We start from the raw sequence: 144,179 nt of genomic DNA, 5'->3' as shown, positions 1-144,179 counted from the left end.
TAAAATGATACACCAATGGGTTATACTTCCTTATTTCTGACCTTAACCGCAGTTGTGGGAGAACTATAAAAGACATGGCACAATCAGTGCCACATACAGTTGAAGTCGGAAGTTTACATACACTTATGTTGGAGTCATTAAAACTCGTTTTTCAACCACTCCACACATTTTTTGTTAACAAACTATAGTTTTGACAAGTCGGTTAGGACATCTACTTTGTGCATGACACAAGTAATATTTCCAACAATTGATTACAGACAGATTATTTCACTTATAATTCACTGTATAACAATTACAGTAGGCCAGAAATTGACATACACTAAGTTGACTGTGCCATTAAACAGCTTGGAAAATTCCAGAAAATGATGTCATGGCTTTAGAAGCTTCTGATAGGCTAATTGAGTCAATTGGAGTATTGGAGGTGTACCTGTGGATGTATTTCAAGGCCTACCTTCAAACTTAGTGCCTCTTTGCTTGACATCATGGGAAAATCAAAAGAAATCAGCCAAGACCTCAGAAAAACAATTGTAGACCTTCATATGTCTGGTTCATCCTTGGGAGCAATTTCCAAATGCCTGAAGGTACCACGTTCATCTGTACAAACAATAGTATGCGAGTATAAACACCATGGGACCACGCAGCTGTCATACCGCTCAGGGAGGAGACGCGTTCTGTCTCCTAGAGATGAAAGTACTTTGGTGCGAAAAGTGCAAATCAATCCCAGAACAACAGCAAAGGACATTGTGAAGATGCTGGAGGAAATAGGTACAAAAGTATCTATATCCACAGTAAAACGAGTCCTATATTGACATAACCTGAAAGGCCGCTCAGCAAGGAAGAAGCCACTGCTCCAAAACTGCCTTAAAAAAGCCAGACTACAGTTTGCAACTGCACATGGGGACAAAGATCGTACTTTTTGGAGAAATGTCCTCTGGTCTGATGAAACAAAAATAGAACTGTTTGGCCATAATGACCATCGTTATGTTTGGAGGAAAAAGGGGGAGGCTTGCAAGCCGAAGAACACCATCCTAACCGTGAAGCATGGGGGTGGCAGCATCATGTTGTGTGGGTGCTTTGCTGCAGGAGGGACTGGTGCACTTCACAATATAGATTGCATCATGAGGTAGGAAAATTATGTGGATATATTGAAGCAACATCTCAAGACATCAGTCTGGAAGTTAATGCTTGGTCGCAAATGGGTCTTCCAAATGGACAATGACCCCAAGCATACTTCAAAGTTGTGGCAAAATGGCTTAAGGACAACAAAGTCAAGGTACTAGAGTGGCCATCACAAAGCCCTGACCTCAATCCCATAGAAAATTTGTGGGCAGAACTGAAAAAGCGTGTGCTAGCATGGAGACCTACAAACCTGACTCAGTTACACCAGCTCTGTCAGGAGGAATGGGACAAAATTCACCCAACTTATTGTGGGAAGCTTGTGGAAGGCTACCTGAAACGTTTTGTCCCAAGTTAAACAGTTTAAAGGCAATGCTATCAAATACTAATTGAGTGTATGTAAACGTCTGACCCACTGGGAATGTGAAGAAAGAAATAGAAGCTGAAATAAATCATTATCTCTACTATTATTCTGACATTTCACATTCTTAAAATAAAGTGGTGATCCTAACTGACCTAAGACAGAGAATTTTTACTCAGATTAAATGTCAGGAATTGTGAAAAACATTAAATGTATTTGGCTAAGGTGCATGTAAACTTCTGACTTCAACTGTACTTATTCAGAGAAGTGATAACAATGACATTTCTTGCCATCCATCTCACCTGAGGTTGGTAAGACTTGGGTGATTCCTCAGGGCCTCTGCGAATGCTCTTGCTCCTTCATCACCAATGCTGTTCCCCCACATTCTGAAAAACAGGAACAATCCATCCCATGCACTCTGATAAATAAAAAAATATTGTAATTGTGCACTTACCCCACATCAAAGATAGATGTGCTCTTCTGAATGGCACTGGCCAGATACCTGCCACCCACACTGGTGAACTTGTTGCTGCCAAGCCTTTGAACAAATCAAAGTGCCAAAAATAAACAGTTTAATTTATAAACAAACAATTATATAATTGATTGGACATATTAATTTACATACTTGACGACTCTTAACTTAGGACATTCCTCAATGATATGAGCGATTAGCTTGGCTCCGATGTCCGTAATGTGATTATTGTAAAGTCTGTCAAATCAAGACAACAGAAATACAGTCACAGTCACGTCATAGGAATTTGTCATACAGCATAATACAGTACTAAAGTTTGACAGGCAAGTTGACCCTGATAGACACTGACTCACCCCAGAACCTCCACCACTCTGTATTTGATAAGCTCCTCAGCCAGTACCTCAATGCTGCTGTCTGAGATCTGATTGACACACAATCTGAAATGGAAAAACGAATTTAGCTGAAAAGTTATACTTTATAGTTAGTTATACTAGTATTTTTATAGCAGTAAGAAATGATTTGCCAATGTTATTTGTAAACAAGTGTACCTTTCATGTTAACAGTGGCATAAAATACAAACTGCTGCCATCTGCATGTATTTGAATTCCTCACCTCACCACGGTCATCTTACTGAATGAAGGCCTGAGCTGCTTGACCCCATAGTCACTGATGTTGTTGTTGTCCATGTCCACCCCTAGCCTCTTCCGCCGGTGCTGCAGCACAAAGTTGAGGGCACTGCAGTCGCCAGAGAACACATTACAGTAGCCCAGCTTGATGTAGTCAGCTGTGATGCCCTTCGCAGTCAGCTGTGCCACCTCTTTACTTCCTGTCTCGAAGATGCAGCGCAGCATCCACAGGAAGTTGGGCAGGACATGCACCTTGCTGCCCTCCTGCTCTGTGCTGTAGAGTGGCAAACCGCGGAGGTGGGACCTCACGCTGGTGGACAGGTAGGACTTGAGGACCGCCCGCTTTCTCTTCAGTAGCGTTGCAGGAACCATGTGCTCCAGCAAGCCGGCGTTAGCCTTAGACAGCAGTCCACACAGGAAGAGGTTAGCGTATTGGAGATGCTCGTTGGTCTTGAACGGGTCCTTTTCCCTGGGTTTGGAGGAGCCAGCGATGCAGTGGACGACACACGATAAACAAGAAGTATTGGCCCTCCTGCTGCACTCGGTGAAGAACTTGAGGATGTTTCCTACGCTGGCCTGTTCGTCCAGAACCAGGGAGAATGCAGCCAAGAAGGACTGCAGGGTGAGGTGAAGGAACTCAAAGGTGGAAGGGTTGTCACATGCATCGTAGCGGTTGACCGGTCGGAGAAAACCCACCTGAAGGTCGTCCTCAGTCAGGCCACAGGAGGCCACCTCCTCCTGGTCGAACACAAAGCCTCCTCTCTCCATGCCCAGCAGAGCCAGCTTGGAGAAGGCTGTCAGCGGCCTCAGCCCTGCCCTGAAGGTATCAGCGGGGCACCTGGTGTTTCTCTTCAGGAGGACAGGTGGGGGAGTGGCCCCCCGGCTGAGGAAGACTTCAGACAGCAGGAGGAATATGTTAGTGAGGGTCATGCAAGCCTCTGGCAACTCAAAGTCGTCGTAGACTGAGCGCAGGTGTTTAAAGCTCTTGAAGACGATCCAGCAGAAGAGGGGGATGGAGCAGAGGCCACAGAGGTGGGGACTGGCATCCAGCTGGACTGAGACCAGGTTCCGGTGCTCCTGCTCCTTGAAGTTGAGGTTGGTGTAGGTCTGAAGGTTGGCCGGAGAGAACCCACGCAGCGCCACCCTCTTCCGGATCACCCTGCTCTGGACCTCGGTGCCTGTCCGAGCCGTCAGGACCTTCCGGGAACCATTAAGCAACTTCCCACAGAGCAGATTAATGAGCACCAGAAGGGGGTGAGTCCTCTCCTCTGGAGAAACCACCTCAGGCACATTCCCCAGGTCCAGATCAGCCTGGATCTCATCATAGCCGTCAAACGTAAAGAGAACCTTTTCAGGGAAGCGGAGGATGTAGCTGAACACCTCATTATCCGCATCCTGGTCGGGGTAGCAGTTGTATTTGAAAAGCAGGTCCCTGAGTGAGATCTCGTCTGTCTCCTTGAAAGTGCTGAACATCCTACAGCGGAACTTGAAGAAGAACATGGCGTCTGTCTGTTCCAGCTCCCTCTTGGACCACAGCCTCTGGAGCTTCTGGAGGAGGATGGACTTGCCCACCCCAGCGTCTCCCGTGATGAGCACCGTCTCTGCCTGTGAGTTAAAGACACCCTGCTCTCCCAGGAGCTGCTCCAGACCCTCCAGGTGGCCCAGGCTCTCATTGCGGTCATTCAGGAGCTCCATCAGGGTGTCTGTATAGAGCTCCTCCAGCAGGGTTTCCTCTCGCTGGGCGTAGGAGGCAATGAAGCGTGTGTCTCGGCCCAGCTCGTGCCTCAGCTTCTCACAGTACCTACTAACTGAGAAGAGGGGGGTAGGGAGAATACACTGAAGTCTGATTCTCAACCACTGATATTCAGCCAAAATATACAGTAGTTGCCCTCATGATTCTCTAATAGCTTACATTTTTAATGCACTGTATTTTTTTTATTGTTAAGTAAAATTCCAATAACACATATGAAGTGCTGCACCATACAGTCTACTGACATACTTACTAGGGTCCGTGTTCTTCACTGGTATGTCCCGTATGAAGTCTGATGGCTGGTAGTTGATCTCTTTAAGCCATGGTTGGAGGTCTATGTATGCATCATAAACTTTGTAGAGAATATATAGGAAGTATTCACATGCCTGCTCCCCTTTGCTTTGGACCAATTCCAGGATTTTACGCACCTGCACAATGTCAATCATAAGTAAATCATATTTACTTTACAGTGATTCAATATTTAAAAATAATTTGGCAGCTAACAGTTTCCCTATTTTACGCACCTGCACAATGGCAATCATATTTACTTACCAGTGATTCATATTTAATGAATATTACTTCCCACATTTTGATTAATGTGGCCAAACAGGATTTTTCACAGGTAAGATACTGGCAGCATACCAAATGTCATTGTATTGCAAAATCAAGTATTGTCTTTATATTTTCTCATCTTAAAATCAATTAGTCCATTTTAGTTAGGGCCTAGTAGGCTATTAGTGAATGCAAGAGCATGTCTTTGTGATGGGTACTTTGTCATTTAATGTGTGTGGTCCAAATGGACATGTATCCTCTTTGAAACCCTCCCATGGTAAATTACCTGGTCTGTCTTGGTGGCTGCGCGCTGGATGATTTCTGCATCCTCGATACACAGAAAACCACTTTGTAGGAGGTTATCCATAATGCACTGCGTGCTCTTCACCTGGGAAACCAGTAGCGCACGGTGCAAGGTGAGCATTTGGACAGTGGACACATGGCCCGTTAGTCCAGCAGGGGCTTCCTCGGCACTGGAGTCCATAATATACATGGCTTCAGCTGCCTGTATTTACTGGAAAATGTAAGAAGGAATTCTAGTCAGATAACCAGTTAGGAGAAAAGGATCCAACAGTACGGATAAAATATATTTATAGTAATCTATAATAGGCTATCGCGTACGGTATACGTATATGGGCTGGCTATACATACCGTCAGAACCTTTGATAACATTGTTCTTAGCCGCACTGTCCTAGTCCGCCGCGGAAAAACTCGGGAACCACAGCTCTCCCAAAAACAAATTCCAGTCTTGGTTATTAAACCATTAAATAGCGTATGACAGGATAATAACAAAACGTTTCTCCAGGACTGTTAGAATAGGAATCTAATTTTGTCTCAAACAATGTCAGGAGTAAAAAAACACTGAACACATTACAGGTTATTTGAGGAAGTGAAACCAAAAACAGCCTTGGATGCGCGTAATTTCGCCTCCGACTGCGACCGCGCTTTTGGCATGCTGTTATCTGCTTATTTTTAATATTGGGTCTTCGCAACTTGTAATTGCTCCACGGTAAATCAGGCTTTCCCAAACATGTCCTAATAATTAGAAAGATTGCATAGAAAACCAGGTGTTTTAATCAGCGTATGCTTACTTCGATTTTAACTTTCGCCGATTAAAATAACCAGTGACTATTGACTATTGCATAATAGTGTCATAATCAGTTTAATGTCAAATTATTACTGTGCATGTAAACTTACTCACTCGTAACCAAAGAAAAAAGACGATTTAGCTACCTGTGTGATGTGACACAAACCCATCGTAGCAAACGTATGTCAATTTGCTACGGAGACTAAATGTGTTTTGTGTGTAATCCGCTTTTTACTCAAGCATCCGATCCATCGTGTTGAATTACTGTTGCCAATTTAACATGAGTAGCCCATAGCCTACAGATGATTGTCTTTTCCACTGTTTTAATTAAATAAAACCAATACAAATGTATTGCGTGAGGTCCCACACGTTTAATAAGGAGGATGGGATCCACCCAAATCATTTGGATTCATGGATCCTTTCACAGCATTATAAGGCTGCGTTGAGACAATGATTTATCAATAACCCAAACCCAGCTCAGTTAATCCCTACCATAATGACACAGAGTTCACGAAATCAATAATTTGCTAGTAACAGATGACATTCATATTGTCACGTTCCTGACCTGTTTTCTGTTGTTTTTGTATGTGTTTAGTTGGTCAGGGCGTGAGTTGGGGTGGGCATTCTATGTTTTGTGTTTCTATGTTTAGGTCGTTGGTAATTAGCCTTATATGGTTCTCAATCAGGGACAGGTGTTTGACGTTTCCTCTGATTGAGAACCATATAAAGGTAGGCTGTTCACACTGTTTGTTTGTGGGTGGTTGTCTTCCGTGTCTGTATGTTTGTTCGTACCACACGGGACTGTAGCGTTTGTTGTAGTCTGTACCTGTTCCTGCGTTCTTCGTGTTATATGTAAGTTCTCATGTTTAGGTCAGTCTACGTTCGTTTTGTTATTTTGTAATCATTCCAAGTGTTTTGTTTTCGTGTTCGGCAGTTAATAAATTCATTATGTTTTCAAAACCCGCTGCATTTTGGTCTGATCACTACTCCTCCTCTTCGGAAGAAGAGGAGGAGGACAACCGTTACACATATTCTGACTATCTCTGAAACGGAGTTAGATAATACCTTGATACAGTGGTAGCAATACAAGGTTATAACATTACAGAAAAGAAACAAATGCCAATGGTGTAGGTGTTGCTGTTTATATTCAGAACCACATTCCTGTAAATATTAGAGAGGATCTCATGTTAAATACTGTTGAAGTAATATGGCTACAGGTTCATCTGCCTCACCTAAAGCCCATTCTGGTGGGAAGCTGCTACAGACCACCAAGTGCTAACAGTCAGTATCTGGATAACATGTGTGAAATGCTTGATAATGTATGTGATATCAACAGAGAGGTATATTTTCTGGGTGATTTAAATATTGACTGACTTTCATCAAGCTGCCAACTCAAGATAAAGCTTCAAACTGTAACCTGGTTCAGATTATCAGTCAACCTACCAGGGTAGTTACAAGCAGCACAATAATCAAATCATCAACATGTATTGATCACATCTTTACGAATGCTGCAGTCATTTGCTTGAAAGCAGTATCCAGATCCATCTGATGTAGTGATCACAATATAGTAGCCATATCAGGAAAACCAAAGTTCCAAAGGCTGGGCCTAATATAGTGTATAAGAGGTCATACAATATGTTTTGTAGTGATTCCTATGTTGTTGATGTAAAGAATATTTGTTGGTCCGTGGTGTGTAATGACAGACACTGCACTTGACACATTTATGAAATTGCTTATTCCAGTTATAAATAAGCATGCACCTATTAAGAAAATGACTGTAAAAACTGTTAAATCCCCGTGGATTGATGAGGAATTGAAAACTTGTATGGTTGAGAGGGATAAGAGAAATGGAATGACAAATAAGTCTGGCTGCACAACAGATTGGCAAACGTATTGCAAATTGAGAAATCATGAGACTAAACTGAATAAAAAGAAGAAACTACACTACGAAACAAAAATAAATGACATGAAGAATGATAGTAAAAAGCTTTGGAGCACCTTAAATGAAAGCTCCATCATTCATTCATTTTTTTCTTTTTTAACTAGGCAAGTCAGTTAAGAACAAATTCTTATTTTCAATTGACGTCCTAGGAACAGCGGGTTAACTGCCTTGTTCAGGGGCAGAACGACAGATTTGTACCTTGTCAGCTCGGGGATTTGAACTTGCAACATTTCGGTTACTAGTCCAATGCTCTAACCACAAAAGCAACTGATATTGCCAACTGCTTTAATGATTTTTTTAATTGGCAAGATTCGTAAACTTAGGCATGACATGCCAGCAACAAACGCTGACACTACATATCCAAGCACACTACCGTTCAAAAGTTTGGGGTCCCTTAGAAATGTCCTTGTTTTTGAAAGAAAAGTTAAAATAACATCAAATTGATCAGAAATACAGCGTAGACATTGTTAATGTTGTAAAGGACTATTGTAGCTGTAAACGGCAGATTTTTAATGGAATATCTACATAGGTGTACAGAGGCCCATTATCAGCAACCATCACTCCTGTGTTCCAATGGCACATTGTGTTAGCTAATCCAATTTAATCATTTTAAAAGGCTAATTGATCATTAGAAAACCCTTTTGCAATTATGTTAGCACAGCTAAAAACTGTTGTTCTGATTAAAGAAGCAATCAAATTGGCCTTCTTTAGACTAGTTTCTGGAGCATCAGCATTTGTGGGTTCAATTACAGGCTCAAAATGGCCAGAAACAAAGCACTTTCTTCTGAAACTCATCAGTCTATTCTTGTTCTGAGAAATGAAGGCTATTCCATGCGGGAAATTGCCAAGAAACTGAAGATCTCGTACAACTCTGTGTACTACTCCCTTCACAGAACAGCGCAAACTGGCCCTAACCAGAATAGAAAGAGGAGTGGGAGGCCCCGGTGCACAACTGAGCAAGAGGACAAGTACATTAGAGTGTCTAGTTTTAGAAACAGACGCCTCACAAGTCCTCAACTGGCAGCTTCATTAAATAGTACCCACAAAACACCAGTCTCAACATCAACAGTGAAGAGGCGACTCCGGTATGCTGGCCTTCTAGGCAGAGTTGCAAAGAAAAAGCCATATCTCAGACTGGCCAATAAAAAGAAAATATTAAGATCGGCAAAAGAACACAGACTCTGGACAGAGGAACTCTCAGCCTTGAAGGGAAGCAAAAGTCATTTCGCTACCTAAGAATAGTAAAGCCCACTTTACTGGCTCAAATAGCCAAACAATCAGTTACAACCCTGAGTAAACTTTTGGGGAAAAAAATTGTTTGACCAGATATGCTATTTTACAGTAAACAAATTGACAACCAACTTTCAGCATGCTTATAGGGAAGGACAGTTTGTTAGACTTCAGTGTGTCTTTTGACATTATTGATCATAGTCTGCTGCTGGAAAAAACATATATGTTATGGCTTTACACCCCCTGCTATATTGTTGATAAAGAGTTACCTGTCTAACAGAACACAGAGGGTGTTTTTTAATGGAAGCCTCTCCAACACAATCCAGGTAGAATCAGGAATTCCACTGGGTAGCTGTTAAGGCCCCTTACTTTTTTCAATCTTTACAAATGACATGCCACTGGCTTTGAGTGAAGCCAGTGTGTCTATGTATGCGAATGACTCAACACTATACATGTCAGCTACTACAGTGACTGAAATGACTGCAACACTTAACAAAGAGTTGGATTTAGTTACAGAGTGGGTGGCAAGGAATAAGTTAGTCTAAAACTTAAAGCATTGTATTTGGGACAGATCATTCACTAAACCCTAAACATCAATTAAATCGTGTAATAAATCATGTGTAAATTGAGCAAGTTGAGGTGACTAAACTGCTTGGAGTAACCCTGGATTGTAAACTGTCTATCGGGGACTGTGAAGCAACACAAACATAGGCACAGACACATGCTTACACACACACGATAACATACGCACTATACACACACGTACACATGGATTTTGTACTGTAGATATGTGGTAGTGGTGGAGTAGGGGCCTGGGGGCACACAGTGTGTCGTGAAATCTGTGAATGTATTGTAATGTTTTAAAATGGTATAAACGGCCTAAATTTTGCTGGACCCCAGGCAGCAGCTAATGGGTATCCATAATAAATACAAATACCTATAGACGAACGCGTGGCCATTGCTGTGGTGAGAGAGAGAAGTGTGCCTGTATCTCTCACAGAACTAGAAAGACATTCACTTTCTCTCCCTCTCTCTGCTCTGATAGACATGAGCTTGCAACTCTCATCTCTCCAGCATTGCACTTCATTTGTTTCCTTACAGAATCATAGCCACGGGAAGGGTGCTGAGGGTGCCACAGCACCCCTGATGATTGAAATACATTTGCCAGAGTTATACAATGGCTGCTCTCTGTTCAGAGAGAAATGAAATAATTCAGAAGACTACATCAGGAGTAGCCCTATAATTTAGACACAGAGGATCAATAGATTATAAAAAAATATCCTAGCTGTGGATTGTGTGTATCCAAATCACAAGGCACGCCAGTTGGGAACGTGCGGCAAATCTTTCAGTGAACATGCAGCCAAAACAGGCCTTTCGCGGTATTTCAGCAGTTTTGTTTTACACAAGGGCATCAGCAATCACGGGTGAGTGAGCTGTGCTTCATTGGGTGAGTCAGTGAAACGAGAAAACTTTTTTAGGACTATAATTTCCTCCTCATATTGTATAATATGGGTGTCTCCACATGCCTAGGTGATTGATGGATTCAAGACAGGGTCGTTTTTATTGATCTCAGATTCTCAGTTTGTCAGTGTCAAAGTAGGCTATCATTCCGATCATTTGTGAGGTTAAAAAAAAATCTGCTCAAGTCTTCAGTCATCTAAAATGATGCAGAATTGCATGAAATGCCATAATAAAAGGCCAACATTTTCCCGGCGCATAGGCTACAAACTTTTCCCCCCATGTTTGCAACTTTTGCAATCACCTCTACTCTACTGCTCTATGCCAGTAGCAAAAGCTATTATAATGCATGCAATGCTTTATTATAAAGGTATTTTTTCCCATGCATTCCAGTACCGCACAGCTAGATGTCTAGGCTACTCACCATACTATAGGCTACGGATTTGAGTCACCACTAGAATAGTTATTTTTATGTTATTGAGTAGGCCTATATCTTTGTTTAATCAAATTATTAATCTAACAATAAAAATTATTATTATTGTAATGTAATTTAACATGTTGCAATAATGTTCACTAAAGTAGAAGCTCATCTTTTGTTTATAGGTATTTTCACTTGGTAATGAGTAATAAGTGATTATATAGAAATTGCTCATAGGTAACTATAAAGTTACACTTCACCTTAAATAGCTAAATCCTGTGAAAGAACTAGTGACAACCTTGTACTTACGCAGATATTACAGATGTACTCTGTGGTGTATTAATGTGTTTATTTTCTCACAAAATATTTATTTGATTAGAATCTGGAATGGCAACCCGTATGGTAGACCTTAGTCAGTGAGGCTGACATATATCTAAGCTGTTATTGTAAACTCAACCAAGTTAACCCAGATGGTACACTTTTGGGGGGCAAGTACAAGCAACATTATTGAGTGGAGATTTTGAAGAGTGCATATTCACAGTAAGGTCATTCGAGTTTATTGAGCCTCCAACCTTTGTAATCTCGGTCGCCCAGCGCATCTGTCCACAAGAGACTACAACCTTGTGACATTTATTACTGAATCAGATGCAGCTGAGAATTTAGTGGAAACTTGCACCTATCAAGTGCACATGCACCTAGCCTACAGTGCATTCAGAAAGTATTCAGACCCCTTCCCTTTTTCCACATTTTGTTACATTACAGCCTTATTCTAAAACATTTAAATCTTTTTTCCATCTCATCAAGCTACACACAATACTGCATAATGACAACGTGATTTACATAAGTATTCAGACCCTGTGCTATGAGACTCGAAATTGAGCTCAGGTGCATCCTGTTTCCATTGATATTCCGTGAGATGTTTCCACAACTTGATTGGAGTCCACCTGTGGTAAATTCAATTGAATGGACATGATTGGGAAAGGCACACACCTGTCTATATAAGGTCCCACAGTTGACAGTGCATGTCAGAGCAAAAACCAAGCCATGAGGTTGAAGGAATTGTCCGTAGAGCTCCAAGACAGGATTGTGTCGAGACAAAGATCTGGGGAAGGGTACCAAAAAATGTCTGCAGCGTTGAAGGTCCCCAAGAACCCAGTGACCTCCATCATTCTTAAATGGAAGAAGTTTGGAACCACCAAGACTCGTCCTAGACCTGGCTGCCCGGGCAAACTGAGCAATCGGGGTAGAAGGGCCTTGGTCAGAGAGGTGACCAAGAACCCGATGGTCATTCTGACAGAGCTCCAGATTTCCTCTGTGGAGATAGGAGAACCTTCCAGAAGGACAACCTTTATGTGAGAGTGGCCAGACAGAAGCCACTCCCCAGTAAAAAGGCACATGACAGCCCGCTTGGAGTTTGCCAAAAAGGCACCTAAAGGACTCTCAGACCATGAGAAACAAGATTCTCTGGTCTGATGAAAGCAAGATTGAACTCTTTGGCCTGAATGCCAAGCATCATGTCTGGAGGAAACCTTGCACCATCCCTACGGGGAAGCATGATGGTGGCAGCATCATGCTGTGGGGATGTTTTTCAGCAGCAGGGACTCTGAGACTATTCAGGATTGAGGGAAAGATAAACGAAGCAAAGTACAGAGAGATTCTTGATCAAAACCTGCTCCAGAGCGCTCAGGACCTCAGACTGGGGCGAATGTTCACCTTCCAACAGGACAACGACCCTAAGGACACAGCCAAGAAAACGCAGGAGGGGATTTGGGACAAGTCTCTGAATGTCCTTGAGTGGCCCAGCCAGAGCCCAGACTTGAACCCGATCTAATATCTCTGGAGAGACCTGAAAATAGCTGTGCAGTGACGCTCCCCATCCAACCTGACAGAGCTTGAAAGGATCTGCAGAGAAGAATGGGAGAATCTCCCCAAATACAGGTGTGCCAAGCTTGTAACGTCATACCCAAGAAGACTCGAGGCTGTAATCGCTGCCAAAGGTGTTTCAACAAAGTACTGAGTACATTTTCTAAAAACCTGTTTTTGCTTTATCATTATGGGGTATTGTTTGTAGATTTGTATAAAAAACTATTTTATCTGTTTTAGAATAAGGCTGTAAAGTAACAAAATGTGGAAAAAGTCAAGTGGTCTGAATACTTTCCGAATGCACTGTACATATATATACAGTATGTAAAAATATTTCCTATGTAGTATGCGCAAAACAAACAAAGACTCTCTAAGTTTTGGTAACAGATGTGACCAATGTACATGCACGCGCGCGCGCACGCGCGCACACACACACACACACACACACACACACACACACACACACACACACACACACACACACACACACACACACACACACACACACACACACACACACACACACGCTTCAGCTCAGTTCTGTCTCCTCAGTGGAAGCGTAGCCTTCCCTCAGCCTCAAACAGCTTCTCTTCCTCTTCAGAAAGACAGTTTCCTTTCAAACTGTGGGTGAGTGATGACAGAGCACATGATAATCAGGAACCAGTAATGTATTCAAAGTCCCACAGCCATTACAAAGTGCAAATGGTGAAAGATGTTTTGAAATAAAAATGTATCTAAGGAATATATCAAATACTATTATTAACCTGGTTAAAAAATAGAGGAATGTGCCTTTAAGCGAGCATAAGTGGGACGTTGCATACACTGATCTCTTTGAGTGATTGTGTTGTGGGAGAGAGCCTCTGACAGCTGTCTGATTCCACCCACTGTCAGCTGATTATTGATTAACCTGTGCAGAGTGGCACAGAGGGATCACTAGGTTAACCGGCTAACTTTTATTAACATTCAGAAATAACTTGTTCACTTTCTGGTTAATTCTGAAGCTAAACTTTATTATTGGTTGTTGGAAGTGTGTTGAGACTGGGGCCTGCCTTACCGGAAGTGAGATAGACCCGTGTTGGATCTGATCAGCTCTGCCATGTCTGGTGCTACATCATTTGACAACTAATTTTGCACCAACCTACAACAACACAACACACATTTAAACTGTACTGTACTCCAAGACACAGATACACATTTTCAAGTCTTGTGAACACGAGACAGAAATAAATGGAGGTTAATTCAAGTCATACCAGATAATTCCGAGCATTCTATTGTCTTTCAGTGCTTTGGCCAAGCTCCGCCCACCTTCTGAAGTGAAGCCATTGGCTGAGAGACTGAGGGAGAGAAGGGCAGAGTGACATAGTGTAAAACAGATATTGTAGTTTCTCTGTGTATCTAAAAGTAAGAGTTCAACAACCCATACTGTATAGCTGATTATACAACAGGTGAATCTAATCCTGAATGCTGTTTCGTTAAAACCTGCATTCCAGCCGTTGTCTATTCTACAAGTTACCACCAGCTAAATATATCAAGTTAAAATGCCTATTTACTCTGTTCCATCTGACTGCGCAATCCACTGTCTCATCAGCCCAGCCAGGCAATATATAAAATTGAACTCCACTATAAAAAAGCATTTAGACATTATCTCACATTTCTGTTTTCAACAACGGAGATTTGTTTAAACCTTGCTGTCTGCCTCTCCAACATTTGCAACATTGTTTCAATATTCAAATTCGATCTCCAGCTGTCCCATAGTAATGAACATGTCGGGAGTCGAAATCATGAAATCATGAATCAGCATAATTTTTATGGATATATACAAAGAACTATCAATAGAAAACAGGTAAAAAGAAACAAAGTGGAGCTAGTTTGCAGTCTTTCCAGCTTCAGTTTGATGTGATTGTGTTAGCTGTGTTGTTGGCTAGCTCCTCTGAACCACAGTGTCCTGACGAGTGAGCACAATCACATCAAACTGAAGCTGGACAGACTGCAAACTAGCTGCACTTCGTTTCTTTTTACTGTTCCTCATTAGCTTATTGTTATGGATGTATCCAAATACATGTCACTAGAAAACAGATTAAACAAATGCAACTGCAGCTACTTTGTTGTTATTCTGGTTGCACTGTTTGACTTGACTGTAAGTTAGCCATAGTTGGCTAGCTAGCAAGCAAGAGATAAGAACTTTGCCAGCTAGTATGACAATGGAATATTTAGGACGAACAACCGGGTCGCGTCCATAGATACAGAACAAAAAGACTGAACGACTGGGTCGCGTCTCTGGCAACTGAACCGATAGAACAAACGACCAGCCGGCTTGGGTAGCAACCCTAGATTTGTGTCGGAACTATATCTTGTGGAAGGATGAAATAGTAGGAATAAATTCATCAAAATAACGTGTTTAATGAAAATGTCAACCATTATTTGAATATGTTGGTAACCTGTTGTATAAAAGTGATAATGCCCTCGAAGCCCGTGTTTAGAGGATATATTCGCATCGTTTGCCAGCCCTTGACTTCGTCTCCGGCCTAACAACACCCGTGCCAATATATCCTCCAAACACCGGCTTCTCGGGCATCATCACTTAAGTGTCCGTTAGTAAAATGATACACCAATGGGTTATACAGCCTCATTACTGACATCAACTGTCATGAACCACAGCTGTGGGATAACAGTGCCACTAGCTAGGTTTCCATCCAATTGGCGACAGATTTTCATGTGAATATTCTAAAAAGAAAATATGCACATTTTCCCAAAAGTGGTGGATTTCCACCACTTGTTGCAGATAAAAATCAGTGCATATTGTGCACACAAAATATTATTTTTCGCTTAAGTTTTCATGTGCCAAAAAAACTAAACACCGATCACAAAAAGTGTTGCGTTAAATAGCAAATGTGCCCACTCTGGTATTGGCAAGTGCACTCTAGCCAACAGCTCTCAGATACAGTGAGGGTAGGCTCGTCTACATGATGACATTATTAGGGATATTGTTATTTGTCAAACGGCAGTCAAGCATTGATCATCATGTTACCAGAATAAGACATTCAATATTTATTGGAAAGGAGCATCTAGCTCATCACTGTTCACTTTCAGCACCCTGTGAAGTTCATCATACTTACAGTGTTTCATCTGTAGCCTAGTACACTGCATAGTTTCCCAAGTCGTAGTGGGAGGACTACATACCATATCAAAACAAGACTCCAAGTTACTTCGAGGTGATGGTTATTATATCAATATTTGTACATAAAGGCATTTCCACCACCATTTCTTGCATAATTAATTTTACAGACACAAAAAGATCCCACCATGTCCAATGAACAAATTATGTTGCTGCATTTATAAAATTGTACCAAAACATCCTGTTTCCATCACAGCTGTCATGATTGTTTTTATATGGTTGTCACGCCCTGATCTGTTTCACCTGTCCTTGTGCTTGTCTCTACCCCCTCCAGTTGTCGCCCATCTTCCCTACTTATCCTCTGGGTATTTATACCTGTGTTTTCTGTCTGTCTGTGCCAGTTCGTCTTGTTTGTCAAGCTTACCAGCGTTTGTCCTGTCAGCTCCTGTCCTCTCCCAGCCTCACTTTTTTCCGTCCTCCTGGTTTTTAACCCTTGCCTGTCCTGACCCTGTATCCGCCCGCATGACCACTCTGCCTGTCCCTGACCCCGAGTCTGCCTGCTGTCCTGTACCTTTACTCCACCTCTGGATTACTGAACTCTGCCTGTCCCTGACCCATAGCCTGCCTGCCATCCTGTACCTTTGCTCCTACTCTGGATTATCGACCCCTGCCTGCCTTGACCTGTCGTTTGCCTGCCCCTGTTGTTACAATAAACAATGTTACTTCACACAGTCTGCACTTGGGTCTTACATTGATACCTGATAGTACGAATTGGCCATGACTGACCCAGCAGATTTGCACCAGCTCCGCAACACCATCTCCTCCTAAGGAGCTACCATTGTTAAGCACGAGGAGTTTCTTCGCGGTCTGATGGAAGGGTTCCAGGCTGTGGCCGAACATCATGGCCTAGCCTTGGACGCATTGCGGGAGCAATTCCGTGGGTTGCCTACTAGGCAGCCTACCATGACGGTAACCTCCCAGCCCGTCTATAAGCCGTCTAGTAGCAACGCCGACACCCCGGTTTCCCAGGAACCCCTCTTACCTCCCCCGGAGCGCTACGATGGAGATTTCAGAACCTGCTGGGTCTTTCTCTCCCAGTGCTCCCTCGTTTTCGAGCTGCAGTCTTCGTCGTTCCCCTCGCACCGCTCGAAGATAGCGTACATTATTACGCTGATGTCCGAGAGGGCACTCGCCTGGGCCACAGCGGTGTGGGAGCAACAATCCGCCATCTGCCTCAGTCTGGAGGTATTTGTGGCAGAGGTGAGAAAAGTTTTCGAGGCTCTGGTGTCCGGTAGAGAGACTGCCCGGCAGGACACCCTCAGTGTGGCAGACTATGCGGTGGAGTTCCGCACGCTAGCAGCGGAACCCGGAAGCGAGAACTACCGACGGATCTCAACTCACTCATCACTTTAACCATCTGGATCGATGGTCGGCTACGGGAGCGTAGGAGGAGAAGAGGTTCGATTGCAGTCCCAGTCGCTCACTCAGGGATCCCACCTTGCAGCTGATAAACTCTGGAAGACCCCGGCATCTACGTCCCCGAGAGGATCCGAGCTTACCCGAGTCCCTCCAAGAGCCTCCGGACACTGCCGATTCACCTCTTCTCGAGCCGATGCAGCTCAGCAGGGCTAGGCTATCTCCAGCCGAACGCGTACGCGTACACAGACTTGAGACCCAGAGTTGTCTGTATTGCAGTACTGCCAGTCATTTTGTGTCTACCTGTTCCTTCAAGAGACCTAGCTTATTCGTTGGAGTGAGTACACTGGTAGGTCTTAAATATAATTGTTCTTCTCCCCTTATTCGCCCCCCTCTCCATGCCACCCTGCTGTGAGGCGACCAGTCCAAGTCTCTCCAGGTACTCATCGACTCGGGGGCCGATGTGAGTCTCATGGACGTTACCCTGGCGTCCGAGCTGGGCATCCCCACACAACTACTCTCCATTCCCATGGGTGTTAGAGCGCTGGATGGGCGCTCTATAGGCCGGGTCACCCACCAGAACACCCCCGTAAACCTACGAGTGTCGGGAACCACAGCAAGACTATCCAATTCCTGCTGTTTGAGTCTCTGCAGGTTCCCGTGTTATTGAAATTCTCTTGGCTCCAGCGACACAATCCCTCCATTGACTGGGCTACTGGTGCCATCGTGGGCTGGAGCCCTTCCTGCCACACTCATTGCCTGAAGTCAGTTCTGCCTGCCCAGGGACGTCTTCCTGGGGGATCGGAAATTGCCCCGGACCTCTCAGCCAGCTCCACAGAGTACCAGGACCTCCGGGAAGGGGTTCAGTAAGGCCCGGGCCACTTTGCTTCCACAGCACCGACCGGTATTTAAGAAGGTCAAGCCTGAGGTGCTGGCACACTGCTATAGTGCCCCGGCTACACCCCCAGAAGCCGAGACCTTTCCCCCCGCTCCAAGATCATTAGCCCCTCTGCTGTCCGTCCTCTGTTGCCCTGTACCCTCCGTATTTTTCCTTCCTTTTCTTTGTCTAGTGTCAAAACCATGTATGACTGCCCCTTGTCTTCTGTTTCTAGGCCCATCCCTCCCCCCGTGTCATCAATGGCCAGCCAGCGTACACGGTTAGACGCCTCCTGAGAGTTCGACCATGGGGCAGGGGTTTCCAGTACCTGGTTGACTGGGAGTGTTATGGCCCGGAGGAGAGGTGCTGGGTTCCCGCTAAAGATATCTTGGACCCGGCCCTCACCGCCGACTTTCACCACTGGCACCCCAGTCAACCAAGTGTCGTATCACATACAGTATAATATGGGCTGGAACATTTAGCCTACTTTCAAAAACTCGTTGATAACATTGTTCTTATGGGCGCTCTCCTAAACCGCTGTGGAAAAACTCGTTGATAACATTGTTCTTATGGGCGCTCTCCTAAACCGCTGTGGAAAAACTCGTTGATAACATTGTTCTTATGGGCGCTCTCCTAAACCGCTGTGGAAAAACTCGTTGATAACATTGTTCTTATGGGCGCTCTCCTAAACCGCTGTGGAAAAACTCGTTGATAACATTGTTCTTATGGGCGCTCTCTTAAACCGCTGTGGAAAAACTCGTTGATAACATTGTTCTTATGGGCGCTCTCTTAAACCGCTGTGGAAAAACTCGTTGATAACATTGTTCTTATGGGCGCTCTCCTAAACCGCTGTGGAAAAACTTGGGAACCACAGCTCTCCATTAAAACAAACTACTATTGGTTATTATACTTTTGAAAATAGTGTACAAACGTTTCTCTAGGACTGTTAGAAGAGTGATCTAGTCTTGTCTCAAACAATTTTCTGATGAGAGGAAAAACACTGAACACTGTACTGGCTCATTATCGGGTCTTTCCATGAGGAAGTGAAACCCAAAACAGCCTTGGATGCTTGTAATTTCGCCTCGGATTGTGTAACTGCGCTTTTGGCATGCTGCATTATTTCCTTCTCTCCACAGCAGGAGCAAAGCATAATAGTAAACACATTATACAGGATCGGCTCTAGCCTTTTGGGAGCCCTAAGCGAGATTTGGTTGGAGGACCCCGAGCCGACGGCAAACATTTTTTGGGGCCCGCTCTTCACTGTGGAGAGAATTGTACGTTTTAAGGTTACTACAAGCTCCACTCCATTGATCTATGTGCTTGCGTGCACGTGGGCGGAGTGGGATTTTTGGAGTAGTCGACTCCTTTTGGTAAAATGATATCCTCACCGGTTCCACTCCCATTCACAAGGGGGCAATAGAAAGTATTTTATTTTTGTATTTTCATTTTGTGAAAACATGAAAAGTTGCCTTCCATTGCCAGTAGTAGTTAGCTGGTGGCCTGGCTAGCTAGCTTTAGCCTGGCTAAAAACATAGAAAGCTAGCCAGCCTTTTTAGCTTCCCATATCTCCATGTGAAATAATTTGATTTATAATGACAAAATATGCCCGGCAAATGTTCTTATATTTGCCAGTGTAACCTAAAACATTATCCCAGTTTGAAATGCTGTTTGTGTATTCATTCCCATATCACCTAAAAATAGAACATCATGTTTTGGTTAGGGAGAAAAAGCACATATCTCGCAGCAGTTTTTACCAGTAGCCTGGAATCAGTAGTTATTATTTCTAATCAAAATACATTTTGGGGGGAATTCAAATTAGGCTACAATATTGTTTGGTTTATACTTTGAACAGTCACTGAGAATATATTTGCTTATCAGTGCAAAATAGGCTACTTTGATGCATAGCCTATGAATAGCCTATATATAAGATCAAGGAACCAGGCAAGCTTCATTGCCTACACAACACTACCTCCATTGCTACGGAAGGGATGATTACAATTTTTTTATGTGGCACGGGAGTATGTCGAATGTCAAAGCGCACTACAAGGAGCCTCCCCTTTTGTGACGAAAAACGACATTGCTACACTGCGCTACACTGTTGGCACAGTTTGCATATTCTGTGTGGACCCCTTTTTAAAATTCATTTTTAAAGCTAAGTTCCTACAATTCTACCCATTTTGCCATGGGGTAGAGAGAAATGTTTGCAGTTTTAAACCTAATTTCCTGCAATTCTACACATTTTATAATGACTCACGCCATGTGGGCCCCCTGGAGGTCAGGGCCCCTTGGCACATGCCCTGCGTTCCGGTCGGTATTCGGCCTGCCCCAGTATCTGTGCGTTTGAGACCTCGCTAACTCCCAAGAAGCTCTGATTCAAACTCCCATTCGCCAGCTCTGCAATCGTTATAATATCAAAATACTTTTGTTACTCACTAAATATGGAGTTTCGCTGAGCAACTATCTCCATTTACTACCATTACGGACAGTATGTATTTCCTAACAATATCTAAATAAACATTTACAAGCAACGGAAAAGGAAATCCTCTTCGGCACCTCCATTGTATTGAGCTGTTGTAGACTTCCGACCTGTGGCATTAATGTGTGATGTATGGTGCCTTCATACCCCTTGACTTATTTCACATTTTGTTGTGTTACAGCCTGAATTCAAAATTGATTTTTTTTTTAAATGCTCACCCTGATCTGTTTCACCTGTCTTTGTGCTTGTCTCCACCCCACTCCAGGTGTCGCCCATCTAACCATTATACCCTATGTATTTATACCTGTTCCTCTCTGTTTGTCTGTTGCTAGTTCGTCTTGTCAGGTCTTACCAGCGTTCTTACCTGCCTTCCTGTTGCTCGAGTTCTGTTTCCTAGTTTTTCCCGGTTCTGACCATTCTGCCTGCCCTGACCCCGAGCCTGCCTGCCTGCCGTCCTGTACCTGCCTGACCTTGACCTGATCACGAACCTCTGCCTGCCCTCGACCTGCCCTGTGTTTCTAATAAATCATCTGAGAACTGTACTATCCGCCTCCCGTGTCTGCATCTGGGTCATATCCTGAGTCATGATACACCCATATACACACAATACCCCATAACGACAAAGTGAAGACATGTTTTTTTTCTTTTTTTTGCAAATTTATTGAAAATGAAATATTTAATTTACATAAGTATTCACACCCCCTAGTCAATTTTTTGTAGAAGAACCTTTGGCATCGATTTAGCTGTTGTCTTTCTGGGTAAGTCTCTAGGAACATTCCACACCTGAATTGTCCAACATTTACCCATTTACTCTTTTCAAAATTCTTCAAGCTACATTTTCAAGTAGATTTAAGTCCAAACCGTAACTTGACCACTCAGGAACATTCACTGTATTCTTGGTAAGCAACTGTAGTGTAGATTTGCCCTTGTGTTTTAGGTTATTGTCCTGCTGAAAGGTGAATTCATCTCCCAGTGTCTGGTGGAAAGCTGGCTGAACCAGGTTTTCCTCTAGAATTTTGCCTGTGCTTAGCTCCATTCCATTACTTTTTGTGTCCTGAAGATCTCCCCAGTCCTTAATGATTACAAGCATACACATCACATGATGCAGCCACCACTATTCTTGAAAATATGGAAAGTGGTACTCAGTAATGTGTTGTATTGTATTTGCCCCAAACCAAACACTTTGTATTAAGGATAAAAAGTTAAATGCTTTTGCCACATTTTTTGCAGTATTACTTTAGTGCCTTGTTGCAAAACATGATGCGTGTTTTGGAATATTTTTTTATTCTGTACAGGTTTCCTCCTTTTTACTATCATTTAGGTTAGTATTGTGGAGTAACTGCAATGTTGTTGATCCATCCTCAATTTCCTCCTATCATAGCCAGTAAACTGCAACTGTTTTAAAGTCACCATTGGCTTCATCGTGAAATCTCTGAGCAGTTTCCTTCCTCTCCGGCAACGCCTGTATCTTTGTAGTGAATGGATGTATTGATACACCATCCAAAGTGTAATTAATAACGTAACCATGCTCAAATGGATACTCAATGTCTGCTTTTTTTTAACCAATCTACCAATAGGTGCCCTTCTTTGCCAGGCATTGGAAAACCTACCATCACTGCTTGACTGGGGGACCTTACAATTATCTCTATGTGGGGTACAAAGATGAGGTTGTCATTCAAAAATTATGTTAAACACTATTATTGCACATAGAGTCAGTCCATGCAATTTATGTGACTTGTTGACCAAATTTTTACTCCTGAACTTATTTAGGCTTGCCTTAACAAAGGGGTTGAATACAGTACATTTGTAAAATATTCAGAACCCTTGACTTTTCCCTCATTTTGTTTAGTTACAGCCTTATTCTAAAATGGATTAAACATTTTTCCTCATCAATCTACACACAATACCCCATAATGAAAAAGAAAAACAGATTTTTTGATGTCTTTTCAAATTGTGGTATCCTTCGTCTACCCCGGGGGATGGTAATAGAGGGGAGGTACGTGAGGCGACGTTGGCTCCCTCTGCTGGGAATACGGGAGCTGGGCACCCCGACACAGACAGCTCCAAGTGGAGGTACCGTAATTAGGGGAAAGTGCCAACCAGCCGTGGAGGCCAAATAAAAGAAGCACTGTGGCACACCGCGAGAGAGAACGGGGAGAGACCGACACCGAGCAAAAGTAAAGAAGAAGGACCAAGCCAAACTTAAGGGATTTTCTTTGCTATGTTTATTTTCTGTAATAGTAAAGTTGTTTTTGCGGACTAAAACCTCCCTGTCTCTGTGTCAATCTCTGCACGCTCAACCCAACACCCCACGGTTTACCACAAAATGTATACATTTAAAAAAAAGTTAAATATCACATTGACATAAGTATTCAGACCCTTTACTCAGCACTTTGTTGAAACACCTTTGGCAGCGATTACAGCCTTGAGTCTTCTCAAGACTTGTCCTGAAGCCACTCCTGCGTTGTCTTGGCTGTGTGCTTAGGGTCGTTGTCTTGTTAGAATGTGAACCTTCGCCTCAGTCCTGAGCGCTCTGGAGCAGGTTTTCATCAAGGATCTCTGTGTACTTTGCTCTGTTCGTCTTTCCCTCAATCCTGACTAGTCTCCCAGTCCCTGCCGCTGAAAATATCCCCACAGCATGATACTGCCACCACCATGCCTCACCATAGGGATGGTGCCAGGTTTCCTCCAGACGTGATGCTTGGCATCCAGGCCAAAGAATTCTTGGAGACCTTCAATGCTGCAGACATTTTTTGGTACCCTTCCCCAGATCTGTGCCTCGACACAATATTTTCTCTGAACTCTATGGACAATTCATTTGACCTCATAGCTTGGTTTTTGCTCTGACATGCACTGTCAACTTTGGGACCTTAAATAAACAGTTGAGTTCATTCCAAATCATGTCCAATCAATTGAATTTACCACAGGTGGACTCCAATCAAGTTGTAGAAACATCTCAAGGATGTTCAATGGAAACAGGATGCACCTGAGCTCAATTTTGAGTCTCATAGCAAAGGGTCTCCTGTTCTTCTGTGTTGCAAACCAGCTTGCTCCTATGGCCTTGTATAGATAAAAGGAGATCTGAAAGTCACGTCCAAGAACAGGAAATACATTATTTACAAAAGTATTCAGACCCTTTGCTATGAGACTCAAAATTGAGCTCAGGTGCATCCTGTTTCTATTGAACATCCATGAGATATTTCTACAACTCGATTGGATTCCACCTGTGGTAAATTAAATTGATTGGACATCATTTGGAAAGGCACACACCTGTCTATATGAGGTCCCACAGTTGACAGTGCATGTCAGAGCAAAAACCAAGCCATGAAGTTGAAGGAATTGTCCGTAGAGACAAAATTCTGCAGCAATTAAGATCCCCAAGAACACAGTGGCCTCCATTCTTAAATGGAAGAAGATTGGAACCACCAAGACTCTTCCTAGAGCTGGCCGCCTGGCCAAACTGAGAAATCGGGGAAGAAGGGCCTTGATCAGGGAGGTGACCAAGAACCCTCTGGTCACTCTGACAGAGCTCCAGCTTTCCTCTGTGGAGATGGGATAACCTTCCAGAAGGACAACCATCTCTGCAGCACTCCACCGCCAATCAGGCCTTTATGGTAGAGTGGCCAGACAGAACTACTCCTCAGTAAAAGGCACATGACAGCCCGCTTGGAGTTTGCCAAAAGGCACCTAAAAGACTCTCAGACCATGAGAAACAAAATTCTCTGGTCTGATGAAACTAAGATTGAACTCTTCGGCCTGAATGCCAAGCGTCATGTCTGGAGGAAACCTGGCACCATCCCTACGTGGTGGCAGGATCATGCTGTGGGGATATTTGTCAGCGGCTGGGACTGGGAGACTAGTCAGGATAGAGGAAAGATGAACTGAGCAAAGTACAGAGAGTTCATTGATGAAAAACTGTTCCAGAGCGCTCAGGACCTCAGACTGGGGCGAAAGTTCTCCTTCCAACAAGACAACAACCCTAAGCACACAGCCAAGACAATGCAGGAGTGGCTTCGGGACAAGTCTCTGAATGTCCTTGAGTGGCCCAGCCAGAGCCCGGACTTGAACCTGATCGAACATCTCTGGAGAGACCTGAAAATAGCTGTGCAGCGACACTTCCCATCCAACCTGACAGAGCTTGAGAGGAGCTGCAGAGAAAAATGGGAAGAACCAAATGCGTTTCAACAAAGTACTGAGTAAAGGGTCTGAATACTTATGTAAATGTGAAATTTTATTTTTTACATTTGCAAAAAATGCAAAAACTTTTTTGCTTTGTCATTATGGGGTACTGTGTGTAGATTGATGAGGGAGAAAAAAACTATTTAATCAATTTCAAAATAAGACTGCAACTTAACAAAATGAGGAAAAAGTAAAGGGGTCTGAATACTTTCTGAATGCACTGTATGTCTGGAACCGGCTCTGACATTATACCCAATCAATCAAGTATGTGTGTGTGAGTCTCACGCTTCACAAGCAAAATAGAGAAACTTTGATGAAACAAAATGCTATGCCAGACATTGTCTTTCTGTTTTACTTTATTTGGTATCACATGAAATGACTGGCTCGCATTTTACACAGAACATTGAGGAATATATACCAGTGTGCCACTTAGTTTTTGTATTTACTCTAATGCATTTTTACTTATGCTGATTATGTTGCACAAGAGTACAACAGGGACAATTGAACTTAGACAACGGAGTCTTATGTCAATTTCCCTCTAAAGTTGTTACATTAGTGATTTTTCTTTCATCTTCTTTCCTCTGGTACCATTTACAAGCTTTTTCCTTTATCAGCAGGTTTTAACGCGGTGATGTCATCTAAAATGGATGGACCGCTTTAGCCGTTGGTTTCCCTCCAGCTTCTTAATGTAATCCAGAGGTAAGCCGTTTTGTTTTGCTCCAACACAAACAACCTGTAGGAAAAAAGTTTGTCGTTTTTGTTAATGACACATGACCCATGGGTATTTGCATAAATCATACTACTTCTGTATTTGGTTTTGACATTTTGCTATTAAATATAACACACTTTTTACACCTGTAGTCATTGTTCAGGCATTTGGATATGGCCAATGGAGGCATCCTTCAAACTGGCTATCAAAACTATCATTATTTGTGTATGATTAAGCTGCTTTATTGCAAAAGACAGACATATAGCATACCTGTTTGTATGGAGGCGAAGTCTGGTGAACTGTGAAGTTGTTCATCTGGTAGGTTCGACAGAGGACCTCTCCCTCGTCTGTCTTAATGGTAACGTCTAGTGGACTGTAGAATCCTATTCCCACTCCTTCCTGCCTGGAGAACACACAGTTAAGGGCAGTTAGAAGTTGTTAATCCTTTGTAGATACTGTTGATTGAAGTTACAAATTCATGCCATTCTCTACAGTCTGTAAAACAATCCAGAATGTTACATACAGTTGAAGTCGGACATTTACATGCACCTTAGCCAAATACATTTAAACTCAGTTTTTCACAATTCCTGACATTTAAATCGGAGTAAATATTCCCTTTCTTAGGTCAGTTAGGATCACCACTTTATTTTAAGAATGTGAAATGTCAGAATAATGCTAGAGAGAAGGATTTATTTCAGCTTTTATTTCTTTCATCACATTCCCAGTGGGTCAGAAGTTTACATACACTCAATTAGTATTTGGTAGCATTGCCTTTAAATTGTTTAACTTGAGTCAAACGTTTCGGGTAGCCTTCCACAAGCTTCCCACAATAAATTGGGTGAATTTTAGCCCATTCCTCCTGACAGAGCTGGTGTAACTGAGTCAGGTTTGTATGCATCCTTGCTCGCACATGCCTTTTCAGTTCTGCCCACAAATTTTCTATAGGATTGAGGTCAGGGCTTTGTGATGGCTACTCCAATACCTTGACTTTCTTGTCCTTAAGCCATTTTGCCGCAGCTTTGGAAGTATGCTTGGGGTCATTGTCCATTTGGAAGACCCATTTGCGACCAAGCTTTAACTTCCTGACTGAGGTCTTGAGATGTTGCCTCAATATATCCACAACTTTCCTTCCTCATGATGCCATTTATTTGCAAAGTGCACCAGTCCCTCCTGCAGCAAAGCACCCCCATGCTTCACGGTAGGGATGGTGTTCTTCGGCCTGCAAGCCTCCCCCTTTTTCCTCCAAACATAACGATGATCATTATGGCCAAACAGTTCTATTTTTGTTTCATCAGACCAGAGGACATTTCTCCAAATAGTACAAAATTTGTCCCCATATGCAGTTGCAAACCATTTTCCAAGCTGTTTAAAGGCACAGTCAACTTAGTGTATGTAAACTTCTGACCCATTGGAATTGTGATACAGTGAATTATAAGTGAAATAATCAGTCTGTAAACAATTGTTGGAAAAATTATTTGTGTCATGCACAAAGTAGATGTCCTAACCGACTTGCCAAAACTATAGTTTGACATACCGACATACTGTACATTCAATCAGTTGTATCACTTTTTCCACTGGAACCAGAATTTTATTAGGACCTGCTTAAGGGAAGAGAACTAGGAGAACCAGGGGCTTATTTCCATTGATTCATCCTTCGGGACAAATATGTACATTTGGAATATCCCACTATAGGTCCTAGGACATCATTTTTGCAACAATTCCTATTTATGGCTGTTCAACTTCACAAACCACACCTCATAGTGATAGGCCTATAACACTGTAAATGAGCCACCCACTTGTCTAAACTGATGAGGTTGTCCTTGTCTATCTTCCAGACCACATCTCCCTTGGACTCTTCTATAGTAGCAACAATACCATGCCAAGAATTGGTGTTGTTGAACTCTTTCTTCCAGTATCCAAATTTAAATCACATGATCCTGTCAAGTAGAATATTAAAAAGCATACACAGTAACTTCATAAATCACATGTACGTAGCCTAATCACAATTATTTGTTAAAGCATTGCTAACAGCTTAATTAATAGCTTGCACACGTATTATGGCAAATGAAAACCAACCTACAATGCTTCGTGCCAACTTCTCAACATCTTCAAAACAAAACATACGCACTGAAGCCTACCTTCAAACTGTCTGTTGTAACAAAAATTGAGGATGGATTATTCACCTGCAGTCTTTCCTTCAGCAGATTACTGCCATAAACGAAATACATAAAGTAGTCAGACTCGGATGTGTTTGAAACACTCGTTCAATTATTTTCAACGGTGGCAGGAACCGCTTTTGACGCAATTTGTTGATGGAACAGTGCAAGTAAAATCGTGTAAGTAAGGTATGACATGGCCTATCCGCTTTGTGACGGTGAATATGTTAACCAGTTGAAAATGTTGTCTTTTTATTACCGGTACTTGCTGTCTCTAGAGAAAGGTCTCGCCTACTGTACCTCATCGTCACGGTGCGCTGATTGGCTGAGCGCTAAACGAGGAGGGGCATGCACGGACAGACAAAACAGACAGAACACCCTGTCCCCTTTAGTTGATAAGATTATCCTTCTTTTTCATTACATTTCTAACATGATTCAGTTACAACAAAACATAGAATCCATTCTGGGTGAAATGAGAGAGGGGGTTTTATTATAAATGAATGCAATTTAAACTAGTGTGGCCATAGTGACTTTTTTGCAGTGTTGTTGGGCTAATATTTACATCCGTAGCAACAGCCCCCTGTGGATCCTTTCTCAATAGAAGCATTCAGTGAATTGTACCTTTAAGATTAAAGTTAAATAAGATTAGGAGATTAGGTTTATGTTAAATAACTACAATATTTACCAATGCTATACACATTTCACTTCCAAAAGGATTCTAAAGTTATATTCCACGATACAATATTTTTTTTAGGTCATTTGTGAAATACATTTTGTGTATGCATTAATGCACTACATGTTTCTTCTGCAATCAGTGCTATATTTGATCATCTAATTTTAAAGATACAAACCATGCACTCCACCAGTTCTCTTATAGATATTTTGTGGGAAGGGAAGTTAGGAAGAGGTGAGCAACAACAACCTTATCTGTGTACAACAGCCTTTCTCTTTCTGTCAAAGCCAGTAAGAAAACAGACCAAAAGAAGATTGCACAGATAGTAATATATACTCAAACTGCAGCACAAGCATCAAGTCATTCTAACTGACCAGTGTCTCTGAGCTACTTCACAAGAAAGATGAGCCTGGTCTGTGTTCAGTTGGGACTATTTGCATTTTGGATCTTTGGTTCCTGGGGTTGGCTGAGTAACAAATGTATCCTCTATGAGAAAGTGAATTACTGGATGTACATTCACGCTAACTGCCCAAGCATGATCGGCTTCACTGCCAGTTGCTGGGATATATATGACCTCAAAGTCAACCTCTCTGTTGTTCCATCAAACTACCAGACCCTCTGTCTCGAGATCAGGAGTGGATACGTAATGCAATCTGGCGCTCTCTCTCGATTCTATGCTCTTGAGAGACTTCACCTAGAGGGCTTTCTACCCACGATTCTCCATGGCACCTTCAAGGGACTGTCCAGTGTAAAGACACTCTCTCTGAATTGTAAGGGGATGATACAGTGTAACAATGCATCGCTTCTATCCAACACTTTCAGGGACCTGACTAATCTGGAGGAACTTTCCATTGAGGATTGCATGCTTTCTGTGATGGCACTGGACGTATTTGGAGGGATCCCCCTTTTGAAGAAACTCACAGTCAACAGATGTTGTGCACAGGAGCTATCTGATTTGCTATGCAGGATAGTTAATATGTCACAGTCAATAACGAGCCTGACATTTAAGTCAGAGGAGATAGTTACTTTGAGACCCCCAAACTGCTCTGACACCAAAGGAGCTGTTCTTGAGCTTCCTCATTTCTATCGTCTTCAAGAGGTGAGATTTTCATTCCCTAATGCTCATCACTTAGAAAAAGGTGCATTCAAATGCTTTGAAAACATCACAGATCTCTCTGTGCCTATAGTTGATGAGCCACAGACACAGCTTCTGCAGTCTGGCATCAAAAGACTACAGGCATTTGATTTTTACAACAAATGCATTTCCTTTGAGTCAGTTTGTGAAACAGTATTCAAACTCTCAATCACAGAAATTAATGTAAGAAATTATCAATTCTGGAACAACACCACATCTGCTGTGAGAAACTGCCAGGGGATAAAGAAGATTCATTTTAATTATTATGAACATGATCATGATGCAATTAACTTGAGTTTGATCCATTATTTGAAGAATCTCGTTGATTTGGGTGTTTTCCTTACGCACTCGAGGGAAGTTGAAATCAGTATGCTTTGTGACACTCAAAAGGGTCCCGTTCTGTGGCTGAAAAAACTGTGCCTGTTTAGCTTTCACATCACAAACATCACCTCGGAGCAGTTTGGTTGCTTGAAGAATCTGGAACAGCTGATTTTGTCAGGAAATCAGATTACCGCTGTTGCAGACTTTACATTTAAGGAACTAGCTAAATTGAGGTTCTTAGACCTACGGAATAACAAGATCTCTCAGATAACAGAGAACAGTTTCTTTGGCCTGCATGACTTGGAAACCCTAATTCTGGAACTAAACCCACTTGAAACGATTGAAGCATTTGCCTTCATCCACCTCACTATGCTGAAGCACGTATGTTTAGGGGACTTTCACCCTTTGCCTAGTGAGTTGGAGAGTAGCGTGAATGTGAATCTGACACACATATTTGGTGTCTTCCCTCAAGGGTTAATGCACATTAACATTTCTTCCATGTGGTACACCCTCAACATCACCATCGGCAGCAACAGCACCCCACAACTAGGGATTTCCCTTCAGCTCAGTGCCACAACTGTATTCTTCCAGGACTGCTGGAGACCGTTTTTCCAGTCCGTCGTCAGCCTCACAGCCATAACAGAACGCCTCCTGTGTGGGTCTCATTTTGCCGCAAGATACTTCACCTCCCTACAGTACTTTGGCTTCAATTCTGTGCTGTCAGCTGAATTTGTGGACATGACTGACCTGAACACACTTGTGGAGATGAGGTATCTATTTATCCATTTACTTAACAGTAGAGTGAGGACAAACAGCTGTATAGTTTAAAAAGTATACTATAAATTAGATTAAAAGCTGTACTGTATGCAAGCCATCCAAGTCTGGCCTGCCTGCATTCTTAAAAGTATGAATGGGGTTTAAGAGCAGTAGTGGTCTAAAGAATAAAAATAAGTATGACAGATTATTTTAAAAGTGCATTTACAAGGTAACTGATTATAATCCAACTGTAGGTATCTGACACTAATGGGAGTGGAACTCTACCGGCAGCCAGGGCTGGCCACTATGTTCCATCACCTCACCAAGCTGGAGACCCTGAACCTGGTCACGTGCAGGATCCTCAGTCTGGAGGAGGAGATGAGCAGAGACCTGCATTCTCTCAGGTAGATAATAGAAACACCCACCCATATGAAGGCAGGCGGGGTTTGAACCCATCCCACTGAGCACAGACGTCAATTCAACGTCTAGTTTTGAATTACATTTAGTTGTTGCCAACTAACCGTGAATTCAATGTGAAGTCAACAACATATGTCACCATGTCATTGGATTGAAATTAAAATTTGGGTGAAAATACGAAATACCCTTACGTTGATGACTTTTTGCAAATCCAATCAGTTTTCCAATATTGGATACAACTTTGATTCAACCAGTTTTTGCCCAGTGGGATGCCACAAGAGGCCATGTGTGGTCTGGATTTGCCAGCACTAGACAAGACTCTGGCACTACGAGCTACAACTACAAATGATTCTGTGTTTGATTGGCTAGCAGCGTCTACAAGCTGGCCTGTCACGATCACTGTCGTCGTGGAAATGACCCAACCAAGGTGCAGCATGGTGAGCGTACATTTATTATTTATAAATGTCGCCAACAAAACAAAGAATAAGAAAACGACCGTGAAGCTTACTTCGGCTATCATGCCACTAACAAAGACAACTACCCACAAATACAAAAGGAAAAAAGGCTGCCTAAGTATGATTCCCAATCAGAGACAACGATAGACAGCTGTCACTGATTGAGAACCATACCCGGCCAAAACATAGAAACAAAGAACATAGAGTTTCCCACCCGAGTCACACCCTGACCAACCAAACATAGAGAATAAAAAGATCTCTACGGTCATGTCGTGACAGTACCCCCCCCCCCCCCCCCCCAAAGGTGCGGACTCCGGCCGCAAACCTGACACTATAGGGGAGGGTCCGGGTGGGCATCTACTTCGGTGGCGGCTCCGGTGCAGGACGCAGACCCTGCTCCACCTCTGGCTCCCCCCACTTTGGTGGCGCCTCTGGTGCGGGGACCCTCGTCGCCAACCCCGGACTGGGGACCCTCGGCGCAGGCCCCGGACGGGGGACCCTCGCCACAGGCCCCGGACCGGGGACTCTCTCGTCCTGGCTGGATACCCACTTTGGCCCGGCACGTGCGTCGCGCAGGCACAGGACGCACTGGGCTATGACAGCGCACTGGAGACACCGTGCGCAGAGCCGGCGCAGGATGCCCTGGACCGAAGAAGCGCACCGGAGACCAGGAGCGCTGTGCTGGCACAATCCGTCCTGGCTGGATGCCCACTCTAGCCCGGCCGATGCGGGGAGCTGGAATATAGCGCACCGGGCTGTGAACGCGCACTGGAGACACCGTGCGCTTCACTGCATAACACGGTGTCTGACCAGTACCACGCTCCCTACCGTGAGCACGGGGAGTTAGCTCCGCCAACCTACCCGTGTCCCCCCCCCCCCCCCAAAAAAAAATTGGGAGTGGCCTCCCGGTTTTCCTTGCCAGCCGTGACCCTGTGTAACGCTGGTCCCCTTTTCTAGCTGCTTCCGCCTTCCTCGCTGCTTCCACCTGCTCCCATGGCAGGCGATCCTTTCCAGCCAGGATCTCCTCCCACATCCAGGATCCCTTTCCTTCCAGAATGTCTTCCCATGTCCACTCTGTCTGCTCCTCCCGGCCACGCTGCTTGGTCCGCTTGTGGTGGGTAGTTCTGTCACGATCGCTGTCGTGGTGGAAATGACCGGACCAAGGTGCAGCATGGTGAGCGTACATTTAGTTTATTTATAAATGTCGCCAACAAAACAAAGAATAAGGAAACGACCGTGAAGCTTACTTCGGCTATCATGCCACTAACAAAGACAACTACCCACAAATACAAAAGGAAAAAAGGCTGCCTAAGTATGATTCCCAATCAGAGACAACGATAGACAGCTGTCCCTGATTGAGAACCATACCCGGCCAAAACATAGAAACAAAGAACATAGAGTTTCCCACCCGAGTCACACCTTGACCAACCAAACATAGAGAATAAAAAGATCTCTACGGTCAGGGCGTGACATGAACTCCGTTTGGGCCCTTAGAGTGAACTGTTTTCTGCCTTCTCCTCAGGCAGATGTCAGTCCACATCCCAGAGGAGTTCAGTGTGATGGAGAGCTTTACAGAGCCGCTGACCAACCTGAGGTACCTGCTACTCTACAATTTTCGCCTGGACTGCAGCTGTGACAACACCTGGCTGCTCGCCTGGGCCGAAAGACAGCCACATGTCCAGGTCATATTTTATCACCCTGGGGAAGCAGACGTGACATGTAAAAACGAGAATGGAATCCAAAACTTTGCCAGGTAAGAAGAAAGATGTACTGATAATGAAGAGCATCCATTGATTGTACAACCATATAGGCAACACACGCATAGAACACCAGCATGGCCGTTTAGCATTTGGACTTGCCATCTAGGCCTGGATGTGCAGCCACGACCTGTTTCGAATGCTTTCTCTATTGATAGTGTCCATAATATGAGTCATCTAAGCGTCAAGGGATGTCTTTGTTTCCATCATTGCGCCGTCCATCTCAGGTACTCAGCAGCCAACTGTTTCCTGGACGTGGGCTTTGTCCTGTTCCTCTGCACCTCGCTGGGCCTGCTCCTCTTCATGCTGGTGGTGCTGCTCCATCAGCTGGCTCGGGAATACCTGCTGGCCTTCTGCCACATCATCCGCTGCTGGCTGGAGGAGGCTGTACGGAGGCCCAACCCCAGGGGGCGCTACTGCTATGATGCCTTTGTGTCGTACAGTGGGAGAGACGAGCGCTGGGTGGTGGAGCAGCTGCTTCCGGGCCTGGAGCAGAGGGGACCTCCCTTCCTGCGTCTATGTCTGCACAGCAGGGACTTCCAGTTGGGGATGGACATTGTGGACAACATCACAGACAGCCTCTACGGTAGGTATCCTGGACTACTAGAATTACTATATACAGACGCACTGGTTAAAAATGCCAAGCCAATGGCATCACCATCTAATGATCCTTCTTGTTGGTCTGGTTCCAGGCAGCCGCTACACCGTGTGTGTGGTGAGTCGTAACTACCTGCGCAGTAACTGGTGCTCCCTGGAGCTGCGGCTGGCCACCCTCCGTCTGCTGGTGGAGCAAAGGGACATCCTTATCTTGGTCTTCCTGGAGGACATCCCCCCTCACCAGCTGTCTGCCCACCACCGCCTGGCCAGGCTGGTCAAGACCAGGTACGTACAGTATGTGGAGAGGGGGTTCTCTGAACTACACTCTATCATTTGTTTAACTAGGAAACATCCTAAAAACATACAGTGCATTCGGAAAGCAATCAGACCACTCCACATTTTGTTACGTTACAGCCTTATTCTAAAATTGATTAAATATCAATCTACGCACAATACCACATAATGACAAAGCGAAAACAGGTTTTTAGACATTTTTGCAAATGTATATGATATGGAATTTTGTTATCAATGTTCATAAATTTCAATTATTCTAATCGGTCTGCAACCCAGAGGTTGTAAAGTTCTGGTTTAAATGAAACAGAGAGAATTCCCAGCTTACAAAAGTCAAATCAATGTTTATTCACAAAAGCTCTCCAGTTCATATACAAGACATTCATTTTATACCATTCTCCTTACTTACGCACACACATGCACACGAACATTAGGAGAGTCATCTTCTTCTCCAGAGGTCTCACCACTGTTTATCACTGCACAGCCGACAGTTCCATTCCCCCAAGATTAGGGAAACCTGGAGGGGTACTCCCAGTCCTATCGTAAATTTCTCAGAGTTCTACCCGGGTCGGTTCAAACACAGTTTAATTGTTCTCTGTGTTTTCTTTAGGCACACACACATTCCTCTCTTCCCCAGTCCAACCTAGTTGGACTTATGTTTAATATCTTAATTATTCCTTATATATGCTACATAACCTATAATCCCTAATGGTTAAGTTTCCGGGTAGAATTATTTAATCATTATCTTTAACCTTATAAATTATTTTATCAGTATAACAAAAAAAAAGAAATACTTTATTTACATAAGTATTCAGACCCTTTGCTATGAGACTCAAAATTGAGCACAGATCTGCAGAAGGGTACCAACAAATTCTGCAGCATTGAAGCTCCCTAATAACACAGTGGCCTCCATCATTCTAAAATGGAAGAAGTTTGGAACCACCAAGACTCTTCCAAGAGCTGTCCGCCAGGCCAAACTGAGCAATCGGGGGAGAAGGGCCTTGGTCAGAGCTCCAGAGTTCCTCTGTGGAGATGGGAGAACCTTCCAGATGGACAACCATCTCTGCAGCACTCCACCAATCAGGCCTTTATGGTAGAGTGGCCAGACGGAAGCCACTCCTCAATAAAAGGCACATGACAGCAAGCTTGGACTTTGCCAAAGGGCACCTAAAGGACTCTCAGACAATGAGAAACAAGATTATCTGGTCTGATGAAACCAATATTGAACTCTTTGGCCTGAATGCCAAGCGTAATTTCTAGAGGAAACCTGGCACCATCACTACAGTGAAGCATGGTGGTGGCAGCATCATGCTGTAACGTAGCAAAATGTGGGAAAAGTGAAGTGGTCTGAATACTTTCCAAATGCACTGTATATGTTTTGTGACCTCAAGTGTTGAGGAACTTGACTTGAAGGCCTGTCTTCTAAATTATATTTTACTTATATACAGTATCTTCATTATGACTTTAGAGTATGTTGTCTTTCAAGTGTTGTATAATGCCTTGAGTGTGATATAAGCACTCTATTCAAATAATAAGTTATTATTGTGATCCCCAGGACGTACTTGGACTGGCCCCAGGACCAGGCCATGCAGCCTGCCTTCTGGGACCGTCTGTGGACCAAACTGGTCCCTCCTGAACCACACCCTGGCCAGTGACCAGATACAGTACTACACTCTTTTAAAAGGGGTTCTAAAAGGGGTCTTTGTTGGGTGAAAAGGTTCCAATGAACTTTGTATGGACTGTGTGGATACAATGACCAACCGTTATCAACAGCAGAGGGAGACAAAGACCTTCAATCATATACAGTACACAGACTTCCAATGTTCAAAATATGTTTGAGGCAAAAAAAGGAAACACCTCATCTAACAATGAGGTTTATGGCTTTGCATACATTTTTATTATTTGATTCAATAACATGTTCCGTCTCTCCTGCCTTCTTCTAGCGTTGCATTACTGTATGACACAGATGTATGATAAAGCTGATTTTCTCTGGTCACCATCTCAGCAAAGCCACATACTGGAAACTCACTTCGGGGGGGGGGGGGGGGTTCTACTAAGCTAACATGTGAAATTGTTTTAAGATGTTGATACCATGGATCATTTAGTTATTTGATTTTGAGGTATAACAAAAAAAACAGAGAACACCATCGCATTCGTGAGTGTCTCATCTTTCCATAGACTGGTCATATTAGTTGGCCAAATCGTTCGGACACTACAGACATTTTTGCGAGTAGACCAATTTTCTGGAAGTCTCATGGTCTGACAAACACCGCTGTAGCAAAACCCCCTTCTACCACAGATGCGAAAGGCCGGCATAAGTGGATATCTCTAGCTTTAATTGGTGGATTTTTATGGGGATTTTTTTATTATGTTACTTAAATTGACGCACGGGTGCATGAGTAGACTCTTAACGATTAACAGAAAAAGTGATCTTGAATGTAGCCTGGCCCCATATCTTTCTGTGCTGTCTTGACAACGTGGTCATGTCACTGACCCATAGGATTTGGAAAAACACCACAAACAGATCTGAGAACAGGCTATCTTGAATGAGGCTGATTTAATGCCATTGTGCACTCTATACAGATCAACACAGAACATCCAGGGAGGTTTTATTGTCCGCCGAAATAGTACAAATACACATGATCATATTCTACATTCAATCCCTATACAGTCTGAGGGATGCTCGGTGTCATCATCATCATTGTTATTTGTCAGTAAATAACTATTCCTGAAGAGGACTTATAGATGTAACATTACATACAGGACTTGATGGTTTCTCTAACCAGTAGGTTTCTGAACACAGTTATCTCTCTAGGCAAGTTTGAGTTCCTAGAGAAAAATAAATTCTGTCGCTACCTCGCTTTCAAACCAAGGTACATGAACAGTGGAGCAAACTGGAGATGAGAAGATATTCAACAACTCTTGGTAGGACAGTGGAAGTTGTTGAAGCAAACTTCTATTGTCCTACCAGGAGTTGAGTTCCTAAACATGGCAGTTTGTGCAAGGTGTTGTTAAGCGTCAGATCAGTGGTTGGCTCTCTCCTTGGCTCTTTTCATAATCCGCTCCAGCTCAGCCATGACAGGCAGTGGGCCCTCAAACTTGTTGGTCTCAATGGACCTCAGCTTCTCCTGGTAGTTCTTTGGCAAGCCATTCTGCTCTGCCCCCATTAAAATCACCTGGGGCAAGCAGAGAACAATCAACATAAAATATTTATAATTTCATAGGAAGTTATAACCATATTAATCAGACAATCACTTATACAGTATTTTCTGTTATCTAACGACAAATAAATGACCAGTGGCTCCCATTAAAATCCAGAACATCAATAGTAACTACCCTTACGCTATAGTAACTGCCCCAAGAATGTGTGTATCTCAAATACTGTACCCATCGAAACACACACCACACAGAACACGCCACATAACAGAGGAACAATGCACTCAGCTCAACCGTATGAGTCTGGTACACACACGACAGAGGACTGCACAAAGCTTCTGTGGTCACAAAGCCACGCCTGTTACATTCGCTGGCTGTTTTTCCTCACACCACTTTGATTATTTAGCTAGAGCTTTTAGATGTGCAATGAACCGTCTGGAAACACAGTTTAGTAACTGTTCACATTGTCCAATACAGTGCATGAGATTGGGTACATCCTGAATGAATTGATGGATATCTACTAAATATAAAATAAAAGAATCCTGTGTTCTTGCGACAGCCAGAATATGAACCTGGAATGTAGCGTTCCAGATGCTTCAGAGAGGGAGGTTTTATTTTGGAGAGGGGCTGTGGGTGAATAGTCAAAAAATACACTGACCTAGTTGCTGCTCTTTCCCTATTGTCTTTTCAACACAAAGCCATCTGGGAGCTGTCAGTGGCAAACGCCAGAAAAAACACCAAAACACTGGTATTTTTGCCACCACAGTGAGTGAGTGACAGAGACTCATTCAAGAGGATGATGTCAGCCACATTGTCATCCACAAGTGATGTGTGAATTCCTTTTTCACATGCTTTAGAGAATCTGTTTGATTTGCTGTTGTTTTGGTTATGAATTTGAGCATATACAGTATATTGTTTAATTACAATTCATTTGAAAAAGCACTTGTTGGTAAATACCTTTTCAGAGATTTCTATCAGAGATCATTTTCAGAGACAACTATTTGCATTTCTCTTCATTGTCCCACTGTATATCCATAGAGAGCACCACGTTCCTCTCTACACTTTGTAAGGTCCCTAACGTCTTACAGGTTCAGTGTCAAGTCCATGTTCTTAAATTGATTTGGAATGACAGAGATATAAATAGATTGAGAAAGTGAGACAGCGTGTGATAGAGAGAGAAAAAAAGATAGAAAGGGGGAGGAAAAGAGTGTAAAAGGAGGTGTGTCACCTTGAGGTACTGTGGAGATGGTGGAGCGTAAATACAGCTGTTCATGATGTAGGTGCGACAGTTGAGCTCTTGGCCCCGAGTCTTCACGTTAACCTCCACAGGGCTGTAGGCCCCTAGTCGCACGCTCTCCTGGCTGCACACACACAAATACACAAACATGAATACACCCACCCACACAAGTTTTGAACTGGTTAGAACTAGACCACTTCAACCACAATGAAGAAGCACTCAGAATGACACAACAGACTCAGTATTTTTATTTATTTATTTTATTTAACTAGGCAAATCAGTTAAGAACAAATTCTTATTTACAATGATAGGCTACACCGTCCAAACCCTGGACGACGCTGGGCTAATTGTGCGCCGCCCTATTGGACTCCCAATCACGTCCGGTTGTGATACAGCCTTGATACAGTAGACACGGTATGCACCAACTTGGATTAGGTGAACAAGATGAAGGTCTCTTACCTGTCTAGAGACTCGAGGTCGGCCACGTTCATCCTCCATACCACTCCCCACACCTCGTCCGCTGGGCTGTTCTCGATGGTCGCCACACCCCCATGCCATCGGTCACTGGCCAGACCCTTGTAGTTCCCAAATATCAGCTTGTAGTCCTGGAGAGAAGGAGAGATAGAGAGGGTCAGGTTAAGGTCAGGTGTCCTTCCAGGTCCTCCTTATAGCCAGGTCAGGTCGGGTCGTACCTTGAGCCTGGCCACACAGTGGATGGAAGCGGAGGGGTTCTTGAGCTGGAGCCTTTCCTTCAGTAGGTTGCTGCCGTAGGCAAAGTACAGGAAGGTGTGGGTTTCTATGTTGTCATCCATGCTGACAGAGAGGAGGAGAAGGAGTAGGAGCAGAAGGAGGAAGGGCAGGGTGAGGAGGAGGAGTCAAGGTGAAAAGAAGGATGAGTCAAGGGAAGACAAGAAGGAGGAGGAGGGAGGAGGAGAGAATAGAGAGAAACCACAGTCAGCAAGAGTGCTTGGAGGCGGAGCAGAGACGCAAGATGAGGTCATGAGCGCTACTGTGACAGAGATCAAACTCTGCACCCCCCTCTTTTATACCAGCCCTCTCTCCACTCACTGACTCCCCATTCTCATGCTAATCCATCAGGCCTGCCCTGTGCTGTACTGTGCTGTGCCCACCACTGCCACACAATACACAAACAGCCTGCTGGTTGCTGAGCCTTATGGCCTGAGCTGGCTGAGCTCACAGTCACACCAGCATGTCATTCACAGTGTGCTGCAACAAGCCTGCATAGCACTGTCTTGTGGACAGAGAAGTTAGTGGTGTGTTGCAGCTGATGCTTTGACAAATAGGCCAATCCATCACTCATGTTTGCTTGCATGCACATGGATTTATGTTTACACCCCCGTTGGTAATCAGGCAGACCTAAATTATTGACACTGAAATATCATTTGAACTTTTCTTTGAAATCATGTCATGGGCACTGGTGTAGTGGAGGGTAAATGCAGTTTACACACCTTTTTTGTTTTGTGCCAAGCTTTACCCATCTTTTGCAAAAAAATGCATTGAAAGTATAGGAAGCATTACTGGTCACGGGAATGGCTAAACATAAACACGGCTGGTCCATCAAGGTCCAGTAGGTAACTTTGTGGACAACCTGACCAAATTCACATAGAAAATTTAAATCAAATTAAAGTTTATTTGTCACGTGCGCCGAATACAACAGGTAGACCTTACAGTGAAATGCTTACTTACAGGCTCTAACCAATAGTGCAAAAAAGGTATTAGGTGAACAATAGGTAAGTAAAGAAATAAAAACAACAGTAAAAAGACAGGCTATATACAGTGCCGAGGCTATAAAAAGTAGCGAGGCTACATACAGACACCGGTTAGTCAGGCTGATTGAGGTAGTATGTACATGTAGATATGGTTAAAGTGACAATGCATATATGATGAACAGAAATTAGCAGTAGCATAAAGATGGGTTGGCGGGTGGTGGGTGGCGGGACACAATGCAGATAGCCCGGTTAGCCAATGTGCGGGAGCACTGGTTGGTCGGTCCAATTGAGGTAGTATGTACATGAATGTATAGTTAAAGTGACTATGCATATATGATAAAAAGAGAGTAGCAGCAGCGTAAAAGAGGGGTTGGGGGGGGGGGGGGGGGGGCACACAATGCAAATAGTCCGGGTAGCCATTTGATTACCTGTTCAGGAGTCTTATGGCTTGGGGGTAAAAACTGTTGAGAAGCCTTTTTGTCCTAGACTTGGCACTCCGGTACCGCTTGCCATGCGGTAGCAGAGAGAACAGTCTATGACTGGGGTGGCTGGGGTCTTTGACAATTTTCAGGGCCTTCCTCTTAGGGCCTTCCGGTGTAGAGGTCCTGGATGGCAGGTAGCTTAGCCCCAGTGATGTACTGGGCCGTACGCACTACGCTCTGTAGTGCCTTGTGGTCGGGGGCCGAGGAATTGCCGTACCAGGCAGTGATGCAACCGTTCAGGATGCTCTCGATGTTGCAGCTGTAGAACCTTTTGAGGATCTCAGGACCCATGCAAAATCTTTTTAGTTTCCTGAGGGGGAATAGGCTTTGTTGTGCCCTCTTCACGACTGTCTTGGTGTGTTTGGACCATTCTAGTTTGTTGGTGATGTGGACACCAAGGAACTTGAAGCTCTCAACCTACTCCACTACAGCCCCGTCGATGAGAATGGGGGCGTGCTTGGTCCTCCTTTTCCTGTAGTCCACAATTTCCTTAGTCTTGGTTACGTTGAGGGATAGGTTGTTATTCTGGCACCACCCGGCCAGGTCTCTGACCTCCTCCCTATAGGCTGTCTCGTCGTTGTCGGTGATCAGGCCTACCACTGTTGTGTCGTCTGCAAACTTAATGATGGTGTTGGAGTCGTACCTGGCCATGCAGCTGTGAGTGAGTTATAGATTGGTAATTCCTATTGAAAGCAAGTCTGATATGCGGCAGATCTGTTCTATGTGTGATATTTCTATGCTTCTTTAAGTTTAGCTTTTGCATCTTTTTTTTTTTTTTTTTTTTTTTTTAATTTTATCCCCTTTTCTCCCCAATTTTCGTGGTATCCAATCGCTAGTAATTACTATCTTGTCTCATCGCTACAACTCCCGTACGGGCTCGGGAGAGACGAAGGTCGAAAGCCATGCGTCCTCCGAAGCACAACCCAACCAAGCCGCACTGCTTCTTTAACACAGCGCGCCTCCAACCCGGAAGCCAGCCGCACCAATGTGTCGGAGGAAACACCGTGCACCTGGCCCCCTTGGTTAGCGCGCACTGCGCCCGGCCCGCCACAGGAGTCGCTGGAGCGCGATGAGACAAGGATATCCCTACCGGCCAAACCCACCCTAACCCGGACGACGCTAGCCCAATTGTGCGTCGCCCCACGGACCTCCCGGTCGCGGCCGGCTGCGACAGAGCCTGGGCGCGAACCCAGAGACTCTGGTGGCGCAGTTAGCACTGCGATGCAGTGCCCTAGACCACTGCGCCACCCGGGAGGCCAGCTTTTGCATCTTTTTACTTTCGGTTTTGTACACCAGCTTCAAACAGCTTAAAATACAATATTTTGGGTTATTGAAATATATTTCACAGCAGTTTATATTTTACAATGATTCTCTACACAATACATTGCTTGTTTTGTCACGTAAACTGAAATTAGATGAACATGATAACATTTTAGCAACCAGAAAATGGCTGAGCGACTTCTATCTATTGTACCTTGTGTTATTGGTCATGTTCCCCTGCTCCTACGTTGCTAACGAATGCCAGAACTTACAATGCCTGGATAGGTATTTTACATATCAGCAAACCACATCACAACAAAATCTCTATTTTGTTATATAAGAGTCCAGACACCTTTTTGTGATTTCACATGTTTTTGAGAAACTTATCCCAAGCAGCAAATCACTTCCTCGTCCTCGTTGTGTAAAATGTGGCCCACAACTTTTAACAAAGGCTCCAAAAACCAAAGAAAATATGTCCTTTTAGAAACAGCAAAGTTCGTATAGTGATGCAGGTCTTTAGATGTTGTACACATGAAATTGTGTCATTCCAAACTTTATCCGCAACGTTTTATTACATTTTGTTGCCACTCTAGCGACACCTCTCCATCCATTCTACAGGTAACTGCCAAACACTTGAGAAAATGAGGGATACAAAGTATATTAAAAGCATGGAGTGCTTCCACACAGGAAGTTCCAGAAGCTTGTAGAAGTGGTGTTTCCTTTATTTTGGCAGTTACCTGTAGCAATATTTTACAATGACAATGGAACAGCTGGATAGGGGAAATGGCTTGAGTCGCGCAAACGGGAATATAACATTGCAGATAAAGTTCGGAATGATACAATTTCATGTGCACAATATCTGAAGACCTGCATTTGGGATCGCGAGTGGCGCAGTGGTCTAAGGCACTGCATCTCTATGCAAGAGGCATCACTACAGTCTCTGTTTCAAATCCAGGCTGTATCACATCCTGCAGTGATTTGGAGTCCCATAGGGTGGCGCACAATTGGCCCGGGGTAGGCCGTCTATGTAAATACGATTTTTTTCTTAACTGTCTTGCCTTGTTAAGTAACATGAAGAAGAAAAAAAACTATACTGAGAGCTTTGCCATTTCTAAAAGGATGTATGTGGGTATTTTTGGTGCCTTTGTTCATGTTGTTTTCTAGACCCCATACTACTCAATGAGGACGATGAAGTGATTTGCTATTTGGGGTAAGTTACTCAAACATGAAATCACAAAAAAGGTGGCTGGACCCTTCTATAACATGCCATTTACATCAGAAATTGAGATTTGGTTGTAAAATGTTTTATATTAATCCTTTAACAGGGGACTGAGAGAGGAGGCGGGACTGAGACAGGTAATGGCGGACTGAACGAAGTTTTGTAGAGCACCTCTAGATAAAAACGTAATATTCAATATCGGCAAGTTAGACTTAATATTAGCACTACACAATCTGGTGGGTGGTAACATTCAATTTGGATAATAACACAGAACAAATCTTAAGACTAGAGACATTTGTCGACAATTTTACGAAAACAAGCAACACCCAAACATGACGGAGTGTAAGACAGGTGAACCGATTTCTAAACGAAAATGTGACTCTTCTACAGACGATTTAATATTTTCACCACCGGGAATGGTAAAGGTCGAAACCGATCTGTTAAAATCAATAAATAACAAACTGGGTATACTTGAATTAGTCAGTAAGGATATAAGAGTTGAAGGCAAGCCTCGAGATGAGTAATGAAAAAGCTGCGACATTGGAGGAAACGCAAGCTAAAAGGGACAGTCAAATAAGATTGAAACCGAAGTGAATGAACTTCGTTCTGAGAGAAGCCTTACTTGACATACAGACTAGATCCATGAGAGAGAAGCTGATACTTACAGGTATCCAGGAGAAAGAAGGTGAAGTTCCTGAATCGGTAGTTAGAGAGTTCCTCCTTACAGCGCTTCAGATTCCACGCGAAGCTATTGACAAAATCCAACTCGAACGTGCACACCGCTTCGGACAGAGAGGGCAAAGATATGAACGCCAAATCGTTGCCAAATTTGCTTCCTTTAAAGATAAAATAATGGTTAAAGGCCTGGGTAAAAGACTTTCTGGGACCAAAATTGGCACGAATGATCAGTTCCCGAAGGAAATTGCAGAACGGCGTAAAGTTCTGTATCCAATTTTCAAAGAAAATAGATTAAAAGGGAAACGAGTAGCTCTTGTCGATAAACTATATATTGATAACCAGTTGTTCAGAGACACAAAGACTACATGGTTATTTAAAAAAATTACAACGTTCTCATAGACGAGGAAAATAATGAAACACAATTTTAGCCCGGTTCTAACAATACAATAAAAAATATAGCTTTTCTATATATCTTCATATATAACTAATTTGAACACACAAGCACTAATTCAACATGGTGAAGATAAAAACTCAGTAAGCAGAAGGCACAGTATGTGTGGTGTGTTTATTTTAAATTTTATTTGTTATGTTTGGGAAAGTGTGGCTTTGAGTGAGAAATGAAATGGTTGCATATCCCAGACCCAATGTATTGCTGTGAGCAGGGGTAAGAGAGAGCTTTCAATGTTGTTCAGATGATGGATATACTTTTTATAATGAATTATACAATTATACGTCTTATTTATTTGTTTATTTATTGTCCTATCATGGTGGAACAGATTTAAAATAAATTATACATTTAATTTATTTATTGTCCTATCATGGGGAACTAAATGTTTAAAATAAATTATCTAATTTATTTATTTATGATCCTATATTGATGGAACGGTCCACAACCGTTTACCCTAGACACCCACCTGAATGACCCAGATACTAAGGAGAAGTCCCTAACTGTTTTATGGGCCTGCTGTAAGCGGTCTGTATGCAGCCGAAATGCGGTCAGAGACCTAGAGCAGCACTGCCCCCTCAAGATTCTGAGCCTGCTTGGCAGGGTTGGTCCTGCAGAGCCAAAGCCCCCTAAAGGGAAAGCATACTATACAAGTTAATACTCAAAGCTGCTAATGAGAACCTTGATGACCTTGTACCTAGCTGGTGGGGATTCCGGTGGGGTGCCCCCACCTAGGCAGTGGCAGTGCTGGCAACACTAGCTGCAGTAACCCATGGGGAGGGGGTCACACTCAAGACATTCAGAGAGGGGGGGTATATTATTGTGGCACAAAATCAGAAGTCTGACTGCATGGAGATGCTTGGGAATATGGTCAATACGGGGGACTGTGTTGTGGGTGTTTCAGGGAAAGGTTTGACCTCCATCATCTAGGACGTGACAATGGTTAATAAAATCTCTCAATTTCTGCCCATTTGTTGCACGGTCTTGCCTTCTCATACAGCTGCAACTGTAAATGCAATTGTAAATCAAGACCTTTCTTGAGTTGGGCTCTGAGATGGTGCAACTGTTGATAATGTGAGCCTGTGGTTGTGTGGGGGGAAAGGGTTGAGTGTGTGTGGGTGTTTGTGTGTATCCCACAACTGTTGCGAAGGAGTAAAAGATGTTAGGGACAATAGAGGATGATTCACACCAACTGTTTGCTAACATAATTATTGCTTGTAATAATGTAATTTTGATAACGGCGAGACTGGTGAGGTAAAATCCTTTTCATAAATTGCCTACATTACTACAAATATGAATAGCTAATTATGGAAAATAAGAAACAGGATTCTTAAAATATATATATATGTTTTGATGGCTATATATAATACAAATCGAGGTGAGGGCGATGGAAATACATTTGGCAGTTGATCTACTTCTATTCTGTAAATGGCACTATGTGCTCTTTTCGAAGGATGGATCCCAGTCTTTTTAGGGATATGGGATACGGGGGTCGGGGGTGGTCTGCCGGGCATTGGGGTGACAACCCAACTCAGGATGAGGAGGGCTTTTAGAGGGTGGAATAGTGGGGACCAATTGGAGGTTTACTTAGTAGCAATAGACACTCAATCATCATGTTACTTTTTAATGGTACGTTTACAAACATATATTTTGATAAATAGAATTGAAAGTTGTGTCTCATTATGGTAAGTGATGAAATAAGTATAGCCAGTTATAATTGTAATGGCTTAGCGGATAATAAGAAAAGGCGATCAGTATTTACCTGGCTAAAAGAGAAGGAATATAATATCTATTGTTTACAGGAAACCCATTCAACAATTTTAGATGAAGTTTTGTGGAAAAAGGACTGGGGGGGCGAAATATATTTCTCCCATGGGCAAAGAAATTCAAAAGGGGTGATGGTTTTAATTAACAGTAATTTTGATCCAAATGTGCAAATTGTCCAAACAGATCATCAAGGTAGATGGATTATTTTAAATATGGTATTGGACAATAAACAGATATGGCTTATTAACATATACCGTCCAAATAATGATGATCCAAGCTTCTTTGACAATATATAAAATAATTTATCAACTCTACAAGCAACACTAGACTCTATTATTATGGTGGGAGACGGTCTTGAATACCTCTATGGACCGGAAAGGAAATCACACTACAAACTATCACCCTCAGGCACTTAAGGAAATCATGGATATATTGGAATTAGTGGATATATGGAGACTTAAAAACCCAGACCTAGTGAGATATACATGGCGGAGGCTCAATCAAGCTAGTCGTCTTGACTACTTTCTTATGCAATTCTCTCTGGCACCAAAAGTTTAAAAAGTGTTGATAGGGGACAGAATGCGGTCGGATCATCACATAATTGGCATATATATTACTCTTACAGAATTCCCACGTGGGCGAGGATATTGGAAATTTAATCAAAGCCTACTAGATGATACATTGTTTAGAACTAGGACAGAAGAATTTATAACTGACTTTTTCAGACATAACATAGGTACAGCAGATCCCCTTATTGTATGGGACACTTTTAAGTGTGCCTTTAGAGGCCATGCAATTCAGTACTCATCTATAAAACAAAAGCAATTTAGATCAAAAGAGTCCATATTAATAAAGGAAATTGAAGGACTAACAGTACAGTTCGATAGCAATAAAAACTGTACCATAGAGGCACAGAATAAGTTAGAGTAAAAACAAAAATAAATGGAGGAACTTATTCAAGAAAGATCCAGTGGAATATATTATAAAAAATAAAGCGAACTGGATGGAATATGGGGAAAATGCACCAAATTATTTTTCAATCTTCAATATAGAAATGCTACCAAAATGTTTTTATTAAAACTTGTTACAAATGATGGAGTCACGCATGATTCACCGAATGATATTTTGAAAGAGGAAGTAAAGTACTTTAAGAATATGTTTTCGTTTCAGTCTCCTCCATCTCCACTAACTGAAACTAATGGAGTCCTGGAGTGGCCTAGCCAGTCTCCAGACCTTAATCCCATAGAAAATCTGTGGAGGGAGCTGAAGGTTCGAGTTGCCAAACGTCAGCCTCGAAACCTTAATGAATTTGAGAAGATCTGCAAAGAGGAGTGGGACAAAATCCCTCCTGAGATGTGTGCAAACCTGGTGGCCAACTACAAGAAACGTCTGACCTCTGTGATTGCCAACAAGGGTTTTGCCACCAAGTACTAAGTCATGTTTTGCAGAGGGGTCAAATACTTATTTCCCTCATTAAAATGCAAATCAATTTATAACATTTTTACATGCGTTTTTCTGGATTTTTTTGTTGTTATCCTGTCTCTCACTGTTCAAATAAACCTACCATTTAAAATTATAGACGGATCATTTCTTTGTCAGTGGGCAAACGTACAAAATCAGCAGGGGATCAAATACTTTTTCCCCTCACTATATGGGGGATACAATCTTCCCAGCTCTGCAGATTCTGCTGTGAGGAGGCAGAGTCATTAGATCATTTATTTTGGTATTGTCCATATGTAGCTCGTTTTTGGTCACAGGTCCAGAAATGGCTGAAGAATTGCAACATTTGCCTAGAACTAACGCTGCAGATAGCAATACTGGGTGATTTGAAAAGCCATAGTCAATCAATCAATAATATAATTATTATTTTAGCAAAAATGTTTATTTTTAATTTACAATCTGTAGAAGCTATGAGAATAGAAAGGTTCAATACTTTTGTGAAGCATCACAGCACAGTTGAGAAATATATGGCAAATAGAAATCCAAAATGGATGATGTTGAGAGATAGATGGGAGGGGTTGAATGGAGCTGAAAGGTGGGACTAATAACAAGATAATCAATGTAAAACATACGGGGTCTGTAAAATGTATATAGGTTCAGAACTTTTGTGAAATAGCACAGTTACAAATAGAAATCAAACTGGATGGACATCAGAAATAGAGGAAGGACTAAAAACAAACCAAATATAACTATTGTAAAATAGATTATGTCTGTAAAATGTGTATAAGATATATAAACTGAAGTTAGAAGCCTAAGTGTTATTTTTTATTAGTTTACTCCAATTGGGGGAAGGGTGGTAGGGTTTGCGGGAATAATAAAGGTATATTCTAAAAAAAAGTATGTATGTCTATATAGGTATGTATATGTATACATGCGTGTATGTATATGGATATATACACTGCTCAAAAAAATAAAGGGAACACTTAAACAACACAATGTAACTCCAAGTCAATCACACTTCTGTGAAATCAAACTGTCCACTTAGGAAGCAACACTGATTGACAATAAATTTCACCTGCTGTTGTGCAAATGGAATAGACAAAAGGTGGAAATTATAGGCAATTAGCAAGACACCCCCAATAAAGGAGTGGTTCTGCAGGTGGTGACCACAGACCACTTCTCAGTTCCTATGCTTCCTGGCTGATGTTTTGGTCACTTTTGAATGCTGGCGGTGCTTTCACTCTAGTGGTAGCATGAGACGGAGTCTACAACCCACACAAGTGGCTCAGGTAGTGCAGCTCATCCAGGATGGCACATCAATGCGAGCTGTGGCAAGAAGGTTTGCTGTGTCTGTCAGCGTAGTGTCCAGAGCATGGAGGCGCTACCAGGAGACAGGCCAGTACATCAGGAGACGTGGAGGAGGCCGTAGGAGGGCAACAACCCAGCAGCAGGACCGCTACCTCCGCCTTTGTGCAAGGAGGATTAGGAGGAGCACTGCCAGAGCCCTGCAGAATGACCTCCAGCAGGCCACAAATGTGCATGTGTCTGCTCAAACGGTCAGAAACAGACTCCATGGGGGTGGTATGAGGGCCCGACGTCCACATGTGGGGGTTGTGCTTACAGCCCAACACCGTGCAGGACGTTTGGCATTTGCCAGAGAACACCAAGATTGGCAAATTCGCCACTGGCGCCCTGTGCTCTTCACAGATGAAAGCAGGTTCACACGCACATGTGACAGACGTGACAGAGTCTGGAGACGCCGTGGAGAACGTTCTGCTGCCTGCAACATCCTCCAGCATGACCGGTTTGGCGGTGGGTCAGTCATGGTGTGGGGTGGCATTTCTTTGGGGGGCCGCACAGCTCTCCATGTGCTCGCCAGAGGTAGCCTGACTGCCATTAGGTACCGAGATGAGATCCTCAGACCCCTTGTGAGACCATATGCTGGTGCGGTTGGCCCTGGGTTCTTTCTAATGCAAGACAATGCTAGACCTCATGTGGCTGGAGTGTGTCAGCAGTTCCTGCAAGAGGAAGGCATTGATGCTATGGACTGGCCCGCCCGTTCCCCAGACCTGAATCCAATTGAGCACATCTGGGACAACATGTCTCGCTCCATCCACCAACGCCACGTTGCACCACAGACTGTCCAGGAGTTGGCGGATGCTTTAGTCCAGGTCTGGGAGGAGATCCCTCAGGAGACCATCCGCCACCTCATCAGGAGCATGCCCAGGCGTTGTAGGGAGGTCATACAGGCACGTGGAGGCCACACACACTACTGAGCCTCATTTTGACTTGTTTTAAGGACATTCCATCAAAGTTGGATCAGCCTGGAGTGTGGTTTTCCACTTTAATTTTGAGTGTGACTCCAAATCCAGACCTCCATGGGTTGATAAATTTGATTTCCATTGATCATTTTTGTGTGATTTTGTAGTCAGCACATTCAACTATGTAAAGAAAAAAGTATTTAATAAGAATGTTTCATTCATTCAGATCTAGGATGTGTTATTTTAGTGTTGAGCAGTGTATATTTACCCCAAAAAGATATGGGGGATTGGAAATGATGCAGACAATTACATTGATGGAAGCAACATTCTTTGCGCAATATTAAGCTGATCCACCCCTAAAAAAAATACAAAATAAATACAAAATAAAAATCCTTTAACAGTGAATGAGTGATGACCTTGAAAACACTCAAGACTGATAGCTATGTTCAACAAGTATATTATTCTTCCTGCTTTATCTAGACCTATTTGGGATATTTTACCTTGCCTTGCTAGCCTGATAGGTAATCCATCTCAGATGACATCTGTTATGTTTTAAAGATGCAGTCCGGGATCGTAAGGACTTACAAATTGTTAACATATTGTCTGAATAATTGGAATTCATAACATATCATACCATTTTTGTTTGCAATTGGTTACATATCATAAGAAATTGATATTTTTTTAATGTAACCTTTATTTAACTAATGTAGTACACAATTGAGCACAATTTTCGTGACTGTTTATGGTGGTGAGCACTACTTTAAAAACTACTGGTTGAAATTATAAAAAACCTTTGGAGCATCACTTTAATTTGCACAAACTGCATTTGAAGTTGCATGCGATCCTAATCACTTCATCATCAGACGTTTCTGATGATGAACTGCGTGCGAAACTTTTAATGACGTGTAAATGGATGATGGTAATGACCCCGTTGTACTCATTGCTTGAGCCCACGTGGATTGCATAGACTAGTCAGAGATTATGGAGGAATTTCTCTGAGCTAGCCTACTGGAATATTTTAACCGTGCCCACTCAAAACAGCGTTTCGCTCACTGATGGAGCGGGAAAAATAACTAACCAATAGGAAGCAAGCGCCCAGCCCACGTCGAACTCTCGCATCCATCCGCGGAGTGGAAAAATCCATCCCAAACAGGAGGATGACCACAACCTGCAATTGTCTGTCTGCGAAGTCAGAAACGGAGCATATTTCATACATAAACTAAATGTGTTGAAGGAGAACATTTGATTACATACCGCAGTTGATTAAAGTAGATTTTTTTGTTTAATTCAAATAATGTTGTGTGCGCAGAACGCCTGATTTCTTTGAGCGATAAGAAAAAGGTAGATTTATTTATAAAACCTATAATTTGCTTGTTTATCATTCAAGCAGATAGGAAGAGAACACTACTGGCCAGCGTATACAAAGGTAATATCAAACAGATTTTTATTGTGATCTATCATTGCATGCAAATAAACTTGAAGAATGCTTCTACAGAATTCATATTCAAATATGCCATTGATCAAGAGCGTTGTTGATCAATGAAATGATGTTTTACAGAATTGAACCTCGAGGCTAGAATATCTACCACTTTTATGTGTCACTGGTGTTCTTTGATTTATGGTATGTGCAAGTGCATGTGAGGGACATATTGACAAGTGTAACAGTATAGTTTCCGTGCCTCTCCTCGCCCCTACCTGGGCTCGAACCAGGGACCCTCAGCACACAGACAACAGTCACCCACGAAGCATCGTGGCCCTTGTAGAGCAAGGGGAACAACTACTTCAAGGTCTCAGAGCGAGTGACGTCACTGATTGAAACGCTATTACCGCGCACCACCGCTAACTAGCTAGCCATTTCACATCGGTTACACAAGTGAGGGGGTACAATAAAAAAAAACGTAATGTTAGTTACATTGTGGTGGTGGGTGTTTTAAAGTGGCAACTATCAGATATAGCTGCTTCATTTGGCCATTTGAATGCATGTAGGCTATTCACTTATTTATACATTTCTCTCCTTGTTTTATTCATCACGGTTTGTACACAGTATAGTTTTTATTTTACTGTTTGTCTCTCTGTCGGTCTGCATTAATTAATTAATCTCACCCTTGTTCCTTCCAACAACCTATTGATATATCCATTATATCCTGCATGGATAAAGCTAGAGACATAAGCATGGACAGCCATGGATGATGTTGCCGGTTTTACTGGAGAACATTCTCCGTCTCATGCTCAGGCCCTATCATGTTTGTCCTGAGTCGGTGTGAAGAGGGGTGAGAGAGAGCCCCAGTATGGAGCCAGGGAGTGGTCCGGGGGCTGGAGCCCCTTCCTCCATTCACATCCACCAGCTCACAGGGGTACAACTTTTCACAAATGGAACTGTGGGATAGTATGGGTCTGCGAAGTGACTGTTAGAGTTCTGTTAGACTCTGGTTTACATGTTTGTAAGATTTGACTAGGGTCTGGAAGGAATAGCTAGATTCTTAGGGAAGGATCCTGCTAAAGTTGTAGCTGGTAGGATATCCAAGGATCTTACATGATCCTTGGAAATATTACAGCAGGTTTTGTTTCCAAAGGTCATGTCCATCAATAAACAAGTATAGGTGTATAATTGACCAAGACTGTTCTTTCTCTATCAGTTGTTGGAAAATGTTTCTGACTTCTACAGTCACCCTTTGTCTGCCCTAATCAAGAGTAAGACTGTATCTGTTTATTCCTGTAGGTGGCAGTGCTGTGTTGTTTGAAATGACCACATAGAGTAGATACAATATCACATCTACCATTGAATCAGATCAAATACCCACTAAAATGAAAAAGGGGAAATTAACTCCTTGAAAAAAGATGTTGTTATGACTATAGAATTGTATTATTATGGAGATAAAACCTTCACCACAATCAGTCAAACTAGCTGACCGAAACTCTTACTAACTTAAATCCCTGGTATAGAGCTTTGGACCTTGATAAGCCTTAGTGGTGGCAGCCTCCTTGAGCCATAAACTTTATATCTTCATATATAGAGAGAGTTCGGCCAGGTTTTAGAACGGCTGCCATGTTAGCGCCCAAATAGAACTTCATTCTTGAAATGTTGATGATGTAACAGTACGAGAGCGCCACTGAAATTACCTGCTGTAAACAAGCAAAACAGAGCAGTGAATTTGACAGACGTTTTTATTGATTAGCATTCAATATGTATCCAAGTCTGTACTGTGTTGTGCTGTCAACAAATTGCATATCTGCTTTCACTGGAAATCTTCATAGGTTTTGAAAACGATCAGAAATAAACAGCACAATGCGGAAGTGTCAAATTATCACTTAGCAACAGCTATGGAGGAGAAAGTGGCACTGTCGGAATGTTCAGATAGAAACCGCATTGGCCCAACTACATATATGGCTCTGGTATTTCCGTAGTCCAGGCTTTGCCTTGCATTGGTGAATGTGTCAGAACCCCATCCCAAACAAATAACGGACACAAACAACTGAACAACAATATCTCAACACACAGAGGGGAGCTGACATGGTTTCCATGGCAAACATCAGTTCTGGGTGTTTTGTCACCGAGCAGTAGTACACCCTCTGGCCAGACTTTCCCACGCGGGGCGAGCCAAGAGTCATGCTGCCTTGAAGGTGTTCCAGACCAATATCATTATCAGGCAGCAACACATGCGACTCAGGTACTATACTTGATCTTAGCCAAAAGGTAATGCAGTGGTGTGTTGTGGTGTGACTCTCGCAAAAAAAAGGATCTGTAAGCAATTCTATTTCATTGTAAATAAACAAGTGTCAAATTGTGACTGAGGGAAAACATAAACAATACATTAATTAAGTGTATGCAAATGGCCTCAACTGGTCAACCCATCTTGTGACAAGTGTACAAGATTTAAGAGCAGACTGGGCACATTGCTTGGAGAGACAGAACGGCCGTGTGTCAAAGACCCATTGAGAGACAAAGACCCATTGAGAGAACTGTTATGTAACGGCGTCTTAACTTTTCAGACAGTCTGTACCGCAACAGTCACTAATTGTCCATTGTTGCCAGGGCTATGGGCCAGGGAGGAGTTGCCTCTCGTTCCTGTAGCATTCCTGTACTGAGCAGGCATGGGGTCTCTGTTCCTCGCAGCAGCCACAGCGACGCGATGTCAGGACCTGTTAAAGCATTTACTGCCAGAACCCTAACCCGGATGGACTGTGCCTCACTGTGGTGGATGTTTTGTCCAGATCTTTCCAGTCAGATCTGTCCCAATCCCAGGCAGCCTCCGGCCTCTGGCCTTTCTGCTTTTTATTTGGAAGGATGTGACCAGTTGAAAGCTCACCATGGTGCAGACTGAGACCAGTTCTGGGTTACAGACAAGAGGATATGATGTTAACCTCCCGCGAGCCGTTCTTGCTAAATTCCACATCTGTTGAAAAAACATGCCCCCTCTCCCCCAACCCCCCTCCTATTGTACAGTTGAAGTCGGAAGTTTACATACACTTAGGTTGGAGTTATTAAAACTAGTTTTTCAACCACTCCACAAATTTCTTGTTAACAAACTCACTGTATAATTCAGTGTATCACAATTCCAGTGGGTCAGAAGTTTCTATACACTAAGTTGACTGTGCCTTTAAACACAGTGCCTCTTTGCTTGACATCATGGGAAAATCAGAAGAAATCAGCCAAGATCTCAGAAAACAAATTGTAGACCTCATCAAGTCTGGTTCATCCTTGGGAGCAATTTCCAAACGCCTGAAGGTACCACGTTCATCTGTACAAGCAATAGTATGCAAGTATAAACACCTTAGGACCACGCAGCCGTCATACCGCTCAGGAAGGAGACACATTCTGTCTCCTAGAGATGAATGTACTTTGGTGCGAAAAGTGCAAATCAATCCTAGAACAACAGCAAAGGACCTTGTGAAGATGCTGGAGGAAATAGGTATCAAAGTATCTATATCCACAGTAAAACAAGTCCTATATCGACATCGCTCAGAAAGGAAGAAGCCAATGCTCCAAAACTGCCATACAAAAGCCAGACTACGGTTTGCAACTGCACATGGGGACAAAGATTGTACATTTTGGAGAAATGTCCTCTGGTCTGATGAAACAAAAATAGAACTGTTTGGCAATAATGACCATCGTTATGTTTGGAGGAAAAAGGGGGAGGCTTGCAAGCCGAAGAACACCATCCCAACCGTGAAGCACAGGAGTGGCAGCATCATGCTGTGGGGGTGCTTTGCTGCAGGAGGGACTGGTGCACTTCACAATATAGATGGCATCATGAGGAAAGAAAATTATGTGGATATATTGAAGCAACATCTCTAGACATCAGTCAGGAAGTTAAGGCTTGGTCGCAAATGGGTCTTCCAAATGGACAATGACCCCAAGCATACTTCCAAAGTTGTGGCAAAATGGCTTAAGGATAACAAAGTCAAGGTATTGGAGTGGCCATCACAAAGCCCTGACCTCAATTCTCATAGAAAATTTGTGGGCAGAACTGAAAAGTGTGTGCTAGCAAGGAGGCCTACAAACCTGACTCAGTTACACCAGCTCTGTCAGGAGGAATGGGCCAAAATTCACCCAACTTATTGTTGGAAGCTTGTGGAAGGCTACCCGAAACATTTGACCCAAGTTAAACAATTTAAAGACAATGCTACCAAATACTAATTGTGTGTATGTAAACTTCTGATCCACTGGGAATGTGATGAAAGGAATAAAAGCTGAAATAAATCATTCTCTCTACTGTTAATCTGACATTTCACAATCTGAAAATAAAGTGGTGATCCTAACTGACCTAAGACAGGAAATCTTTACTAGGATTAAATGTCAGGAATTGTGAAAAACTGAGTTTAAATGTATTTGGCTAAGAATATGTAAACTTCTGACTTCAACTGTAAATATGCAGGCTGGGTTGTTTTTCTCTCCTGCGTTTTCTCTTTCCTTCAGACATTCTCCCTCCTACCTCCACCCCAATGATCACGCCAAACCAGTCCCGTAGGCGTCTTCCTTAACTGTCCAACTAGGACCATTATGAAATCCAAAATAAACACAGCTAATGCATCAGAGAGGGGGGATGTCATCTGGGACAAATAGCAATGCATTTGTGTTATGTCAGTGGGGAGCAATGGAAAACAGAATTCAGCTCAATTGTACAGCTGCACCCCTCACTGTGAACCCTTCTCCGAACCCCACCCCTCTTCCGACCCCCAACCCACCCGTAACCACTCCTGCTGTTGCCTCATACAGCTCCTCCAACATGGTCCCATGGCCTCCCTCCACGACGCTCGAGTCCCAACTGGACAGCTCCGGCCATTAACTCCTGTTGTGTCCCATTTAAGGCTCAGATGTGGGTTCTACACCTGTCGCTGTTTGAGCAGAGCCCAGTCTTCCACCAAAACGACGCCCCCCTACCTCCCTTCCTTCCCTGACAAACGGTTCCACCAGCCTCAGCCTCATATGGGCCGGATTCAACAACAGTTAAGTGGGATGTGCAGCAAGCAGCAAACCGCACGTGCACCCTTCAGGCGTCCATTGCACAACCAGTTTTACCCCCATCTGAGACCCTGGTTTGAAGTGGATGAGTGATGGACTATTGACACAGTAGGGATTGTGAAACATACGGTGATAATTGTGTTAGACTTGTTCGTAAGCTTTTTATTTCAATTTCAAGTAAATGTCACGTGCACAAGTACAGTGAAATGTATTTTTGCAAGCTCTAAACCCAACAATGCAGTGATCAATATCAATGTAGTATTAAAAAATTACATGAGGTAAAACAAAAACACAGATAGCCTTCCCATCTCCACAGAGGAACTCTAGAGCTCTGTCAGAGTGACCATCGGGTTCTTGGTCTCCTCCCTGACCAATGCACTTCTACCCTGGTTGCTCAGTTTGGCCGGGCGGCCAGCTCTAGGAAGAGTCTTGGTGGTTCCAAACTTCTTCCATTTAATAATGATGGAGGCCACTGTGTTCTTGGGGACCTTCAATGCTGCAGACATTTTTTGTTACCCTTTCCCAGATGAGTGCCTTGACACAATCCTGTCTCGGAGCTCTACGGACAATTCCTTCAACCCCATGGCTTGGTTTTAGCTCTGACATGCACTGTCAACTGTGGGACCTTATATAGACAGGTGTGTGCCTTTCCAAATCTTGTCCTAAAAATTGAATTTACCACAGGTGGACTCCAATTAAGATGTTGAAACATCTCAAGGATGATCAATGGGAACAGGATGCACCTGAGCTCAATTTCAAGTCTCATAGCAAAGGGTCTGATTACTTATGTAAATAAGGTGTTTCTGTTTAAAAAAATATATAAATGTGCAAACATTTCTAAAAACCTGTTTTCACTTTGTCATTATGGGGTATTGTGTTTAGATTGCTGAGGGGGGGGGGGAATCAATTTTAGAATAAGGCTGTAATTTAACTAAATGTGAAAAAAGTCAAGGGGTCTGAATACTTTCCGAAGGCACTGTATGTTTAGGGTTAAGGTGACTAGGCATCAGGATGTATGATAAATAGAGTAGCAGCAGTGTAAATGAAGATTATATGTGAGTGTGTGTGCGTTTGTGTGTGTGGAGTCAGTATAAATGTGTGTGCATGTTGTGTTTGTTGGAGTGTCTGTGTGTGAGTGTGTAGAGTCCTGTGAGTGTGCATAGATAAATACAAGGGACAACTCAGACAGTCCTAGTAGCCATTTTGTTAGCTATTTACCAGTCTTATGGCTTGGGGATAGAAGTGTTTTAGGAGCCTATTGGTGTCAGACTTGATGCAGCGGTACCGCTTGTAGTGCGGAAGCAGAGAGAATGGTTTATGACTTGGGTGGCTGGAGTCTTTAATGATTTTCCGGGCCTTCCTTTCACACCGCCTGATATAGAGGCCCTGGATGTCAGGGAGCTCGGCCCCAGAGATGTACTGGTCTGTCCGCACCACGATCGAGGACGGTGCTGTTGCCATACCAAGCAGTGATGCAGCCAGTCAAGATGCTATCAATGGTGCAGCTGTAGAACTTTTTGAGGATTTGAGAGCCCATGACAAAAAGGTGCTGACGCGCCTTCTTCATGACTGTGACTGTATGTGTGATTTGGAGCCCAAAGAACTTGACACTCTCGTCCCGCTCCACTGCAGCCCTGTTGATGTGGATGGGAGAGTGCTCGCCTCCCTCCCAAAATGTTTTTCCTGTAGTCTACGATCAGCTCCTTGGTCTTACTGACGTTGAGGGAGAGGTTGTTGTCCCGGCGCCACACTGCCAGGTCACTGACCTCCTCCATGTAGGCTGTCTCATCGTCGTCGGTGATCAAGCATACCACCATCGTGTCATCAGTAAACTTGCAAACTTGATGATGGTGATGGTGTTGGAGTAGAGCAACACCATTGCGATTGAGGCAATGTAACTCTCTAGGCTAATGTCAGAGTGTACTATACTTGTCCCTCTTGTGAAAGGACTGTACGTTATTTGCTCCCGGCCATAGCTCTTTAGAGGGGGTTTCAGGGAAATCTGTAGATAGACACAAGGTCAGCGAGGACATACCTCTGGAGGACTTCCTCTCTCACTCTCTCTCTGATTGTCTCCTTTTCCTTTCGGTTCTATCTTTCATCCTTTTATTTGTACTGTGTTGTCACTGTGTGTGATGCTGTATATTCACTCATTTTTACGTGTACAATATTCGCTCTCTCATGATTATTTTTTCCTTTGCATTGCTTTTTAATTTAAATGCAATAAAACTGTAATGGATATGTTCCTTCTTAGATTGAAGAATGTGCCTTACAGATTGACTTCTTACAGAAAACAGCTATTTGAATCATTGACACCTCAACACTGGTTGTGCTGTTTTTGCACATCGGACTCCAGTACTACATTTGAAGTTGTATGAACAGTAAAAAGGAAAATAAATACATTATTTCCAGCACTGAATCTTGCACTGTGAAGTCCATTGTACAAAAGCAAACACATGCTGTCTGAAGCTTACCCTAAGGAATATAAAAGGTATTGGCGATGGTCCACTGTCTCTATGACAGGCTTATAAGCTCAGGTTTTTAAGAAGAGCTGTGAAAATCAAACATTCACCTGGGTTACATAACTCCAATAAACTCTCTAGCCTATGCCTACAGTACTTAAAACTTTAGGCCCTCCCTCTCAAATTGGGGGACCTCATTAGAATGGGCAAGCGTTCTATAAACTCCATGCTATTTCTTCAACCATTGCAAATGTGTCTGACTCATACAGCCTGCTGTTGAAACACGTTCCCTGTTTCCCATAGGACGCTGTCATTGGATTTGTTCTATTATCCAGACAGGAGTGCCATCCCTACTCCCGGTACTTCAGACTTAGGCTAACTGACTGTCAAGGTTGTTCACTGGCACCGCACTGCCACCGACTCGACCAGACCTGAAAATTTGCTTGATTGTGTGCTCAGGACGCAACGATGGGGAAGGACGCCGCAAGAGCAGAGTGGGACAATCCCATGCAATTTGTCCTGGCGTGTGTATCATACGCGGTTGGACTGGGAAATGTGTGGCGTTTTCCATACTTGTGTCAAATGCATGGCGGGGGTAAGCAATATTTATTTATTGTTTAGGTGCAGCGCATAGCCTAATTTATGGTTTAATCCATAATATATTGTACATTTAGGCCAACAGTTATTTTTGATTAAATATAGAACTGCAATATTGGACACCATGTAAAATGAATGAATACAATTAGTGTTTACTGATTAAAAGTGGTAATGTAGGCTTTATGAATAGCCAGTCAGTGCCCAATGTATTCACCTTTATCCATGCACAATGGCGCACTGATGTTGTGCGGTTGTAGAATTGGTTAGTTATTATTTTACCCTGGGTGTTACATGGAATCTGAACAATTACTATATTGGTTAGAGTCAGTCACCTTGTTAAACATTTCTAGTGAGTGAAGGTGTTACTGTGCAGACTTTTGTTTTCTTCCTCTAAAAGTTAATGGTGCAGGAAATGTGCAATGGTTTTTAAAAATGATCTCACTTAGTTCAATTCGTATTTTTCATATTCCTCCCCATAAGTCACTGAGAACCGTTAGTCCCCTCAAAAACAGAGGGTATGCATGTACCAAAGCGCATACATAAAGGAGCTTTCAAAAGCTTTCCACTCTAAAGTTTGGATTGATACAGATCCCATTTTTAACCCTTAACGCGCCCAGTTGTTTATCACAGAATAACAATGGTTTAACATTTGCTTTTGCGTTTCGCTTTTAATGGTCTCATATGGACATATTGCTTTAAGGCCAATATGTCCATTCCATAAATACAGGTGTGGTATGCAAGTAGAGTTATTCTGTATTTATTATTGTAGAGTTATTGCCTTAATGTAACTGTCCAGTGAAAATAAAACACTTCAAAGTTAATATTGTGTTAACTCAAACCCAAATAATGTTCTTGTCTAATCCTATACTCGTATTTATGTCCAAAGCATAAATTGGATAAAATACACTTCAAAAACCCAAACTTGTATCTCAAACAGACAGTACGTTTTTTGTTTGTTGCTATTTCCTCATTGAGTATCAAATCAACAACAAGTGTAGACTTATGCTGAAATGCTTATGGCCCTTCACAACAATGCAGAGAGTAATAACACAAGAAATAAATACACAAAGAGTAACGATAACTTGGCTAAATACACAGGGTACGGGTACCGAGTCCATGTGCAGGGGTACGAGGTAATTGAGCTAAATATGTACATATAGGTAGGGGTAAAGTGACTAAGTAACAGGATAGATAATAAAGAGTAGCAGCAGCGTATGTGATGAGTCAAAAAGAGTTAGTAAAAAGAAGGTCAATGCAGATAGTCTGGGTAGCTATTACGTTAACTATTTAGCAGTCTTATGGCTTGGGGGTAGAAGCTGTTCAGGGTCCTGTTAGTTCCAGACTTGGTGCATCGGTACCGCTTGCCATGCGTTAGAAGCGAGAACATTCTGTGACTTGGGTGGCTGGAGTCTTGAACAATTTTTAGGGCGTTCTTCTGACACCACCTGGTATAGATGGCAGGAAGCTCGTCCCCAGTGATATACTGGGCCGTACACACTACCCTCTGCAGGGCCTTGCGGTCAGATGCTTAGTGGGACAATCCCATGCAATTTGTCCTGGCGTGTGTATCATACGCAGTTGGACTGGGAAATGTGTGGCGTTTTCCATACTTGTGTCAAATACATGGCGGGGGTAAGCAATATTTATTTATTGTTTAGGTGCAGCGCATAGCCAGCATGCGAGTAGACCACTGATTGGCCAGCTCATCCTCCTCATCAGTATGAAATCATACTCTACAAACCAATGCTGGCACTAAGACCGCACTCAACGCGCTGTATAGGGTGAAGCAGACAACACATCTGCCATGTGTTTAGTCCCCTCCTGTAGCCACACGACTGCGTGGCTATGCGCTGCACCTAAACAATAAATAAATATTGCTTACCCCCGCCATGCATTTGACACAAGTATGGAAAACGCCACACATTTCCCAGTCCAACCACGTATGATACACATACCAAGCGGTGATGCAGCCAGTCAAGATGCTCTCAATAGTGCAGCTATAGAACCTTTTGAGGATCTGAGGGCCCATGCCAAATCTTTTCAGCCTTCCGAGGGGGAAGAGGCAATGTCGTGCTGTGTTGGTGTGTGTGGACCATGTTAATTCCTTAGTGATGTGGATACCGAGGAACTTGAAGCTTTTGAACCGCTCCACCACCTCCCCTTCGATGTGGATGGATGCTCAGCCCTGCATCTTCTGTAGTCCACGATCAGCTCATTTGTCTTGCTGACATTGAGGGAGAGGTTGTTGTCTTGGCACCACACTGCCAGGTCACTGACCATCTCTCTATAGGCAATCTCACCGTCGTGTCGTCAGCAAACTTAATGGTGTTGGAGTCATGCGCGGCCACGCAGTCGTGGTGCTACAGGAGGGGACTAAGCACACACTCCTGAGGGGCCTCCTTGTTGAGGGTCAGCATGGCAGATATGTTGTTGCCTACCCTCACCACCTGGGGCCGGCCCGTCAGGAAGTCTAGGGAGGTGTTCAGTCCCAGGGTCCTGAGCTTAGTTATGAGCTTGTAAGGCTCTATGGTGTTGAATGCTGAGCTGTGGTCAATGAACAGCATTCTCACAGAATACAAGGACCGAGACCACATTCATTATGTAAATGAAATAGAACTATTAAGAATGAGAACACATTTTCAAGGGTTCAATTCTCGGGCCGACTCTTTTCTCTGTATATATCAACAATGTCGCTCTTGCTGCGGGTGATTCCCTGATCCACCTGTACGCAGACGACACCATTCTGTATACATCTGGCCCTTCTTTGGACACTGTGTTAACTAACCTCCAAACGAGCTTCAATGCCATACAACACTCCTTCCGTGGCCTACAACTGCTCTTAAACGCTAGTAAAAACCAAATGCATGCTTTTCAACCGTTCACTGCCTGCACCCGCACGCCCGACTAGCATCACTACTCTGGACGGTTCTGACTTAGAATATGTGGACAACTACAAATACCTAAGTGTCTGGCTAGACTGTAAACTCTCCTTCCAGACTCATATTAAACATCTCCAATCCAAAATTAAATCTAGAATTGGCTTCCTATTTCGCAACAAAGCCTCCTTCACTCACGCTGCCAAACATACCCTCGTAAAACTGACTATCCTACCGATCCTCGACTTCGGCGATGTCATTTACAAAATAGCCTACAACACTCTACTCAGCAAACTGGATGCAGTCTATCACAGTGCCATCCGTTTTGTCACCAAAGCCCCATATACCACCTACAACTGCGACCTGTATGCTCTAGTCGGCTGGCCCTCGCTACATATTCGTCGCCAGACCCACTGGCTACAGGTCATCTATAAGTCTATGCTAAGTAAAGCTCCGCCTTATCTCAGCTCACTGGTCACGATAACAACACCCACCCGTAGCACGCACTCCAGCAGGTATATCTCACTGGTCATCCCCAAAGCCAACACCTCCTTTGGCCGCCTTTCCTTCCAGTTCTCTGCTACAAATGACTGGAAGGAATTGCAAAAATCGCTGAAGCTGGAGACTTATATTTCCCTCTCTAACTTTAAACATCAGCTATCTGCGCAGCTAACTGATCGCTGCAGCTGTACATAGCCCACCCAATCTACCTACCTCATCCCCATATTGTTTTTATTTACTTTTCTGCTCTTTTGAACACCAGTATTTCTACTTGCACATCATCATCTGCTCATCTATCACTCCAGTGTTAATTTGCTAAATTGTAATTACTCTGCTACTATGGCCTATTTATTGCCTTACCACCTCATGCCTTTTGCACACGCTGTATATAGACTTTCTTTTTTTCTATTGTGTTTTTGACTGTATGTTTGTTTATTCCATGTGTAACTGTGTTGTTGTTTGTTTCGCACTGCTTTGCTTTATCTTGGCCAGGTCACAGTTGTAAATGAGAACTTGTTCTCAACTAGCCTACCTGGTTAAATAAAGGTGAAATAAATAAAAAATTATTTAAAAAAATACTGGGTGTCATGTGAATCTGATGTGTGTGTTTTTGTCTCTGCTACTGCAGGTGTTTTGAATGGTAAAATATACTGTATGTGTGTCCTTTTTCTGTCCTCAGGTGGGTTCCTGATCCCATACATGCTCATGCTGGTCCTGTTGGGGGTACCCCTGTTCTACATGGAGTTAGCCATTGGCCAGAAGATGCGTCTGGGCAGCATTGGAGCATGGAGAGCTATTAGCCCCTATCTGGGGGGAGTAGGTGATTACTGAATATATATATATATACAGTTCCAGTCAAAAGTTTGGACACACCTACTCATTCAAGTTTTTTTTTTACTATTTTCTACATTGTAGAGTAATAGTGAAGACATCAACATTTTGTTTAACACTTTTTTGGTTACTACGTGATTCCATATGTGTTATTTCCTAGTATTGATGTCTTCACTATTATTCTACAAAGTAGAAAATAGTCTAAATAACCCTTGAATGAGTAGGTGTGTCCAAACTTTTGACTGGTACTGTATATATAATTTATTTGTTTATTATTATTAATAATACTTTTTTGGACAGAGGACCCTGCACATAGAGTGCAACACATGTATGTGTGCACATTGCCATTAAATAAAGTACATAAACTTGCCTATAATTTATCACATTACACATATTTAAGTATATGGTTTTGTTACATTTAGGCCAGTACTTTTGTGTCAAATGTACAGTGTTAGGGAAGCTACTCTAAAAATATAGTTTATAGTTTAAGCTACCAATTACTTCACACTGGAAGAAAAATATAGTTTACTAAGCTAAAGTTACTTTGAATAAAAGTAGTTATTATCTGCTTATAGTTTAAATGTATCTGTTCCTCTCTCTGCTGGTTCCAGGTCTGGCCAGTGTTGTGACCTCCATGTACCTATGCCTCTATTACAACGTCATCAATGCATGGAGTTTCTGGTACCTCTTTCATTCATTCCAGGTTAGTTCCAGTCTCACAATGTCAAAATTCAAAATGATTTGACCTGCATTCAGATGTATGATGCGATCATAAAATGTAGACAATCTTCAATAACTTGTTACAATCTTATTACCAGATGTATCAACAGGCTCACTCAGCTTTGAGGGCACACTATTGGTCCCGTACAGACTGTTTTGTTTGGAATCTTAGAAGACGCAGTTCATTTCTCTAGTGCTATCTGTAACATCCTGTGCCTGACCTGACCTGTGCTGTTTCCTCCCACTCTGCTCCAGTCGGTCCTGCCATGGGCAGAGTGCCCGGTTAACAGCAACCTGACTGGCCATGTGGAGGAGTGTGAGCGGGCCACGCCCACACAGTACTTCTTCTACAGAGAGACCCTGGACATCTCCGGGTCCATCGAGGAGAACGGAGGGATTCACATGGGACAGGCACTCTGCCTCCTGCTGGCCTGGATTATTGTCTACCTGTTCATCGTCAAGGGGGTCAAGTCCACCGGGAAGGTGAGAGATCAGAGGTCAGCTTGGGAACAATGGACAGGGTCAAGACAGTTATAGCACCCGTATGTCATGCTAGCTGCAGATCTAGTGGACGTAGGTCACTATCGTCTCCTATATCATACAGGTAACTGCCAAAAGAAAGGAAACACCAACATAAACTGTCTTAATAGGTTATTGGGCCACCACGAGCCAGAAAAGCTTGCACCTTGGCATAGATTCTATAAGTGTCTGGAACTCTATCGGAGGTATGCAGCACCATTCTTCCACCAGAAATTCCATCATTTGGTGTTTTGTTGATGGTGGTGAAAACGCTGTTGCAGGCGCCGCTCCAGAATCTCCCATAAGTGTTCAATTGGGTTGAGATCTGGTGAATGAGATGTACATGGCATATGGTTTACATCGTTTCATGCTCATCAAACTATTCAGTGACGCCTCATGCCCTGTGGATGGGGGCATTGTCATCCTATGGGGGCATAGCCATGGTGGCAAAAATAATGACCTGCCCAGTATTTTTATACATGACCCTAAGCATGATGGGATGTTAATTGCTTAATTAACTCAGGAACCACACCTGTGTGAAAGCACCTGCTTTCAGTATACTTTGTATCCCTTATTTAGTCAAGTGTTTCCTTTATTTTGGCAGTTGCCTGTATTTTTACTGAGCAGAGGAAAACAGTCAGCTGAGAGGTGACCTTGATAACAAAGGAAAGGGTCAAGAAAGTTATTCGTAATGGCGAGACAAGGTACAAACAGTTCAATATTCTATATGGTCAGATTGTTTTATTTGCCATGCCTTGATGGACAACTATCAAAGTTTGTGGCTGCAGAGTTTGCCAACTCAGAATGATGGGAAAGGGGAAGCAGATCCAATGGATCTTTACTGAACTGAGGAAAACATCAGGTGAGAGAGTGAGGGGGCATCATAGGAAAGTTATGAAAACCTTGGCCTACTTCATTACAAAACTATCTAGAGTGGGAGTCTGAGGAGACAAGCCAGGGTGAAAATAAAGGGTACTGTGTCAACACAAACAGAGAACTGTTTTCTGGTCGGACCAATACTCGATTCACATTGTTAGTGCGGAGATGAGAATCTCGTCATTATATACAAATCTCTGGTTTCAGCCACTTGCGAATTAGAAAGGGAACAGTGCACTGTTCGATGCTGGCTTCCCCTAAAGTAAATTGATGTTTTGCCAAAATTATATAATTACTCCAGTCTAAATAAAATAATTAAAAATACTTTACCAGAGAGGTTGACTTAGCCACAGAGGATCATTAGCTTCTTCATTTTTTAAACTAGCTGTGGATTGTTTCAAATCAAAAGTGCTGTAGGCCTATGCCTACTTGGGAAGCTAGCAAATTGGGCAGCGCACGTGGCAATAGGCCTAGCTGATTATTGAGTTGCGGATGCCAGTGAAAAGCCTCGAAAATGTGTGAAGATAATGTGTCTTGAGTATCATTTAAAATGTTGAGACAAGAATAAGGGGACGGGTGTGTGGCGAAAATATGGGCATCTGCGTCTCTCTCCAGCATGCATGCACTCAGCTCTCAAGAATGTGCTCCAATTTCTTCCAACAATTCTTGCACATTCATTGTTTTATTGTGTGAATTGTTTTCGCTTTGATTGCTTATTTTGATCAATTCCCCATTATATACAGTATGTAACCAGTAGGCCTAATTAAGGTACCATTAATCCCCGTCATTTGATTACATTCATGTATTACAGTAATTTACCGTTCTCATTCTTGGAGTGGAAACGTTGTTTGCAGAGTTCACAACCTGCTACACTTGTGAGAAACAAGTTTTGGTTTATTTAGGAGTTTTGTCAATTTTTTCAATGTATTTCGTTTGGAGTGCTCCATGTGAGAAATGAGAATGTTTCTCTGTCATAACGTAGAGGGAGCGCACACGTCTGAGCACGCCAACATGCTAAATTTAAACAATGTTGCACTTCACTAGCGATAGCTCAAGTCAAGACAGATAGAAAGGGAGGCAGACAGGCAGAGTAGAGGTTAATGCGATTGAAAAAACAGAATTCATCAGGATATTTTCTACTGTTTTAATTTGTTTTTGGCCTATTTTACTTAGCTCAGGCCTATTTTACTTTGTTGACGATGGAAGTTATAGGCCTACTGCTGCATTGGCCTATAGGCTAACGCTGAGTTCCATGTTCTAATTTCTTTAGCTGCCAATGGATCACAGTGTATCTATGTGTCCATGTGGCAAAGGCTGGTGCTCTTGCATTAATTGAGATTTTTATCATTTTAATTTACATTTTTCTGATTAACCACCTGAGAGTAATTTTGAGAAACGAAAACGTTATTATTTAAATGAAGCTGTTCCACGAAAAATAACTGGCATGCAGATAGGTAGAAACGGTAGGATAAATTGTAAGCTTCCCCAAACTTGAAACTCACGAGCTGCCTATGATCTTTATTATAACACGCAAGAGGTCCCGTGAAAACTGATTCGTTCTGAATCGTTCTGATTCGTTCTGAATCGTTCTGATTCGTTCTGGCAAGGGGCTTTTGATTTGATCTCTCATCTGAAATGACCTAAAAGAGGTTCATCAAATCAAATCCCATTTTAATCATCACATGCTTCATAAACAACAGGTGTAGATTAACAGTGAAATGGTTTCATACGGCCCTTCCCAACAATACAGAGAGAAATAATAGAAAAGTAATAACATCGTTATCAATTGATGGAAAGATATACACAAAGAAGTTCACTTTCACCTACAACTTCACAGTAAATTCAGCGAGCAATGTTATAAAACCATGGGAAAAGTGGGCCAAATCTGTGTTGGCAAACAGGCAACCATAGTTGAACTTTGACCCTGAATCCCCCTGCTGTTTCTGCCCTCTCTAGGTGGTGTACTTCACAGCCACATTCCCCTACCTGGTCCTCATCATCTACCTCATCCGTGGGGTCACCCTTCATGGAGCCATCAACGGTGTAAAGTACATGTTCACGCCCAAGGTATGAATGATTAGATGAATGAAACAATGTTATTGATCAAATCAAATCTTATTGGTCACATACACATGGTTAGCAGATGTTATTGCGAGTGTAGCGAATTGCTTGTGATTCTAGTTCCGACAGTGCAGCAATATCTAACAAGTAATCTAACAATTCCACAACAACTACCTAATACACACAAATCTAAGTAAAGGGAGGGAATAAGAATATGCACATATACATATATGGATGAGCAAAGACAGAGCGGCATAGACGAGATGCAATAGCTCTATGTTTTCACAGCCAAGGTATGGAAGCTCATGTACATTGTTCTGTTATGTTTAATCCTGCTTTACACATGTGTGTGTGCCATTACTAATGTGTGTGTGTTTGCTGTCTCAGATGGAACAGCTGGCTAACCCCACTACGTGGATCAACGCGGCCACTCAGGTCTTCTTCTCTCTGGGCCTGGGCTTTGGATCCCTCATCGCCTTTGCCAGCTACAACCAGTACAACAACAACTTTGAGAAGCAGGCCATTGTCGTGTCCATGGTCAACAGCAGCACCTCCATCTTCGCCAGTATCGTCACCTTCTCCATCTATGGCTTTAAGGCCACCTTCAACTACGAGAGCTGCTTGGAGAGGTGAGGCCCTGGGTGGGGTCGTGGTCTGGTTGGTTGGCCTCCCGGGTGGCGCAGTGGTCTAGGGCACTGCATCGCAGTGCTAGCTGCGCCACCAGAGTCTCAGGGTTCGCGCCCAGGCTCTGTCGCAGCCGGCCGCAACCGGGAGGTCCGTGGGGCGACGCACAATTGGCATAGCGTCGTCCGGGTTAGGGAGGGTTTGGCCGGTAGGGATATCCTTGTCTCAGTATGTAAAAATGTAATAAATGTATGTAATAAAATGTATGCACTCTACTGTAAGTCGCTCTGGATAAGAGCGTCTGCTAAATGTCTGCTAAAAATGTAAAATGTAAAATGTTGTCTCAATGACTTTGGCATTGAACTTTCAATTCAGAGAAGTAGGTAACACCAGCCGGCAGCACTCATCCAGTACAAACATAAACAATTCTAGGTCAAACATATACAATTAATTTAACGTCTGTAGACTGTAGCAGTTTCTGCAGACATACAGATGGAAGAGGAGAGGGAGAGGTCTCAACCAAAAAATGTATAAATGTCATAAGCCATGGCAAAATGTTTAGAATTACAGGAAATTAGCTATAAAACTGCTAAGTCTTCTCTCAACCTCATGGCAAAATGCGTAGAATTGCAGGAAGTTACCTGGCCCCCCACCCCACCTAAAAAAAGTTCAGAGAAACTGCGCTACACCACTTGCCTTTTCATGACACTGACATTTATCTTCTTCTCCCAGAGTGCGACTGCTGCTCCTGAACACCTTTGATCTAGCAGAGGACACCATCAGTCTGGAGAATGTCAACCACTGGATCGCTGAGCTGAACAGGACACAACCAGAACAGTTTGCCAGTCTGGGAGGTAGGCTGGAGACCTGTGACCTAGAGGCTGAACTAGACACGGTAGGTCATGATGACACACAACTCAAATGAACTAATAAACTCAAAAGGAAAACTTGTGCAAAATATTGATAAGACAACTTCATTTACTACTTCTCTTAGTGCTCGATTCAATCTGAATCGCAGAAGTTCTGTGATATAGCGAGATTTAAATTTAAAGGCAATGTTCCCGCGTTCACGGTGACGGCATTCAGGGTAAATGCTGCATAAATCGGCTCAATCCGATCTTACCTTAAAATGTTTGCACTATAGCACAGAACTTCCGCAATATGGATTGAATCGAGCCCTTAATCTAACAACATACCTCTGGTTTCCTGACAATATGTTATCATGTAGCAACAAAATTAATCAATTTTACTGTGAGGCAATAAAAACTTTACTCACCATTCTATAAATTGTTAATCTTTTAGTCATAGTTCAATGTCACCTATACACATTTATTTGACTCTGTGGTGGTGGTAGTGAGATGTGGCAAATATCATTGGCTGTTGCAGTTACAATTAATGTTAATATTTAATTTTCAATGCTCTCCTGGATTTTCCATTTGTGTCTTTAATAAACTATCCCACTTAAGTTTCCAATGGAGGAAAGCAAAAAATGAAATACTGACTTTAGCCACTTTTGCACTATGCAGGACTGAATATCCACTAAGCTCTCTCTCTCTCTCGATCTCTCTCCCTCCTCCCAGGCTGTTGAGGGTACAGGCCTGGCCTTCATAGTGTACAGTGAGGCCATTAAGAACATGCCCGTGTCTCAGCTGTGGTCTGTGCTCTACTTCATCATGCTGCTGCTGCTGGGCATGGGCAGTATGCTGGGCAACGTCATCGCCGTCATCACCCCCCTCAGTGACTTGAAGTTCATCAGCCACTACATGAGCACCAAAACACTCAATGGTGAGAGAGAAGGGGTGATGAGGGGAAGAGTGGAAAGGGGTTAGGGTTGAGCTAAGGTGTGGTCGTGAAGCTAGGATTAGGGTTGTGGGTGAGGGTAAGAATTGAGCTAAGGTGTGAACATGAAGCTAGGGTTAGGGTTGACCCTTGACCTTTAGGTTGGTGTGTCTGTTCTGCCTGCTGCTTGAGTTAGGTGTGTGTGTGTGTGTGTGTGTGTGTGTGTGTGTGTGTGTGTGTGTGTGTGTGTGTGTGTGTGTGTGTGTGTGTGTGTGTGTGTGTGTGAGACAACTAAATATCACAGTCGTAGTAAATAAATGTTTTCTTAATAAAGAAGTTATCAGCAAAGTCAGTGCTAGTAGGAAAAGACAAGTGAAAGTTTTTTTGTAATGTCTTATTTATTACCTTATTTAAGATATTATTTGATGAGATAGGTTTTCAGACATTTTCAGAAGATGGGCAGGGACTCTGCTGTCCTAACATCGGGGGAAGCTGGTACAACCATTGGGTTGCCAGGACAGAGATAAGCTTAGACTAGGCTGAGTGGGCCAATCCTCTAGGTTTGGTGTGTGTGTGTGACTAACAGCTGTGTTGTCATATCCTGTACGTCTGGTGGGTGTGACTAACAGGTGTGTTGTCATATCCTGTACGTCTGGTGGGTGTGACTAACAGGTGTGTTGTCATATCCTGTAGGTCTGGTGTGTGTGACTAACAGGTGTGTTGTCATATCCTGTAGGTCTGGTGTGTGTGACTAACAGGTGTGTTGTCATATCCTGTAGGTCTGGTGTGTCTATTCTGCCTGCTGCTTGGCCTGGGCTTCACCACCCGCTCTGGGAACTACTGGTTCACCATGTTCAATGACTATGGAGCCACCTTCTCTCTGCTCTTCATCGTCCTCATTGAAGTTATCACCGTCTGCTACATATATGGCATCAAAAGGTGTGTGTGTGTGTGTGTGCACAATATTGACAATGAAGAATGACTAATTTCAGAAGCTTTCTAAGCATCATCACCTTTGCTGTGTGAAATCAGAAAAACTAACACATCTCGTCATATAGTACCTTCTCTCCAAGAAACAATAGTTGAGCTGACATTATTTGAAACAGTTTCTACTTGAGAATGTGTAGCCCTACTGCAGTTGTGTTAGCAGCCAGTAGAGTTAAATCTTTAAAAGTACCTCATAAAAGCTGTATTGTGTCCAGTAATGCCAAACAACACTTAGCATAATCATCCACAAATACCTCCCATTCCTTTCACTCTTCTCAGGCTTTTGACTTGGCTGTACTGTAGTTTTTTAAGTTGGGCTTGTACTGTTTATTAAAAGCAAAATGGCTTATGAAGCATATAAGCAACTTCCTTTGAATGTTGAATGAATGTTTAAACTAAAATACCAAGGTTGTCTTTTGCCCATACAAAATATATGAAAGTATTTTAGGGAAGGGAAAGGGGTGTGAGTTGCACAACTGAATGCATGTGTCTTCTGCATTCAACCCAACCCCTCTGAATCAGAGCGGTGCGGGGGGCTGCCTTAATCGACATAGTCATCATGTCAATACTCCTGCAACCTTTCCCTCTCCAGGTTTGAGAAGGATGTAAAAGACATGTTAGGTCATCGTCTTAACTGGTACTGGAAGATCATGTTGGCAGGAGTCAGTCCCATCCTCCTCATTGCACTATTCATCTTCTACATCGTCAACTACATCCAGGGAGGAACACCCACATACCAGGCCTGGAACAAAGAACTGGTAAGGCCTCTCTTTTTATCTCTAATATCTTATCAATAACCCTGTCATTACACTAACAAGCACTCTGCCCAAAAAACTGGTAAGATAAGATAGTACTTTATTAATCCCCAAAGGGGGATTTGATTGTACCAGTCATACATGAATGAAAGAAAAGTACTGGAACAGAATATGCTGCTTCGGGTTTTATTCATGCACCCAGATACAATGTTGATCTCTGCCTGTTCTATTGTCTTCCCCCTCTTCCAGGGGAAGTCTGTGGTGACGGAGTATCCTCCCTATGCCCAAGCCTTCATTGGCCTCCTCCTAGCCTCCTCTGTCTGCTGTATCCCTTTGACGGCCCTCTACACCTACTGTAAGAAGAGGAACCTGGCCAGTGGGAAGAGAGAGCGCACGGTCAGCACTGTGTCAGCGTAAAGACCGACGTATTGGTTGACAGACGGAGTGACACAAGGCAGAGCTGCTACATTACGGCTCTGAGACTGACTGGACCCGCTAGTTATAGGATCGACTGATCGACAGCCTACCGTACGTATCATGGCTGTCTTAACAGAACCTCACTCTCCTGGTGCGGTGGTTCATGCCACACCACAAACCAAAGGCCATCTTTCTCCCCCTGGGGCAGGCTGGCTCTGCCGCTGTGCTGCTGGTGGACAGACTGCCAGATCTGTACCTAGCATTAGGCCTAGTCGTCCTTTGGCAACTAACACTTACTGGGTGATAATAACTTTTGTATTTTGTAGTTGTGGTTCTGAGCAGGGCTTAGAACTACATTCAAAATATTTCAGAAGTGAAGAAAGAACAAATACTCTTGTCAATGGTTTATTGCATTGTTTAAAGGCCCAGTGCAATAAAATAAAAAAAATATTTCCTGTGTTTTATACATATTTCCAGGCTATGAGGTTGGAATAATACTGTGAAATTGGGAAAATTATTATAATCCCCTTTTAGTATAAGAGCTGTTTGGTGGGATGGAGCGTGGTAAATTAGTTAATAGACCAATAAGAAAGAGAGATCCAAACCTCTGCATATAACAGCTTAGTTTTCTCTTCACCCCTCCCCACTCAGACCACTCCAAGACAGTCCTAGCAAAATTCTTGCTTGAGAAATTGCTCTTTGCTAAGTAGCTATTTTGGTTTCTTTTTGACCATTTTAAATGAAAACAATCCCAGTAAGGTACTTAATTGTAACCCATAAATGATTTGATAGTGAGATAAAAACGGCTACATTGGACCTTTAATGTTTAGCTTTCAGTAGCAGATTTTTGAGACAGTGTGTCAACCCTCTTTATTTAAAGTTCCACAAAATGTTTAAGATATTTTTTCCCTTAAATGTCATTATGGTGAAGTATTTTGTATCCCATTAGTTTACTGTAGATATTCTGTAGATTACTCAATGAGTTGTGAGATATGTTGAGTGCCTGGATGTACAAGGCAGACCTTCGTCTGACTCGGTTATGACTGAATACAGTCTGATTGGTGTCAAATGACCAATAACAACTTGTAGCAATAGCTGTATGTGATAGTGTTTGCAAAGATACTGATAATTTCACATATAACGAACAAATCTCTATGACCAGGACCAAGACCATATCTATACCTATGGGCTTTGTTGTCAATCCACCATCAGTGACTTCTAACCAGGATCATACTCAGTGGGGTGCAATGTAACAGAATGTTCAGATAGTTATATATTTTGTAGAACATACACTATTCTCTGTCTAATGGAATTGGAAATCATGTCAGCTCTATAGGAAGCATTTCTTTCTGCAACATTCCCAGAACGTTTCCCAGAACGCGTGAAAGTTTCTGTGCTCTTCTAAATAGAAAGGACTGTAGTGTTGCACTGCTGTTATAGAATCCATATCAACTGGACTTAGGATACAGCCCAATGGCTATGCACCAATGTGCTGTGCATATTCACAAACAAAAACACAATGTAGGCCTACTCTTTTTACAGTCAAATGTATGGGTTATCACAGAAACAATTGCCAAACATTTTGTAATACTGTGAGCATTTTTAATGTGAACAATTTGAAACAATAACAGGGGCGAAACTTTCACTGGGGACGGGGTGACATGCCCCACCACATTCTGAAATTGCATTTTTGTCCCCTGCCGGTTTTGTCATTGGAATGTGATACAGAATGAGGCAACTGTGTGCTTTAGGACCATGCAGAGGCCTCAGAGCGGTCGGGTAGGCTGTTTGGAGTGTTTATTATGTTGAATACAGGTTGGTGTTAGTGTGAACCAAGTATTGGTGTGAACAATTATTATTTTAACTGTTGTACCACAATAATGTGTTCATGTTTTATAAGTAGTATTTTCTATGGTGAAATTATTAAAGACATGAAGACATTTTAACCATTGGTATGACTGAACAAGATACACATACAGCAGCCAGCCTGTTGCAAACCAGGCATTTCATTCAGTCCTACTTGCTAGTATCCAGCAAGGATGACACATTTCAATGGCATGAAATCTGGATTTTTTAAGTGCTTGGTTTGACAAGCTATGTACTTTATAATATCATTGGATGAATAGACCACAGAACTATACTGAACAAAAATATAAACGCAACATGCAACAATTTCAAAGATTTTACTGAATTACAGTTCATATAAGGAAATCAGTCTATTGAAATAAATTCATTAAGTCCTAATCTATGGATTTCATATGACATATGACTGGGCAAGGACACAGCCATGGGTGAGCCTGGGAGGGTATATGTTCACCACTTGGGAGCCAGGCCCGGCCAATCAGAATTAGTTTTTCACCACAAAAGGGCTTTATTACAGACAGAAATTCTCCTCAGCATTGCCTCAGACGATCCCGCAAGTGAAGAGGCCGGATGTGGAGGTCCTGGGCTGGCGTGGTTACACATTGCCTGCGGTTGTGAGGCCCATTGGACCTACTGCCAAATTCTATAAAATGACGTTGGATGCGGCTTATGGTAGATAAATGGACATTAAATTCTCTGGCAACAGCTGTGGTGGACATTCCTGCAGCGAGCATACTAATTGCATGCTCCCTCAAAACTTGAGACATCTGTGACATTGTGTTGTGAGACAAAACTGCACATTTTAAAGTGGCTTTTTATTGTCCCCAGCAAAAGGTCCACCTGTGTAAGGATCATGCTGTTTAATCAGCTTATTGATATACCACACCTGTCAGGTGGATGGAATATCTTGGCAAAGGAGAAATTCTCACTAACAGTGATGTAAACAAATTTGAGCACATTTGAGAGAAATAAGCTTTTTTTTGCATATGGAAAATATCTGGGATCTTTTATTTCAGCTCATGAAACATGGGACCAACACTTTACATGTTGCGTTTATATTTTTGTCCAGTATAGCATGAGATTATATTTCTATGGGATAGACTTGGGCCATCCAATAACCACCTGCATTAAATAGCGTGTTTGTCTGAAGTTAAGCACTTCTTTTCCTCTGTCAAAGACTGGAATGTAGTCTTGTCTTCAGCCTAGTGAGCTGAGGTTTAGGGCTGAATATAACAGGGTCATTCTACAAATAGAGTGCCTTTTGCGTCTCTGATATTTTAAGTAGACATTTTAAAGCCTGCTATATTAAATGAAGTGCCCTTTAATACAAACTACATGGAAAATGTAATATATCCTATTTTTTATATGAATAAATACTCGCTAAGGTGCCAAAAATCGTCATTTTGACATGGCCCATGTCATGTTTTTCTGACTTCTCTGAAGATTTTAACACACTTAACCCCAAAATGTCCCCCCCATGTCACTGTAAAGCCCTAGATATTTTCTTGCATTAGTGATTAATTTACATTTGTCTCACATTTTAATGTCAACCCTGTTATGTAAACTAGACACATTTTAATATGCTGAAAGTATTACTATTAAAATATATATTTTTAAAGAAATACTGAACAGGGAGCATGCTCCTGTGGCACAGCAGTCCCAAGTGGTGCAGTGGTCTAAGGCACTGCATCTCAGTGCTAGAGGCGTCACTACAGACACCCTGGTTCAAATCCAGGCTGTATCACAAACAGCCATGACTGGGAGTCTCATAGGGCAGTGCACAATTGGCCCAGCGTCATCCGACTTTGGCCGGTGTAGGCCGTCATTGTAAATAAGAATTTGTTGATAACTGACTTGTCTAGTTAAATAAAGGTTTTCTGTTGTTTTGTGGTAGAAAACTGTTAGCGTTGAGCATAACACTTCAAGCCTGTTACCCATAGATGGGCTAGAAATGTTTTAACAAGTTTTGTTTTGTTAAGCTTGCAGGGGGTTATGGCTGATTTAAGATAAAATTGTCATTCCTGTTACGGTCAACCCTGTTACTTTAATTGCCATTTTTTTCTTAATTTGACCTCTTGAATAGGGAAAACATGTTTTTTATGAATTGAAACGTGTGCTCCTTCTGACAGAATGATAATATTAGATGATATGTTTTTTTGACAGAATAACACTACCCAAAAGTAACTTTTTGTGGAGCAACCCAAAGGGTAATATAAACAGGAAAGTGTTCTCTCCCAAATCTCAATAGCCAGTAATAGTTCCATACTTCCAATAGAATGACCACCAAGGTCCACCTTTCCAGTAGAAATTCATTTTGTGTATATGAGATTGAGTAGTTGTATTTGCAATATCTGTAGTCTTTTTCAATATCTGTATGGAATTAAAAGCATTTAGTACTATTTTGTTATGAAGTGTCAACACTGTGACTCTGCAATATCAGAAATGTACTGACACGCACTATGGAAATGTACTGACACACGCTATGGAAATGTACTGACACGCTCTATGGAAATGTACTAACGAGCGCTATGGAAATGTACTGACGCGCGCTATGGAAATGTACTGACGCGCGCTATGAAAATGTACTGACACGCGCTATGGAAATGTACTGACGGCGCTATGGAAATGTACTGACGCGCGCTATGGAAATGTACTGACGAGTGCTATGGAAATGTACTGACTCAAGCTATGGAAATGTACTGACTCAAGCTATGGAAATGTACTGACTCAAGCTATGGAAATATACTGACTCAAGCTATGGAAATGTACTGACACAAGCTATGGAAATGTACTGACACATGCTATGGAAATGTACTGACACATGCTATGGAAATGTACTGACTCAAGCTATGGAAATGTACTGACGCGCGCTATTGAAATGTACTGGCGCATGCTATGGAAATGTACTGAATCAAGCTATGGAAATGTACTGACGCGCGCTATTGAAATGTACTGGCGCATGCTATGGAAATGTACTGGAGTGCTGACTGACATGCAGTTCACTTTCCCTTTGTATAGCTCCCTGTCTCTCTTCCTCCTCAAATATTGATTCTTCACATCACTGGAAGGTGTGAAGTGAGTGTACATGCTCCAGACATATCATACAAGTTTCATATTGGCTGCAGATTCAGAGGAATAGCTGAGTATGCTAAACGTTTTTTTTGCTGAATATGGTCCAATAAGATATTTATTTATTAGGGCTCGATTCAAATCAGTAGCGCTGAAGAATTTCAATAGCATAGAAACATCCCTTTTCCAGGACCCTGTCTTTCAAAGATAATTCGGAAAAATCCAAATAACTTCACAGATCTTCATTGTAAAGGGTTTAAACACTGTTTCCCATGCTTGTTCAATGAACCATAAACAATTAATGAACATGCACCTGTGGAGCGGTCGTTAAGACACTAACAGCTTACAGACGGTAGGCAATTAAGGTCACAGTTATGAAAACTTAGGACACTAAAGAGGCCTTTCTACTGACTCTGAAAAACACCAAAAGAAAGATGCCCAGGGTCAGTGCTCATCTGTGTGAACGTGCCTTAGGCATGCTGCAAGGAGGCATGAGGACTGCAGATGTGGCCAATAAATTGCAATGTCCATACTGTGAGACGCCTAAGACAGCACTAAAGGGAGACAGGACGGACAGCTGATCATCCTCACAGTTTCAGACCACATGTAACAACACCTGCACAGGATCGGTACATCCGAACATCACACCTGCGGGACAGGTACAGGATGGCAACAACAACTGCCCGAGTTACACCAGGAACGCACAATCCCTCCATCAGTGCTCAGACTGTCTGCAATAGGCTGAGAGAGGCTGGACAGAGGGCTTGTAGGCCTGTTGTAAGGCAGGTCCTCACCAGACATCAAACCCACCGTCGCTGGACTAGCAAAAAGTGCTCTTCACTGACGTGTCGCGGTTTTGTCTTACCAGGGGTGATGATCAGATTCACGTTTATTGTCGAAGGAATGAGCGTTACACCGAGGCCTGTACTCTGGAGCGGGATCAATTTGGAGGTGGAGGGTCCGTCATGATCTGGGGCGTGTGTCACAGCATCATTGGAGTGAGCTTGTTGTCATTGCAGGCAATCTCAACGCTGTGCGTTACAGGGAAGACATCCCCCTCCCTCATGTGGTACGCTTCCTGCAGGCTCATCCTGACATGACCATCCAGCATGACAATGCCACCAGCCATACTGCTCATTCTGTGCGTGATTTCCTGCAAGACAGGAATGTCATTGTTCTGCCATGGCCAACAGAGAGCCCAGATCTCAATCTCTTTGAGCACGTCTGGGACTTGTTGGATGAGGGCTAGGGCCATTCCTCCAAGAAATGTCTGGAAACTTGCAGGTGCCTTGGTGGAAGAGTGGGGTAACCTTTATGGTAGTGGCCAGACGGAAGCCACTCCTCAGTAAAAGGCACATGACAGCCCACTTGGAGTTGGAGCCAAAAGGTACCTAAAGGACTCTCAGAGCATGAGAAACAAGATTATCTGGTCTGATGAAAGCAAGATGGAACTCTTTGGCCTGAACGCCAAGCGTCACGTCTGGAGGAAACCTAGCACCATCCCTACGGTGAAGCATGGTGGTGGCAGCATCATGCTGTGAGGATGTTTTTCAGCGGCAGGGATGGGGAGACTAGTCAGGATCAAGGGAAAGATGACCAGATCAAAGTACAGAGAGATCCTTGGTGAAAACCTGCTCCAGAGCGCTCCGGACCTCAGACAAGGGCTGAAGGTACACCTTTCAACAGAACAACGACCCTAAGCCCACAGCCAAAACAACTTAGGAGTGGCTTCGGGACAAGTCTCTGAATGTCCTTGAATGGCCCAGCCAGAGCCCGGACTTGAACCCGATCGAACATCTCTGGAGAGACCTGAAAATAGCTGTGCAGCGAGGCTCCCCATCCAACCTGACAGAGCTTGAGAGGATCTGCAGAAAATAAACTCTCAAAATACAGGTGTGCCAAGCTTGTAGCGTCATACCCAAGAAGACTCGAGGCTGTAATTGCTACCAAAGGTGCTTCAACAATGTAAAGGTTCTGAATACTTTGCAAATATGATATTTCAGTTTAAAAAATATATACATTTGCTAACATTTCCAATAAATAGTTTTTGCTTTGTCATTATAGGGTATTGTGTGTATTTTGATGAGGGGAAAAACTATTTAATACATTTTAGAATAAGGCTGTAACGTAACAAAATATGGAAAAAGTGACGGGGTGTGAATACTTTCCGAATGCACTGTAAACTAAAGTTAGCTAGCTTGGTGGCTTGCAGGAAAAATAACTTACTTAGCTAGCCACCGTATTTCAAATCAAATCAAATTTTATTGGTCACATACACATATTTAGCAGATGTTATTGTGGTTGTAGCGAAATGCTTGTGTTCCTAGCAGATTTGTCATCTGCCCTGTTGGTGCTGGCATCAGCTGTAGCCAAGCTTCTAGCTAAATCCAACTCTTCGTTTTGAATCCTCTTCACAATACTCCGGTTGAAACATGTATGGTTGAATGTTTCCATGTAGGTAATAGAACATTAAAAAAATGTTCCATCGTCGAATTCGTGTTGATGAGAGGAATCACTTGAAGCCATTGTGGTCTTGTCAGTTCTTTCAGTTTTTCCCAAAGGATTGTGTCTTTAGTGTCCGCCTCCCTTTCAAAAAATAAATAAATAAATCTCTCCTTGGGGGAGAGACAGTGCCAGAGCACAAAACACCTGTCCCACACCAGTTGTAGTCTTTCAGAGATTGAAAAAAAGGCGTCAGCTTGTATATTTAGCAATTAATCCACTGTCAGGAGCAACGCTGCAAGACATCCAATGGCTTTATCGAACAAGGACAACCATATCTATACGCACAAAAATGTATAGTGCAATGAATATATTACACAGAGCCTTCGCGATATGCCACAAAACAGGATTACATTTATTTTCAGATCTCACCCCCCCCCCCCCCCCATCAATACACCAGAAGCCATCAAAGGGAAGCCCAAACCTGCCTTCCTCCTTGGCAATTATGTGAGAAACACATCTCACTGACCTGGAAATGCCTCGGACATGAAAACAAGCCCAGATTCCTCCAGGGTGAAAATTCCCTTTAAGCAATGGTACCTCAAAATCACTAGCTGTCAGGACAGACAGGGCCATAAATCTTGACTGTCAGGCGGATCAGTAATTATCCTCACTCTCTGTTGAGTCTAGTCTGTGTAAATATCTCTGATGTGTTATGTTGTAACTCCATGCTGTTTATTGGGCTTTGTAAAGATCCAATTGTGTAGCTTGCAGTACTATGTTAGAGTGTGTGTGTGTGTGGTGACTAAGAGAATAAAACTCTGGATATGGACACAACTGCTTGGTTCTTGTCGGACCGCCTGTAGTGGGTCAGATCAAAGCAGAGTCAGCTTAAGTCACTAGCAGATGAGGGCTCAGAAGCCAACCGCTCAGATGGCTTCAGCTAGCCGTTTTTACATGGTTCTTCGAGACAGATTCTAACCTGTTATAGTTGTGATGTTGAGGTACCCTGAAGAGGAGTTTTAGTGCCTTATTGCAAACAGTATGCATGTTTTGGAATATTTTTTTTCTGTACAAGCGTCCATCTTTTCACTCTGTCAATTAGATTAGTATTGTAGAGTTTCTTCAGTGTTCTCGAATCACAGCCATTAACCTTTTACTACAGTGGTCTAAATCAGGGTCACACAGAGTTTCTTAGTAGTCTTAAACAAATCTATTTTGAAACAAAAGTATACATCTCACACATGTTACGGGCTTGAAAAGAAGACACCTATACCATGTCAGATATAGAGTTGACATGTAATAAATGTTGAGTTTGCATCCCAATATTACACTTTGAATACATCACAGAAGACTGAAATAAGACAAAACCATTTGACATGGAAACACTGTATTTTCTGACAAAAAAAAAGCTTATTTATTATGAAATTATGAAACTGTTCCAAAGTCACCATTTGCCTCATGGTGAAATCCCTGAGCGGTTTCCTTCCAAATCAAATCAAATTTTATTTGTCACATACACATGGTTAGCAGATGTTAATGCGAGTGTAGCGAAATGCTTGTGCTTCTAGTTCCGACAATGCATATGAGTTAAGAAGGACGGCTGTATCTTTGTAGTGACTGGGTGTATTGATACACCATCCAAAGTGTAAATAACTTCACCATGCTCAAACGAATATTCAGTGTCTGTTTTTTTTTTACTCATCTACCAATAGGTTCACTTCTTTGTGAGGCAATCTGTGTTTGAAATTCATTGCATGACTGAGGCACCTTACATATTATTGAATGTGTGAATATCTCTGATGTGTTATTTTGTAACGCCATGCTATTTATTGGGGTATGTAAGTATCCAATTGTGTAGTTTGCAGCACCATTGTTAAAAATATATTTTTTATTTAACCAGGCAAGTCAGTTAAGAACAAATTCTTATTTACAATGACAGCCTACCCGGCCAAACCCTAACAATGCTGAGCCAATTGTGCACCGCCCTATGAAACACAGCCTGGATTCGAACCAGGGTCTGTAGTGGCACCTCTAGCACTGAGATGCAGTGCCTTAGACCACTGCACCACTCAGGAGCCCCAATATGCATGTTTAGTTCTATTCTTCTATAGAAACCACAAAAATCACTTCTGATGCAAATCTGTGTGTGTGTGCAACTGTGAGGTGGTGACTAAGAGAATAAAACTCTGGATATGGACAAATCTGCCTGGTTCTTGCCGGACCGCTTGTAGTGGGTCAGACCAAAGTAGAATCAGCGGGTGAGGGCTCAGAAGCCAACCGCTCAGATGGCTCCAGTTGGCCGTTTTAACACAGGTACACAGCGGGAGCGACACCAGTAGCTAGCTAGCGAAGACAACGGGAGTGTCCGTCACCCCCGCCTGCCGAACACTGCTATCCAGCAGTTCTGTTAACGTTACGGCAAGGGCAGGTGCTCGGCAGGCAGGAGCAAATGACACTGTGAGCTAGCTAGTACTCCAGTAACGTTACACAGGCGTTTTGTTAACGTTACAGCGACGGCGTCTGTGTATCACAGCTTTCATCACAGCTTGGATAAAGAGAGGGGTGGGGTGGCTGGTATATCTGTTGCATCTGCTATCCAACACATCAGCAGATAAAACATTGCACATTAAAGGTCGACTCAACAATGTGACATATATGCAGAAAATAAACAGCATAGTGGGCCAATTTCCACAATAACTAAGAGCGTTGAAACGCAATGCTCAACTTCTACGCTGTGAAGGGAACCCGTGCACGTACAGATACTGTGTGACTGTAAGAGCGAGGTCTTGCATCTCACTCTTCTCAAAATATGCGGTTCTGGTAATGGCAAAGTCATTTCGCTGTCTACCTTTAACCTTTAATTATACTACCATGATGGCATAGCCTAAAAACAAATCTGATAATACTTTTATTTCCATTTTGACCCACATTTTAATCACATAGATGGTCAGGGGAAATCCAGAATATAAAAAAGGGTTACTTATACAAAAGTCACGTGCAGGAACCAATGGGATGCTCAACGGGGGGGAAGTCCTGCAGATTCAGGAATGCCAACATGCAAGAACGACTCGAGTTGCGGGCCGCAATCACACTATTGACTCTGCCACACACTATTACAGAGTATTATGAAATATATGCAAATTACTTATTCAAAATGTGTAACAGTCACATGAAAAAATAAAACCTACTGTCTTTTTTCTGTGACTGAAATGCACTGAATACAAAATTGTGTGCTGGACACCATTTACAAAAAAACTTTGTCCTGTGTATTTCCAAAATACTTTGTGAGAGTTGGTTGACATTTCCCAGGGGAAAAGTACATTCATATTCAAGAAAACAATCTAATCTAATGAGATTGACCATATGACTGATCACTGAATATGATAATTGATAGTTAAACGTTACCTTTCATGTATTTTAAATGTCTTCTTGTCAATGTTTTTGTAATGTCTGTAATGTCTTTTTCATTATGTGTCAGACCCCAAGTTTTTGAGTGGTCATTGGGCTAGAATTATCGCGTCAGGTAATGTGGATCCTAATAAAATCAAGTAAAATCAACATACTGACATACTGTGCCTCAAGGCATCATAGATGGTGAGAATAACAGCAGTCTGTACATGCACATCCTACAAACTAAAGTATGCACATTTTGTTCAAACGTTCAAGTACTTTCTGTTGTGTGTGCCAGCACTAGTACGGGTGGGTGCCGCTTTGTGGCACTATACCACCTAGGGAAAAACTGTCAAGAAAATAGTTTTGAATAATGATATACTCATTAAGGGCAGTTGTGAATATACTGTAGGTGATTCTGTTGGAACTTTCAGCCCTATTGACAGAACTGAGTCATATTTATTCATCTAAAGCATAATTTCATTGGAGCTTTCTGTTTTTTGGATCTTTGCATTCTGTGTAGGTCTATGGCACCTGGTGTCCCTAGTAGGCCCTGACCTGGGTAGAGCCCAACGGACCTGTGTGTGGGGTTAGACAAGAACAGGCATATACAGTCACAATGTTAGAGATTGGGCCAATTGCAACCACTGTTGACCGCCGTATTACAGTGAGGTGATCCATTAATATAGGCTAAGATCACCCACACAGCTGATCTCAATGATTCTAAAACTGCCACCGCTCCAAAGCCCCATTTATAGTTTACCTGATGCTAACATGCGTCCTTTGTCCTGATCTTGTCCATATTCTGATTGTGCCCACATTTTTAGACAGGTGTAGATGATTAAAAGACTCATTGTGATCCTAACCACCTCTGGAGGTAATCAGGCACGGATTGTCTGGATATCTTTACAAGTGTAGACAGATCTGGACAGAGAAACCATTTAAATAATCATTATCCCGCCCTCTAAAATCATTGACTTATGACATCAATGTATGTTTTAAAATAAATAAAATCATTTCTGAAAGAATAGTATACATATATTTGGATACAGGGAGGGGCCATGAAAAATTGTGCAGACAGTGGATGGATAAGAGACACATTTTAATACCATGTGTAGACCGATTACTGAAAATGTGGGCACACTCAGAATGTGCACAAGATCTTGCAAATTTTGTTTGCAAATGTATTAAAAATTAAAAACAGAAATACCCTATTGTTATTTCTTCCACAATGTTCACTCTAAAACAAATTTTAATATAGATGATGGGAATTACAGCTAAAGCAGGCTGGACATGCACGTCCTCAAACTATAGTATGAACATCTAGTTCCAAAATCCATCCTTGATCCCTCATTGTATGCAAAAATCCCCCTCACATGTCATGACAATGATCTTGGCATGTCAACTCCTTAATCTCCTCCTTGAGGAGAATTTCAGAGTTTAAATTTAAACATGAACACAAATGAACACAGATCATGATCTTTATTTCCGTGAGGATCATTGAAAACATCATGTGTAGAGAGAGATGTAGGCCGACTGTATGACACCAGAACCATGGATATAATGAGGAGTTTTGTTATAAAGCTGATATGACAGCCTATCTTCAACCCTGTAGGATGACCATTACTCTTCAAAAAGGCAAAACAGCATAGCCAATTGAATCAAGGATGCTGATGAGAAGTGATCCTATTAGATGTTATAAGGAACATAAAAGCCTTACATAGTGTATAAAAGTTCTGAAAAGAAATTGGACAATGATTAACCATTATCTAATAAAGAATACACTTGCTAAAATGGACTGCTACACCAGTTCATAAACTACCTCCTAAAGGAAGGAAGGACATTGCTTCTTATTACAGTACCAATAGTATGCTCCATATTGTCACTTAAAACTGAACTAAACCAGAAAACACTATGGACAATAAATAGGCTACATTTCATGTAAAATAACCATTTTTATAGAACAATATTAGGAAATGGAACAGAATGACTAATGATACATTTATTACACATTGTGACAAAAAAACACAATAACAAATGAATATCCTGGAAAATAACTGCCCCAAAAGAAATCCTCTGAAACAAAACAAAAACATGTGACAATAATATAGGCCTATAAAACAATTAAAACTGTGGTCCAGCTTGTTTTCTTCATACTGCATTGAGTCAACAGTAGCAACCCATTTTCATTGGTAAAGCAGTCTAACCAAAAAGATTTGTCTAAAACCGCTACAAAAATTACTCAGCTTAAATAGCACAATCATTTGTATTGAACATTTTGCGCATCATTCTTACAAGCATACAATTCTTTGTCATTACATTAAATTGTATCTAGGCTTACATGGCACCTAAATAATCTGTTTAAAAACACAGATCACCAAGAGACACTATGCTGGCTGATTCTTGAATTTGATAGGCTTATGGCTGATAATGCACAGTGGAATGTACTGTTGTCCATTGGCATGGCAGCCGATGTGTACCTTGGGTTATGCTTTATCTGTAACGCTCGTCGTCGTAAGGAAGAGTGGACCAAAGCGCAGCGTGGAAAGTGTTCATGATCTTTATTGTCAAGAATCACTCAAACAAAAATAACAAATACAAAAACAAAAGCGAACAGTTCCATCAGGCACAGATACTAAACGGAAAACAACACCCCACAAAACCCAAATGGAAAATGACAACTTATGTATGATCCCCAGTCAGAGACAACGATAGATAGCTGCCTCCGATTGGGAACCACACTAGGCAAAAACAACAAAGAAATAGAAAACAGATTCTCCCACCCGAGTCACACCCTGACCTAACCAAACAGAGAATAAATAAGGATCTCTAAGGTCAGGGCGTGACATTATCATAATAACCATACACCAATGTATTATTTGACCACTACATTTAAAGTTATATGACATTCATACTCTCTCATTGTAATTTTGCACCACTACAGTTGAAGTGGAAAGACACATAAGCGGCAATATAATCAATTTAATATGAACAATATTACATACTTTTTTCTTAACATTCTCAGATCAGCAGGTGCCACTCTGACAGCAGGTAAGATACGTGTGATCCTGTAATGATTATGTACACTATACACCAGGGTTGGGCTCAATTTAATTTCAATTCAGGAGGTAAATTGAAATTCCCATTCCAATTAATGCTTTTCAATGAGAATAATGTTGTGAATTGGAATTTAAATGGAATTAGCCCCAATCCTGCTACTAAACACCCCGTCTCTTATAACCTGTGGTAAGGCAGCATAACTTGACTTGGGGCTAGTGCTACAGAACAGCCAATAATCAAAGGATAAATAATGTAGAGAAAGAGATAGCAACAGTTCACATTCCTATCCAGAGACACACTAAAACACTTAGAAATCGTCATAGGCGACAAGTGGCATTTAAAATCCCCAATGCCCCATGAGACTTTGGTTCGTTTAAAATGCCCAGTTCAGTCAAAAACTAGATTTTCCCATGTTTTATATACATTTCCAGGTTGGAAATAATACTGTGAAAATTATAATGCTCTTTTAGTATTTGAAAAGACCGTCTGAAATTTCTGGCTGTTTTGGTGGGATGAAATTTTGACCTGCCTGGTGACATCACCAGACAGTAAAAATGTGTTAAAAGATGAATAACAAAGATTTCCAAACATCTCTGCCAATAACAGCTAGTTCAGTTTTCCCCTCCCCCAAAACCATTCCCAGACAATCCTAGACAACCATTTTAATTGAAAACAATAACAGTAAGGTACTTAACTGTTACCCAGAAATGACTTGATATTGAGATAGAAATGGCTGCATTGGACCTTTAAATCCATGCTTCGTTATTAGCCTAGGTCTGGGCCTCCCAGTCTACTGGTCAAAGACAGATCCTACTCACTATAGTATATAGTTTGATGCTCTCTCACACCTTTTGGTTGTTAGAAACTAATGAGGATTTGTCTTTCCAGCTGTTTCATGAAGCTTTCCATACCTGGGAAGACTAGACAGCCAGACAAACAAACATCCCTCTCGTCACATCTCAGAGAAATCCTCATGTGAAACCCTTTGAGGGTCTCTCTGTGCACTCAGAAGTGCAGTGAGCGAGAATAGTATGGCCAGTTACAATGGCATTAATGGTGGTGGGACACCATAACTAAAGTTCCCTATTGAAACAATTCAGCCCATTCTCTCCCCAACTATTGGCCAGCTAGAACATTCTCTCAACAACCACTGGCCACCTAGCACGTTCTCTTCCTGCCTATTGGTCAGCTAGAACATTCCCTCCCCAACCATTGGACAGCTAGCACATCCTCTCCATGACTATTGGTGAACTAGTTTTGGGATCATGGCTTGGGCTGGGCCGACAGACAGCCACTGGCACCCAATAGGTCAGCTATCACACTAAGACACTACGTTCAGATCAACCACTCTGGGGCAATGACACTGAAACAACATGGCAACCAACAGAGCAAATATGACATGATGTAGCTAGGTGACAAATTAACAAAAACAACAAAAAAGGCAAGATATTTTTTTTAAGTAGTTCCCTTGGCAAGGTTGCTATGGCAACAACAGCAATGCCAGTTCATATGCATTCCGTGCAGCGGGGTAACTGTGTTACCGTAGTGGGGTATTGTATCATAAAATCAGACTGTTTTCAGCTTATAGTCAGTCAGTCTATGGACAAGGGTAGGGTAGGGATCTTCCCCAGCCCAAACAATGTGCTTAGTGGTGTGGACAGCAGCAGGCCAGTGCAGAGAGAGTCACTGTATGCTTCACAGCCCTACATCATACACCTGGCCTTTCTCTCACCCCACCCTCCTCTTCCTCATGCCGTTGGCTCAGTAATCAGTACAGGCTCCAGGCCCGCTGATGCTGAGGGTACGATGATGAAGAAGAGTGGGATGAAGTGGACGAGGAGAAGTCTGTGGGGCGTAGCTGCTTTCCACACGCACACATTCAGTCCATCTTCTCCTTCTGGACCAGCTTGGGCGCGTCTACAAACTCCCGACCGTTGAAGAGGATGACGCCGGCCGTCACGAAGCTAGCTGTGCCCCAGAACAGCACATACGCCAGGGTCTCCGTCCACGTGTCACCTGAGGGTGGGGGACACGGAGGGTGACTACGGGTAATAACTAGGTACCGGAAAAGTACCCATTGATAGCACATACTTGCCTAGTCAATACCAGTGGAAACAGTGTTGTAAAACAAAGTATGGCAAAATGTGTTTATGGGACCAAATCCTAACTTGAGATCGGTGCAGGTGTAACTAGAATTTTCAAACAAATTCCATGCCCCTATTAGGATTCAATGCAGAATTGACAAGGGAGTCCACTGCGGTCTTACCAGCCATGAGGAGGCAGATGATACACATGGAGAATGCCACAACCATGATAATGGGTAACTAGAGGGGGAGAGGGGAAACAGGAGTTAAATAAGATAACAAAATCTCAATCTACCGCCTGTGACTGAAACCAACACATATTGTAGCCAATCAGTACACATAGCACTGATCAGGCCTAGCCAATCAGATCTCACCGTGAGGAACTTCCAGTCTTTGGTCTCATGAAGGGGTGTGGTCATGTCTGCCTCGTCAATGGAATAGTTACCCAGGAACAGATCAATAGAGTCCTGATGATCAGGAGAGATGTCTCAATTATCAGTTGCCACACACACGTCAAGGATTTTTTATTACCGTAGTCACATTTACAAAAACATGACTAATAACTGGCGCGCACATGCACAGTAGACACACACACCTGTCTGAAGCCGTCTGAGAAGTTGTTCTTGTAGTATCTGATCATGGAGTTCCAGCCGTCCATCACCAGCCCCCATTGTGTCCTCTTCCCTGTTCTGAGACATGAGCAACGCTTCAGTCATCCCTGTCATAATCATCTCTCACACATACTACAAATAATCATCATCATCGTCATCCTCCACCCTTTCCTGAGCACGCTCTTACTCAGAGTTGTCTTCCTGGTTATAACAAAGGTCACAAGCAAAACATCCTACTCCTCCCTGTTCTAAGGGCACCAGTCCATTCAATACTCATCACCAAAACCAGTACAATGTTTTTATGTAGTTCATAGCCAATAATGCATGGCCAATTTCATAGGTGTGTGGGGTGTGACTGACAGTGGGATGGTACTGTGCCAGCAGAAAGACAACTAGTTAACTTCATGGGTGTGGGGTGTGACTGACAGTGGGATGGTACTGTGCCAGCAGAAAGACAACTAGTTAACTTCATGGGTGTGGGGTGTGACTGACAGTGGGATGGTATTGTGCCAGCAGAAAGACAACTAGTTAACTTCATGGGTGTGACTGACAGTGGGATGGTACTGTGCCAGCAGAAAGACAACTAGTTAACTTCATGGGTGTGACTGACAGTGGGATGGTACTGTGCCAGCAGAAAGACAACTAGTTAACTTCATGGATGTGTGGGGTGTGACTGACAGGGGGATGGTACTGTGCCAGCAGAAAGACAACTAGTTAACTTCATGGATGTGTGGGGTGTGACTGACAGTGGGATGGTACTGTGCCAGCAGAAAGACAACTAGTTCTCTGTCATTGTATAATGGACAAGTTCTATTGGAATCCATAATATCCTCCTACAGCCAGGTGAACTCAGTGACTTCCTGATGGAATGGAGTGCGTTTCTATGAAGAGAGCCAGTCCTGTGCCCTAGGAAACACGTGAGCCCCTCTCTCTCACCTTGTGAAGTCCGTCTTCAAGGCCCCTGTGCCAGCATACTGCTTGGCACACGCATTGGCATTGTCTGCCCACGCTGCAGCGAGCAAGGGTGAGAGAGGGAAAGGGGGGTGGAAGAAAGAGAAAACAACAGATTTAGTCAGTGGAAAAAGGGGAGGATTTCAATCATGTTAATAAACCATAGTGTTGGAATAATCTCATAAGGAAGACAATGCTGTGCTCGTGCTGGCAGAGGGGTAGGAAAGTGTGCAGATTTCAGCTGAGGATCACCATTTTTGTAGATCTTCTCGAAGTCGGCCTGATCTTCAATCCTCTGGCCCATGTGGAGAACTCCCAGTCGCTGCAAATAAACAAAGATGTGTGGTGAGATACTGCAGTGGCCTGACCACAGGGGGCAAGGTGGAACCAAGGTGGTTGCCATCAGATTCAGCACTGTTGTTTACCAGAAAGACCTTGATGCAACTGCACCTTCATCACCCTGTGGGTCAACCAGCAGCCTAACTACTATTAATACATGTTTCAATGACAGTTTAACCCACTGTGCTAAAACAGTTGAATAAAACACAATGGTACCTGAAGTATTTATTGTACCTGGATGAGATGAGACCTGACCTTTTCACAGCCCACATAGGGTCAGATAACTAAAACAGCCCACAGTCAAAGTCCACAGAGACAGCAGCTTTAGTCAGAGGCCTTCAACATAGCGTTTGGATTTTCCAGTCTCTGTTTTGTCGGTTTGTTGCTCATTTGCAAATGTGGGTCAAGTGAGTCGAAGAAGCAGAAGTTGTGAAACGTATGAGTTCGTCAAGTCAAAGGTCTTTTAGGTCAAAATGGACGAGCTCCTCCTAAAATGTAGTTTGCCATTAAGATTTTTACCATTGCTTTTACAGAATGTAAAAGGGGAGGCTAGGTCTACACCTTTATTGAACAGTAAAACTCCTGAGGTGGAACAGAGGAACATGACATTGCCCATTATGTCAAAGACAGATAGTGTGTCTAGATGTGATGTGGTGGAAGTGTATAGATCAGGGATGTCAAACTCATTCCATGGAGGGCCTAGTGTCTGCTGGTTTTTGTTTTTTCCTTGCAATTAAGACCTAGACAACCAGGTGTGGAGAGTTCATTACTAGTTAGTGGTCTTAATTCATCAATCAAGTACAAGGGAGGAGAGAACCCGCTGCCACTTGGCCCTCCGTGGAATGAGTTTGACACCTGTGGTCTAGATGGATGTGGTAGGAGTGTCTAGAACTAGTGGGAGTAATATATATATATATATATATATATGGACATGTCTAGTCCGTGTGGGCGTGTCTGGTTGGTGGTTCCCACCTCCAGCTGTGACTGCAGTGAGCGTCGTGCCAGCAGACTCTGGATGACGTTGGTACGGTCTAGACAGTCCATGCAGTTACTGCGGAACATCCCTTCCTGTTGCACCAGAACGTTCCCATCCACATCAACCAGGAAGTACCTGACCAACCAATCAAACTATTTGATTCCTATTTGATTTTACAATAACATTTGTCACAAAACAAATCAGCAAACCACAGAGATGAACTGCCCCCCAAAAAACAAAGTACACAAAGACAGAATAACATGGCCGGCCATGCAGACTAAATACTTACCCATACTCATCCTGCATCTCTGTCACCATATCGACTAAGATCTGCAGGCGATGCCACCTCATCCGACTGCATTCCTTGTGGAAGTCAAACGCTATGTACCTAGAGGTGCACGGTACAGGGAGGAGAGTTATGTAAAACACAAATCCTTTTCTTCATTTGGAGTTTCAGGGCTTTAGACAGAATGTTCACCCTAAACAAAATACATGGATGACGTTAGAAGAAGACGGGCATAGTGGGATCAGAATGAATGATGGGGAAAAGCTATAGTCCTTACTTGACCATGCCGTTGCCCAAGCTGGACACCATTTTGTCAAAGGCCTGTTCCAATTGCTTCTCTGAGCCTTTCTGGTCGATCAGATTTAAAATCACTTGCTTTCCATAAATAATGATCTGCGAGTCAAAATGCCTTTGGAAGCCATCCAGCTGTGAAAGCAGGACAGGACAATAAAGGTAAGAAAGACTTTATGACTCAGTATAGTAATACTCAATATCATATACCTCTACTGTAATTAAATGGCTACTTCTACTGTAAATTAAAACGTTTGAACATGAAATAAAAAATATGAATATTGTAACAGGTAACTTACATGGTCAATGGTTTTGCTGATCTGAGGTTTTGGTTTGTACTTGAGGTTGGGTCTTTGGGACCAGTAGAAGGGGATGGAGCCTCGGGTCTGTACGAATGAGGCCTTGCCCCCGCTGTACTGGACAATCTGCTCTGTCTCCACAAAGTTAGCTGCATGACCCTCTGAGTCAATGCCTGATGGACCAAATAGACATTATGTAATGATCCGTCTAAATGAGGAGTGTTTGACAGTGAAACTATAAAAGAAGTGGACAGGCCAATATTATCTGCAAAGGGCTGGTGTGTGTGCAGGGTTTTGTTCCAACCCAGCTGTAAAACACCTGATTCCACTAATCAAAATATTGATTGAAGACCCAGCTAGCATTTAACGTTCTGAGAACCATGTTTCTTAGAGCTTGGTGAGACTGTGGTTGTCCTATGGTTATTTTGCAAAAAACCTTCCCACAACTTTCCAGGAATGGTGCAGGATAGTTCATTGCTTGGAAAATTCTCAGCACATTTAAGGAAGGGGAAAAAAAGGATTTACTTGGTATTTCATTACCTTAACAGAACATTTCCTAAAAGTTCAAACCTGGTTATATTGAATTTCAATGTTTGTAATGTTCTAGGAATGTTTTCCAAGTGGTTTGACATTGGGAATAATTCTAATTATGAACTAAAATGAACAACTTTGTATTTGTTAGAAAAAATATATGGCATGCTAGCTCCATCCTGGTGGCGCAGTGGACTAATTCCATGGATCGAGAACAGAAGAGCATAGGTTTGAATCTCACCTACGCCATGCCACAATAAAAAAAGAAACACGTTTGAATGATTAATGCCTAAGCATATGAATTTCCATGTGTCCTATCTGTGCACAAAACAGTTAACCCAAACTAAGATAGCAGTGTTAAAAGTCCAATTGAAACATTTGCTCAGAACGTTAATAAAACCTAACAGGAAAACTTTCAGGGAACCATAGTAAAACATTCTCAGAACCTCCCTGCAAACAAAAAATGTACGTTGATGACAGCTTTGCGCAGCCTTGTCATTCTCTGAACCAGCTTCATGAGGTAGTTACCTGGAATGCATTTCAATTAACAGGTGTGCATTGTTAAAAGTTAATTTGTTGAATTTCTTTCCTTCTTAATGCATTTGAGTCAATCAGTTGTGTTGTGACAAGGTAGGGGTGGTATACAGAAGATAGCCCTATTTGGTAAAATACCAAGTCCATATCATGGCAAGAACAGCTCAAATAAGCAAAGAGAAACGACAGTCCATCAATACTTTAAGACATGAAGATCAGTTAATGCGGAAAATTAAGAATTTTGAAAGTTTCTTCAAGTGCAGTCGCCAAAACCAGCAAGCGCTATGATGAAACTGGCTCTCATGAGGACCGCCACAGGAAAGACCCAGAGTTAGCTCTGCTGCTGAGAAAAAGTTCATTAGAGTTAACTGCACCTCAGAAATTGCAGCCCAAATAAATGCTTCAGAGTTCAAGTAACAGACACATCTCAACGTAAACTGTTCAGAGACTGCGTGAATCAGGACTTCAAGCTCAAATTGCTGCAAAGAAACCACTACTAAAAGACATCAATGAGAAGGAGACATGCTTGGGCCAAGAAACAGAAGCAATGGACATTAGACCAATAGAAATCTGTCCTCTGCTCTGATGAGTCCAAATTTCAGATTTTTGGTTACAACCGCTGTGTCTATGTGAGACGCAGAGTAGGTGAACGTACGATCTCTGCATGTGTGGGCCCCACCGTGAAGCATGGAGGAAGTGTGATGGTGTGGAAGTGCTTTGCTGGTGACACTGTCTGTGATTTATTTAGAATTCAAGGTCACACTTAACCAGCATGGCTACCACAGCATTCTGCAGCGATACACCATCCCATCTGGTTTGCGCACCATCCCATCATTCTTTTCTTTTTAAACAGGACAATGACCCAATTGACCTCCAGGCTGTGTAAGGGTTACCAAGAAGGAGAGTGATGGAGTGCTGCATCAGATGACCTGGCCTCCACAATCACCAAACCTCAACCCAATTGATGGTTTGGACCGCAGAGTGAAGGAAAAGCAGCCAACAAGTGCTCAGCATATGTGGGCACTCCTTCAAGACTGTTGGAAAAGCATTCCTCATGAAGGTGGTTGAGAAAATGCCAAGAGTGTGCAAAGTTGTCATCAAGGCAAAGGGTGGCTACTTTTAAGAATCAAAATTATATTTTGATTTGTTTAATTAACACTTTTTTGGTTACTACATGATTCCATGTGTTATTTCATAGTTTTGATGTCTTCACTATTATTCTACAATAAGGAAAAACCCTTGAAAGAGTAGGCGTGTCCAAACTTTTGACTGGTACTGTATGTATTACTGTTTGGCTGGAACAAAACCCCCTGTACCCACAATGGTCCACTGTGGAAAAGACTGTACATCATCCCTGCTCTAGTCAGAAAGCTCCAGTTAGACGTGCTGGTGGATGTGGAGTCAGTCACCTCTGACGTAGTAACGCACTCCAGCCCTGAAGCAGCTCCGCCTGGAGATGATGTTCCAGTCAAAGATCTTCCCATTGATGCAGCAGGATTTCATAATGATGACTGCACAACACATGGTTAGGGACAACACGGTCTTAACCTTAAAAGTCTAACTTTACCTCCTGAATTCAACTTTTATCTGCCTCCTTTTCAGAAAATGTTTGAGTGATGTTTAGAAAAGTGGGCTCCATCATATTATGTCAATGGATCCATATTCCATTGTCTGTAAATACAATATCCCTAATTTCCCAATTATAATGCGACCTATATGAATCTCTAGCTCCCCCTTGTGGCTAAAGGAGCAAACCGCAAGTTCACTTGATATACATGGTCTGTATGTTTTTCTCAGGGAAAAGAATGACAAGACTAATCCAGAGTAATGGGGGAATCACTAGCTGGTTTACATCCAGTCACTCAGACCGCTAAACCCCATGCAAAATGTGAGCGTGAAAATGACCATGTGATCTAGTGTGTTGTGCACACATGCAACTGATCACAGAAGGTAGATTTCCAACTATTTACAGATTACAGGGTTTAAACTGCAATGCTGTTTAACAGTTCAGTCACTCTAAACAACCGCCCTGTGAATGACATATCTCACATGGGCAATATCTGTTGTCTTACAGGAAGTGGTAATGAGGTCTTCCTGTTTATGAGAATTGAAGAGTGGGAAAAGTCTTCATCTGGAGTTTGTAACAAAAAAAAAAAAAAAAAACATGAAAGGATACAGCCGTGGACAACTGGGTAAGCAAACCTGTGCAGCTGTCAAGAGAAGAACAGAGACAATACAGTTTAGAAAGATCATACGATCTGTACTGGAGCGTATTCATTTTATATTTACCACAAGTGGTTAACACGTGTCAGTTCTGTCCTTACCTCTGGCTGTGGCATGAATTCTCTCAACAGGTGACCATTCCACACAAACCGTTGATCTGCCTAAAATGAGGGCAAGAAAACAACACATCTTTATCACACCATTCAACTTGTTTCCACATGCCCTGCATAGGAAATGTCTGCATCTGTACAGGACACAAGTACAAACACATTACTCGTGTTTTCATGAATGTATCTCCAAATGGAAACATGTTTTTACATTATTTTCCTCCCTCGTGTGTATATCTGTATCTATATATATATATATATATATATATATATATCCCCTCATTCTCTCACCCTTTCCAGCAGGCTCATCTCCTGGAACTCAGGGCTGGTGTTGGCAAGTCTCTGCAGAGTGTGGGTCAGGTCGTAGTCTGTAGCAAAGTAGAAGCCATCTGTGAGCAGAACACTGTTGATCATGGACAGGAAGGCTTTGTTGTCCTGCATCTGATGAGGTTAGAGGTCAAAGATAGGCCAGGTGGCAGGTTGAACAAGGAAAGCAGAGGTCAAAGGTGAGAGATCAGGAGGCAGGTTGACCAAGGAAAGCACAGAGGTGAGAGGTCAGGAGGAATGTTTAAGAAGCAAAGCAAAACAGAAGTTAGGTGGAACAATGGTTAGAAAGTATCGGATGACCACTATCCTTCTAAAATAATATATTACAAGAAATATAAACTTATATACTATAAATAACATCTCCTCCACCAGTACTGCAACTAGAAGCCAACATAGAGATGCTCACTAATAGAGAAACACTTGTCTAGACTTGGGGACAGAACAGAGTGTTCTTGTAACAGCTACATGATGATGATACCGTCTGAATGCAGTACTTGTTCTGTCTGAGAAGGGGTCTCTTTCTCTTTGCCCTTCACATACACTTGACTTTCCACAGACACACTGTCTGTCGTTGACCGGCACCATAGCAAATTCAACACATGGCATCTATGTCAGCTCAGATGCCTAGCATTCTCAGTCCAATATGCTGCTTTCATATTGGTCAGGCTAGGGTTTTCGACTGGTCAGCATCCACATCAAAACAACCCACTGTCATTAACAAGGAATCATTGTGAAACGCTTTCTCCTTGGCCTGAAACATCCACAGTCATGTTGAGCTTGGGTGCTTGTGGTTGTGGGCTGGCACTGGGGCCCAAACTCACACCTCCCTACCTGGTTTTCTGTCAGGTGCAGCACAGTCTTCTTGTAAGAGATAACGTCAAAGTCCATAGCCTTCCACACGGCATGGCCCAACAGGTCACCCACCTTCTTCTTCTTTGTGATAACGATGAGGTACGTGCCTGGGGAGGGTAGGCAGAGGGGCACAGGTGTCGCTAAAGTAAACACTCACCCTGTTGAGAACATTTGTGTGTACACAGGTAAAGTCTTCTCAATGGATAATTTTACAGAGTGCAAGAATGAACCTACCTGCCACCAGACGGATAGTTCCCATGATCCCACATATTGGCCTGGTGACCGCATGGGGAGGAATGTCCTTCCTCACTAGAGGGACAAAGACAAATAATCATATTTTTTTTTTAATTACATTTTAGTCATTTTAGCAGACACGCTTATCCAGAGTGATTTACAGTAGTGAGTGCATACATTTTCATACTTTTTTCGTACTGGTCTCCCATGGGAATCAAACCCACAACTCTGCGGTTGCAAGTACAGTGCTCTACCAACTGAGGCACATCATTTTTTCATTGCCTTTATGATCACAAACCAACGTTCGCTTATCTTTTCAGTTCACTGCAGCTAGCGACTGGAAGGAGCTGCAACAAACACTCAAAACTGGACAGTTATCTCAATCTCTTCATTCAAAGACTCAATCATGGACTCTTACTGACAGTTGTGGCTGCTTTGCGTGGTGTATTGTTGTCTCTACCTTCTTGCCCTTTGTGCTGTTGTCTGTGCCCAACAATGTTGGTACCGTTTTGTGCTGCTGCCATGTCATGTTGCTACCATGCGGTGTTGTCATGTGTTGCTGCCATGCTATGTTGTTGTCTTAGGTCTCTCTTTATGTAGTGTTGCGTTTATCTCTCGTCGTGACGTGTTCTGTCCTATTTTTAATCCCAACCCCCAGCCCCACAGGAGGCCTTTTGGTAGGCCGTCATTGTAAATAAGAATTTGTTCTTAACTGACTTGCCTAGTTAAATTAAAATATATACAATGGACTTGGTCAGCATAAGACAGTATCATGCCATGATGATATAACACACGCACACGCACACGCACACGCACACACACACAAACATAGGCCTACTCAACATACCAGTGAGGATCATTTCTGTGGACACCCTGTCAATGGACAGTACATCATTGGAGCCGTCATCACATGCCTCAATGTAAAACTTCTCTGGGGTAGTGTGCCTATAGGGGGGAGAGTGGGCACAGAGGAAGGAGATACAAAATCAGTGACCTTAGTAGACGAACATCTGGCATGGTGACGCCTTATACAAAGGGAAAACATTGGCTTGATTTGGCAAACACTCAACTTAGTTAGTGGTTAACGTCACCACAAGCTAGCACACACATACTAGTTACTCACTAACTGGCTCAATGGGCTAACTAACGTTAACAGCTAAGCTAACTCAATTTGAGCTAGCTAGCTGCTTCATCAACAAGATCGATTGCATTCTACCACTCATTAAATCGAAAGGCAGATGGCTAAATAAGTACTGTTACGGACAACACAACTACACATCCTTGACATAACTGTAAGCTAGCTACAATACTGTAAACTTAAACAAATCCCACATACGAATGACTGCAGCCTGTAATTGCTGTTGAACGTTAGCTAACAAGTTTATCATCTGCTAGCTAAGTTAGCTCTAGTCTTACACCTACGGCAATTTTCTCTCGTTAGCTAACTAGTTTATCATCTGCTAGCTAGCTCTTGTCTTACACCTACGGCAATTTTCTCTCATCAAATGATGTCAATGTTTTCAGAAAAGTTGTACTAGCTAGCTTCTGAAAATAAAAGACTGAAAACGATATATATTTTCAAGACTTACAGGTTAAATTTCTCGTAGGCGGTCGCCATCTTTAGAGGTCTGACCTAGTGACGTGTCAATGAATGTGCACATTGTATATTATGGCTGGACTGGAGTTCGCCTCCAGGGCCAGACATTTAGCATCGTAGTAAATTTGCAAACTATGATAAAGTATAGGCAGCAACTTATTATGTATCACACACAAATACATTATTTTATCAAAGTTACAGTTTAGTAATCGTAGTATTACTGTACGAATCCTCACATCAGATCATGAAAACTTTATAATCCGACAATCCCTATGCCATTTTCAGTGGGCTAGTGGCGCAATGGATAACGCGTCTGACTACGGATCAGAAGATTCTAGGTTCGACTCCTGGCTAGCTCGGTTCATTTTTTCTCTCTAGATCTTCTGTTATTTTTCTCCGAAGATGAACCTATAGGTTGTTTGTTGTCATGATTAAGGAATACATTATTCTTTGTTTCGATGGTATCATGACTTGTTTGATTGAGTACGACTCTTGGCTGACTCTGATCTTCCGATTCAGAACTTTTCCTCGCCTAGGGGCTACTGCATATTTGATTCTGCCCTGCCGCGAATTTGTTGAAAAAACATCGCTGTCTGGTTTAACGTTACTGCTCATATTAAATTGGATCAAACTTTTGTATTCTATATGTTTTTGTGTGTCCTAATAGCCTCAAAGGGACAATCAGCAGTTGATATATCCATACATTAATGCTCTGTACCCATTGATCCTTGAAGAATATAATTTATATTCTTCAAGAATCAATGGGAATCAATCAATTTATACAACTGTCGTACCCCATCAGAACCAAACATATAAGTTTGTTTTACTCAATCTTTTTAAAAACAAAGTAAATGTTAATAAACACTGTGTAGCCTCAAAACACGGATAAAAACAAATTCTGCATCCATGGCTATGTCTATGAATATGAGAGGGATTACATTTCTCCAGCCCAATCCCTCCATTTTTTACTGAAACAGTGGTGGGGAGTCGCTTTGTTTTCGTTGCAACTGCTGATTGGCCCTTTAAGGCTGCATTTATTTGGAATATCCTAAATACCTGTGTAAAGATATACCTACCACAGGTGTGCAAAAGCTTTTGTTGTATACAGGCTACTTGTTCATGAAGAAGAGGCAGACAATTTGACAATCTAATACAATGCATTTATTTTTGTTAAATATTTGATATGGACATCTCTCAAATCATTTTTAAATACAGTAAACTACTGGAATACTTCACATACGTCATATACTTTGAACAAATGGGATTTTTTTTAAACAAGGATAAATATAATAAATCATGAAATATGATAGACTAAGCCTACTGAAACTTAATCATTTAGAGTCACTTTTTTATCACTACAAACCAAAATGGGTTATCAGGGGTTGTTCATAGATATTGATTTCAGGGTTTTATTGGAATAGAATAAACCTAGTTATCTTTTTACTTAGGTGGTAATTGTGTACAGGGATTTTGGAAACATTGTTGACCCAGACATAACTGCCATTTTTGGGTTAATAATCTAATAGAAAGTATATTCTATGAGTGGTGTGTGACAGAGGACAGTAGGAATATTAGCCCAGTATCAGTGTTGGGAACAGAACATCCAGGGTTCATTTAACAATAGAAATGTAATACTAATACAACATGATTCCCACTGACATGGAATAATAAAGGACCATGTGCAGTATGTGTATTAAATTGCTAACTTAGACTTTCTAGACACTGCCTGCATATTAGCTAAAATGAGTAATGAAAGTATTTCTAGTAAAAAATGTAATGGAAACACACCTTCATAACCCACACGCAGAGACATACAACAAAACTGGGCAATTGCTCTATTAAGCTATGCAAACTATTTCTACTGTATCAGTATCTACAAATACATTGATTCAAACTGAGCAACTGAAATTGGTGGCACACAAAGGGGAAAATGAAGATCAGGATATTTACACAAGCACATGAAATGCATATTTATTTACACACAATGCACCTAATTGAGACTATAAATTGTATTGTTATAATTCCATGCTTAATTGTTTTGGTATCAGTCATTAAAATACAACTGTGCTTTGGCATTGGTATTTAAATATATATATATATTTAAAATAAAACGTTTGTTATTTCCAGAGTATTAACATTCGTGTCAGATGAAAGTTCAACACTTTACAACTAATAAACAATGTCTTCAATAGAGAAATAGATTTTTCCATAAAAAATAATAAAAGGTCTATCTCATTTACAAGCACACTTGCACACACGCAATCAATCAATCAATCAACCAATCGCACAATTAACCCTAACAGAGACCTCACTTACATCAGAGATGTACAGTAAAGGCACGCATTATCATTCAAACCATTATAGACAGCTTTTTTTTGGCAGATTGGTTGTGGTTGGTTATTGGCAGTTAGTTCAGAGGGCCACCTGGTGGCACCATGCACTAGATCCTAAAACTAGAACTGGTGCTGGTAGGAGGCAGCGGTGGGCGAGGCGCAACCCGGCTCGATGTGCTTCAGGTGGCAGGCGTGGCAGAGGAGGTGGCCGTCCAGCGGGTAGCAGCGGTGCACCTCCTCGTCGTTCAGCTCCATTTGACAGTCCTACAGACCAACACAGAGGGATGAGGTAGATAAAAGGGAAAAGCCTATAAAATAAATCTAATAACACTTGAACATTACCCCAAAAGGTGATTGTGATTCCATCTACATCTATCTGATTCTATGGGATCTGAACTGCAAAATATGCATTCAAAATGCTGGTTTAAAATACATATTTGTCTATATTCCAGAGGTATAGCTATCTACGCCAGCAAGGTGAGTAGAACAAAACCTTGTCAAAGGCAAAAGAACATGAAGGGATTCTTAAATCCCCTTGAATTGCCCAGCAGGCTTGGCAGACTAAACACTGTATGAGAAGGGCAGTGGGTGTCCTCTTTCCACTCCTATTAATTGTTTAACTGGCTTCCACAGTGGAGCTATTCAGAGAGAGAGATCCTCAAAAGCTCTCGTCTCCACTCGGCTTACTGTTGTTTGTTTTCAAGTGCTCTCCGAACTCCATAAGTCAATCAAATGCTGTTGAGGCGGGAGTCAGTAGAAGAGGCACTTGAGGAGAATCATCAGACAGTGTTGACGAGCGAAGCAAATTAACATGTGCTTGAGCTCCTCTTTCTAGCTCGCAATTAGTACCAAGACTGTAATTAAGCACTGGGACCACCTTGTCTATGATCTGTGTGCAGTAAATAGCTTTCCAGCATCTCTCTAACGTTTATTTTAAAAGACTAAATGATGACTGAAATATGGAGTTCTTGATATGATGAGAAGGCTGACATATGGTATAGGATCTACCCCCTGGTATTTAAGCACATTCATGTGGAGATCTAATGAGGCATTTTCTTGTGGATATACTTACTAAGATGACAGCTTTAACAGTTAGTCTTGTCACCAACAACACAGAACATCCAGTCTCTACAAGGATATAGGGAAAACAACAAGGAAATAGAAAAGGGAATTTGTATCTTAATGTTTACCCACTTCACAGTGATAGCACTCCACGTGGTAGTCTTTGTCCATGGATACCACTCGGATGGTTTCATCAGAGCCCTGTGGAGACAAACAGACAGCCTTTTCAGTGTCCACTGAACTAGAGTAGCTATCAGTATAGGCTGGATCGGTTCATTTAAAACAGTTAAACATGGCATGCATGCCCCGGACAACTCTACATTTTTTCCTGCGGCCAATGTCAGGTGTGGGAGAAATGTGACAGGTGGCTCTGTTCAGTGGACTTTTAAAATGATATATAAAAAATGTAGATATTTAGCAGCCTCTCTTATCCAGAGCGATTTACAGTTAGTGCATCTTAAGATAGTTGAGACCATAGAGATCCTATTAAATGATTCTATGGCTGAGACAACCACTTATCACAGTCATAGTATGTACATTTTTCATCAGTAGTTATCAGCAAAGTTGTTTTGTTTGTTGGTTTATGGACAAAACCGTAAGTAGATGTTGGCAGTAACAGAGTGCATTCAATTCAGAGCACTTTTCATCTTCTGCAGGTGCAGGTGACAGTGGGAAATGCATCAGCCAATCAGAGTCCTGTAACCAAAGACATCCTATTCAAATGGGATTCTATAGGTCGTTATCAAAAAAACGTTACAATAAGGAGCCGAACGTTCGATTTGCCTGCTGGGGGGCAAGGAGCCCCCAGCTCCACTAAAACCATTGACAACTACATGCTGTTTTTAAGGGTGTAACGGTTTTCTTCTGTGGACGAAGGAGAGGACCAAAGCGCAGCGTAGCCAATGTTCATCATGTTTAATAAAGACCATCAACGTGAACACTACAAAATACAAAAACAACAAAACATGAAAAAAACGAAACAGTCCTATCTGGTGCATAGACACAAAGACAGAAAACAACCACCCACAAAACCCAACACAAAACAGGCTACCTAAATATGGTTCCCAATCAGAGACAATGACTAACACCTGCCTCTGATTGAGAACCATATCAGGCCAAACATAGAAACGGAAAACTAGACACACAACATAGAATGCCCACTCAGCTCACGTCCTGACCAACACTAAAACAAAGAAAACACAAAAGAACTATGGTCAGAACGTGACAAAGGGGTTGTTAAATGTAATACATATTTGGTTTTAATACCATCACCTTGAAGAGTATAGTCAGAACTACACAGTTCAGATTACTCCACATTTAGCTCTGTCATCAGAGTTATACAGCAAGTAACTGCATGCATTCATGATCAGTAAACATCAATTGATCATGTATTTTCAGATTCGTGAGGGTAGCCGATCCATTTGGCATGTAGCTAGCTGTTGAAAAGGGTTAATGTTAGCTAACTTCACTAGGTTGGTTGGAGAAAAAAGTGCATAAGGTCTACTTACCACTATGTTTAGCCAACTGTACAAAGCTTCTACCGGTAGCTTGCAATGTAAACATTATCAGCTAACAATAGGCTTACATTGGCAAATGCGCCCTTCTGCTGCTTGACAAGCAGAGCCCACAAAGGATGGGAAATTAACCTAAACCTCTCATTCTTGTAAGGTATAATTCACTTCTATTTTAGATCACTCAAATATCCAATTAATGGTGTGTGACGTTTTATTGATAACAACCTATATGTAATTCTATGCCTCTAATAGCATGTATTATGATGTCACAACACCAAAATGATGGAATCCATCAGTGACATAATCATAACAATGACAGAAGTCAATACTCAAATGATAGATTGACCACCACTAACTTGAGATATCCACCTTCAGAGAGGACTGTTGAGATCCTTAGATAGCCAACAGTACATTTGTTTTTACATGCTGAGCATACATTGATAAAAATATCCCTTTGCGTTATAGGCCTCTGTCCATTGCTTTTTCATTTAGCCTGATTCTTTTTCAGCTATAGTTAGCCATGATTGCTAACAGGTACAGTAAGCTAATTACTGCAGATATATCAACCAGCAGGCAAGCTAATTAGGCTTTGTCCTGACATCCATATGTGTCCTTTTACTTCCAACCTTTACAAACAAACAACATTTGAAATAGGCCTACAAATAGGCCAAAATTGGCAAGATGGTAGTTGTGTAGAAACGTGTCCTTTGGCCAACACCAGAATTCTGAATAGTACTGTGTTCACTGTGTTCACCTTCACCTGAGAAAACAGCCAGGTGTCAAAGACATCCATATGCGTCTTTGACACCTGGCTGTTTTCTCAGGTGAAGGTTCACAGTACTGTCCAGAATTCTGGTGTTGGCCAAAGGACACGTTTCTACACAACATATGGCTAACCAACAGTCAGTTTCTGACAGACAGTCTGGGTTCAGCCTGCTACAGCTTCAGAGGGCAGGTACTACAGCTAGAATGTTCCATATATATCAGACTTTCACCAATTATTACCATCATCACACAAGCTATTCATCATGGACATGTGGTTATATTCCATTGTTATGTGATAATAAAGTAAGTCTTGTCAGAACTGACATTATGATAGAATTAACTATTCAGCTAACTGACTTCTTATATTCTACATCAGCCAGACACACTCAGCAGGAGGGTACATGGAAGATTTTCAGCTATCTATCAACTCATTTAAAACCAGTTATACACATTAAATTAAAGCTATTCTAAACTCCCCCCCCTTGTACTGCACTGTGGTCCCTTCTACAAACCACCTGCTAGCAGGCATGAATTTATCTGGCCTTTTCCATGACAACGTACGTGCACGTCCAACACAAACTGCCCCCCTGCTCTGAATTCTACCCTTACAGCCTCAGTGAGGGGCAACATTCCTGTCGAGTCAACTCTAATTTTGGACATTTTTTTAAGAGGGAGGGATAATGTTTAGGGCAACAGTCATGCACTGAGTGAGGCGTAGGCTCAAGTGCCTGCATCTGAATCACACACTAAAATAGGCAAACAACACCCCTCCCAAAACCACCCCACGTAGGCCTACACACAGAGGTGTCCAATAGAAGCCCAGCCCTGAATCTACACCTCAGTGGATGGTGTCCTAGTAGGGCCTCTGGTTTAAATAGCGCTCTTTCAGATACTTTGATAGTTTGATTGAGCCTGAATGGAGTGCCAGATCGTCTGGGTTTGCTCTTTTGGGACTATTCAATTGGTTCCATTGCGCCAGCTCAATCAAGCACTAAATAAATAAATAAAATGTTGGGGTGTCTGCTGACCTGCGTGTAACTTTGGCAGCCATTACAACAAGAGATGTTCCCAGGTCTGTTATCAGTTTGGTTTATTGTTACAGCCCAGACCTTAGACTGAGTAAATAGCTGTGAAAATGTACGTCTTCCTGAATCCTGACTGCAGCTTGCTTGGCTCAGGAGAGAGCGAGACTTCAGAGACGAGTTCCAAATGTTTAAAGATGGAAAGCTGATCATCATGCCTGAGATCCCTTTCAAGTCCCTATACATCCAAACAGTTGCTTAAAGGGATACCTGCTCATATGAAACATGTTAAAACACAGCACACCCTTTCCTCCTCCTCCTTCTCTTGCACTAGAGCCTGACCTAGGATAGTAGCATACTTGATCGTTTCCTACTGCCTCAGTAGGATTCTTGATAGTTTCCTACTGCCTCAGTCGGATACTTGATCGTTTTCTACTGCCTCAGTAGGAATCTTTATGTTTGCTACTGCCTCAGTAGGACACTTAATCATTTGCTATGCCAGAGGAACTCTCTCCTCACATCTGGCTCCTGTCTCAGGTTCAACACTGGGGTTGGTTATCAATCTTTACCCTGAGGGAATCAGGTCAGGGGTTGCAATGTGACTGTCTATATCGACATGGGATGGGAGTGGAAGTGTTTGCATCGTAAACCATAATATATGCCTGAACATTTTGATTATCATTCATCATTACTACAGACAGGAGTTCTTCCTGTTGAAATCACTTTGCAGACAGGAACCATTCCAGGCCCTGTTAATTATACTATTAGTCAACCGATCAATTAGGTATTTTGTCATACATGACATGCAGATGATCAGAAAAACACCTATTTTATGGTTGTATATAATGTAAGTCCTTAGGCTATTACTTGAAGATGTTGTGTTCAAAGTGAGCTTACCTCTGAAGGCAGAATGGGCTGGTTACATGCTGCACATTTGGGGGCCAAGACCCTGAGAAAACGAGAGAACAACGAAGATAAATCAATTGATAGAAATAATAACAGTTTCAGACTGAAAATATACATCTGGTTTATACTGGTTCCCTACAGAAAGACCACCAGGCTTGATATAGATACAGCACTTGTATCTGTTACTCTTTTTTCAGGTTAATACTTCTAACACTTTCACTAGTCCCCCCTTTGCCCCTTCTCTCCTTCTTTCCCCCTCTCTCCCCTTCAGTGTGTGTGTGCATGAGAGCGTTGAGACTGCTAAGGAGAGGTGGTGAGTCTCCAGTTCTGCAGATGTGCTGGCTCAGCCTCACACGTGATACAACCAATCCAGAAAAATACATTAATTCTTTCCCCACACACACAGACACACACACCGTGTGCAGCTGGCTGGCACCTGAATGTCTGAGTCTGTAAAACAAAGGCTGTCTCAGTGTAGTGTGCATGACTAGGTCTGATTGAGAAACCACACACATTTCTTGTCCTAGATATATGCGTAATAGGGTATCCGTATTAAATTCCTGTTTTTCCTGCACTCTGTGCAGTATTTATAAGAGTATTATTGTGTTAATAGCCCAGTGTAACACCACTGACTTTGAATTGCGTTAAAGGGATAGTTCAGCCAAATTACAAAATACACATAGTTTCCTTATCCTGTAAGCAGTCTATGGACAAGGTATAACAGCAATCCATGCTTTGGTTTAGTTTCTTTGGCACTGTTTCCACATGCTAACGTTTTAGCATTTGTGGCACAAATCCCATTCAAGTCATGGGACCAATATTAGCATTTTTTTCATATCATGTTCAAAGCATCTATAAGTGACTTTGTTGAGGATGCTGGTTCGAATCCCCGAGCTGACTAGGTGAAAATCTGGTGATGTGACCTTGAGCAAGGCACTTAAACCAAATTTCACTTGTAAGTCGCTAAAATGTAAATATTAAGCTTCACAATATTTTTTTAATTTTATTTTACATTTTTATTTGACCTTTATTTAACTGGGCAGGTCAGTTAAGAACAAATTCTTATTCACAATGACGGCCTACCCCGGCCAAACCCGGACGACGCTGGGCCAATTGTGCGCCGCCTTATGGGACTCCCAATCACAGCCGGTTGTGATCAGCCTGGAATCGAACCAGGATCTGTAGTGATGCCTCTAGCACTGAGATGCAGTGCCTTAGACCGCTGTGCCACTCGGGAGCCAAATGATGATTTGGACATGATGCACGAAAAATGCTAATATCGGTTTCATGACTTCAATGGGATTGGCGCAACGAATGCTAAAATGTTAGCATGTGGAAGCAGTGACAGGGAAACTAAACCAAAACATTTTTATTTAACCTTTATTGAACTAGGCAAGTCTGTTAAGAACAAATTCTTATTTACAATGAAGGCCTACCAAAAGGCAAAAGGCCTCCTGCGGGGACGGGGGCTTGACACACATCACAACAAGAGAGACAACACAAAACTACATAAAGAGAGACCTAAGACAACAACATAGCAAGGAAGGAACACATGACAACACAGCATGGTAGCAACACAACATAACAACAACATGGTAGCAACACAACATGGTAGCAGCATAAAACATGGTACATACATTATTGGGCACAGACAACAGCACAAAGGGCAAGAAGGTAGAGACAACAATACATCACGCAAAGCAGCCACAACTGTCAGTAAGAGTGTCCATGATTGAGTCTTTGAATGACGAGTTTGAGATAAAACTGTCGAGTTTGAGTGTTTGTTGCAGCTCGTTCCACTCGCTAGCTGCAGCTAACTGAAAAGAGGAGCGACCCAGGGATGTGTCTGCTTTGGGGACCTTGGTAACAGAATGTGACTGGCAGAACAGGTGTTGTATGTGGAGGATGAGGGCAGCAGTAGATATCTCACATAGGGGGGAGTGAGGCCTAAGAGGGTTTGAGCATTGATTGATGTCATACCTTGTCCATAGACTGCCTATAGGTTAAGGAAACCAATGTGTCATTTTGGGGGTACTAATTTGGGGGTACTATCCCTTTAATCAAAGCAACAGTATGCTAGTGAATGAATGCTAGTGACGATTAATCATGAATAGGCGGGAAAAGACATCTGGGCTTCAGTACAGTGAGATCTGATTGCTCTAGCATAAGGCCCATGGCTCTTACTTTCTCCATGGTTCTGTCAGTATAGTGGGCTGTTGCCCTGGTCTGGCCTGGCCGGCTGCTGTGGATTCCATTGTGACCAGATTCCTGATTCAGTGTGTTTGTTGTGCTTGGCTGAGGTGACCCCATGCTGCTACTCCCTTTGCTCTTCCACAGGAGACTCATCCCTTCCTACCTAACATCTCTCTCCCCCTTCCTCTCCACGTGGCAAAAACCTGATCCTGCTATGTCCAAATGGAACTGCCGCTGACTTCTGTTATAGAAACATGACTTCTGGCCGTATTGTTAGCGCCAGTTAAACGAATATGTTTATGTTTTGCAGTGTTCATAACGGTTGTACCTGTGGTAGTCTTTGACACAGTAAATCTTGTTCTCTGTGTCCACAGTGAAGGGCACTCCGTCCAGACTGTCGTTACAGATGACACAACGGAAACAGCCAGGGTGGTAGGACTTCCCAAGGGCCTGCAGGATCTATAGAGGTGGAGGGGGAGAGATAGAAAGAGAGAGGGGAGCGAGAGAGAAAGAGAAGGGGAGAGAGAAAGAGAGAGGGTGGATGGAGAGACAGAAAGAGAGAAGGGGAGAGGGAGAGAGAGAGGGGTGGAGAGGGAGAGAGAGAGAGAGAGAAGGGGTGAAGGAGAGAGAGACAGAGAGAGAGAAGGGGCAACGGAGAGAGGGACAGAGAGAGAAGGGGATAGAGAGAGCGAGAGAAGGAGAGTGAAAGAGAGAATTTCAATGCTTTATCATATCTAACAAGTAGTGGATCGCTGATCACTCATCCACAGAGTATAGAGTTGACTGTCTTACAGTGAGTTAGTAGCTGAGGGAAGCAGTGTGTTGGAGAGAGAGACAGTGATAATAGGAAAACAGATCTGTCCCCCCCTGCTACAGCTCTGTATGGTTAACATGTGTAAAGCCATGTCATGGTAAATCCTTCATGTGTTACTACACCTGCTGATGACTACTGAACTTGGGTTTTATATTCTCTCTATGTGTCCTGGTTTTACCCTAGTGTGTGTGTGTGTGTGTGTGTGTGTGTGTGTGTGTGTGTGTGTGTGTGTGTGTGTGTGTGTGTGTGTGTGTGTGTGTGTGTGTGTGTGTGTGTGTCCTGAAACCACCACTTCCTCCTAAGCTTTCTCCAGATGTGCCCACAGGAAGTTCTCTGAGGGAGGAGTGACTCCATGTTTCTGCTGCTCAACACACTGATGGAGGGCACTCACTCACTCACTCACTCACTCACTCACTCACTCACTCACTCACTCACTCACTCACTCACTCACTTACTCACTTACTCACTTTCTCACTTACTCACTTACACTCACTTACACTCACTTACACTCACTTACACTCACTTACACTCACACTCACTTACACTCACACTCACTCACTCACACTCACTCACACTCACTCACACTCACTCACACTCACTTACACTCACTTACACTCACTTACACTCACTTACACTCACCATATCCATGATCAGATGTCCGCATGCGTTACACTTGTCTGCAGACTGCTGGAATCCAGAATACTGGAACAGACAGAGGAGAGGGGAGGACAGTGAGGTTACATCATCTCATAAGAAACTGCTGGCATCTTAGACTGACTCTTAGTCTTCTTCTCATATGAGCCCAGTCCACCTCATATGATACATGGGGGAATTCTCCCACATCAACTTAATGTTTAATTAGGGATAAATACAACCATGTCCAGAAATAGTCCTCTAACACCAGGTGAGATAAGTTAGACTCATTAGCAGCACAGAGACAGTAGGACAACTGATTTAATCGACTAGTAACGGACAAACTGTAATGTAATGGAGCGTGTTGTTGTGACAGGGCAGCTGAGGTAAACATGGGTCCTCCTGCTCGTTCTTCTTTATACAAGGTGTCACTGTGCACTGTACTAGCTCCAGTTACCCGACCCCCTCCCTAATGCCCCTACAGGAGTAAACTGATCCAGAATCTCTTAGAAACTTGAACTTGGGCCACGAGGTGAAGAAATCAAATTTAAACTATAATCTGGAGTCCAGAGGTCACGGTCACATATAGTCATGGTAGCACACAGTGGAAGACACGTCTGCTGTCAGAAATATAGATAATACTCTATTCACATACTGCTAAACTATGCAGGGTTCTAGATACAGTATCCAGATGGACTACTTACCAGAAAGTCCTCTTCACAGAACACCTTCCCACCGACGTAGTAAAATGCTTTCCCCCGTAGCCTTCTGCCTGGGACGAAGAACAGAGAGATGGGCTTTTAGAGTATAAACTTAACTGAAACAACACTCAACAGTTTGGGCTGGGCCCAACCATGAGACCAAACTGTCTGACCATGATTAGACCAAACATTACTTTTACCAAATTGTAGCAGATCACACAGGCGACTAGAGGTCGACCGATTATGATTTTTCAACGCCGATACCGATTATTGGAGGACCAAAAAAGCCGATACCGATTAATCGGCCGATTTTAAAAAAATGTATTTGTAATAATGACAATTACAACAATACTGAATTAACACTTATTTTACCTTAATATAATACATCAATAAAAATCTATTTAGCCTCAAATAAATAATGAAACATGTTCAATTTGGTTTAAATAATGCAAAAACAAAGTGTTGGAGAAGTAAAAGTGCAATATGTGCCATGTAAAAAAGCTAACATTTGAGTTCCTTGCTCAGAACATGAGAGCATATGAAAGTTGGTGGTTCCTTTTAACATGAAACTTCAATATTCCAAGGTAAGAGGTTTTAGGTTGTAGTTAATATAGTATTTATAGGACTATTTCTCTCTATACCATTTGTATTTCATATACCTTTGACTATTGGATGTTCTTATACAAATAGTATTGCCAGTGTAACAGTATAGCTTCCGTCCCTCTCCTCGCCCCTACCTGGGCTCGAACCAGGAACACATCGACAACAGCCACCCTCGAAGCAGCGTTACTCATGCAGAGCAAGGGGAACAACCACTCCAAGTCGCAGAGCGATTGACGTTTGAAACGCTATTAGCGCGCACCCCGCTAACTAGCTAGCCATTTCACATCGGTTACACCAGCCATTAGGCTGATAGGCTTGAAGTCATAAACAGCGAAGAGCTGCTGGCAAAACGCACGAAAGTGCTGTTTGAATGAATGCTTACGAGCCTGCTGCTGCCCACCATCGCTCAGTCAGACTGCTCTATCAAATCATAGACTTAATTATAACATAATAACACACAGAAATACAAGCCTTTGGTCATTAATATGGTCGAATCCGGAAACTATCATTTCGAAAACAAAACGTTTATTATTTCAGTGAAATACGGAACCGTTCGGTATTTTATCTAACGGATGGCATCCATAAGTCGAAATATTCTTGTTACATTGCACAACCTTCAATGTTATGTCATAATTACGTAAAATTCTAGCAAATTAGTTCGCAATGAGCCAGGCAAATTAGGCGGCCCAAACTGTTGCATATACCCTGACTCTGCGTGCAATGAACGCAAGAGAAATGACACAATTTCACCTGGTTAATATTGCCTGCTAACCTGGATTTCTTTTAGCTAAATATGCAGGTTTAAAAATATATACTTCTGTGTATTAATTTTAAGAAAGGCATTGGTGTTTATGGTTAGGTACAGTTGTCCAACGATTGTGCTTTTTTCCCAATGCGCTTTTGTTAAATGAGAGGCAGGTGGAGCGTTGGACTAGTTAACAGTAAGGTTGCAAGATTGGATCCCCCGAGCTGACAAGGTAAAAATCTGTCATTCTGCCCCTGAACAAGGCAGTTAGCCCACTGTTCCTAGGCTGTCATTGAAAATAAGAATGTGTTCTTAACTGACTTGCCTAGTTAAATAAAGATGAAATAAAGGTGAAAAAAAAAAAATATATATAGGCAAAATCGGCGCCCCAAAATACCGATTTCCGATTGTTATGAAAACTTGAAATCGGCCCTAATTAATCGGCCATTCCGATTAATCGGTCGACCTCTACAGGAAACATCTGGGAGTATTCGGAGAGATGTGTGAACTCCATATGAAATCCTAGCCTGGTCTCAGATATATTTGACAGCACAAACTGATCTGGGACCAGGCTAATGAGCCCTATACATCTCCCCTAAATCACACCAGAAGAATGCCCAGAAGCGCTGTGGTAACTTATTTCCGTTCAAAGGCTCCAGAACGTCAGACAGAATCCATTAAGTCTTGCTAATTCCCAGACACCAACTCAAATAAACACTGAGTCTATTACTGTAGCAGCCTCTTGATTTAATCTGCTTCAGAGAGAGACTGGCCTGGTTGGGCAGCTTTCTGCTACACTGGGAACTACTGGGAACACACCTGGGACCTCGCTGAGACAATCACTAGCACATTAGGAGAAAATGGTGTGATTGAATACAATGACTAAACAGAGCGTAACTGATTAAAACAGAGTTCTCTAATGGTTTGCTTCACGTGGCAAAGAGAAAGAGACAGAGAGAGAGTGAGAGAGACCCAGGCCTCAGGCCCAGAGGCAGCGCTAGCTCTTCTTCTTTCCCTCTTCTTTCCTGCTTTCTGTCTGTTCTCTCCAAGATCACTCCACACACCGAGAGCACATCCTGTCTGTCTGAATCCCCCTCTCCTCCTCTCCTTCATAAAATACCCCCTTCTCTTCTCCCCCCCCTCCATTCTTACAGCCCATCCCACAGGAAGGGGAAACATTCCACACATTTTCAGGGAGGAGGTGACGGAGGGACGGGGAGAGAGGGAGGGAGAGAGAGAGAGAGGAGGGTTAACACTAGTGAATGGGAGCCTTCTTCATCTCCTGGCTGCCACAGAGCTATTAGCTACACACGTTAGACTAATCAAAAATGGCGGAAGGCGAGTAGAGCGATGGTGCTAAAATAATCACTAAGCGATTAGGAACTAACATGTTTTATTCAGAGGTCTCATTGTCAGAGATGGCTGGCTGAGGAAATGGGGGTCTTAACACAACAGGCCTGGGATGGAGAGAAGAGCAGAGCACTTGATACCAGTGGTGACCTGAACATGGCATTGAGGGGGCAGCAGAGTTCAGACAAACAGCTAGGGCACACTGTAGCGAAACCTTGTGCAATGGAAAACGGACATGTGTGTTCTTATTGGACATTTCAGGTAGTTTTGGCCAATAAGAACACTGAAGTTCAGGTAGTACCTCCCCTTTTCCCCTGAGTTTCAAAACGTTTTCTCCCCTACTGAACATGACCCTAGTGACCCCTAAGACTTTCCACTGATTCCTCCTCTCTGGTACTTTAACTCTAAATCCACGATAAACCCAGAACCCACATTATCCTAAAAACTTGTAATGCCATATGGGACCCTCTCAGGGGTAACAATAATAGACACTAAATCACAGTAGATCTCCTGAAAGCCCACAGCAGCCATCTGAAAGGTTTTGATCTTCTTAAGGACATGGATAGAGCCAAACAATGAGACATCCTGTACTGTACTTCTATCAAGGCTTTGAACCTACGCATGCAGTAGCATTATGAAACTGGCCAAGCTTCCTGACAAAACTCGGAACTAACGGTCTTATCATGTACAACATTTAATTGAATTACATTGAACTGATTTGAATGGAATGTAACATTCCTTTGTAATAAGTGCCATATGACATGCCTATCCTCCTTGTACTTCAGTGGGATAAACTGACAATATCAAGGTCAGAAAGGCAATCGTTACAACAACAAGACACCCATCTCTGCATCAGGAAAAGGTGCAAAACTTGAATAATCATAATTTAATAACCCTATTTTCCCCTTCATTTCCCTTAGGAACGAAGAAAAGAGTGATGGATGGAATGGGGGATGAACACTTCTTCACATTCCTGTCTTTTTGGAGAGAGAGAGAGAGAGAGAGAGAGAGAGAGAGAGAGAGAGAGAGAGAAGAGAGCCTTGTGAGACGATAAGATGAATGAATGTCAGAAGAAGACTGTACTGTCACGTTCTGACCTTTATTTCCTTTGTTTTGTCTTTATTTAGTATGGTCAGGGCGTGAGTTGGGGTGGGCAGTCTATGTGTGTTTTTCTATGTTGGGGTTTTGTGTTCGGCCTGGTATGATTCTCAATCAGAGGCAGCTGTCTATCGTTGTCCCTGATTGAGAATCATACTTAGGTAGCCTGGGTTTCACTTTTGGTTTGTGGGTGTTTGTTTCCGTGTCAGTGTTTGTCGCCACACGGTACTGTTTCGTTTGATCATCGTTTATTGTTTTAGTTCCTGTGTTCAGTTTTGGATTTATATTAAAGACATGAACACTTACCACGCTGCGCTTTGGTCCGATCCTTCTACCACCATAGACGATCGTTACACTGACAGTAATGACAGAGTTCCAGAAGAATGATGACTATGTCCACCCTAATATAAATAATAAACGCCTCAGAGACAGAAAACACACACAGGCCTGGGCTGTTTTCTAGTGAAAACGTTATTTAATACCTCAAGGTTCCTCAAGCAATAAAACCACAGCAGTTTTCAGATCACTAACTGTCACGTTCTGACCATAGTTATTTTGTATTTTCTTTGTTTTAGTGTAGTCAGGGCGTGAGTTGGGTGGGTAATCTATGTTTTCTATTTCTGTGTTGGTTTTCTGTGTTTGGCCTGATATGGCTCTCAATCAGAGGCAGCTGTCAATCGTTGTCCCTGATTGGGAACCATATTTAGGTATCCTGTTTTCTGTTGGGTTTGGTGGGTGGGTGTTTTCAGTCTTTGTGCGTCTGCACCAGATAGAACTGTTTCGGTTTTCACTTTGTTGTTTTTGTATTTTGAGTTGTTCACTTTCATTAAATAAGATGAACAATTACCACGCTGCGCATTGGTCCTCCGATCCTTCAAACTTCTCCTCCTCAGACGAGGAGGAGGACGACAGCCGTTACACTAACGTCACATCCAATCCATGCTTGTGTTCTATAACGGCAGAAGATTAGTTGGAGAGGCTGATGTTGTAAGGTGGGTTGGGATTGGTTGGGCTCAGGACACAGCAACAATTACACCTCTGTTCTCACAAAAAAACAACCCACCTCCAGTCTCATCTCAGCCAAAAGCTCTAGTCCAACCCACCTCCAGTCTCATCTCAGCCAAAAGCTCTAGTCCAACCCACCTCCAGTCTCATCTCAGCCAAAAGCTCTAGTCCAACCCACCTCCAGTCTCATCTCAGCCAAAAGCTCTCGTCCAACCCAGCTCCAGTCTCATCTCAGCCAAAAGCTCTAGTCCAACCCAGCCTCATCTCAGCCAAAAGCTCTAGTCCATCCCACCTCCAGTCTCATCTCAAACTTTTTATAGTCCCGTACCCCTTCAAACATTCAACCTCCAGCTGCGTACCCCCTCTAGGACCAGGGTCAGCACACTCTCAAATGTTGTTTTTGCCATCATTGTAAGCCTGCCACACACACACTATACAATATATTTATTAAACATAAGAATGAGCGTGAGTTTTTGTCACAACCCCGCTCGTGGGAAGTGACAAAGACCAGGACCAGGGCACAAATAATAATATAATAATAAATAATTTTGTTTTATTTAGTCATCTTACATATAAAACCTTATTTGTTCATCTAAAATTATGAATAACTCACCACAGGTTAATGAGAAGGGTGTGCTTGAAAGGATGCACATAACTCATATGCACATATGCAATGTTAGGTTGTATTGGACAGAGTCTCAGTCTTAAATTATTTTACACACACAGTCTGTGCCTGTATTTAGTTTTCATGCTAGTGAGGGCCCGAGAATCCACTCTCACAGAGGTATGTGGTTGCAAAGGGCATCAGTATCGTAACAGCGTGATTTGCCAAGGCAAGAAACTCTGAGCGCAGCCCTATTCATAAATCTGGCATTGGCTTCTGATTAAATTAAATTTTCTCAGAACCGCATGTTGCAATTTCGATGAGGCTCTTGTTCAGAAATCAGTAAGTGGACTGGAGGGCAGGGCATGAAAGGGATAACGAATCCAGTTGTTTGTGTCGTCCGTTTCGGGAAAGTACCTGCGTAATTGAGCACCCAGCTATATCACATTTGACATTGTCCGTAAGCTTGAGTTCATTTGCACACAAAAAATCATACAATGATGGAAAGACCTGTGTGTTGTCCTTGTTAATGCAGACAGAAAAGAGCTCCAACTTCTTAATCATAGCCCCCATTTTGTCCTGCACATTGAATATCATTGTGGAGAGTCCCTGTAATCCTAGATTCAGATCATTCAGGCGAGAAAAAAACATCACCTAGATAGGCCAGTCGTGTGAGAAACTCGTCATCATGCAAGCGGTCAGACAAGTGAAAATCATGGTTAGTAAAGAAAACTTTATGCTTGTCTCTCAATTTTTAAAAAACGTGTCAATACTTTGCCTCTTGATAACCAGCGCACTTCTGTATGTTGGTCGCTGCCCATATCATTGCATAATGCAGAAAATACGAGAGTTCAGGGGCCTTGCTTTAACAAAGTTAACAATTTTCACTATAGTGTCCAAAACGTTTTTCAAGCTGTCAGGCATTCCCTTGGCAGCAAGAGCCTCTCGGTGGATGCTGCAGTGTACACAAGTGGCGTCAGGAGCAACTGCTTGCACACACGTTACCACTCCACTATGTTTCCCTGTCATGGATTTTGCGCCATCAGTATAGATACCAACACATCTTGACCACTATAGTCCATTTGATGTCACAAAGATGACCAGTACTTTAAAAACATCCTCTCATGTTGTCCTGGTTTCCAGAAGAGGATGTCTTCCTTAATTGACCCCCCATAATGTAACTGACATATACCAGGAGCTGTGCCAGGCCTGCCACGTCTGTTGACTCATCCAGCTGTAACGAATAGAATTCACTGGCTTGCATGCGAAGCAGTAATTATTTCAAAACATCTCCTGCCATGTTACACGCACCCCAGTTTGGGAATACCTGCTCCAGTCCACACACACAATACGCTACTCTCCACTTGATCAAATCATGCCAAATCAAGTTCCATTGGGAAAAGTTGGGAGATGACTGCCTAACTGTGTGTAGTGAGGGCAGATTTAGACTCTACGTTTGTGAGAAAGGGCCTCTTTATTGAGGGAGTCAAAGAAAACACTTTTTTTAGATGCAAATATCTCTAGTCGTGCTGGTATTAAAGGTGTTCCATTCTCTCTGGTCCAAAGTTGTATGACGGACATTTGAATGAGAATGATGGTGCAAAATAAAATTCATGGTGGCAAAAATATCTTATGGCGACCAAAACCACTTCCTGTCCAGTGCGTTTTTTAAAAACCTTTATTTAACTAGGCAAGTCAGTTAAGAACAAATTCTTATTTACAATGACGGCCTAGGAACAGTAGGTTAACTGCCTTATTCCGGGGCAGAACGACAGATTTTTACCTTGTCAGCTCGGGGATTCGACCTTGCAACCTTCTGGTTACTAGTCCAACGCTCTAACCAATAGGCTACCTGCCGCCCCACGGCTTCCCAGCCGTCTAGTCTGCTGATCTGCTCTGAGGCTGAGATATGTAATCCCCCACAATCCTTCACTCTCATTCTCACCTACTCTGGGCTTTAGCATCCTACTGGAGCTTTGCTGCCTCCGCTCACTTTCTGGTTTCGTTGCTGCTTCTAACAGCCCTTTCTCTTGACCAACAGATTATTGTCATAGACTACCTGGAAGCCCACTCTATAGCCCACTTTAGACCTGGAAGTCCTTCTCTTTTACAAACAAGCCCATATCTCCCCTGGGTGAAGGGGAGTTCTAGGGGGTTAAAGGGGGTTGAGTGGGGTTTTGGGCTGCTGTGTGCTGGTGCTTTAAAGAGGCATGCTTGTGATCTTTCTAGAAGCTGCTTTAACTGGAACCTTTTGTGACCGATGCGTCTTCTGTCTTCTGTCCTAGACATGCAGCTTGAACTATCCTCCTGCCTAACAAAGAATGCACCCCTTGCCTCCCCCCTATCTCCCACTACTTCCACCCTGCCTCCCCCCTACCTCCCCACTACCTCCACCCTGCCTCCCCCATACCTCCACCCTGCCTCCCCCCTACCTCCACCCTGCCTCCCCCCTACCTCCACCCTGCCTCCCCCAACCTCCACCCTGCCTGTCTCCCAGGCACCTTGAGGAAGGGGGGAGACATTCCCCTTTAAGTATTTTAAGTTCAGAGTCTTAAAGATTCTGTTTGCAAACAAAAGAGCCATGAAGGTGGTTGAGGGGTTAAGGGGGAGGGAGAGTCTGCTTAACAAGACCATTGCTGTGTGTGTGTGTGTGTGTGTGTGTGTGTGTGTGTGTGTGTGTGTGTGTGTGTGTGTGTGTGTGTGTGTGTTCCGGCATAGATGGAACTTGACAGTGTGTGGTAGCTAGTTCTGAATGGTCCTGCTGTCCTGCCCCGTGCACCCCTACCACCCTGGATCCAGCTGGCATAACACCAGTCTGTGTCCTCTCCTCGGACTCCCACCCCGAGGCCCCCTACGCATGCATTCCTCTCCGGCCCGGTCCCTCTCCCTGTGGAGCCGGCCGCAGCCTCTGTGCCCTCAGATGGAGAAGGGTATGGGAGGTATGCAGTCAGAGAGTATCCACCTAACTCCCCCCAGTTTAGACCCCACCAGCCTCCCTAACTTTCTCCCTTCCGTGGCTCTTCTTTTTAGTGCCTCACACAGTCACACTCTCTCTCTCTCATACACACACACGCACGCACATACACACACAACCGGTTGGGAAGATAAAGGACAACACAGGGTGTGTTAATCAGCGATGGTAGAGCATGAGCTTTCAGGTCAGGGGTCAGGAGGCCTCACACTGCCCTCTAATGGGCATGGGCAGAGGTCACAGATCATCTCCACAGGGGGATTTTAATTGGTCGATTCATCTATAGATACCAGAGCAGCAACCATCTAGACAGGATGGCTCTGGAATCCCTCTGAAGTTCTAGTAAGGAGATCACAGTGGAAAGACAGGGCCAAGCTCATTTATGGGAGAAGCTAAGGTCAGGGGAGGTGAGGAGACAGACAGGCAAGGGCAGGGGGAAGGAAATTTGGTGCAGCCAGGGAACCATCCAAGCTGAACATCACTAAATCAGTGAGACGCTGAACCATAAAGTTGGTGAACTACTGAATCACATCGATTGATTTGATGAATCAATGAGCCACTAAACTGCAGCTGCGGTGATATAGCTTCATGTCCCAGGGTCTGTGTGTTCAGATGTGGCATTCTCTTCTCTTTGTGTGGGCTGAAGGAGAGACTGACACACCCCGAAACTAAACACCACAGTTCCTTGGTTGTAATCATGGAGCTGACGGTGTGTGTATATGTGTGCAGTATTGTGTGTGTGCCTGGAGCGGGGGATGAGTGTCGGAGAGATGATGTGACAGTTCCATTTAGTTGAACAGGAACTCAGCATACAATACAACTCACAGCAACATGATCTGACATGAGCTGCATGGGAGCCTGTTCAACACACTGGGTGGACTAGGTCAGGGTTTCCCAAACTCAGTCCTGGGGTCCCTACGTCTGGGTGCACGTTGTGGTTTTTGCCGTAGCACTACACAGCTGATTCAAACTACCAACTGATCATTAAGTTTTGATTATTTGAATTAGCTGTGTAGTGCTAGGGCAAAAAACAAAATGTGCACTCAGAGTCACCTAGGACCGAGTTTGAGAAACCCTGGACTAGGTGACTGTGTGTGTGTGTGTGTGTGTGTGTGTGTGTGTGTGTGTGTGTGTGTGTGTGTGTGTGTGTGTGTGTGTGCGCGCGAACGTGCCTACATGCGTGTACACAGAAGGTGAGGAAAGAGTGAGTGAGGCAGGTTGGGTTTGTGTATATAGATCAGTAGGTTTGGGGGGTGGCTGATGTGGTAGTGGTTGTGGTCGTGGTCGTGGCCAATGGCGCGGTCTCCCTAGAGGCCGAATTTTAGATGCCGTCCTCTTGGCAGCAGAGACAACATGTTGCTGTTTTCTAGCTAATTTCCTGCAATTTTACACATTTTGTCATGAGGCTGAAAGACACGTGCAGTTTTAAAGCTAATTTCCAAGCTAAGTTCTTATGCTATCTGAGTAACAACAACATTATAACAAAATCAATGGGGGCCCCATGCCATTTTTAGAATTTTAGATTGTCCCTGTCTAGTTTTTATTTTGGTGATTGTTAGTTCTCAAAAGATGGATTATATTTTAAAATATATAGCTCCATTATATTTTCTACATCATTTATATCTGTTTAAGTCGTTTAAGTTCACACTGAAAGCGCTTTACCATCCATAAAAAATAAATAACAATTTTTGTTTGAATAATTATATACATATATATTAATATAGGGGGAAAGTGGTAGGTTACTTACTTCAGGTAAAGTATGTCATGTTAGAGGTAAGGAGAGAGTAGGTGAGGTAGACAGGGTTTACTGTAGTAGTACTTACTGCAGGTGAAGTATGTCATGTTAGAGGTAAGGAGAGAGTAGGTGAGGTAGACAGGGTTTACTGTAGTAGTACTTACTGCAGGTGAAGTATGTCATGTTAGAGGTAAGGAGAGAGTAGGTGAGGTAGACAGGGTTTACTGTAGTAGTACTTACTGCAGGCGCTGCAGGTGAAGCAGACATCATGATAGAGGCTTCCCATAGCCTGGCAGGCCTCAGTGGCTCCATATACCGCCTTGTTACACTTCACACAGCTTCCTGGAACACAACACAACAGCCAGGTCAGAGACATGAACTAGAAGTCGATCGATTATGATTTTTCAATGCCGATACCGATTATTGGAGGACCAAAAAAAGCCGATACCGATTAATCGGCCGATTTATATATACAGTATATCACAAAAGTCAGTACACCCCTCACATTTTTGTAAATATTTGAGTATATCTTTTCATGTGACAACACTGAAGAAATGACACTTTGCTACAATGTAAAGTAGTGAGTGTACAGCTTGTATAACAGTGTAAATTTGCTGTCCCCTCAAAATAACTCAACACACAGCCATTAATGTCTAAACCGCTGGCAAACCCAGTAAAGTTTGAATGAATGCTTACGAGCCTGCTGCTGCCTACCACCGCTCAGTCAGACTGCTCTATCAAATCATAGACTTAATTATGATATAATAAACACAGAAATACAAGCCTTAGGTCATTAATATGGTCAAATCCGGAAACTATCATTTCGAAAACAAAACGTTTATTCTTTCAGTGAAATACGGAACCGTTCCGTAGTTTATTGAACGGGTGGCAACCCTAAGTCTAAATATTGCTGTTACATTGCACAACCTTCAATGTTATGTCATAATTATGAGAAATTCTGGCAAATTAATTCGCAAAGAGCCAGACGGCCCAAACTGTTGCATATACCCTGACTCTGCGTGCAATAAACTCAAGAGAAGTGACACAATTTCCCTCGTAAATATTGCCTGCTAACATGAAAATCTTTTAACTAAATATGCAGGTTTAAAAAAAATATACTTCTGTGTATTGATTTTAAGAAAGGCGTTGATGTTTATGGTTAGGTACACTCGTGCAACGATTGTGCTTTTTTTCACAAATGCACTTTTGTTAAATCATCACCCGTTTGGTGAAGTAGGCTGTGATTCGATGATAAATTAACAGGCACCACATCGATTATATGCAACGCAGGACAAGCTAGTTAAACTAGTAATATCATCAACCATGTGTAGTTAACTAGTGATTATGTTAAGATTGATTGTTTTTTATAAGATAAGTTTAATGCTAGCTAGCAACTTACCTTTGCTCCTTGCTGCACTCGCGTAACAGGTGGTCAGCCTGCCACGCAGTTTCCTTGCGGAATGCAATGTAATCGGCCATAATCGGGGTCCAAAAATGCAGATTACCAATTATTATGAAAACTTGAAATCGGCCCTAATAATCAGCCATGCCGATTAATCGGTCCACCTCTAACATGAACACACACACACACACACACACACACACACACACACACACACACACACACACACACACACACACACACACACACACACACACACACACACACACACACACACACACACACACACACACACACCCCATCATGTACTTTGGCACCACTACTGTCTCAGTCATAAGCAGTTGTCCTGTTAGAATAGAAAGTTAGAATTGTACGCATTCCATAACACAAATAAAAACAGTCTGATTAAGAGGCTGGATCCATAACAAGCAGCCTGATAAAACCAGACACAAACAATGGAATGAAAAAAGCCTATCAACAGTCAAAGGAAATGAGTTAGCCATGCTGTATCATTGAAAGGGGAAATATATTCCAATCTGCTTGTTTGGTTTGGCTCTGGGCTAGAGGAGTCTGTCACATGAACACAGTGATAAAAGACCTGTTCCTACCAAACGCTGCTCCCTGCACACACTGCTGCTAGACAGACGGCACGCACGCACACACACAGGCAGACGCACACACACACTGTTCTACACACTTCAGCCAGACTGAAAGACACACACACAAACGTCCCTTTCGCCCTCCCCCTTTATAGACCACCAATCAGACAGGACAGGAAGTGAGAGGTTGGTGGTAGAGACAGACAGTCAAGAGAAGGAAAGAGAGAGAAAGGAGTGATAGAAAAAGAGGAGAAAGGGATAGAAAAGTAAGAGACTGTAATACAAGTTGGAGAGCTGTCCAAGCTGGTGTGTATACCTGTGGTGGGTGAGGTTCAGTAGTTCATATGGGCCAACTGTGATTGGGTTGTCACCCAGAACATGCCATGTCTTAATCAATGTATAATGTTGGGTCTTCACAGCCAGTGGTTTGTTCTGTCACCCTCTTCAATCATGCATGTGCATACTGCAGTGCATAGCAACGTACACACACACACAGCCAATCGTGCAGTATAATCTAGTCAGCTGACAGGCAGCGGAGGTGGAAAGTTCCATAGACTGATAGAGAGTGTGAGAGAGCGAGAGAAAGAAAGACAGAAAGAGTGAGAGAAAGAATGCGAAAGCGAGCGAGAGAGAGTCCAGCGAAAATAGAAAGAGCTCGTGTCATGTGTCCTCTGAGGTGTTTTGTGTGCTGTGGCCTTCTGAATGAGCTGAGAGGTTGGCAGTGTGCTGAGAGAGATGTGGTAACAGAACAACATGAGCCCACAGCAGCATGGCCTGGCACTGTGCTGAAACAACAGTGTGTTACACACACAACGTTCCCCAGGGGGGCGAAGACCACGCCAGGGACAGTACCGCCTCCTCGCCTGGCCACTCACAAAGAAGCTTCTGTCTCTGGCCTGCTCTCCTGCAGACAGACATCACCAGGCACTACGTCTGTATGCCTCCTCCCCTAACTCACTGGCAGCATCCCCAAAGGCCCCTACTCCCTACATTGGGAATAGGGGCCCATTTGCAACGCATCCACAGACAAGACACAACATTAAGTTCACCTCTTCATACTGTAACACAATATAGAGCTATACACAGTTTATTAGGTACACCAACCCATTCACAAAAATGGTTCGCTCCTACAGACAGTGAGTCACGTGGCCGTGGCTTGCTATTTAGAGCAGGTAGACAGGCATTCAGTTACTGTTTGATCGAACGTGCAAAACGAGTAACCTAAGCGACTTTGAGCGTGGTATGATAGTCGGTGCCAGGCTCGCTGGTTCCAGTATCTCAGAACAGGCCGGCCTCCTGGACTTTTCATGCAGGACAGTGTCTAGGGTTTACAGAGAACCACACGGGGTTCCACTCATAATAACTAAAAACAAGAAGAAGCGGCTCCAGTGGGCACGCGATCACCAACACTGGACAATTGAGGAGTGGAAAAACATTTCCTTGTCTGACAAATTCCGGTTCCTGTTGCATCATGCTGGTAGCAGAGTCAGGATTTGGCGTAAGCAGCATGACTCCATGGCCCCATCCAGTCTGGTGTTAATGGTACAGGCTGGTGGTGTTAATGGTACAGGCTGGTGGTGTTAATGGTACAGGCTGGTGGTGTTAATGGTACAGGCTGGTGGTGTTAATGGTACAGGCTGGTGGTGTTAATGGTACAGGCTGGTGGTGTTAATGGTACAGGCTGGTGGTGTAATGGTACAGGCTGGTGGTGTTAATGGTACAGGCTGGTGGTGTTAATGGTACAGGCTGGTGGTGTTAATGGTACAGGCTGGTGGTGTTAATGGTACAGGCTGGTGGTGTAATGGTACAGGCTGGTGGTGTTAATGGTACAGGCTGGTGGTGTAATGGTACAGGCTGGTGGTGTTAATGGTACAGGCTGGTGGTGTTAATGGTACAGGCTGGTGGTGTAATGGTACAGGCTGGTGGTGTTAATGGTACAGGCTGGTGGTGTTAATGGTACAGGCTGGTGGTGTAATGGTACAGGCTGGTGGTGTTAATGGTACAGGCTGGTGGTGTTAATGGTACAGGCTGGTGGTGTTAATGGTACAGGCTGGTGGTGTTAATGGTACAGGCTGGTGGTGTAATGGTGTGGGGAATGTTTTCCTGGCACACGTTAGGTTCCTTGAAACCAATTGAGCAATGCTTCCATGCCCCGAAGAATTCAGACTGTTCTGGAGGCAAGGGGGGTCCGACCAGGTACTAGATGGGTGTACTTAATAAACTGAACGTACACTGAGTGTACAAAACATTAAGAACACCTGCTCTTTCCATGACATAGACTGACCAGGTGAATCCAGGTGAAAGCTATGATCCCTTACTGATGTCACTTTTTAAATCCACTTCAATCATTGTAAATTGAAGGGGAGGAGACAGGTTAAAGAATGATTTTTGAGACACGGATTGTGTGTGTGCCATTCAGAGGTTGAATGGGCAAGACATGAAGATTGAAGTGTCTTTGAACGGGGTATGGTAGTAGGTGCCAGGCACATCGGTTTGTGTCAATAACTGCAATGCTACTGGGTTTTTCCATGCTTAAGAATGGTCCACCACGAAAGGACATCAAGCCAACTTGACACAACTGTGGGAAGCATTTGAGTCAACATGGGCCAGCATCCATGTGGAACGCTTTCCACACCTTGTATGAGGGGGGGGGGGGGTTCAACCCATTATTAGGAAGGTGTTCCTAATGTTAAGTATACTCAGTGTATATACCTAATTGAATCAACATCTCCTGTTAACTACAACACAGTCCTCTAGTCTGGCCTTATAACCTGTGACTGGCTTTAAGCCATTTGTCCTGCCTATTATGACTCTACCTCTGATACTGTAACACAATATAGGAATACCTCTGATACTGTAACACAATAAAGGAATACCTCTGATACTGTAACACAATACAGGAATACCTCTGATACTGTAACACAATATAGGAATACCTCTGATACTGTAACACAATATAGGAATACCTCTGATACTGTAACACAATATAGGAATACCTCTGATACTGTAACACAATATAGGAATACCTCTGATACTGTAACACAATATAGGAATACCTCTGATACTGTAACACAATACAGGAATACCTCTGATACTGTAACACAATATAGGAATACCTCTGATACTGTAACACAATATAGGAATACCTCTGATACTGTAACACAATATAGGAATACCTCTGATACTGTAACACAATACAGGAATACCTCTGATACTGTAACACAATATAGGAATACCTCTGATACTGTAACACAATATAGGAATACCTCTGATACTGTAACACAATACAGGAATACCTCTGATACTGTGGAATACCTCTGATACTGTAACACAATATAGGAATACCTCTGATACTGTAACACAATATAGGAATACCTCTGATACTGTAACACAATATAGGAATACCTCTGATACTGTAACACAATATAGGAATGAGCTATATACAGACCTTATTGAATTAACCCTCCCCTCAAAATGACAATAAACCACTGTAGCCTACAGCACAGCCGCATCTACCTATCCCCTTACATAACAATGTCTGGAGATTAAGGGCCTACTCCTCTCATCAGGTGTTCCTACCTCCTCTCCTCTCCACTTCCTCTACCCCTCCTCTTCCTCTACCCCTCCTCTCCTCTTCCTCTACCCCTCCTCTCCTCTCCTCTCCACTTCCTCTCCTCTCCTCTCCTCTCCTCTCCTCTCCTCTCCTCTCCTCTCCTCTCCTCTCCTCTCCTCTCCTCTCCTCTCCTCTTCCTCTTCCTCTTCCTCTTCCTCTTCCTCTCCTCTCCTCTCCTCTTCCTCTACCCCTCCTCTCCTCTCCTCCAAACCATCTGGACTCAACCCTGGAATTCTAGGTTCCATCCTTCATTAGACAGACTGACAGACAGTCAGTTCTACTGTATGGACTCAACAGGGTTGGGTTTATTTAGCTCAACTTTGGTTTTACTTGGTGAAATTTAAAAACAGAGAATTGTATGATTTTCTACCAGAGTTGAAAGTCACAGCTGTTGTTTGTAATGTACATGCCATTGAAACGGTAAAATGCACTGAAAAGTAAGAGGGATACATAAACAACCAAACAAACTGGTTCCTGTTTAGGACAAACATTCTTAGGTAAAGAAGCAACATTTTCCTCCCTGATTACAGTCCCATATTCCAAAACCCTTGTGATTTTATAGGGGAGTGCTTTCTTTAACGGTTATGAGGGCATGGGTGAGGGGGGAATGGAATCAAAACACAGAATCAAAACTTCACCCCCCATCCTCCCCCTCACTTCACCCCCCAAACACCAACCCAGCAGCCCAGCAGTCAAAACGTCTACTGCTTCCCAACGGCTCACAACAAGCCTCTTCATAAACCTCCACAATCTCTGACAGGAGCTTGATATTATGGTAGATGACTTGTCATGTTAGAAGCCAAATAACACTACTGCACTTAGTAATAGTCCTTATAGTACTACTAGTTTTTGTGTGTGTGTGTGTATCATATGGAAGTATTAGAATCCAAGGCTAGGACATTATGAAATCACATCAACACTGGTCCAACCCAAAACAGCAGCCTAACATCACAAAAACATTCTCTCACTACACTAACACACATTTACTTATACAACCAATCAAACACTGAAGCAAGGCCCCAGGCCCAAACACAGAGAGAGATAAAAAGGGAGGAGAGAGGAGAGAGAGAGATGCACACACACACACACACACACACACACACACACACACACACACACACACACACACACACACACACACACACACACACACACACACACACACACACACACACACACACACACACACACACACACACACACAAAGGCTTCCTGCAGGACTTGTCAGGGGTACAGATTGAGTGCCAAAGCAGAAGCCAAGACACCCTGGGAAGAGTTAAGGTAAACTGTCCAGTCCACAGACAGACTACAGCCTGATAGGAGAAAGCCATCCTTAATCACAACACAATACAAAGCACTCAACCTCTACTATCTGTGTTTGTGTGTGGGGGGGTCCCCTCCACCCTCTGTCCTGTCCCACCACTCACCCTTCCTGTCTGACCTCCCACCCATAAATCTGCTCTCCGCTCTGACTCTCTTTCCCTGCTCTACCTCCCTCCCTCTCTCTCTCACAGCCAAAGACGCGACAAAAGGTTCTATAAATTAACCCGAAGTACCTTCTGCTAATCTAATCATTTATGAAACTAAGTGTGCTCACCACCCGCTCTTTATATTCCTCAGCCCCGTCCCGTCCTCCAGACATTCCTCTGTGTTCCCCTGGTGCAGCCGTTTGGCACCACACTCAGTTTCCCAGAACATCCAGCTGCACCTCTGCCAATCAGAGCAGAGTGTATATGATATGAGACCCCAGCCCTAGCTGGCTGGAACTCACTAGGCATGGATCTGAAATGGCACCCTATCCCCTATACAGTGCACTACTATATGGGCCCTGGTCACAAGTAGTGCACTAAATAGGCAATAGGGTATCATTTTGGAGGTGACCCATATGAGCCTTTAGGATGGCCACACTAATCTCCCTTCTACATGAACCTACTAAATCACTAGGTATATGCCCCCAGTGTAAATATGGCTTACATACTTAATACTCTATAGTCACACTGGTCAATAATATACTGTATGATACAAATTAGGCAATCCTTTAATAAATGACACCAAATATTGAACTGATAACCCTGGAATAGAACATAATTCCCATAGTATTATGGTTCTTCATTTATCCATAGTTTAGCTTGGTAGAGAGTAGTAGCTCAACACAATCTGGCCTTAATGACCATGTACTCTTATAATCTTCACCCGACACAGCCACCCCTCGGAGCCTGGTTCCTCTCTAGGTTTCTAGGATCCTGCCTTTCTAGGGAGTTTCTCCTAGCTGCTTCTGCATCTGCATTGCTTGCTCTTTGAGCATCCAGACCTATGGTTCAGGCTGAGAGAATACTCCTCTCCTTTCAGTGGAAAAAGCAGGTCAGGAATGGAGCTTCTCTTTCAGTTCAGTATGTAGACCAGGCCAGGAACTGCATCTGTCTGTCACGCAAGCTATTTTCTGGCACGACAGCATGACGCAGAAAATGAGTGTGTGCTGGGTGTGTGTGCTGTGAGCGTGTCAGCATTACAGTATTGTCATACACAAACGTTCTACCATCTTCCACTGCGGCCCCCCATAGGAATCGCTATAATATGTTAACATCTGTGCTTATGAATCTGTGTGGGTGTGTTCAGCATGACAGCGACATGCCCCAGAACATCTTCCCTTACATACTGAATGAGTGAACTCTGGGGGGCTGGGACGGGAATTACAATCCTGACTGACGTTCCTCGTTCCTGCAGGAAATTCCTTTTACGAGGCGGCAGTGAGATGCTTTATGACCGCTGGACAAGTGCACGCTATGTGTTCCTCTCTCTCTCTCTCGTTGTTCCTCTCTCTCTCTCTCGTTGTTCCTCTCTCTCTCGCTCTCTCTCGACTGGACGTCCCGTTTTGATGACTGGCCTTGCCTCAACATGCCGAACCCAAGCATCCATGTGAACTAAACTTTCTCCCAAATCAACATTATCATTCACACACAAGTCTTAATAATGACTGTACATACATGGTAGTACATACTTAGGACAAGGAGTTAGAACCTTGTCATAACCTATGACAACTAGCATCTGTAGTTTTTCCTGAAAGGGTCATCTGGTGAGGAGGAAAAACTCCTGGCCTTACCTACAGGACATAGTATACCTTACACATATTTTCCATGGGTACCGTGTCAGTGTGAGTAACAGGACTAGCCTGGAACTGGGGTCTCAGAGCAGAGTAATAAATACCTTGTCAGCAGTTTATAACTGCAGCACACAGAGTACAGGTCTGGTACGGTACAACAGTACAGCAGTATAGCTGGGGGAAAGACAGCCAAGCACTTATTTTCTCTCCCTTATTTCCAGATAACAATTTCCAGAGAGCGCGCAAACTGGGTGCTGCGTGGCACTAGCTTAAAAAAAGGAACAGAAAGCAATGCTCTTGGGCCATTTACGAATCTGTTTCTGCTGACCAGTTGAAATCCTCCTCCTGCCCTACATCTTTCTCTCTTCTCCTCCTGCCCTACATCTTTCTCTCTTCTCCTCCTGCCCTACCTCTTTCTCTCTTCTCCTCCTGCCCTACCTCTTTCTCTCTTCTCCTCCTGCCCTACATCTTTCTCTCTTCTCCTCCTGCCCTAGCTCTTTCTCTCTTCTCCTCCTGCCCTACATCTTTCTCTCTTCTCCTCCTGCCCTACATCTTTCTCTCTTCTCCTCCTGCCCTACATCTTTCTCTCTTCTCCTCCTGCCTTTACTCTTTCTCTCTTCTCCTCCTGCCCTACATCTTTCTCTCTTCTCCTCCTGCCCTACATCTTTCTCTCTTCTCCTCCTGCCCTACATCTTTCTCTCTTCTCCTCCTGCCCTACATCTTTCTCTCTTCTCCTGCCTTACCTCTTTATCTCTTCTCCTCCTGCCCTAGCTCTTTCTCTCTTCTCCTCCTGCCCTACCTCTTTCTCTCTTCTCCTCCTGCCTTTACTCTTTCTCTCTTCTCCTCCTGCCCTACATCTTTCTCTCTTCTCCTCCTGCCCTACATCTTTCTCTCTTCTCCTCCTGCCCTAGCTCTTTCTCTCTTCTCCTCCTGCCCTACATCTTTCTCTCTTCTCCTCCTGCCCTACATCTTTCTCTCTTCTCCTCCTGCCCTACCTCTTTCTCTCTTCTCCTCCTGCCCTACCTCTTTCTCTCTTCTCCTCCTGCCCTACATCTTTCTCTCTTCTCCTCCTGCCCTACCTCTTTCTCTCTTCTCCTCCTGCCCTAGCTCTTTCTCTCTTCTCCTCCTGCCCTACCTCTTTCTCTCTTCTCCTCCTGCCTTTACTCTTTCTCTCTTCTCCTCCTGCCCTACATCTTTCTCTCTTCTCCTCCTGCCCTACATCTTTCTCTCTTCTCCTCCTGCCCTACATCTTTCTCTCTTCTCCTCCTGCCCTACATCTTTCTCTCTTCTCCTGCCTTACCTCTTTATCTCTTCTCCTCCTGCCCTAGCTCTTTCTCTCTTCTCCTCCTGCCCTAGCTCTTTCTCTCTTCTCCTCCTGCCCTACATCTTTCTCTCTTCTCCTCCTGCCCTACCTCTTTCTCTCTTCTCCTCCTGCCCTACATCTTTCTCTCTTCTCCTCCTGCCCTACCTCTTTCTCTCTTCTCCTCCTGCCCTAGCTCTTTCTCTCTTCTCCTCCTGCCCTACCTCTTTCTCTCTTCTCCTCCTGCCTTTACTCTTTCTCTCTTCTCCTCCTGCCCTACATCTTTCTCTCTTCTCCTCCTGCCCTACATCTTTCTCTCTTCTCCTCCTGCCCTACATCTTTCTCTCTTCTCCTCCTGCCCTACATCTTTCTCTCTTCTCCTGCCTTACCTCTTTATCTCTTCTCCTCCTGCCCTAGCTCTTTCTCTCTTCTCCTCCTGCCCTAGCTCTTTCTCTCTTCTCCTCCTGCCCTACATCTTTCTCTCTTCTCCTCCTGCCCTACATCTTTCTCTCTTCTCCTCCTGCCCTACCTCTTTCTCTCTTCTCCTCCTGCCCTAGCTCTTTCTCTCTTCTCCTCCTGCCCTACATCTTTCTCTCTTCTCCTCCTGCCCTACATCTTTCTCTCTTCTCCTCCTGCCCTACCTCTTTATCTCTTCTCCTCCTACCTTTACTCTTTCTCTCTTCTCCTCCTGCCCTACCTCTTTCTCTCTTCTCCTCCTGCCCTACCTCTTTCTCTCTTCTCCTCCTGCCCTACCTCTTTCTCTCTTCTCCTCCTGCCCTAGCTCTTTCTCTCTTCTCCTCCTGCCCTACCTCTTTCTCTCTTCTCCTCCTGCCTTTACTCTTTCTCTCTTCTCCTCCTGCCCTACATCTTTCTCTCTTCTCCTCCTGCCCTACATCTTTCTCTCTTCTCCTCCTGCCCTACATCTTTCTCTCTTCTCCTCCTGCCCTACATCTTTCTCTCTTCTCCTGCCTTACCTCTTTATCTCTTCTCCTCCTGCCCTAGCTCTTTCTCTCTTCTCCTCCTGCCCTAGCTCTTTCTCTCTTCTCCTCCTGCCCTACATCTTTCTCTCTTCTCCTCCTGCCCTACCTCTTTCTCTCTTCTCCTCCTGCCCTACCTCTTTCTCTCTTCTCCTCCTGCCCTACATCTTTCTCTCTTCTCCTCCTGCCCTACCTCTTTCTCTCTTCTCCTCCTGCCCTAGCTCTTTCTCTCTTCTCCTCCTGCCCTACCTCTTTCTCTCTTCTCCTCCTGCCTTTACTCTTTCTCTCTTCTCCTCCTGCCCTACATCTTTCTCTCTTCTCCTCCTGCCCTACATCTTTCTCTCTTCTCCTCCTGCCCTACATCTTTCTCTCTTCTCCTGCCTTACCTCTTTATCTCTTCTCCTCCTGCCCTAGCTCTTTCTCTCTTCTCCTCCTGTCCTAGCTCTTTCTCTCTTCTCCTCCTGCCCTACATCTTTCTCTCTTCTCCTCCTGCCCTACATCTTTCTCTCTTCTCCTCCTGCCCTACCTCTTTCTCTCTTCTCCTCCTGCCCTAGCTCTTTCTCTCTTCTCCTCCTGCCCTACATCTTTCTCTCTTCTCCTCCTGCCCTACATCTTTCTCTCTTCTCCTCCTGCCCTACCTCTTTATCTCTTCTCCTCCTACCTTTACTCTTTCTCTCTTCTCCTCCTGCCCTACCTCTTTCTCTCTTCTCCTCCTGCCCTACCTCTTTCTCTCTTCTCCTCCTGCCCTACCTCTTTCTCTCTTCTCCTCCTGCCCTACCTCTTTCTATCTCACTCTCTCCTTTTCCTCTTTCTTTCTTCCTCAATGCTTTTCTCATCTGTAGATCAGCCCCACCAAACATGTGCTCTTTCACTTCCACTTCTCCTGTTGCACACATTGGGCACAAATGTTATATTCAATAGTTATTTCTGCATTAAAAGGGAAGAGTGTAAATTTACTCGTAACCAGTTATATATTCATCTGTACTTAAACTAAACTACACAAGAGACTGATGTCATGTATCCTAGGGCAGCTACAGGCTACATGGAAAAACACTAACAGGTGCTGTTATTCAGTTGTCATTGTCTGTATTCCCCAGACTGTGGCTGCGTACAAAAGGTGTGTGTGTGTGTGTGTGTGTGCCTGTGTGCCTTTGTGTGTATATGGATATATGTGTGTGTGTGAGCATGCACATGGCGGTTTAGAGCAAGAATGTGCAAGCCCGGGTCTGTGCTCGGCCATGTGATGATGTTATTTGGAAAGACTGAGTCAAACAGCCAAACACATGACAAGAGAAGGGATGTGATCGGGGAGAGAAGGGATGTGATGGGGAAGAGAAGGGATGTGATCGGGGAGAGAAGGGATGTGATCGGGGAGAGAAGGGATGTGATCGGGGAGAGAAGGGATGTGATCGGGGAGAGAAGGGATGTGATCGGGAAGAGAAGGGATGTGATGGGGAAGAGAAGGGATGTGATGGGGAAGAGAAGGGATGTGATCGGGGAGAGAAGGGATGTGATCGGGGAGAGAAGGGATGTGATCGGGGAGAGAACGGATGTGATCGGGGAGAGAAGGGATGTGATCGGGGAGAGAAGGGATGTGATCGGGGAGAGAACGGATGTGATCGGGGAGAGAAGGGATCGGGGAGAGAAGGGATGTGATCGGGGAGAGAAGGGATGTGATCGGGGAGAGAAGGTATGTGATCGGGGATAGAAGGGATGTGATCGGGGAGAGAAGGGATGTGATCGGGGAGAGAAGGGATGTGATCGGGGAGAGAAGGGATGTGATCGGGGAGAGAATGGATGTGATCGGGGAGAGAAGGGATGTTTTACAGACAATGACGAAAGCGCTGCGCTGATCTAACAAAAAGCAGCCTGCATTCTGTTTCTAATGAATGTTGTTATTGATGTGTCCTCCACTTAATCCACCAGGCTTATTACAGCTGAGAGGAGAAGACAACCTTCTCCTGGTTGGCCCTGGGCCGAGCCTCAGTCGGAACTATTAAAGACATTATTACAGCTGAGAGGAGAAGACAACCTTCTCCTGGTTGGCCCTGGGCCAAGCCTCAGTCGGAACTATTAAAGACATTATTACAGCTGAGAGGAGAAGAGAACCTTCTCCTGGTTGGCCCTGGGCCGAGCCTCAGCCGGAACTATTAAAGACATTATTACAGCTGAGAGGAGAAGACAACCTTCTCCTGGTTGGCCCTGGGCCGAGCCTCAGTCGGAACGATTAAAGACATTATTACAGCTGAGAGGAGAAGACAACCTTCTCCTGGTTGGCCCTGGGCCGAGCCTCAGTCGGAACTATTAAAGACATTATTACAGCTGAGAGGAGAAGACAACCTTCTCCTGGTTGGCCCTGGGCCGAGCCTCAGTCGGAACTATTAAAGACATTATTACAGCTGAGAGGAGAAGACAACCTTCTCCTGGTTGGCCCTGGGCCGAGCCTCAGTCGGAACTATTAAAGACATTATTACAGCTGAGAGGAGAAGACAACCTTCTCCTGGTTGGCTCTGGGCCGAGCCTTAGTCGGAACTATTAAAGACATTATTACAGCTGAGAGGAGAAGACAACCTTCTCCTGGTTGGCCCTGGGCCGAGCCTCAGTCGGAACTATTAAAGACATTATTACAGCTGAGAGGAGAAGACAACCTTCTCCTGGTTGGCCCTGGGCCGAGCCTCAGTCGGAACTATTAAAGACATTATTACAGCTGAGAGGAGAAGACAACCTTCTCCTGGTTGGCCCTGTGCCGAGCCTCAGTCGGAACTATTAAAGACATTATTACAGCTGAGAGGAGAAGACAACCTTCTCCTGGTTGGCCCTGTGCCGAGCCTCAGTCGGAACTATTAAAGACATTATTACAGCTGAGAGGAGAAGACAACCTTCTCCTGGTTGGCCCTGGGCCGAGCCTCAGTCGGAACGATTAAAAAGTGAATTATTACTGAGAGGTAGGTGGGCTGGTGGCAGTCAGTGACATACACAGACGGGGGGATTTAAGGAGAACGAGAAAAAACAAATTAGACAATTATTCATTCTAGACTAAAAGACAGAGGAGAGAAAAGAAGAAAGGCCTCTGGCTAAACGCTGTCTGTCTGCCTGTCTGTCTGTCTGTCTGTAGAGTTCAACACTGAACAACAGTATCTGCCATGATGATCATAAACATACATACAGACAGAATTACCGCTAGGATGCCCTCACAACTATTCCACTTGATCTGGCATGAGCAAATCAACACATACACACACATACACAAAGACAAGGTTAAATGAATGAGGTGAAAAGTTTTGAACAGTGGGCCATTTTCGCACTGTGACCCACACAGAGAAATAGTGAATTTCATTAAAGAGAGACACCAGGTCGATCAAAATGTCAAACTAAGCTTACCGAAGTAGTCTGCCTTTGGCTGGGCGTCCATCTCCTTCTCCAGACGCTTGGTTAGGGCTTCTAATTTGATCTCGGCGGCAGACGGCCCCTGCTCCGGCTGGACATGGAGAGTCTGGCAGGGCAGTTTGAGAGACTGGGGCTGGGGTTGGAGCTGGCATGCCTCCCCACCAGAGGACAGCTGGCTGTCTAGGCCAGAGGGCACATCCACCCCCATGGCCACTTGCCTGCCCTGCGCCTGGCCTATACCTTGACCCTGGCCAAAGCTTCTAGAGACACTGGTTCCAGAGGGAGAGGCAGAGGCAGGGAAGTAAGCTCCAGTGGTGGCTTTGGGCTGGGCTGTCTCAGATGGGGGTACAGGTGGGACAGCCACTTGAGCAGGGGTGGAGCTGGGGGTGAGAGCCACAGGACTCTGAGAGAGCCCGTTCTGGCGTAGATTTCCCTGGTTGGCGGTTGGTCTTGGGGCCATGGAGGGTGCTGCTGAGTAAGGGCCTGTTGGCGGTGTAACAGGGGCAGGTTGGGGAGACAGATGCTGGTACAGGTCAGCTCCACCAGTGAAGGCACTCGGAGGGAGCGGTGCAATCAGCTCTGGGTTCCCCAAGCTCCGCATCCAGTCTGCTGCAGCCCCAGCATCAGCCACCGTGGGGGGTCTCTGCCGCACTAGTAGAGTGGCAGCCTTGCTCTGATGCAGTCTAGTGGGGCTCGGAGATGGTAGGCTGTCAGAGAAGGAGGGAGATGGTGAGTGGTGTGGGGGCTGCTGAGATGGGCTGCACATAAGCTCTGATGATCCACCAGGGCTGGAAGAGTAAGAGGCCCAAGTTACAGAGGGACTGGCAGGGCGACCAGAAGCATGTGTGGTTGCGTTCCCTGGGCTGGTGGGACTCAAGGCGTGGTGGTAAGAATGCGGCTCAAAACGCTCCTTGTTATCGTAATTGTTTCCGTAACTGTATGGCTGTTGACTGGGTGAATGGTGTTTCAGAGCGTCATAGGGCGCGTACTGACTCTCGGCACTGGCGGTGCCTGGCATCGGGCCAGAGAGTATGGGAGGCTTGGCCGCAGCTTCTCCTGCCTGTCTGTAGCTATTGATAGGCGGCCTGTCTTTGGTGTAAAACGTGCTGTCTGCCGCTCTGTTGTGACCCCCGTTCATTCTCACTGCCAAATTGTTTTTGGCAATTTCCTCTTGCTGTTTCTGTATGTGGATTTTTGTCATTTTGGAGGCAAAAACCCTCCTGGTTTCTTCAAAGTCGGAGTTGTTCCCTGCATCCCTCTTCATTCGGAACAACCCGTCCCTAGATGCCTCATACATATTGAGGTCTTCTAAAAATTTACTTGCCTCAAGATCCAAATCGTCGTATTTATCCATCTTGAAGTGAATTACAAAATGTGTATAAACTATGATCTGATTTAAGGTTCGAGCCACAACTTTCACAAAAAAACGTTCTGTCCAAAATAAAATAAAAAGTAGGCTAGCCAATAAAAACAATGTTAAACACAGTAAACAATTGAAACGAAAGGATTAAATCCAAACCCTCGTCACTCCCAAAGTAAAAGATTACCAGTCTACTGTCCAGTCCAGGCAGCGGAGAGAGAGCACTGTCAAGCGGTATTCTGACGTGGAGATCCCGACCCGAAGTTGAATTACAGTTTCTCCCGGAATGTGTCAACTATCCCGCGGAAGCAATTATGCCTAGGCCTACTCCGGAATGGACAAAGATCCGAATAATAGCGAGAAGAAGCTCCGTCCTCTCCTCCGTGAGCCAGCTGACTCTGCTCGCAACAGGATACTGTCTGGTTATAAAATCAGATCAGATAGCCTACGACCCCAGCTTGCGCCCCCTTTCCGAACTTCACTATGGCGCTCACAGCCGAAGCATCCATTCAAAAACGTTGTTTGCAACTTTGTAGCGAGTGCATGCGTTCCAAACTTTTCCCGCAAGTTGCTAAACAAATTCCAGTGGGGTCCTATCACAACGCTAATTTAGCTCGCCTATAATTGAACAGTTATTACAAGTGCGTACGGCAAAATATACTGAACTAAAGCAAACCTCTTGGTCCGAATGTGGATAGTGTGGAGTCGACCGTGGGATTAGGGAGCGCTGTTTGTTTTTAAAGGCGCAGTGTTCACTTCATTCTGGAGTAGATTTTGAGTCACGATATCCGGACCCCCAGATAACTCAAGGGACATAGCTTAACAAACATTCACCTTTAGGCTATGTTCTTTTTTTTATCACACATTGTTTATTTAAATACTTACTTTATACCCACAATCTCTTTGGCTACCTTGTTGGTGCAGAACCAACTGAATTAAAGTTCATTATGAATCAACAGTGTAATAGCTAAGGAATCATGTAGGGCTACAAAGTGTGATTTGCAGTCTAAATTAGTCCCTAAAAATTTTTGGGCCACATATGGTTAATGTGGATTTATACATTCAGATGACTCAAGTTCATATGATGTGCTGACAAATGCGTATCGGCTGCTTTGACATGTTCACATCTTGTTTAAGTAAAAAAAAAAGTGTCAAGTTTTCAAGTTTTTTCAGGGAGTCCAGAGCAGAACAGGCCGCCCACCCAGCTTATTCAATGGTAGGGAAAACCATGGCATATTGGTTAATAATTACTGATGACTATACTCTGTCCCCTCTACTGTCATGGATGTATGATGTCACTCATTCCCATCTAACCAGGTGCATGATGAAAAATAAACAGGCTTTGACCTCCCAGCGCCCAGAGGCTCCAAGAAACCAGAGCATCGTCACTGTGCCCGATTATACTCCCCACTCTATTGTGTTCCAGGTCCCGACCCAGGGTGGAAAGTTGGTGGGAGGAGAGGGAGGGCAGGGGTAGTGCTAAGATCATAGACTGTATGAACCTGAGCTATAACCTGACCTATTAATGGATTCCCATAAGAAATGCACAATGGTGCTTTGTGGCTGGGAAGTACTGTTGTACTAATCAAATCAAATTGTTTTGGTCACATACATGTTTTTAGCAGATGTTATTGCGGGTGTAGCGAAATGCTTGTGTTTCTAGCTCCAACAGTGCAGTAATATCTAACAAGTAATATCTAACAATTTCACAACATTACACACAAATCTAAAGTAAAGGAATGGAATTAAGAAAATATAAATATTTGGAAGAGCAATGTCGGAGTGGCATAGACTAAAATACAGTAGAATAGAATAAAATACAATTTATACATATGAGATGAGTAATACAAAATATGTAAACATTACTGTGTGGAAAAGGAGGGGGGAGTGTCACGATCGTCGTAAGGATTGGACCAAGGTGCAGCGTGGTATACGTACATTTTCTTTTATTTAAATGAACACCAAACAAAAACAACAAAGTACTGAACGAAACGTGAAGCTACTGGTGTGCACACAGGCAACTATCTGTAGACAAGATCCCACGAAACACAAAGGGGAAATGGCTGCCTAAATATGATCCCCAATCAGAGACAACGATAAACAGCTGTTTCTGATTGGGAAGCATACCAGGCCAACATAAACCATTAATCACCTAGATGACCCACCCTAGTCACTATCACGCCCCAACCAACATAGAGAATAAACAGCTCTCTATGGTCAGGGCGTGACAGGGAGGGTCTCAAACTGACAAGTTGGGACACATCTGTATTTTTCTGTGTCCTTGGTGGGGACTTTAAGTACTGTGTATGAATCCCATTGTCTGTGGAGCCGAGCAGTATACGTAGAAGGATAGAGACTGTGAGAGTGGTGGCTGGCTGTGATGTAATCAAAACAGAATGTTTACAAGGCACAGTCAGTAACCATCTGTACACTAATTAGGAAACGGTCACCACAAACAGTCATCCTCAAAAAGGAGCTTAGTACACTTGTTTATAACGTTCTCATGCAAATACCCACCAACAACAGGCAGGCACTACTTTGAGCTAATTAAGATTGTGATGGAAATCTTGTTGGAGAAAATCATGTTGTTTTACTGCTCGGATTAATCAGCTCTAACAAATAGAATATGGATATTTATTAAGGCAGAGCTCTCCCTTTCCAGCAAATGGTACAATTTCTGGCAACAACCATTAGTGGAGCCATAATTGGTTGTTTGCTCTATAACCTGTTAGTTCATATGCCTTAACACCGTGAAATATACGCCTAAGGCCAAGACAATAAGAAGACACAATGGCAAACTAAATTCAACAACACATTTGTTTCACCACAAAACCAGAGAGCAACCTCTGTCCGGTGAAGTCCACAAAGCATATTGCATGTAACAAACAGTTATAAGACCTACAGCATGGTTAAGCAAGTTAATGTTTCTGAAATTTTCAGACAACTAAACAACTATTGATTTAGAACCACGGAGAGTTACCGCAAAGTTCCAAAGAAAACAGGAGCTGCCTTCACTATTCCAGCACCATTTTAACATCAACATTTCAACATCATCAAATCACCTCTGCTTAGTCTAATACAGTGACAACTAAAAGATACCAAAAACAATTTAGTCCAATCAATGTAAGGTAAATAGGATTTGGCTGTCTATGGTTCTGATTTGTGTGTGTGTGTGTGTGTGTGTGTGAGTGTGTGTGTGTGTGTGTGTGTGTGTGTGTGTGTGTGTGTGTGTGTGTGTGTGTGTGTGTGTGTGTGTGTGTGTGTGTGTGTGTGTGTGTGTGTGTGTGTGTGTGTGTGCGTGCGTGCGTGCATTCGTGCAAGTTGAAAAAACATGTCGGCTCACCCTACTTGTAGAGAAATGTCAATGCCATCCTCCACTTTTTCATGTTAACAAAATGGTCTATGACTCTGTCATACAGTACACGGTTTTAGTTTTTGTTGTCCTAGACTACCTGGCTAAAATGCTTGCTCGCTAGCCTAACTTCCTTTCATGGAGAACGAAAGGGCCAGATAGTTAACATTAGCCTACTACATCTAGCTACATATTCAACTTCCATCCTCTCAGGCCAGGGGCACAATGTATGAATTTTTGGTTGGATCAGAATTACCGTTATAATCATTGGCCAGTATGGAGAAATAAGTAAAACCTCAAGTCCAAATCCCTATCTCCATCCATGGCTAATTTAGGAAAGGGACAATTTTATCTACAGTAGCTAGCTAGCCATCAGGACAACAACATAACGAGATGCAACAATTTAAGTTGTTTCTGTCAATTACATTTTGCTCTCGATGTGATGTGATTGGTGTGAAGCCAAATCCAAACTGGCTTCCCTTGACACTTTTTTTTGGTGCGCCAGGACTATTCACAGTTGAGCTCAGTCAGTTTAGCGCAACTCTAATGAACTATTATTTTATGTCATACTCTTTTTGACCAGACAGCATCAGATAGATGAGCTACACATACAGAGACAAAGGGGGACTGTTTCGCTCGCTCGGATGCTTTCTCCGGTGAGATACATTCAGCCTCTTGCGAATTTAAGGAAAATGATGAAACACAGAGACTCATTCTTTTTGGGGGGAAACCTGGCTTCCCTTGGCGTCCATGAATATACGCCACTGGCAACAACAGAGCTGTTACGTTTTCATTTGGAAAAGGTGAAATTAGCAATAGAACTGAGACCTTATTTCATAATGTATGCACATTTAAAAAATATGAAATACCAATGTACAGTTAAAAACATGAAATTGGAATGTAAAAGAACTTGAGCCAACCTGCTCCAAGTGATGTGTTGCTATGGAGAGGTAAACAACAGAATAACTGTGGCTTAATGTGGTCCTTTACCAGACATACCAATGCATTAGCTTTATCATCAAAACAATTAAATATAACAGACAAGCCTCATTATGCAATGGAGGCATAGACAATATATCCTGGGACTACCAAATTACCCGATTTAGTTCAGTCTCTGAGAAAATTAGCCAGCTCCTGTATGTTTTTATCCTTGTACAACCACACAATGATTTGGTGAGCTTATATATAAGGCTTGCCAGATCAGTCTGGTTGTACCAGGCTAGTATGTTTTATCCCTTTCAAACAATTAAGCAGGCTGGGATCAGCCTAGTGAAATGGAGAATACTTGTGTGACTAGCCTTCATACTCCACCCTTGCGTTTCCACCAAGTCAAGCATGGGGCGGGGGAAACTTTCAAACCCATTAAAGACTATGTTAATGTAGGCCTTCTGTAAGTCTGGAGAGGGCCTGCTGCTAGGTTTGTGGTCTTCCTCTGGTAGTTGAGTTACAGAGGAATATTGTTGCCTATTTAATGACTTACAGTAGCCATGGAAACAGCTGCACTGATGAAGGTGTCAAATGTCTCGGGGGCTATTGCTAACACAATTAAATGTGTGTTCAGGGGAATTTTGGTCTGAACTGTGTCAATATACTGTATGATAACTGGGCAATGAAATGTATTTATGTGAGCATAAAGTAATAACTGACTTTTTTTATCACTATTTACTGTCACAAGCCTTCCTCTGAGACACTAACTATGTCTCCATTAAATTATCTAGAGACTTTTTGTCGACATTTAGAAAGTTTGCATAGAAAATAGATGCGACAATTGCCTGCTAGGGTGCTTTTCCATTTAACTATCTTGTGTGTCGATAAAAACAGTTGGATGTAATGACGTCATAACAACAAAATAATCATGCAATAACCTATATTGTCCAATACAAATGTAGTGGTTGAAGTGTTTCCATTGCCCATTTAGGCAAATTGCGCAATAATAAAATTGCCACAGCCCATATGTCCTGACACCTGTTTCAAGTCTAGGTAGCCCGCGAAAGTCAGCATGGATAGAATGCAATAAGTGACTATATTTGCCATATTCTAATGTCTCATGTGCTCACATATCGCCATGGTCTGTGCCATTGTGCAGATCTGAAATAATTGGATGGTGAAACTTCCCGGCGAACGAGAAAAGCAAAGCGAAGCAATTCAAGCAGTCTTGAAAATCAGGACAATCCTTGTCCTGCAAAGCAAATGTGTTTAGCAAGCATTTGGCTAGGCATTTAGAATTAAATGTGGAGTGGAGTTTATAGTTATGCTACGCGATGACATCACATGCCCCGCGTACCTTCAGAATTATTCGTCAATGAACATTTATTCTAAAAACAGCGTTTTCATAATTTGTTTAAAAAAGTTAGACAAAAGAAATCCACCCCAGTCGAACGGATAAAAATGTTTTCGACCTTTAAACATTTCTATATCTGCAGTTTCCATTACAGATGTTGCAATGATTATTATATATATTTTTTTACAGTGCTTTTGTCGAATAAACCTGGGTCAATGGAAACCTGCTTAGTGTCTCTCTCCTCCACGAAGGCAGTGGGCAGGGAGCTCAAAACACCATGAGAAAACTGCTGAAGTTGGATAGCAAGTGTGTCCATTTCACTACATTTGTGTGATATTCAGTGTGGATTCCAGGCTAGAACACTTGTGGATCCAGAGTGAGAATGTAACGGCGAAGGAGCAATAACAACACCGTGAGAGAGAAAGGGGAGGGAATCAAGTGGCTGATAACATTCACAACCATCTCCCTCATATATCACACACAGCCCTGAGTCATGCCTCAGCAGTGTGAAACAAAACACACCACATGTGCCAAAAGAGAAACACTGATAGGACTGAATGAGGATAGCTAGAATGTATCTTCCTCTCTGTCCCTCTCTTTCCTTTCTCTCCAGTTTGTTCTCTCTGATGACAACACCAGTAAAGAGAGTACTAGTCAGGTTGGGTTCTGTTATTTCACTTGCAACACCATGAGAACAAAACATGTATGAACCTTCTCATAAGACAGCTATGGTGTCTGTCAACTAAAAAATAAATAAAGTACTCAGTTCAGCTTGAGTCATTTTCATGATGTGGGGGCTGTGCTTTTTTACTGATTGGCTCGCCTTTGTCAGCTACACACAGCCCACGAGCCCCGCCCCCCTTCCAATACAACTGTTGGATTTTCAAATCCAAACAATGAGAGTTTTCAACCCCACTGGGGGAAAAAACTGTTTGAGAGAACCAATCAAAGCTCAAGCCACCTTCTGCACTAACGGCTTCCTGTCCTGTCCAGACCAGTGTGTCACAGCTCTCCCTCGCATCAGCCTGACTACATTACTGCAACATTAGGATAACACCTGGTTATTACTGCTCGCAACTGCACCATTAGGGTATCTCAGCCAGTCATTATCAGCTAATAAGTATCCAACTTAAAATCGAGTGAAAACGCTTTCACCAAGCCAATTCCGTCAAATCAGCTGCAACTACTTCAAGGATTGTGGGGGAATTGTTTTCTAAAAGTGCCACTGGTCCTTAGCTCCTCCCCTAATTCCTGGTCATTTTTCTAACTTCCTGTTATTCTGTCTCTCCTGTGAGTAATTTCCTGTCCACCTGATGGTCAGAGATACACATGGAATGTCCAGGGGTTCTGGGTCAAAGGTCAGGGGCTCACTGAGGCAGAAAGGCTTCCTATAGTACACTGCTCAGCCTCTACCATTCTTTAAAAGCAAACATCTCCCCCTTCCCCTATATTAATGTGTCTCCCTTATTCCCTGTAATTTAAATGTTCCACCGGATCACATTTCACACTGTCCGACCTTGTCAAATCTAAAACAACATCATAATAGAATGACAGACAGGCTTCTCCTTCTCTGAGCTGACCCAGAGTTTCAGACCATACATTATAAGGTCTGTGTATCAATTACATACATACAATGTCACCTTGAACATTCACACAGTAGGAGCCAAAAGGAGTAACATCAAAACAGACATAAGGCTATACAATTCACATAAAAGGACCATAGAAGGTCAGGATGGAACAAGAGATGGGTACTGACAGACTGCTCTTGAGACTGGCACATCACATAGAGTCCAGTAATCAAATGACAACTTCCTGATTACTCAGAATGCATGTCTAATCCTGCTGAAAGGAGCTGTCCATTTTGTGGTGGACCCTTTTAATTGCTACTGGAATAAAATGTCCTGCCAGCAACATGATCTGAGTGACTCACTTAGAACCAGTAATGGGTCTAGTCAGTAGATGTTAGACAGAGGACTCTGTGCTCAGTCACTGGGGTATACATGACAGGGAAGGGGAGTTATAAATGTTGTGAAGGAGAGTCCCATTTACAAGCCATGAGGTGGCTCACTGATAGATGATGTTAATGACCGGTAATGAATGGGCTGTGGTAAGGGGAGACTGGATTCAAATATCTTGTGTCCTCTTCACTTCATGTACCTCCGTCCCATTCCTATGACCCCATCAATCCAACCCAGCCGCAACCTGTATCCATTGGCCAATACACTGATGGCATCGTCAGTCAGACCAGAATACCAGCTGTGATTCCAGACCCAGTCAAATTCCTCTATGTTCTCGTAACGACAGTTACAGACTGGAATCAACACCTTTCAGTCTGTT

At 43.2% G+C, this 144,179-nt stretch overlaps 7 protein-coding genes and 1 non-coding gene across 10 annotated transcripts in view; 3 read left to right on the top strand and 5 right to left on the bottom strand.

Moving 5' to 3' along the window:
• LOC120048523 (nucleotide-binding oligomerization domain-containing protein 1-like) overlaps positions 1 to 5,797 on the bottom strand; it is a 7,268-nt gene extending 1,471 nt beyond the window's left edge. Inside the window, exons 1-8 of one of the 2 annotated variants that reach the window (XM_038994585.1) lie at positions 5,529 to 5,797; positions 5,164 to 5,391; positions 4,579 to 4,753; positions 2,562 to 4,383; positions 2,303 to 2,386; positions 2,103 to 2,186; positions 1,932 to 2,015; positions 1,780 to 1,863 (exon numbers count right to left, since the gene is read on the bottom strand). In XM_038994585.1, the coding sequence (XP_038850513.1) occupies positions 1,780 to 1,863; positions 1,932 to 2,015; positions 2,103 to 2,186; positions 2,303 to 2,386; positions 2,562 to 4,383; positions 4,579 to 4,753; positions 5,164 to 5,370 (2,540 nt within the window). In that variant the 5' untranslated portion in view covers positions 5,371 to 5,391; positions 5,529 to 5,797. The remainder of the gene's footprint in view (positions 1 to 1,779; positions 1,864 to 1,931; positions 2,016 to 2,102; positions 2,187 to 2,302; positions 2,387 to 2,561; positions 4,384 to 4,578; positions 4,754 to 5,163; positions 5,392 to 5,528) is intronic. The other variant, XM_038994586.1, reaches the window with a different exon arrangement.
• Positions 5,798 to 25,292: 19,495 nt separating this feature from the next.
• Positions 25,293 to 27,574, bottom strand: LOC120047202 (gamma-glutamylcyclotransferase-like; the record flags this gene model as incomplete). The annotated part of the gene is given in 4 exon segments (XM_038992734.1): positions 25,293 to 25,611; positions 25,613 to 25,671; positions 25,918 to 26,050; positions 27,444 to 27,574. Coding segments are annotated over 4 exon segments (405 nt in total), but the record flags the coding sequence as incomplete, so codon positions are not given.
• A 1,437-nt stretch (positions 27,575 to 29,011) lies between these two features.
• On the top strand, positions 29,012 to 35,860 carry LOC120047201 (toll-like receptor 13). The gene is made up of 6 exons (XM_038992733.1): positions 29,012 to 30,702; positions 30,943 to 31,092; positions 33,083 to 33,313; positions 33,545 to 33,903; positions 34,010 to 34,199; positions 35,761 to 35,860. The coding sequence occupies exons 1-6, from the start codon at positions 29,012 to 29,014 to the stop codon at positions 35,858 to 35,860; spliced, it is 2,721 nt and encodes a 906-aa protein (XP_038848661.1).
• A 942-nt stretch (positions 35,861 to 36,802) lies between these two features.
• Positions 36,803 to 44,085, bottom strand: LOC120048522 (gamma-glutamylcyclotransferase-like). Of its 2 annotated transcripts, none has more exons than XM_038994582.1 (5): positions 43,955 to 44,085; positions 39,291 to 39,411; positions 39,058 to 39,203; positions 38,590 to 38,722; positions 36,803 to 37,381 (listed from the first exon to the last, which is right to left on the bottom strand). In XM_038994582.1, the coding sequence occupies exons 2-5, from the start codon at positions 39,408 to 39,410 to the stop codon at positions 37,229 to 37,231; spliced, it is 552 nt and encodes a 183-aa protein (XP_038850510.1). In that variant the 5' UTR covers position 39,411; positions 43,955 to 44,085; the 3' UTR covers positions 36,803 to 37,228. The 2 variants fall into 2 exon arrangements, with proteins under 2 accessions (XP_038850510.1, XP_038850511.1); XM_038994583.1 differs by lacking the exon at positions 43,955 to 44,085 and adding an exon at positions 40,757 to 40,791.
• Positions 44,086 to 59,273: 15,188 nt separating this feature from the next.
• Positions 59,274 to 72,401, top strand: LOC120047680 (sodium- and chloride-dependent transporter XTRP3-like). The gene is made up of 11 exons (XM_038993232.1): positions 59,274 to 59,400; positions 63,459 to 63,599; positions 64,222 to 64,313; positions 64,586 to 64,813; positions 67,682 to 67,792; positions 68,174 to 68,415; positions 69,143 to 69,305; positions 69,991 to 70,195; positions 70,969 to 71,128; positions 71,769 to 71,934; positions 72,181 to 72,401. Exons 1-11 carry the CDS (start codon positions 59,274 to 59,276, stop codon positions 72,346 to 72,348), a joined length of 1,803 nt encoding a protein of 600 aa, XP_038849160.1. The 3' UTR covers positions 72,349 to 72,401.
• A 13,464-nt stretch (positions 72,402 to 85,865) lies between these two features.
• LOC120048521 (phosphatidylinositol-3-phosphatase SAC1-B-like) lies at positions 85,866 to 98,447 on the bottom strand. Its single transcript, XM_038994581.1, has 18 exons — positions 98,410 to 98,447; positions 97,668 to 97,765; positions 96,821 to 96,895; positions 96,566 to 96,693; positions 95,699 to 95,848; positions 95,402 to 95,461; positions 95,254 to 95,287; positions 94,487 to 94,588; positions 92,013 to 92,185; positions 91,700 to 91,848; positions 91,426 to 91,524; positions 91,133 to 91,271; positions 90,074 to 90,143; positions 89,807 to 89,879; positions 88,855 to 88,948; positions 88,634 to 88,726; positions 88,442 to 88,499; positions 85,866 to 88,191 (listed from the first exon to the last, which is right to left on the bottom strand). The coding sequence occupies exons 1-18, from the start codon at positions 98,436 to 98,438 to the stop codon at positions 88,055 to 88,057; spliced, it is 1,761 nt and encodes a 586-aa protein (XP_038850509.1). The 5' UTR covers positions 98,439 to 98,447; the 3' UTR covers positions 85,866 to 88,054.
• Positions 98,448 to 98,703: 256 nt separating this feature from the next.
• On the top strand, positions 98,704 to 98,776 carry trnar-acg. The gene has a single exon. It is a non-coding gene; the product is annotated as a tRNA-Arg (tRNA).
• Positions 98,777 to 99,607: 831 nt separating this feature from the next.
• On the bottom strand, positions 99,608 to 136,833 carry LOC120047679 (LIM domain-containing protein 1). The gene is made up of 8 exons (XM_038993231.1): positions 134,844 to 136,833; positions 120,712 to 120,813; positions 110,364 to 110,431; positions 109,666 to 109,728; positions 108,541 to 108,671; positions 106,011 to 106,062; positions 101,945 to 102,013; positions 99,608 to 101,014 (listed from the first exon to the last, which is right to left on the bottom strand). The coding sequence occupies exons 1-8, from the start codon at positions 136,201 to 136,203 to the stop codon at positions 100,871 to 100,873; spliced, it is 1,989 nt and encodes a 662-aa protein (XP_038849159.1). The 5' UTR covers positions 136,204 to 136,833; the 3' UTR covers positions 99,608 to 100,870.
• Positions 136,834 to 144,179: the final 7,346 nt, after the last annotated feature.

This window comes from Salvelinus namaycush, chromosome 5 (genome assembly GCF_016432855.1).
Source record: "Salvelinus namaycush isolate Seneca chromosome 5, SaNama_1.0, whole genome shotgun sequence".
NCBI classification, from domain to species: Eukaryota; Metazoa; Chordata; class Actinopteri; order Salmoniformes; family Salmonidae; genus Salvelinus; species Salvelinus namaycush.
Note: the sequence above shows the minus strand (reverse complement) of the source record. Positions and strands in the feature narration are given on the sequence as shown.

Bases quoted from the DNA above. Each gene is read 5' to 3' on its own strand.
- LOC120047680 (XM_038993232.1), top strand. From the start codon at position 59,274: ATGGGGAAGGACGCCGCAAGAGCAGAGTGGGACAATCCCATGCAATTT. The intron at 71,129-71,768 runs GTGTGTGTGTGT...TTCCCTCTCCAG, and splicing joins TACATATATGGCATCAAAAG to GTTTGAGAAGGATGTAAAAG. The intron at 71,935-72,180 runs GTAAGGCCTCTC...CCCCTCTTCCAG, and splicing joins AGGCCTGGAACAAAGAACTG to GGGAAGTCTGTGGTGACGGA.
- LOC120048522 (XM_038994582.1), bottom strand. From the start codon at position 39,410: ATGGATGACAACATAGAAACCCACACCTTCCTGTACTTTGCCTACGGC. The intron at 39,204-39,290 runs GTACGACCCGAC...CCTTCTCTCCAG, and splicing joins ACTGTGTGGCCAGGCTCAAG to GACTACAAGCTGATATTTGG. The intron at 37,382-38,589 runs GTGACACACCTC...TGCTTGCCCCAG, and splicing joins CATCTCCACAGTACCTCAAG to GTGATTTTAATGGGGGCAGA.
- LOC120047201 (XM_038992733.1), top strand. From the start codon at position 29,012: ATGATCGGCTTCACTGCCAGTTGCTGGGATATATATGACCTCAAAGTC. The intron at 30,703-30,942 runs GTATCTATTTAT...ATCCAACTGTAG, and splicing joins AACACACTTGTGGAGATGAG to GTATCTGACACTAATGGGAG. The intron at 31,093-33,082 runs GTAGATAATAGA...CCTTCTCCTCAG, and splicing joins AGAGACCTGCATTCTCTCAG to GCAGATGTCAGTCCACATCC.
- LOC120048521 (XM_038994581.1), bottom strand. From the start codon at position 98,438: ATGGCGACCGCCTACGAGAAATTTAACCT. The intron at 89,880-90,073 runs GTGATCCTCAGC...TGCTCGCTGCAG, and splicing joins CGAGAAGATCTACAAAAATG to CGTGGGCAGACAATGCCAAT. The intron at 88,500-88,633 runs GTGAGATCTGAT...CTCCCCCTCTAG, and splicing joins AAGACTGGAAGTTCCTCACG to TTACCCATTATCATGGTTGT.
- LOC120047679 (XM_038993231.1), bottom strand. From the start codon at position 136,203: ATGGATAAATACGACGATTTGGATCTTGAGGCAAGTAAATTTTTAGAA. The intron at 108,672-109,665 runs GTGAGTGTAAGT...CCACCTCTATAG, and splicing joins GACATCTGATCATGGATATG to ATCCTGCAGGCCCTTGGGAA. The intron at 102,014-106,010 runs GTAAGCTCACTT...TTGTCTCCACAG, and splicing joins AGCCCATTCTGCCTTCAGAG to GGCTCTGATGAAACCATCCG.